Genomic DNA, 144179 nt, shown 5'->3' on the forward strand with positions numbered 1-144179 from the left:
CCTAACATGCGAGTCTCTTCAACCTCTTCCCGGTCATAAAAGCCTATATGTGTATTTATCCTATATCGCTCCTAACCTCCTCTGCTAGGGCAAGGTATACGGCATGATCCGCTGCTCCACTAGTGTCTGCAAGTGCCAGGTAAACAATCAGTTGCTTCTCTACCCGGGACTGTATTTCTCGAATCCAAGCTAATCTCTTCCTCAGTCACCTAATGTAGAGCATGTTGATGGGGTCTCTAAGCCCGAACAACACGGTCAGGTCCTGTCATGGAGAAGTTCTAGGTATCAGGCTTCTATGGTTACCTTATCTCATAATCATGCTTAACACTATAGGAAAATTAAAACATCATAGTCAAAAAGTTAAATGGATTAGCTCAAGGTTGCACATAATGCCACAGTGTCCTATTGGGTCTAACACACCACTCAGGTAGGGACATGTGCAGTGAATAGATTTCTTATTTCTCCCTATAACCTATTGTGTTTAGCCTTGATTCGGTTAGGCTATGGTATGGTATGACCTATATGCAGGCATAGTATCATAGGTAATATCTAAATTCTTGTAATACTGCAACTACACACTATCATACATTCCTATGTATCTATAATTGGATTTCCACACACATCACCCACATAAAGGTTCATACAACCAAGGTTATATACATTACCTTTTGCATAGTATTTATGCCCGAAGCAAGCTGTAAAAAAAATTTTCCAATTTACCTTTCATTTGCTTATTTGTTTATCATACATTATATGCATATCTTGTATATTACTTATTATTATTATTTAAATCATAGTATTATTTTATTTTTTTAGTTTATTCACATTACCCACTAAATGCTTTAAGGGACTAATTGTACAGTTACAATGTAGGAAATATAAGCCCATTCCATAAAAATCTCATTACTGTTATTTTTCCATTCTCTGGGCGTTTGGCTCAATCGCCCAGAGAATCAGGTCTCAGATATAAACAGTCCGAGAGCCCACATTTTCACTCCAAACTTCATTTTGAGAGCTCTAAACCACCAGGTCTATGCTCCAAAGGAGTCCTAGGCTATTTCCCCACCAATTCCAAGCATTCAATCAAGTTCCCCGCACATCTATGCAAGCCCAAAGTAAGTTTCTTTACATTTTTACTACTATTTGTATTACTGTCCCCATTTTTCTTCCCTTTTTGTTTGGTTTTACTGTTTATGCCCTAATTCCCTATTCCCCATCTTCTTGCCTTGCTGCAGCCATGTCTATAAGTGGCAAACAATGCATGGCAAGGAAGGCAGTGACTTGCAAGTGCCTACGGTCAGACCCATTGCCGTCTTCACCATCAACAGTACCCGAAGAGGATTCCTCATCCGAAGAACTGGAATTCGATCAATACTGGTTCTCCCGGTACAAACATTCCCAAGATTGAGCAAAGTTTTCCAAGAACATTGTGAATGGTAGGGTGGTGCAAGTAGATGACTTCCACCAGTACGGGCTCTATGCCAAGTTCAATGCCCTTGGTTCTGTACCGATGTTATCTCCTACACAGTCGTGCTACCCAAACCTGGTTCGGTATTTCTATTGTAACCTTGTACCAACTTCTGAGGTACAAGGATTTTGTTCGGGATAGACATGAAGTTTACTATAGCCACTTTGGCAGAGATCTTAGGGTGTTAAATCCGTGCCCAAAACCCGATTTAAAGCCCAGTCTGACCGATCCGATTTAAACTTGTGTAGAGTCGGCGACGGAGTACTCCAGGGAGTTATGGGCGATGATACTCAAGCCATCTCACAAGGTCATCGACCGATCGACAGATGAAGCCGACGAGCATAGGTTCATCAACAGAGATAGGGAGAAGATTGTCGACAATGGAGTGTTCTTGGCGTTCCCTCCACAGACCAACCCGCAAGGCCCTGTCCGGTTCCCTATACCACTTTACGATGATTGCGGGTAAGTCATTACCCACATGTTCTATTATTATACAAATATCAAGTGGGCTTAGGACTGTATGATCACCCTACCTAGAAATACAACCTGGCCCATGGGCCTAAGTGAACTCTAAAGCAAACAACCTAAAGGGGCCTGAGAGTAAGACCTATCCAAACAAGCCTTAGATAAATAGACCTAAGTACTTAGACCTACCCCAAACACACCCCAAGGCATAAATGGGTACCGTAAATAGGAATCCAAGGATTCACTATTCACTTCACCAAGGGGAACCCTAAAACGTATTTGAGAGGAAGAAAAGGAGAGAAGAAGAAGAAAGAGAAAAAGAAGAGGAAGAAGGTGAGAGGAGCACCCCTTCACCTCACCTCACTGATGAGCACATTTATGTGTAAAATCTTAGGGCATAAAGCATACATTTTACCATATTGGACAGAGTTACTCGGTGCTTTCTTATGCTTTTCGAGGTTTTAGGTGAATTCTTGTGAAAATGGAGGAGATGATGCTAAGGAAATGTTTTTAAGGTGTTTAAAGGTGTTAATGGCTTGGATGCATAGCCCATCGAGTCGCCGGGCGGTTTAACGGCACATGATTCCGAGTTGAAGCGAAGAAGTTACGGCCGTTTAATAGCGAAGCACGAAAATGGTCTATAGGGGTTTATTTGTAATTATTGACAGTCGGCTGGGGACAAAGTGAAGCGAAAGTTCAGATTGCAGGGGCCTTAATGAAATTATCAGAAGTTACTTTACTGTACCCGAAAGATTCCATTTGGAAGGCTCGGACAGTCCAACTTCAACTTGAGATATCTTGGGCTCCCCAACTCCGAATTGGATGAAATTTGGGTCTATTTTGTGTGATTTTTCGCAAGGAACACAATGGTGAGACCTATATAAGCACCCCATGCTCCACGTTTTCTGAAGGACAGAATGGGTATTTTATTTATTCTTGAAGGAATCCTAGTCATCACCCTTACTCTCTCTCTCCTCCAACTTCTCAAGGGCATTCGGAATTCTACTTGGGATAGACTTATTTTGAAAGATATTCTCACCTATGGAAAGTTGAAAAATCAAAGATGCTTTGATTTTATTGCTTGGAGAAGATATCTACAAAGAAAATGAAGCACTTGTTAGAATTGGAAGTTTACTTTTCTAGAAATAGAAGGTCTATGTAAACAATCTTCTCTTCTTCTTCTTTCTATTTTTTTCTTTTTCTTAGGATTCAAGGCATTGTAAAGAGGAAGGAGAAGAGAATATTCTCTTTTCTTAGGGAATATTTCTCCTACACTTCCCTCTTCTCCTTCTCTTCTCTTCCCCTATAAATACCCCTTGCCCTTTGGGTTTGTAAGGAGTTAGTTAGTTTTTAGTTCAGTTTTTAGTTCAATTTTAATTCAGTTTTTAGTGTAATTTTTACTTCATTCACTTAGTGAAATTTTCTCTTCTTTTCCTATTTTTGGCTTAAGTTCTTAGTTTTGATTTCAAGTTCTTAATTTTGATTTCATAAGTCTAGTTTAATGGTTGTAATAGTTTTAGTTTAAAGCTTCCTAGTCTAAGTTCCTATGTTGATGACAAGACATGGAGATTTAGAAGAGGAAGCCATGGTGAGTTTATTTAAGTATTCAAGCACATCAAGGTATCTCATTCTCTAAACCCTTAATCTCATTCTCCCTCTCCTCTATCTCTCTCTATCTTCTTCTTCTTCTCCCTCTATTTCTTTTATTTTTTTTATAGGATTGTGGTTTGTGGATGCACTTTTATTCCCTTATTCCTTTTTATGTGGTTATTATGTGTGGCTGTATTTTTATTCCTTTCAATTTGCGTTAGTCGATAGGTTAGATGCTCATGTGTTGGGACGCCAATTTAATCCCTTAATTTTGTTAGATGCTTATGAGTTAGGATGCATTAATTTTTATTAATTTAATTAGTTTAATTTAACACTTTAATTTGGTTCACTTTGCATTACTTTTAAGTTAGTTAAATAAAGTGGCGTATATCTCCTCGTGTTCGACCCGTAGCTACGATTGACCCGTACGCTTGCGTATTATTTTAACTCAAACAAACCATTGAAGATACACTCTCCTCCACCTCAATTTCTCCCTCTCTTTGTTGTCCTTGGAAGGGATCATGGAAGAGTGATGTCCTCCCATTAATGGAGCTCTACCTATCAAATGGGACGTGCCATCAATAGAAGACATTAATGCTTCTATTCTTATACTAAATGAACTATAATGGCCTCCTTGCTTCCATCAATGTTAACCAAAGACCATTTAGGTAAACCCAAACCTAAGAACTTGTGACTTAAGGTTTTCCTTTGGAACCTTGAGCTATACCTACATAGTTATGTGTCAAACAACTCATGGAGGTTTGATTTAGCATATCTTCCCCTCTTGTGCACCTCCATGTACAAAAATCCCTATTATGTGTGATGATCCATCAAACCATTGGGTTTGTAGATCCATGTGATTGGAACCTATAGAACCCTAATTGTGGTATCCCTCTTGACCAATAGATCATGAAAAGCCATTAGTATAGTCCATTTTGGGTTAAGAGACAAAAATCACAAAGCTAAGATGGCTTTTGAAACCCAGGAAGACACCAAAAGATGCCATCGGGCACACCGGAAGATGGAGCCCATGTGACCATCTTCCGATCTGATGCCTCCATCTTCTAATTCCTTTCAGGAATTTATCGAAAGCTGAGACCGGAAGATAGGTGCAGAAAGTCCATCTTTCGGTCTGAGGAAGTCCATCTTCTGGTGTCCTGTATTTGGGTTTTTGAACCCTTATCGACCCCCCTACTCTTTTGAACACCTATGTGCAGGCAATTCATGCATTTTAGTGTAATCTTAGGGCACCCAAGCATGGAGGCCGTACCACGTTCTAGCACGCCGGATACCTCTTAATGCACAATCAGCTCGGATCTCAAGGTGAGGAAATCGGATACCCGAACCTACTTGTATTTCATTATATGGTTATCATACACATACATGTATGTTTACTTATCAAAAATCTATTGTTTAATGATTCAAACTCTTCCATGTTGAGTGTAGACACTAGGATGCACTTTACTTTCAATTACTATTATGATGTGATATTTGACTGAGAATATAGTGATGTATATTGTAAATGACAATGTTGTGTGATTTGACAATGATGGAATCCATATGTTATAGTGTATGTACACCACTAAACAGTAGGTGTTGTTGGCTAAGCATTGCATACCCAGTGCTATGACCCTTGCCAACAGGGGTTTACGTGTTGGATGATCCTCCACGTGGAAACCAGTGATTCCAATTGAGGACTGGAATGGGTGATTCCGATGTAGGACCAAAACCGTGGCAGTGGGGTTAACCTTGGGGGTTTGCTGGGTAAACCAGTGATTCCGATTGAGGTACTGGGACCAGCGAGTCTGATCGAGGACCGGGACCAGTAGGCTCCCCGTGCAACTCGGGTTTGACATCGTCGAATAGGCCATCCGGGTGGGAGTGATTGAGGTTTGGGGATGCTACCTAGGGTATTGCAGTAGCACTATACCTAGCTTAGAATTAGAGTTAGGTACACATTGTTTATTGTTTATTTCATCATGAATATTGTCATCCATGTATGTAGTAACCAATTGCATGATTCAATTTGCTCATTGGGCTCAAGGGAGCTTATTCCTCGTGGAAACCTTTTTTTTAGATTGTGATGCAGGTGTGGAGGAGCCAATTGGCTCAGAGTGCATGGCCCCTCAGGGTGGTAATGGCGAGGATTAGTGGGCCCCTGAGGAAGGGGAGCATGGACCTGACTACTACTGCGAGTCGGGCTACTTGGGAGAGTAGCGTTATTTGGTTAATTGGACCGGTAGCGCCTTTTTGATACATTACATTTTGCTACACTGATCATGCTACTATATTATTTTGATTCCCGTCATGAGTGATGTATTATCTAACTATTATGTAATACATAAGTCCTGATGGGAATGATCAGTATCAGTCGATGTTTGGATGAGTTAAAATAGTAAACTTGGATAAACTGCCACAGTTATATTAAGTTATAACATAGATTCTGCTACTCTGATTATGGTTATATATATATATATATATATATATATATATATATATATCATCTTTATCTTTGAATTATCATGTGTGGTATGGATAAGTTAGCTTAACTACTGCATCTGTGATCCTGACGGAGGTGCGGGACAGTAGTACGCTCCAGTCACAGATTCCGGTGGTTCAGGAATCAGGGTGTGACAACTTGGTATCAGAGCACGATGCTCTACCTTAAGTTAACTCGTGATCCGATCGATCCGGTTTATTCCATGATAGGGTTAAATAAAAGCTTGTAAGAACACATTAACAGTGATAAGTAAAGAAGCGATACAATAAAGTAAGTTAAGTACTATGTACCAATAGCAAGATAATGTTATGTCTGGAATGGTACCCAGACTCACAGTCAGGAATCAAAAACAGAGAAAAGAACAGATTACAATATAAACCAAGAAACTTTAAACTGTTTGTCTGAAAGGTCTAAGGCCAAGGGCAACAAAAAGAAGTAGATCTGGAATTGTTGTCTACGTCACTATGGCGCTGGTGGTGGTGGCGTATCAGGAGAACCGGCACATCTCGTACGACGCTCCATGCGAACCACACTAGCATGCATGTCGTGGTACATAGTCCCGAGCTCTGACAACTGGCCCTGGAACGCATCCAGGCGTGAGGTAATAGTGGTCATCTGACCAGCAAAGAAACCAAGGCTAGGCTTGGCCGCATGGGAAGCAAAAGCCTTGGTGTCATGAGTACCTATAAAGCAGGCATGTCCTCCACCTCGACTTGTGGAAGGGGCAGCCACACTAGCACGACGGCCACTCCCTCTAGTATGCTGGCTAGCCTGGGGCTCCTCAACGCCAACATCGTCATGGAGGCCATGATAATCATCACCAGCAGCCAATTCTCCCTCTTAATCATCTCTCTCCTCATTACTATCCTCCTTGTTATCACTCCCTTCTAAACCAAAGTTTGGGGCTTCCCGCTCCCTTCATTCCCTTCCAAATCCATCTTCATAATGGTGGTAATATCAATCTGCTTCGACAACTTACCCCGCATGTCATCCAACTCGAGCCCCACTCCAAGGTGTGAAAGGATACGTGTCAGTAACCTTCCATAAGGGAAGTTGCTCTCCTTGGGCCTATTGGCCTTGAAGGCCATGTTCTGCGTGATGATGTTGGGTAGGTTGATCCGGCAATTAGTAAGAAGACAGTACACTATGTAAGCATGCATCACACCACACTTAGGAAGATGACCAGTGATGGGTAGTATATTGAATTGCACAACCTTGGTTATTACCTTAGCAGGGGGGTGGAACTCGGGATATGCAAACTCATCTCCTTTACCATCGGCTCTCAAGAGACCATAAATGTGGTTGCGCTCACGCACTCCCAAGTGTAGGTGCGGCTTGGACTGGGGAGGGTAGTAAGTCATCTCCCCTCCATTCGAGATACCCAAAATGCCCGCTAACTCCGTGGATGTGAAGGAGAAGTCCATACCTTAGCCTTGCTCATGAGGCGTAGGGTACCATCATCAAGCTCCTCGGAGCTGAGGTTACAATAGATATACCTCACCAATGCAAGGAACATCTCATCTTGGAACGTCAGCATAGGAAGCCACCCCTGAAATTGGAAGTACTTATGGATCTTGAAGGATGAGAGGTCGTTCGAGAAAACATCTCTCTCGTATAATACTGACTGGGCTTGGTATTGATGCCACTTAGCCTCGTTCTCCCATGACCGAAATAGATGGTTATCGAAAGGAGGTGGGACATTCGCACCTCTACCTCTTCCCCCATCTTGAGCTTGGGCTCTCGCTCTCCCTCTACCCTCTACTTGGCCTTGGTCCCCACCTCGACCCCGTCCTCTAGTTCTTGGAGACATGACAAATACCTACCATCACAAGGGAAAGAGACAAAAATAAACACACACAAAAAAAACAAAAATGAGGAAAAAGGGCATAATAATTATGAAATCATAGCGTTAAATAGCCTAAACCACGCGTAATCTATAAGCCAATGCAAATTAGAGTACTCACGATTGAGTTGAGATTCACCGTAAATAATGAGAGTGTACCAATTTATATAGGCATATGTCAAGAGCATACTTGTTCAGGTAAGCTTGGAGAAACTAAGTTCCCCATTTGTTGCATCGAATGTGATGGACGAGATGATAGCTAACACACAAACCCAAGGAGGGGAGAAACCATAACTAGATATGGTAGCAAGTAGATAAATTATACATGGAAATGCTCATTGGGGTAATTCCTCAAACACCTTATAAGCACAATTCTAAACCAGTACTTTGAACATAAAAAAAAAAAAGAGAGAAAGGGGTATGGTACAAAACCCTTATGGTATAATGCACATTGTGTACATGACAAGAAAACTAAATACAATCTTAGAGGAAATCAACTAAATGCTGAACATATCCAATGAACAATAGCAAAAAACTCTATTCAAAACCCTAGAGGAGAGGAATAGATGATGGTAATGGAAAGCAATTCATTTGGGTGTGTTTGTGGAGTGTAATAGTAATACTAGATGTAGAAATTAACAAGGAGAAATAAGCATGGAGATGGTATGGTGTCCTAATCACAATAGGAGGAATGGATTTTAGGCAAATCCAATGAACAAAGGTAAAAGAGGGGAAAAGAATTTCAAAAAGTTGAAAGAACTCACCTTTGATCGACCATGGTGAAGAATGATGATGGCAATGGCCCTTGCAAACCTTGGGGAAGGTTGGAAATCCTCCTCTTAGCCCCTTGGAAGCCTCCTCTCAAAGTGGGGTTTTGTTTTGAAATGAAGAAAATGAAACCCGTAAGGGGTTTTAAAATGAAGTTGGAGATTGGAAGATGAAAACCCAGGACACCGGAAGATTCCATCTTCTAGTATAGACCACCCCCATCTTCCGTTCCCTCTCGGGAAAATACCGGAAGATGGAAATAGGTAATACACCGGAAGATCACATCTTCCGGTGTGACCAGGCACATCTTCCGGTGTGGGTTTTTGGGCCTTTTAACATGGGCTTGTGTAGGGCTTGAAAGTGGGACCCACCCCCACATCTTTAGGGCATTCCTATGCAATTAAATCCCATGTTTACACCCATACCATGTTGCATTACTTGATGTTATGCATTGTTTAATGATTCTCATAATTGTAGGAAGCGAACGTGGTCGCGCTTGGACTAAATTTTTTTGAGATTTACCTTAATTACGATGTTCATACTTAATTATCATCCCTATTGCAAATGATTCTAACGATTTGTAATTTTCTTCTCTAGGGTATCAAAATGGTTCTAACTCGGAGTAACTTCGAGAGTGTCGCCAATCCGGGGCAAGAGCTAGTCGAAGGTATGGACCCGGCTAATCTACCTCTTCCTCCTCCACCCCTAGCGCCTTTCCCACCTCGGCCCGATCAGCATGCTGCAGGGCCTTCCGGCTCATCTATTTCTCCTCCCCATGGCCGGGGCTATCGGTTTATGAGGTCACCACCCTTGTGGGAGATATCCTTAGGGGCTTCCGCGAGGAACAATGGCAATACATGGAGACCCTGGTGACCCAGTCGGAATAGCGTCAGGAGCGCCTATTGGCCCAAATTGGGACTCAGTTCCAAACTACCACTGTTGGGCAAGTACCACAAGTCCAAGCCATTACTCCATCGCCTGTGCAGGAGTTGCCATACCGCCCCCGGCACACTACACACCTCTCCATTGGCCACATGCAATGATGGCCATGAACCCCATGATATCAATCATTGAGCGATTCCAAAAGCTAAAGCCCAAGATTTTTGTCCGGGCCACAAATGACTTACTTCTTCCCTCCAAGTGGACTCAACAGATGGGGAAGATATTTGATTTGTTGGGCTGCACAGATGAGCAAAGGATAACTTGTGTCGGTTTCCAACTGGAGGGTGAAGCGGAGGCTTGGTGGAAAAGTGAGCGTAAAACCCTCATGGCCATCCACCCCAACCTCACATGGGATCAGTTCAAAGTGGCATTCTACAAGAACTATTTTCCCAGGAACTTTAGGGAGAAGAAGGAGGCAGAATTTATGTCTCTTGTTCAGGGGTCAAAATCAATGGTGGAGTACCAACAGAAATATGAAGAACTACACTATTTTGCACCTCCTTACTATAGAAGTGACTAAGGAAAGGAAAACAGGTTTGAAAGAGGACTGAGGCCCACCATCAGTGCTATAGTGGTGATCCACGGTCTCCAGAGGTGTGCAGATGTAGTACAAATGGCCAAGACCATCGAGGACCAACAAAGGGATTCACTCCCTACACAACAAGGTACTAGGAAGCAGTTTGCATCTTCTTAGGGCTCATAGGGACCAAGCAAATTCTCTAGGCTATACTATACCAATCCAGCCCCGTTCCAATATGTGAAGCTTGAGGCACCCCAGCCCACACATACTGTTCAGTCTACCGGATCCTTGCAACTAGCGAATGTTCCCATCTGGTGCTTCATCTGCTGCCAATATGGGTACATCTCCAAGTATTGCCAGCAGAAGAAGCCTGAGGTGTCACAGCCATTATCTTCACGGTCGCCTCTACCCTGTCCAGCCGACCGTGCTATTCAGCCTCATCAAGGCAATAGGATACCAAGGCATGTATTCACTGTCACCAAGGCGCAGAGAGCACACCAAGAGTGGTAACAGGTATGATATCTATCTTGTCAAAACTGCATGTTGGCATTACCATGATCATGCATGCATATTATGACATTAATTCGAGCCATGTGTCAGGTACTTTAACTATTGCTAACTCCACTGCACATGTGTTATTTGATTCTAGAGCATCTCATTCGTTTGTATCCCCACTTTTGCTAAGAAGATGCACATTACTGCAAAAGACCTAACTCAAGGGTTAGTTGTTAGTACACCTACAGGCAGTGTAATGCAGTTGGATGTAGTTTATAAACCTTATACGGTGGAAGTATGTGGTAGGAAGATGACAGCACGCCTCATCGAACTCATTATGACCGACTTCAATGGCATCCTTGGGATGGATTGGTTTACAGAATACCAAGCAAATGTGGTGTGTGCTAAGAAATAAATCGTATTCAAGCCTGAGGGAGGGAAGAAATTCACATTTGTGGGAGACCAAAAGAGACAAAAGCGGTTGGTTATCTCTGCCCTCCAAGCACGAAGATTGATGGATTCGGGTTGTCAGGGCTACCTTGCCTCAGTTATGGATATGGAAGCCAAGGTCAAGTCTTTGAGTTCCTAGTCATGTCTTTTGGGTTGACAAATGCCCCAACTGCATTCGTGGAGCTAATGAACAGAGACTTCGAAGATGTACTTGACAAGTTTGTCATCGTCTTCATCGACGACATCCTAATTTATTCCAAGAGTAGGGGAGAGCATGCCATTCATCTCAGACTGGTTTTATAAAGGCTTAGGGAGAAGCAACTGTATGCCAAATTTAGCAAGTGTGAATTTTGGCTACACCGGGTGGCATTTTTAGGTCACATCCTCTCTGAGAAGGGCATAGAAGTGGACCTAGAGAACGTACAGGCGGTACTGGATTGGGAATCACCGAAGAATATAGGGGAAATTCAAAGTTTCCTTGGATTGGCCAGTTATTATAGGAGATTTATTGAGAATTTCTCTCGCATATCAGCACCGATGACTAGACTAACTCAAAAGGGGGTGAAATATGAATGGTCAGAGGCGTATAAGAAGAGCTTCCAAGAACTGAAGAAGAGGTTAATCAGTGCCCCAGTTCTGACACTTCCAGCAAGTACTGGTGGCATGACTGTCTATAATGATGCATCTAAATTGGGGCTTGGATGTGTTTTAATGCAAAAGGGTAAGGTGGTTGCTTATGCATCTAGGCAACTGAAGGACTACAAGAAGAACTACCCTACCCATGACTTGGAGTTGGCGGTGATAGTGTTTGCTTTGAAAATATGGCATCACTACTTGTATGGGGAGAAGAGTGAGATTTTCAGTGACCACAAGAGCTTGAAGTACTTCTTCACTCAAAAGGAGTTGAACATGAGACAGAGGAGGTGGTTCGAGCTGATGAAATACTATGACTGTACTATCCAGTACCATCCAGGCAAGGCGAATGTGGTAGCCAATGCACTCAGTAGGAAATCATAAACCTTTTTCTCTGGAAGCGTTGACAGTCAACGAGCAGCTTATAGAGGAAGCTAGAAGGATGGAGTTAGAACTATTGGTTGATAGTACTACTATGTCACTTGCCACTTTGACAATATAGTCCTCATTGGTAGAGAGGATCAGGGGAGCTCAACCCACTGATGCGAAACTATAGAAGTTGATAGATAGTATTCAAGAAGAGATGGAAGAGGAATCAGATTTTACCTTGTTAGGAGATGGCGCCCTTTGATTTAAGGGTAGGTTGTGCATACCCAATGACATACAATTGAGGAAAGAAATTTTGAGTGAAGCTCACTGTTCCCCCTATTTTATACATCCCGGTAGCACCAAGATGTACAAGGATTTAAAGCTACATTTTTGGTGGATGGGAATGAAGGCTGACGTGGCAACATTTATGTCAAAGTTTCTCACTTGTCAGAAGGTTTAGGCGGAGAGACATCGACCCTATGGACTGTTGCAATTACTTCCGATTCCAAAATGGAAGTGGGAACACATCACTATGGATTTCGTTACCGGATTGCCCCGAACAGCTAGTGGTGTTGATGCCATTTGGGTGATTGTAGATCGGCTTACCAAGACCGCACACTTTATCCCAATGAAGGTAACCTACCCTATGGATAAATTAGCAAAGTTGTACATGGATAATGTTGTTTGTTTGCATGGGGTTCTAGTGAGCATCATCTCTGATCGTGATCCCATGTTCACGTCAAGATTCTGGGGTAGCTTCCAACAGGCTATGGGGACACTACTGAATTTTAGCACTGCTTTCCATTCGCAAATAGATGGTCAGTCAGAGAGGACCATACAAACACAGGAGGATATGCTCAGAGCCTGTGCCATTGATATGAAGGGTAGCTAGGATGAACATATCTCCCTTATTAAATTTGTATACAACAACAGTTACCAGGCTACTATTGGTATGGCACCCTTCGAGGCACAGTATAAGAGGAAGTGCCAAACACCATTGTACAGGGACAAAGTGGGTGAGAGAAGAATATCAGGGCCTGAATTGATACAAGCAACATGTGAGAAGGCGGACTTGATTAGAACCCGAATCAAGGCCGCACAATCGAGACAGAAGAGCTATGCGGACTTGAAGCGAAAGGACATTGAGTTTGATGTGAGTGACAAGGTATTCCTTCGAGTGTCACCAATCAAAGGGGTGTTACAGTTTGGTAAGAAAGGGAAGTTGAACCCTAGATACATTGGACCATATGAGATCCTAGCTAGAATCGGACCCGTGGCATACAGACTGGCATTGCCACCATCATTGGCAGGTATTCATGACGTGTTCCATGTATCCAAGTTGTGGAAATATATTCCGGATCTGGCCCATGTCTTAACTCAAGAACCACCTAAACTATCTGAAGACCTGACCTATATAGAGGAACCGGTGAAGATCTTTGAAAGGAATGAACATAATCTCTGCAACCATGTCATCTCTTACGTGAAAATACAATAGAGGAACCACTCCGAAAGAGAAGCATCATGGGAGCACGAGAGCGAGGTTCGGGCAAAGCACCCTCACTTATTTGATATGACAAGTAAGCCTCAATTTCGAGAACAAAATTCTTATAAGGTGGGGGGAATTTTAAATCCATGCCCAAAACCCGATTTGAAGCCTGGTCTAACCGGTCATGTTTAAACTTGTGTAGAGTCGGCAGTAGAGTACTCCAGGGAGTTATGGGCGATGATACTCAAGCCATCTCACAAGGTCATCGACCGATCGACAGGTGAAGCCATCAAGGATAGGTTCATTGACGGAGACAGGGGGAAGTTTGTCGATAATGGAGTGTTCTTGGCATTCCCTCTACAGGAGGACCCACAAGGCCCGGTCCAGTTCCCTGTACCACTTTACGATGATTGGGGGTAAGTCATTACCAACATGTTCTATTATTATACAAATGTCAAGTGAGCTTAGGACTGTAAGATCATCCTACCTAGAAATACAACCTAGCCCATGGGCCTAAGTGAACTCTAAAGCCAACAACCCAAAGGGGCCTAAGAGTAAGACCTATCCAAACAAGCCTTCGATAAATAGACCTATGTACTTAGACCTACCCCAAACACACCCTAAGGCACAAATGGGTAAAGTAAATAGGAATCCAAGGATTCACTATTCACTTTACCAAGAGGAACCCTAAAACGAATTTGAGAGGAAGAAAAGGAAAGAAGAAGAAGAGGAACAAGCTGAGAGGAGTACCCCTTCACCTCACCTCACCATTGAAGGTACACTCTCCTCCACCTTAATTTCTCCCTCTCTTTGTTGTCCTTGGAAGGGATCTTGGAAGAGTAATGTCCTCCCATTAATGGAGCTCTACCTACCAAATGGGGAGTGCCATCAATAGAGGACATTAATGCTTCCATTCTTATACTAAATGAACTATAATGGTCTCCTTGCTTCCATCAATGTTAACCTAAGACCATTTAGGTAAACCCTAACCTAAGAACTTGTGATTTAAGGTTTTCCTTTGGAACCTTGAGCTATACCTACATGGCTATGTGTCAAACAACTCATGGAGGTTTGATTTAGCATATCTTCCCCTCTTGTGCACCTCCATGTACAAAAACCCCTATTATGTGTGATGATCCACTAAACCCTTGGGTTTGTAGATCCATGTGATTGGAACCTATGGAACCCTAATTTGTGGTATCCCTCTTGACCAATAGATCATGAAAAGCCATTGGTATAGTCCATTTTGGGTTAAGAGACAAAAATCATAAAATTAAGATGGCTTTTGAAACCCAAGAAGACATCGAAAGATGCCATCGGGCACACCGAAAGATGGAGCCCAGGTGACCATCTTCTGGTCTGATGCTTCCATCTTCTAATTCTTTTCGGGAATTTACCGGAAGCTGAGACCGGAAGATGGGTGCAGAAAGTCTATCTTCCGGTCTGAGGAAGTCCATCTAAACAGTAGGTGTTGTTGGCTAAGCATTGCGTACCCAGTGCTATGACCCTTGCCAATAGGGGTTTACGTGTTGGATGATCCCCCACGGGGAAACCAATGATTCCGATTAAGGACTGGGATCGGTGATTCCGATGTAGGACCGGAACCATGGCAGTGGGGTTAACCTTGGGGGTTTGCTGAGTAAACCAGCAATTCTGATTGAGGTACTGGGATTGGCTAATCCGATTGAGGATCTGGACCAGTAGGCTCCCCGTGTAACTCGGGTTTGACATCGCCGGATAGGCCATCCGGGTGGGAGTGATGGAGGTTCGGGGATGCTACCTAGGGTATTGCAGTAGTACTATACCTTGCTTAGAATCAGAGTTTGGTACACATTGTTTATTGTTTATTTCATCATGAATATTGTCATCCATGCATGTAGTAACCAATTGCATGATTCGATTTTCTCATTGGTCTCAAGGGAGCTCATTCCTTGTGGAAACCTTTTTTTTTAGATTGTGATGCAGGTGTAGAGGAGCCGATTGGCTTAGAATGCGTGGCCACTCAGATGGCAGTGGCAATGATTGGTGGGCCCCTGTAGAAGGGGAGCATGGACCTGACGACTACTGCAAGTCGTGCTACTTGGGAGAGTAGCGTTATTTGGTTAATTAGACCGGTGGCCCCTTTTTGATACATTACATATTGCTACATTGATCATGCTACTATATTATTTTGATTCCTGTCATGAGCGATCTATTATCTAACTATTATGTAATACATAAGTCCTGATGGGAATGATCAGTATCAGTTGATGTTTGGATGAGTTGAAATAGTAAACTTGGATAAACTGCCACAGTTATGTATTAAGTTATAACATAGATTCTGCTACTCTAATTATGGTTGAATATATATATATATATATATATATATATATATATATATCATCTTTATCTTTGAATTATCATGTGTGGTATGGATGACTTAGCTTAACTACTACATCTATGATCCTGACGGAAGTGTGGGAGCGTAGTTGTCATGCCCCTATCCAGAGCTTATGCCACAAGCACAGTCAAGAGGGTGATTAAGATGACACACGTCACCCCAATACCTACCAAGATCAACAACACAGTGTCCCAGCGCATAGTCACCACCCAAAGGCCCACCCAAATAAATACATTTGAGCAAAAAAAAATAAATATTCCAATCATTATCAGAGCATATAAAGAGCGGAAGCAGTATTTACATAAGCAGTTATAGTATGTTCAGCCATCTAAGTGATAATATAATAGTAGTACTGACGTTAGCTGACCATGACATAACTACTCAAAACTATAATAAGTTATTACAAAAAGTCTTCATAAGGGGCACAATGCCCCAAAAGAATCAAAAGGAGGGGGCAACAGCCCAACAGCCTTAGTGCCCATAAGCAAAATCATCACAGGGGCAACCATCGTTGTGTTCCTCCGACACATACTCCGGCTCTTCTATGCCAACACAATCATAATCCATCGACTGTACATCTAGGCCGGCCAAATACCCATCACCTGCATCAAAATCTAAAAGTTGTGTACACAGGGGGGTTAGCTCCACGGAGTTAGTGAGGGGAAAGGGGAGTGCACAAACATACAATCACACATAGTCCATGATGCATGAAATGTTAATTTCATATTTTTTCACCTAACAAGCAGTCTAAGTCATGGCATATGCTATTGTGATAACTCAGGAGGCACTGAGGGTCACTTATCCTATTGCCCCAGTGAAACCTCAATTATCACAAGGGACCTGCGTCAGTAGAAGCCATCATGACCACCCAGTGGCAGACCCCGATAGCCGTTATTACCCCTGACCTGGCCTCTCCCACCTCCACAGACCTCAGGTGCTCCGACTATCCAACACATAAGCCCCTGTTGGCAAGGGTCGTAGCATAAGCGAGTATAAGCCTTAACCACAGATATACTACATGCATTTCTATCGTCCCGAGAGGTATTCCAGGGGCATCAACGTCTCATTCCATTTAGCACCCGGGTACCAGCACGGCACGACGCATACAAACCAGGATGGCAATCAATAATAATAAGAATTCTCAGGGCCCCGGCACCGGCAATACCCGGCACCGTAATCCTATATAACAAAGTAAAGCATCACATCCACATTTCATCAATCATATCTGACATGGTTTTATATGCAATGCAACATGGTAAGAATGAATGCAAACACATAAACCATTATATAATCGCTACGGTTACATCTATATAAGTATATGCCAAACCTAATCATCACCCAAAACCCACTCACCGTTTGCTTATTTGTTGTTTGGTGGAGTTTGCTTAGGTGCACGTACTCCCGTATAGATTCCAAAGTCTGAGAATGCATGGAAGTAACGTTAGGAGCATATAGGTGGGTCCCATAAAGGGTCCCAACAAAATAATTGAAGTTTGGGCCAAGACAGTAGGAGCGGATGAAGGAACGGAGTCAGACAGGTGAGTCTGGTCGTTGATCCGTCCAGGTCATGCCCAAAAAATATATGGAACGGACTCATGGGCGGATGCGGAACATGGATCCGATCGTGCATCCGTCCAAATCCTGAGACACACTCGAGAGCAACCTAAGCATTCTGGGTTTTGGGCAGATTCAATCTAGGTGGGTCCACTCGTAACTCCTCCCAGAGGAACAACCAGGTTAGGCTAAACAGACTAATGAACGGATACACGACAGTGAGTCTGGTCATTCATCCGCAGCCCTTCCTTTAAAAAGCTACGAAGAGCATCACCTCCAGCCCTTCATTCATAGATCCTTAAGGGTCTTGGGGTTGGGGAGGTGAGCTCAGACCTTCGTTGAAGGTCCAATACATATGGCTCTCCAAGGAGGTAAGGGGTTTTAGGGATTTAAATCCATTCTCAAGGTCATTCTCAAACCAAAGCTAGGTTTAGATGCTTGAACAGCAAAAGAATCACTCAAAGCCATGAATGCATCTAGAACAGGGAATGTGAGTCTCAAAGGAGCATTAACCAGGGTTTATTGGGTTTCCTTAAGAAATCCCCAAGCTAGGTTTCGATCTTAAGGGTTTTCCCCCAAATTTAAAATGGAAGAGAGAGGGAGGGAGGTGAAGATGCCTACCTCAAGAGTGGATCAATCAATGCTTTCCACCTCCACAGCCTCTCAAAGCCCTTCTTCTCCAAGTCTTCAATGCTCCAAGTCTCCAACATTTCAGGTAGGTAGAGAAGTAAATGGGACTTGAGAGCATTAGTCTTGGTTTTAAGACTAATCTCCCCTATTAAGGTCTGTTTGGATTTAGGCCCTTAAGGTTAAAACCCATTAAAAGGTTTATTTAGCCAATGTGTCCACCCAAATGGCAATGCAATAAACTAAGGGAACCAAGGATGAGACCAACCTCGTCCCAAAGGCTAAAATAAGGTATCCTAGGCACGGGGTGTGGGTCCCACACAAGGAGAACACAAGGATTTCAAAAACAGCATGGGTGGACTAACAGGTGGATTCAGTCTTGGTGAGTTTGTTTATGCGTCCGTTGCTGCTGCAAGGGCAGGAACATAAGGAATTCGATCGGGTTTTTGCCCACACTTCAAGGTCGACTAGAGTAGGGTACAACATCATTCAAAAGTTTAATGTCTTACCCCTCGGCCATCACGACGTGTCCTTCGTGATCCCGAATAGTTTCTCGATCACGATACTAAGCTCATCGCCAAAGGAGGTAGCTAACTGTGGGGACACGAGGAATGCCTTCCAATACTCCTCACTTTGTAGACTCATGCTAGGAGGATGATCGACAAAATCACCATCGATTAATCTTCCCCACTGCCAGTTAAGGAACCTCTCCTCCACAGGCAGGCCCGTGAAATGGTCAATGATCTTGTGGCTAGGTTTGACCACAAGTGAAAATAACTCGCCAGCATACACGACAGCAGAATCTACATGTCACACAAGAGAGAAATCACTATTATATAGTAAATCCAGGCGCGGGTGTAACAGTAGTTGTATGCTCCTATCATAGATTCTGGTGGTTCGGTAATCAGGGTATGACATGGGGTTACCAGATACAGGTGATAGGTGCTATTATAAGCCTAGGGTGGATATTTCTGACCTGTTTTCCTTGGAGACTAGGGGGACAGTCTTCAAAGCTCTGACTAGGGTTGAAAGAATTCCAAAATCTGAGGGGGATTATAAGCCCACTGCTAGGATTGCTGAGTAGGTGTATTTCCTATAACATCTACCCCAAGAGTGGGAACCGGGGCAACATTTCTATGCTTCGGGCATATATTACCTATTATTTACTAAGGGCACGCAAGGGGGTTCTAGTGATCAACCTCCCTTACTTATGCAGGTCATGCTCTACCATGCCCAAAACCCATCTGATGGGAACCTACCCTATGGGAGATTCCAAACCCAGGTATTCCTACATTTTGGGATTCCTCTTGCTAGTGAGTACGAGGCAGGTGATAAGTCGAAGCCTATCAGCAAAACCTCCATCCAGAAGATGAAGATGCAGGGGGAGCTAAAGAGCAACTCAAAGTTCGAGGAGGAGGAGATGGAGGAGGGACACAAGGTGTAGAGGGAGCAAGGCTGGGTGAGCAGGAGGGTGACCCAGTGGATCCGGGCACACAGTTTGGAGGTCTACCTGTTACACCCGCGCTTGAATTTATTATTTATTAATGTTTTTCCTCGTGTGACATGTAGATTCTGCTACCGTGTATGGTGGCGAGTTATTTTTGCTAGTGGTCAAACCTAGTCACAAGATTGTTGACCACATCACGGGCCTGCCTGTGGAAGAGAGGTTCCTTAACCGACAGTGGGGAAGATTTATCGATGGCGATTTCGTCGATCATCCTCCCAGCATGAGTCCATAAAGTGAGGAGTATCGAAAGGCTTACCCAGTGTCCCAGCAGTTAGATACCTGCTTTGGAGGTGAGCTTAGTATTGCGATCGGGAAGTTGTTCGGGATCACAAAGGACATGTCGTGACGGTCAAGGGGTAAGATTTAATCTTGTAAATGATACTGAGTCTTACTCTAGTCGACCCTGAAATGTGGGTCAAAGCCCGACCCTTTTCCCTTGTGTTTCTACCCTTACAGCACCAGCGGACGCATGAGCGGACTCATCAGCACTGCATCCGTTCGTTAGTCCACCCGTGCTATCTTTGGGTTTTATGTATTTTCCTTGTGTGGGACCTACACCTCATACTTCAGACACTCTAGTTCTGTCTCTTGGATGAGGGTAGCCTTATTCTTACCTTTCCTTGGGTTATAGGTTGCCTTTGGGTGGACCCATAGGCTAAATAAGCCTTTTAATGAGTTTTGGCTCATTAGGCTCCAAGCCAAATAGACCTTAGGAGGGAGATTAGTTTTAAGACTAAAGCATAACCCTTAAATCTCATCACTTCTCTACCTACCCAAATCATGGAGCTAAGGGAGCATTGAAGGCTTGGAGAAGAAGGGGCTTGAGAGGCTGTGGAGGTGGAAGACATCGATTGGTTCAACCTTGAGGTAATGACCTCACCTACCTCTTCCTCTCTTCCATTTCTGGGTTTGGAAATCCTATGAGGATCGATTCCAAGCTTGGGGGTTCTCTTGTTATCCATGGAACCTCGTAAATTTCTCCCTTTTAGCCTCTATTCCCCTCTTTAGTGCATTTATGACCTTTGAATGACCTTATGCTGTTCAAACATTCTAAACCTAGCTTAGGTTTGTAAGGAACCTTGGAGATGGATCCAAATCCATAAAACCCTATGTGATTTTTTTTGGGCTTCGTGTGGTAGACCTCCAACGAAGGTCTGAGCCCACCTTCTCTAGCCAAAAATCCTATTGGATCCATAACTGAAGGACTGGAGGTGATGCTCTTCTCTGCTATTTGAAGGAAGGGCAACGGACGAATGACCAAACTCACTGTCGTGTATCCGTTCGTTAGTCTGCTCAACCTATTATGGCTTTCCTCCAGAGCGGAGTTATGAGCGGACCCACCTAAGATGAATCCGCCCAAAACCCGGAATCCTAAGTTTCTCTCGGGCGTATCTCAGGGTTGGAACGGATTTGCGAGCGGACTCACCTTCCGCATCCGCTCATGAGTCCATTCCATATAATTTTTTGGGCATGGCCTGGGCGGATCCACGACCGGATTCACCCATCTGGTTCCGTTCCTACTGTCTTAGCCCAAATCACCTTCTTTTGTTAGGATCTTTTATGGAACCCATTTATATACTTCTAGCACCATTTCCATGCTTTCTCAGACCTTAGAATCTACATGGAAGTGCGTGCCTTAGAACAAACCTTTCCAAACACCCCACTGATCAATCAAGCAATCGATGAGTAGGCTTTGGGTGATGATTGGGATTGATAAATATATTTATAGGGGTGCATTAGTTAGAAATATATATTGATTTCCATGTTTATATTCATTCTTGCCATGTTACATGTTGCATATGAAACTTGTGGATATGATTTGATGAGATGTGAGCATGATGCTTTGTATTGCAATATTGGGTTATGGTGCCGGTTACACTGGTACTGGAACCCCGTGATTCTTATAAATATGATCAATACTTGCTTACCATCCTGGCCTGTATGTGTCGCGCCGTGCTGGTACCTGGGTACTAGATCAAATGGGACGTTGATGCACCCAGAGTACCTCTCAGGACGATAGAAATGCATGTAGTATATCTGTGGTTAGGATCCACTGTACCCTATGCTACAACCCTTGCCAACAAGGGTTTAGGTGTTGGATAGCCTGAGCACCTGTGGTCTGTGGAGGTGGGAGAGGCCAGGATAGGGATAGTGATGGCTATCGGGGTCTACCACTGGGTGGTCATGGTGGCTTCTACCTGCGCAGGTCCCTTGTGATAATTGAGGTTTCACTGGGGCGATAGGATAAGTGACCCTCAGTGTCTCCCGAGTTATCACAGTAGCATATGCCATGACTTAGATTGCTTGTTAGGTGGAAAAATATGAATTTAACATTTCATGCATTATGGACTATATGCGATTGTATGTATGTGCACTCCCCTTTCCCCTCACTGGCTCAATGGAGCTAACCCCCTTGTGTACACAATTTTTTAGACTTTGATGCAGGTAGTGGTTACTTGGCTGGACTGGATGTACAGTCTAAAGACTATGATGGTATTGGGTCAGAGGAACCTGGTTCCATGTCGGAGGAACACGGCGACGGTTGCCCCTACGATGATTGTGCCTATGGGCACTGATACTTTTTGGGATATCTCCCTATCTTCTGTTTCTTTTGGGGGTCGAGCCCATTAAGAATTCTTTTTGTAATAACTTATTATAGTTTTGAGTAGTTATGTCATGGTCAGCCAATGCCAGTACTATTATTATGTTATCACCTAGATGGCTGAACATATTGTAACTACTTATGTAATTAATGCTTCCACTTCTCATGACTCTGATAGATATTGTAATTGTATTTCTTTTTTACTCAATGTAATTATTGGGTGTTGCCTTGGGTGATTATCAGGCGCCAGGACACTATGTCGTTGATCCTGGTAGGGTTGGGGTGACGTGTGCATCCCAATCACCCTCTTGACTGTGCTTGTGGTATAAGCCCAGGGATAGGGGTGTGACAGCATGGTATCAGAGCGTGGTGCTTTACACTGGACCTGATTCACCAAGGCCTCTTAATTTACTCTACATAATAGGATCTAATTAAAAGCTTGTTACAGGCATAATTGGAATGTGTGCAGAACATAGGGAGAGGACTAGTTAGGGAGCAACACGGAAACATAGCACATAATAGGAACAACATGAGAATTAAGAGTTATATATATATATATATATATATATATATATATATATATATGTTAATTTTAGTTCATACGCTCCAGCCAATTTTGCTTTAACCTCCTATAGGGGCAAGCAAACTACAAAAGGATCCAAAATAGAAAGTCTAAGATACCAGCCAGCAGGACTATACATACACATGATCATAAAAGAAATAAAAGATAAGAAAAATAGAAATATTGTTCATAGACTGCCATAGAACATAAAAGAGCTGAAACTAGAAAGGGCCAATAGAAACTTCATCAGACTTGGGGTCAAGTCCCCCATCCCACCATCATTCTCCTCGTCCTCGTCATCACCACCCTCGTAGTAGAGGTATGCATTGATGTCATGAATGTCTTTCGCCATCATCTCCAAGCGATGGTTGTATGATGTAAACTGCCCATGGACACCTGCAAAACCATCTAGCATGTCTGAATTGAGCCGGGTCATGTTGAGGTTCATTTGGTTCAAGGTACTCAAAATTGCACTCATCTCTGAGGTCCCAAAACTGGAAGCTTCAGCAGTATACTATATGGGCCACTCCTCCTCATCCTCATCACTAGCCTCTCAACCTGTACCTCCACCACCTATAGGTACCACCGGCTCCCCGTCGCTATTAGTGGTGACAATAATCTTCATCCGAGCTAGGGAGTTTTTCCCAAATGGCTCCTTAAAACTTTCACAGGGTGGCTCATCACTTAGATCAATCTGAAAGTGTTGGAAGATACGGGTTAGAAGCCTCCCGTAAGGAAGAGTTTTCACAATCCAAGATTTGAAAAGTACTTGCTCCATGTGCTTGATGATGGCAAAAGGGAGACTTAATTGATGTCCCCGGTACAGACAATACCCTAGAGTGGCGACCATGAGAGAAGGCTTAGTAGCATGTCCCTTTACTGGCATCAGGTTTGATTTGACTATCATAGTCAGAATCCTTTGGGAATAGCCAAACTTGGTCATGTTCACCCTACTTGCATGTTTGTCCTTGGTCATGGTCTTATACAGATGCTCATACTCTGCCAAGGACATATAGGACAAGGGATCCCTGGCAGGTGGGTGATACACTCGAGCACCCATGGAACTAATTCCTAAAATTGCCCCCAACTCCACCTCATTGAAGGTAATATGGACCCCCTACACAAAGGAATGGATCCTGAGCATTTCCATGTTTTCTTACTCCACTGTTAGATTGGCATAGAAATGCCCAATCAGCCTGGAATAGTAGTATCGAGGTAGAACCAACATGTTGGACCACCCTAAGTACTCAAACCTTGGCCCTACCTTAAAGGCCGCTAGTTCTTCAACAATGGCATCCCTACCCATCTCGATCTTTCGTTTCCGTAATATCTGGGTGTATAAAGCTTCAGCCTCCGTGGACATAAAGAAATTGGCATCGAAGGGTACCGGGTCTGGAACTGGTACTGGTGCTGCAACCACCGTTGGAGCCCAGTTACTCCTTGTTTTGGGAGCCATCTCTTCTCACCTAAACACTTTACACATAAACTCAACAAGGAACAATGTGAGTGAGAGACCATGCCAAGGTTAATAAAATAGAGAGATTTAAGGGCAATGTACACAAATTCAACCAAGAAATTAGATATTCCTCCTTAGAGACAAATAGAAAATCTTCCCAAAATTCAAAAAAAAAGGGGGAAATGGCAATACTCTATGAGGGATCGAATTTTTTTACACACCCAACCTATGTAAGGTGGGGAGAATAGATGTTAAACTCCATGCCTTAGAGACCAAACCATCAAAACCAGTCGAAAAAAATTGGATTTTTCTAAGGTATGGCTAACCCTAGCCCAAATCGATGGGAATGTATATGGTTGGACATGTTGATAATGGAAAAAATTTGATTTTTCTAAGGTTTGGCTAACCCTACCCATGTATTTTGATCAATCCAACACAATGTAGGAGCATAAGGATGAAGAACTTGAACAAAAAACCCTAGAAGGAACTCAATCAATCCAAGAAGTCCAAAATGGGTGAAGGAAATTCATACCTTGAGATTGGGAGAGTAAGATTTGAAGTAGAAGAAGCCAAATCCACGAATTAAAGGCAAGAAATGTGGGGCGAACGAAGTTTGGACACCCTTGCTCTACTCTTCTGCTCCTAACCTATCCTCCAAATTATAAAACTGAATGGAGCGATTTTAGTTTTTGTTAAAATCTGTCGAGCGGACGCACGACTGGAGTCACTTATCGTGAATCCGCTCGTGAAATCGCTGAGCCTATAGACTCTGACCTTTCATCTTCTGCACTGAGAGGACAAATGGACGGAACCATGACATAAGGATCCGCCCGTTGATCCGTTCGACCCCTTTCCTCTCGACCTTTGAGCACCCTAAAAATGGGCGAGGGAGCGGACTCATGTTTCGCATCCGCTCGTAACTCTGCCTAGTTCAAATTTTCGAATGGACTCACGATCGGACTCAAAGGAGTTGATCCGTTGGTGGATCTTCTTGTGTTCTAAAGGGCCATTGGCCTATATTTTTGGGCCTAAGCCTCCTTCTTAGAACTCTTGTTGCCTCCGTGTGTTAGGACACATAATTTCTTGTGCAATTATATGCCCTTTCTCTAAATTGTGCTTATCTTTCTTGCCTGTGCTAACATGTGAAGCATCTAATAAAATCAGGTGCTGAAACATGGTCAATACTCGTAATCGAAATCATTCCCCACCTAGGGATGACGTCGGTGATGTTTATGAGGAAGGTTTGCCTACACCTCCTCTGGTGAATACAAATGCCGATGTTGCAGTGCTCTTGGGAAATATTCTTCGTGATATGCGGAGAGAACAGTGAGATTCCCAAAATGAGCAGCATGCTTTTATATGTGATGTGGCTGCCCAACTTCAAAATGCTGGTAGGGAAGGCCCAAGAGTACCACCTCAGGTACATGGAGTCCCAAATCCTCTGGCTAATGTTATTCCTATCATTCCTCCTCCTGGGTCGGCTGCTAATAAAGTTCCTACAGCACAAGTAAACCAAGATCCACCTCCCCTCCTCTGGCTGCCCTATCGGTTAGAAATGTAATACCGGAATGGGTTGATGCCTCCAAACTCTCTGAGAGATTCCAAAAGCACCATCCTCCCACTTTTTATAAGCTGGTCCATGATTCAATGTTCCCAGCTACTTGGCATTGGGATATTGAGAGAATCTTTTAAGTATTGTCGTGTAATGATCTCGAGAAGATCCGGTGTGCTACTTTTCAACTCCGAGGCGACGCTGATATATGGTGGCGTTCCTCGAAGGATCACTTTTGGGCAAGATATCCCTATGCTATTTGGAATCAATTTAAGGAAGCTTTTCTCGAGAACTACATTCCAAGAAACTTCCGGGAAAAGAAGGAAATTGAATTCATGAACCTCAATCAAGGATCTAAATAGGTCCTTGAGTACCAACAGCTCTTTGAGGAGTACTTCTATTTTGCCCCAACTCATTTGAAGACTGAGGACGTGAAAGCAAGATGGTTTGAAAGAGGACTTAGGGCCAGCTTGAGTACAACAGTAGTATTGCATAGGTATCCCACCCATGCTGAGGTGGTTGAAGCTGCTAAACTGAAAGAAGACCAACAAAGGGAGAATTACCGGGCCATCCAGGCAGGCAAGAGGCCAATGCCTTCTCATGACTCTAGGGGACCTAGCAAGTTCCAAAGAAGGGGATCTTACACCAATGCGGCTCCAATCCAATTCCGCAGGCCTGATTCAGCTCCAGTGCCTAAATCTGTACCTGCTTCTCACTATGGGGCACAGACTCTTATATGTTATAACTACAAGGAGTCTGGTCATTTGGCCAAAGATTGTCCTCAATCACGACAATCGGGTTCATGGCCGGTTGCTACTTCTTAACCATCCCCGGCAAGGGCTGTTGTTCGTCCACTTGCTCCTGCTCCAGTGAGCAAGACTCAGGGGCGAGTCTATTCTGTCACCCATGAGGAAGCCCAATCTAATCCCAATGTTATCACAAGTACTACACTTAACCACCTTAGTCAAATTTATTAATTTTGGTTCACCATATTTGGCTATTCGGTGTCTGTCAGGCATGATTTTTGTGTGCTCTTTACCTGCTTATGTGTTATTTGATTCGGGGGCGTCACACTCCTTTATATCTCCCTCCTTTGCCGAGAAGTTACCTATTGAACCGGTCTTATTGGAGCAAAAGTTAATGGTTAGTACGTCGACTGGAAGCAAAGTAGAGCTGGATCGATCCTTTCACTCTTGCCTTGTTCGAGTGAGCGACCATGGGCTCTGTTAGGGAAAATGACCCTACACCCTATACCCTCCAAGTCATCCTTATGATGATGTTTTGATGATAACAAATAAGACTTGGACTAATGTTTGTGTTCTAAGTGTTTTAAGAGTCAAAGCATAGCATCAAGTGAGGGGGAGCGTATATAAGTGTACGAAGATCATACCCAAAGAAGATTGAAGCTTAGAAGACAAAGTCAAACTTTAGGAAGCTTAAAGTCTTGAAGAATTGAAGACTCTTGATTGAAAACTTTGTAAAATTACAAATATGTAATTTTTTTTGTTTTTGAGTCACATTCGATGTAATGCACACACACACGCATGCATCCATCTAGAATGACCTTAGAAGGCTATTTGACTCCTTAACCGTGTGACCAAATGGGGTTGAAATACCCAAAACAATCCCTAAGGAAATTGGACTGGAACTACACTGTATTTGCCTAATCCGGCATACCGGTTCCCAATCCGACATACCGGATCAATGGTGAATCTCAGGAAATGGGAAACAGCAGCTCAGTTAAGCATGTTGGATGAGAATCCAGCATACCGGATTCTAGAGTACTGCTGAGTGCCCTGATCCGACATACCGGATCCCCATCCAGCATACTGGATCACTCCTGACTATTGAAATATGACCGTCATTCCCCTGTTCCTTAAGGAAAGTAGGTAATCCGGCATACCGGATTATTTATAGACTGTGGAATCCGAATGTTAATTGGATTCCTTATTAGTTCTAGGCTCCTAACCTATAAATACCCTCTTGATTTGTGTTCTAAACACAACAATTATCCACAATCAAGAGCTCTAAAAGATCAATTACTCCCTAGTGAGATTATGCACTCAAGATCAAAGAGGATCGAAGAAGTTTAATCTCACTCTTGCTCCCTTCATACACATTTGCATTCAAGCTACATAGATTAAAAGGTAGCACCTATTCTACTAAGGTTTGAGGTAATCTTAAACTTCTTAGTATTTTACTTTACTTTGTTTAAGGTTGTTGTTGAGTCCTCTTGCTCGGAATCAAGAGAAGGAGTCATCTTGCTCATTAACTCAAGAATAGCTTTTGAGTCCTCTTGCTCGTTTCTCAAGAGTAGTTGTACGAGTCCTCTTGCTCACTCAAGATTCTAAATATTGAAATTCTCTCTAAGGTGAGAGGAGTGAACATAGGCACATTTTGGCCAAACCACTATAAATTGCTTGTGTTTCTTTGCATTGCTTGTCTTTACTCTTCTCTATCTTTATTGTTATTTTTAATTCCGCATAGTTCTTTTAATTTTCGAACCTACACCTATTCACCCTCCCCTCTAGGTGAATTTACATTTGGTATCAGAGCGAGAGCTCAAGACCGTATTTTTTAATCTATTTAAGATTTAAAGACCATGGGAACTTCTGCTAATCGTAAGTTTGAAGGTTACAACATTACCCGACCTCCCTTCTTTGAAGGTGAAGGATTCTCCTATTGGAAGAATCGCTTCAAGAACTTCGTGTGTGCCAATAACATTGACGCATGGGAAGTTATAGAGAATGGACCTAATACCATAGACAAGCCTAAAGAAGAATGGACCCCAGTTGAGAAAGCTAAGATGCAACTCAACTGTGTTGCTATAAGTTATCTCCAATGTGCATTAGGAGAAAATGAGTATAATAGGACATGCATGTGTGACTCCGCTAAGGAGATGTTTGATAAGCTTATAGTGACCTATGAAGGTACATCTGAAGTTAACCAATCCAAGATTGACATGTTAGTGAATGAATATGAATTATTTAAAATGAAAAATGATGAAGATATATATGTCATGTTTACTCGATTTACTAACATCATGAACAAGTTGAAAGGATTAGGTAAGGTTTACTCCAATGGTGAGAACATTCGAAAGATTCTAAGATCCCTCTCAAAGGAATGGAGACCCAAGACTACAGCCATAAGAGAATCAAAAGACATTGATAAGCTAAGCCTAGATGAGCTATTGGGATCACTCCAAACATATGAGATGCAGCTAAAGTAAGACACCAAGGAGGACGAGCCTAAGGAACCTAAGAAGAAGGTTATCGCATTCAAAACCTATGACATCAGTGACGATGATGAAGAACTTTCAGATGATGAAATTGCCAATCTATCAAAGAAATTCTTAAGATTTTTGAAGAACAAAGGGAAACCTTCATTCAACAGAAGAAGATTCTCAAAAAACCAAAAAGATAAGAATGTTTCTAAAGATAATTCTGACTCTTCTTCAAAAGAAATTTTATGCTATGAATGTAGGAAACCTAGACATTTTAGAGGAGATTGCCCTAAAATGAAGAAATATAAGAAGGCCTACAAAGCTGAACACACCTTCGATTCAAATGATGAAGAAGAAGATGATGAAGAATCACAAGAAGAAGAGGAACAAACAAATCTTACTCTAATGGCTACTGAAGAAGAAGAAACTCAAAATGAGGTAATTCCTACTTCTCCTTCTAAAGATAAAGACTATTTAGAATTAGAAAAGGCTTTTGAAGATTTATATCAAAGTAGCATAGAATTGGCTAATACTATAAAAAAATCTTCTAAAGGAGATAAACACCCTCAAAGACCAAAACACATCTCTAACGTCTCAAGTAAATACCTTGGAAGAAGAAAAAGAGAAATTGTGTAAAGCCTTAGAGTCCTTCACAAATGGTAAAAAGACCCTTGATATTTTACTTGGAAATGTCTCCAAAGCATCCTTTAACAAGGAAGGAGTAGACTATGATGTGAACAAGAGTTCAAATCAAACCAATGAGGCAAGTTCAAGTAAAGTAACAAATAAGAAAATGAAGAAGAAGTTTTGCAATTATTGTAAAAAGAAAGGACATTTGATTGAGGAATGCTATGTTAGAAAGAAAATTCCTCAAATAAACAAATCAAATCCCAAAGGGAAGACTAAAAGTCCAAATATCCCTCAAATTATTGTACGTAACAATTGTAAAAAAAAGGGACACACTATTTGGAAATGCTATCATATAAAGCAACATTTTCGCCCTCCTAGAAGACACTTCAATGGTCAAACTCCTAAAAGACCCTTCAATGGCCAAACTAGGAGAAATTCACCAAAGATGCAAAGACCACCCAATAACCAAAGCTCATTTAGAATGTCTCAAAATCAAAGACCTTGGAACCCTCAATCATACACAAGTTGGTATGGGAACCAAAAGGCAAATGATCACCAAATGATGTGGAGACCAAGAGGAATGTATAATACTAACAATGATGGACCCAACACTCAATGGGGACCAAAATTTTATTAAGCACTCTTGTTTTGTAGGTACATCTAAGCAAAAATGAATCGTATATTGATAACAGTTGCTCAAAGCATATGACATCCAACCCAAGGCTATTTTTGGAACTCAAGAAGCAAAAAGGTGGGTGGGTGTCTTTTGGAGACAACAGCAAAGGAAGAATCATTGGAAATGGATTAATAAAGTTTGGAGGTACAGTAATTTCTAACGTTAGCCTAGTTGAAAATTTAAAGTATAACTTGCTTAGTGTAAGTCAACTTTATAACAATGGCTATTTTGTTAATTTTAATGCTTCCAAATGTGAAATTAAAGTTTCCAATGATAATATGATTCTTGAGGGTTCTAGGAAAAATAATGTTTATATTTGTACTTTTAATATGAACTCTCATGATGCTTGTCTCATATCTAAGTTTGATGATGCAACCTTGTGGCATAGAAAATTGGGACATATTAATCCTAAGATTATTAAATCCTTATCTTCTAAGAACCTAGTGAGAAACTTCCCTAAGTTGAATTTTGATAAGCATCACACTTGTGGAGCTTGTCAAAGAAGGAAACTTACTAAAGCTTCTCATAAGGCCATTAATTCTGTTGCCACTACTAGACCACTACAATTACTTCATTTGGACTTATTTGGACCTATACAAACCACTAGCTTGGGAGAAAAAAAATATTCTTTTGTTATCGTAGATGATTACTCCCGTTTTACTTGGATCATTTTCCTCAAGCATAAGAATGATGCATACGAGGAGTTTGTAGCTCTTTGCAAGAGAATACAAAATCAAAAGGGTTACATGATTACTTCCATAAAAAGTGACCATGGTGGTGAATTCGATAATATAGAAGAATTTGGTGAGTTTTGTAGAAAATAAAGTATAACACATAATTTCTCAGCCCCTAGAACACCACAATTAAATGGTGTGATTGAAAGAAAGAATATAACAATCCAAGAAACGGCTAGGACAATGCTCAATGAGTACTCATTGCCTAAGTATTTTTGGACTGAAGCTGTCCACACGGCTTGCTATGTGTTAAACCGGGTTTTGATAAGACTCATCCTATTAAAGACTCCCTATGAATTGTTTCATAATAAATTGCCTAAAGTAGATTATTTTAAAGTGTTTGGATGTGCTTGTTTCATTCTTAATACTAAGGATAATTTAGAAAAGTTTGAAGAAAAGGCTGATGATGGCATATTCCTAGGCTACTCCACAAATAGTAGAGCATATAGAGTGTTTAATAAGAAAATACTAGTTGTGGAAGAGTCTATGAATGTCAGATTTGATGAATCTATGGTAAAAGATAGGTATAAAGACCTAGAAGCTGATGATGAAGATGAAGTACTTGAGATCAGGAATAGAGTTGAAAAAGTTACCTTAGATGATCCTAATGATCAAGTACATCAACTTCCTAAAGAGGTTAGAACTATTAAAGACCATCCCCTTGACCTTGTCATTGGAGACCTACATAAAGGTATACAAACTAGGAGTAAAATCCAAAATATTTGTTCCAATGTTGCTTTTATATCTGCCATCGAACCCAAAAACATTAAAGAAGCTCCTTTGGATAGTGATTGGATAATTGCTATGCAAGAAGAACTTAATCAATTTGAAAGGAATCAAGTTTGGGACTTAGTGCCAAAACCCTCCAACTCCAAGATAATTGGAACTAGATGGGTATTTCGGAATAAACTTGATGAAGATGGTAACATCACTAGAAACAAAGCTAGGTTAGTTGCTCAAGGTTATAACCAACAGGAAGGTATTGATTTTTATGAATCATATGCACCTGTAGCTAGACTTGAGTCAATTAGAATGCTGTTTGCTTTTGCCTGTCATAAGAATTTCAGGTTGCACCAAATGGACGTCAAAAGCACATTCCTAAATGGTTACATCAATGAAGAAGTCTATATCTCTCAACCGCCTGATTTTGAAGACTCAAACTTTCCTAACCATGTATACAAGCTGAAAAAGGCTATGTATGGTTTAAAACAGGCCCCAAGAGCATGGTACGATAGATTGAGTAAGTTTCTAGTTGATACTGGATTTTCAATGGGTGAAATAGATACTACTTTATTTGTTAAGCATGATAAGAATGATGTGATCATAGTTCAAATTTATGTAGATGACATTATCTTTGGATCTACAAATGAATCTTTTTGTCATGATTTTAGCAAATGCATGAGTAATGAATTTGAGATGAGTCTCATGGGTGAACTAAATTTCTTTTTGGGACTTCAAATTAAACAAACCCCTAATGGGATCTTCATTAGTCAAACAAAGTACCTTAAAGAATTATTGAAAAAGTTTGACATCAATGGACAAAAATCATCCAGTGCTCCAATGAGTACATCTGTAACTTTGTCCAAAGATGAAGATGGAATCCCTATTGACCCAACTAAGTATAGAGGCATGATAGGTAGCTTACTCTACCTAACGGCTAGTAGACCGGACATCAGGTTTAGTGTTTGTGCTTGTGCTAGGTTCCAAGCCAAACCTATGCAATCCCATTTGAGTACTGTAAAGAGAATCTTTAAGTACTTAAAGGGAACCCCAAGCATTGGACTATGGTACCCTATGCAAAATGACTTTGACCTTGTTAGCTTCTTCGACGCCGATTTTGCCGGGTGTCATGTTGATCGTAAGAGTACAAGTGGAACTTGTCACTTCTTGGGATCGTGTTTAGTGTCGTGGTTTAGTAAGAAACAAAATTCAGTTGCTCTTTCTACCACTGAAGCTGAATACATTGCAGCCGGACGATGTTATGCACAAGTACTTTGGATGAGGCAAACCCTCCAAGACTACGGAGTGAAGTTTGACACCTCCTCAATCCAATGTGATAACACAAGAACCATTAATCTTAGTAAAAATCCGATTTTACATTCTCGAGCTAAGCATATCGATGTTCGTCATCACTTTCTGCGTGATACAGCCCAAAGAGGTGAAATCTGACTCGACTATATTGAGACTGAGAAGCAAATTGCGGACATCTTCACAAAACCCTTGAGTGAAGAAAGATTCTGCTCACTTAGAAGAGACCTAGGGTTGTGTGACCCCTTTGAATAAACTAAAAACTGCTTTTTCAAAATCTTTTCGTTTCAAAAATTGCTGTTTTTTTTACTGTTTCTGCGTGAAACGGTATACCGGACCCTCAAACAGTATATCGGATTGGCTGTTTCTGGCAGTTTCTAGCCGTTACTGCTTGAAACGGTATACCATTTTGGGAAACGATATACCGGATGTTCAAATTTTTTGCCCGTTTTATGGTTGTTACAGTGCATAAAAAGCCTATATAAAGCCCTATTTTTTGTCTCTTTGTGATTCACTGTTCAATCCACTCTTCCTATCCTCTTTCTCATACACTCTAAACATCTTAAAATTTCAATCTCTTCAACATCTCCCTTGAAAATAAGTCGAAGAAGCAAGAATGTCATGCCTGAGGAGCAACAACCATCCAAGAGAGGAAGAACCGGAAGCTCCTCATGACTTTTATATGCTCTAGGAGAAGATCGTCTCTTTCGTTCTTCCGAATGCCGTTCAAATTGGCCTCTCTATCTCGCCTGAAAAATTGAAGAAGGCCATGAAGTTGACACATTCTCCTTCAATAGCATTCAACTTGAGAGGATGTTCAAAGACATCGGTTGGGTAGCTCTTCTCAACATGGATGACCCTTGCAACCCTCAACGCGTCAAGTATTTCTACACCAATCTCTATTTCAGCGGGGCGGATGAATCCTTGCAGCTTCATACCTATGTGAAGAGTGTTCACATAGAGCTTACTATTGCCGCTTTTACTAGTCTTCTTGAAATCTCGTGCGATGGACCTTGCATCTTTTGGACACCAAAGAGCACCATTTTCAGAGATTTCATTGACCACAATGAAGTCTATTCATCCATTTTGAAGCAAGATGATCCCCAAGCAGGCACCGTTGTAACCGATAGACTTCGCCTCATTCCCCATGTGATTTCTTATATAATTCAGCACAATTTCATTCCTAGGGGAGGTGATCAAAGCAAATGCCTCACTCCTCAAGCCTATCTCACATATTGTGTGTATACCTCTACACCCCTTTGTCTTCCATAGTTTATAATGCGTTATATGGAATCTTGTGCCCACCCCCAAAAGAGCACAAATCTTCCATATGGACATCTTCTTACTCGCTTTTTCAAGGCTTTTGACATTGATCTCACTCGTGAAGAAGAGTCCACTGTGACATTTTAACACATCACCCGAAACAGTTTCCACACTATTGCCATTCCTCCTCCTTCGGATGTGTTTGTTGAAGAAGAAGAAGACTTAGATAGAACTGCTCCCCCTCCTACTCAAGTTTAAGAAGGTATTCCGGCATCCTTACATGATTGGGTGTCAAGGATTGATGAATACATGGACGAAGCCAACACTTGTATCATGGAACTTGAACTTGGACAACAACGGATTCAAGATGATGTGGCATCCCTCCGTGATGATGTGAAGACTGGCTTTAACAACATGTACCTGCACCAAGACAAGCTTCTTAACTCTATTCAAACTCTTGCTCTCAATCTTGGACATCTTTCTCTTAATACACTAGGAGCAACTCCACAAGGAGTTCCACCGATGTTCGCCGGTGCATCAAGCTCTATTCCCTCTCTTCCACCCTTTGATCCTTCTGCTTGATAGCTTTTACCCCTCTTTTTGATAATGCCAAAGGGGGAGAAGTATTTGAAGTTTAAAAGCTTGAAAGTTGTAGTAATGAATGTTTATGTTTTATAGTCTTATTATAATAAAATATGAATTGTTATCCCTTGCATACATTATTGCTCTCCATTATTTATCTTTTATGTCCTATTTGTCATCATCAAAAAGGGGGAGATTGTTAGGAAAAATGACCCTACACCCTATACCCTCCGAATCATCCTTATGATGATGTTTTGATGATAACAAATAAGACTTGGACTAATGTTTGTGTTCTAAGTGTTTTAAGAGTTAAAGCATAGCATCAAGTGAGGGCGAGCGTATATAAGTATACGAAGATCATACTCAAAGAAGATTGAAGCTTAGAAGACAAAGTCAAACTTTTGAAAGCTTAAAGTCTTGAAAAATTAAAGACTCTAGATTGAAAACTTTATAAAATTACAAATATGTAATTTTTGTTATTTTTGAGTCACATTCGATGTAATGCACACACACACGCATACATCCATCTAGAATGACCTTAGGAGGCTATTTAACTCCTTAACCGTGTGACCAAATGGGGTTGAAATATCCAAAACAATCCCTAAGGAAATTAGACTGGAACTACACTGTATTTGCCTAATTCGACATACCGGTTCCCAATCCAGCATACCGGTTCCCAATCCGGCATACCGGATCAATGGTGAATCTCAGGAAATGGAAAATAGCAGCTCAGTTAAGCATGCTGGATGAGGATCCAGTAAACCGGATTCCAGAGTACTGCTGAGTGCCCTGATCCGGCATACCGGATCCCCATCCAGCATACCGGATCACTCCTGACTGTTGAAATATGACCGTTATTCCCCTGTTCCTTAAGGAAAGTAGGTAATCCGGCATACCGGATTCCCATCCAGCATACCGGATTATTTATAGACTGTGGAATCCGAATGTTAATTGGATTCCTTATTGGTTCTAGGCTCCTAGCCTATAAATACCCTCTTGATTTGTGTTCTAAACACAACAATTATCCACAATCAAGAGCTTTAAAAGATCAATTACTCCCTAGTGAGATTATACACTCAAGATCAAAGAGGATCAAAGAAGTTTAATCTCACTCTTGCTCCCTTCATACGCATTTGCATTCAAGCTGCATAGATTGAAAGGTAGCACCTATTCTACTAAGGTTTGAGGTAATCTTAAACTTTTTAGTATTTTACTTTACTTTGTTTAAAGTTGTTGTTGAATCCTCTTGCTCGGAATCAAGAGAAGGAGTCCTCTTGCTCATTAACTCAAGAGTAGCTTTTGAGTCCTCATGCTCATTTCTCAAGAGTAGTTGTACGAGTCCTCTTGCTCACTCAAGATTCTAAATAGTGAAATTCTCTCTAAGGTGAGAGGAGTGGACGTAGGCACATTTTGGCCGAACCACTATAAATTACTTGTGTCTCTTTGCATTGCTTGTCTTTACTCTTCTCTATCTTTATTGTTGTTTTTAATTCTGCATAGTTCTTTTAATTTTTGAACCTACACCTATTCACCCCCCCCCCCTCTAGGTGAATTTACAGGCTCGAAGCCAGTTTAATCATCCTAGACATGAAAGATTTAAATGTGATTTTAGGAATGGACTGGTTATCTCTGCATGGAGCTAGTCTGATTTGTGCATAAATGAAGATACTTTTTAAGACAGGAAAGGAAAATGAGTTTATGTTTAAGGGTAATAAAAGTAAGAAACCCAAGAACCTGATCATATCAGCTCTCCAGGTCCAGAAGCTCTTAGCCCAAGGTTGTCAATGTTACCTAGCCTCGGTGGTGGATGTTGAAACTAAGGTTACACCGATGGAAAAAATAAGTGTGGTAAAGGATTTTCCTGATGTCTTTTCGAAAGACCTTACACGCTTACCACAGAATCGAGAGACAGAATTTATGATTGATCTGATACCCGGTGCTACTCCAGTGTCTAAGGCACTGTACAGAATGGCCCCATCAGAACTGAAAGAACTTCAGGGATAGCTTAATGATCTACTGAAGAAGGGTTTTATTAGGCCAAATGTTTCCCCGTGGGGTGCGCCTGTTCTATTTGTGAAGAAGAAGGATGGTAGCATGCGTTTATGTATTGACTATCGTGAACTCAACAAGCTCACAATCAAGAATCGGTACCCGTTACCAAGGATCGATGATTTATTTGATCAGTTGCAAGGTGCTAGGGTTTTCTCTAAAATTGACCTCTACTCGGGGTACCACCAATTGAAGATCAGAGACAGTGACATAAGCAAGGCTGCGTTTAGATCGCGATATGGCCATTATGAATTCTTAGTTATGTCTTTCAGGCTAACCAACGCCCCGGTAGCTTTTATGGAGTTGATGAACAGGGTGTTTCATGATGTGTTGGATAAATACGTTATTATGTTTATTGACAACATCCTGGTCTACTCAAAGAGCGAAGAAGAGCATGCTAACCATCTTCGATTTGTGCTTCAGTGATTGAGAGAAAAATAATTGTATGCGAAGTTCAGCAAGTGTGAGTTTTGGTTGCAACAAGTGGCTTTTCTGGGTCATTTGGTATCTGCGAAGGGTATTGAAGTTGACCCTGGCAAGGTACAGTCGGTATTTGACTGGGAGATACCCAAGAATGTGGCAGATATTCACAGTTTTCTTGGTCTGGCCTGTTACTATAGGAGATTCATCGAGAACTTTTCAAAAATCTCTACTCCTATAACTCAATTAACCCGAAAGGGAGTGAAATTCGAGTGGTCGAACGAATGTGAAAAGAATTTCCAGGATCTAAAGCAATGACTGATTTCTGCCCTAGTACTTACCATACCAAATGGTACTGGGGGAATGGTAGTCTACTGTGATGCGTCGAAAATGGGACTTGGATGTGTGTTAATGCAAGGCGATAAAGTGGTGGCCTACGCTTCTCGTCAGTTGAAGGAATACGAGAGGAATTATCCAACTCATGATCTAGAGTTGGCAGCTCTAATCTTTGCTCTGAAGATCTGGAGACATTATTTGTATGGAGAGAAAAGTGAGATCTACAGTGATCATAAAAGCCTAAAGTATTTCTTTACTCAAAAGGAACTTAATATGAGACAGAGATGCTGGTTAGAACTTATGAAAGATTATGACTACACCATTCATTACCACCCAAGCAAAGAAAATGTGGTAGCAGACGCTCTCAGTCAAAAATCACAGACCTTATCCATCGTATCCCTAGCTGTCAGCAAGGAGCTTATAGAAGAAGCTAGAAAGATGGATTTGGAGTTATTAGTAGAGGGCGTTACCCTATCCTTATCATCTTTAACCGTACAATCAACTATGGTTGAAAAGATTAAGGTCGCTCAAGCTTCTGATGAACATTCTAAGGAAATTATTGAAGCTCTCTAGGGTGACATGCAGCGTGATCTGGATTTCACATTGACAAGCAGTGGCATTCTCATGTTTAGGGATTGTCTATACGTTCCCAAGTACGATCGGCTGAGAAAGGAAGTGTTGGCAGAGGCTCATGAGTCTCCCTACTCTATCCACCCAGGTAGTACTAAGATGTACAGGGACCTGAAAGAACATTACTGGTCGAGTGGAATGAAGAGGGATGTGGCTGAGTATGTAGCCTGATGCCTCACTTGCCAGCAAGTGAAGGCGGATAGACAACTTCCCCATGGACTATTATAGTCATTGCCTATGCCAGAATGGAAATGGGAGCATGTTACTATGGACTTCGTCACAGGATTACCCCGTACACCTAGGGGCATTGATGCTATATGGATCATTATGGATAGGTTGACAAAGACAGCACATTTTATCCCCATCAAAGTCACCTACTCTATGGATAGATTGGCCCGTTTGTACATTGATAACGTGGTTCGCCTACATGGAGTTCCAGTCAGCATTATCTCAGATCGGGATCCCAGGTTTACTTCCAAATTCTGGGGTGGATTCCAGAGATCTATGGGTACTCTGTTGAGCTTTAGCACCGCCTTCCATCCTCAGACTGATGGTCAGTCGGAAAGGACAATATAGACATTGGGAGACATGCTTCGAGCTTGCGCCATTGATATGTAGGGCAGCTGGGATGAGCACATCTCGCTTATCGAGTTCGTCTATAACAACAGTTAACAAGCTACTATTGGGATGGCTCCTTTTGAGGCACAGTATAGGAAGAAGTGTCGGACACCCTTGTGTTGGGACGAAGTAGGTGAGCGCCGTATTCTTGGGCCGGAACTAATACAAGCAACCTGTGAAAAAGTGGATTTGATCCGGGAGAGAATTACAGCTGCCCAGTCTAGGCAAAAGGACTATGCCGATCAACGGCGAAAGGATCTGGAGTTTCTTATTGCTGACAAGGTATTTCTCAAGGTGTCGCCTACGAAAGGGGTGATGCGGTTTAGTAAGAAGGGTAAACTAAGCCCGAGGTATATTGGGCCTTATGAGATTCTTGCAAAGGTTGGGCCAGTGGCATATCTGTCAATCCCTGCTCCTAACTGGTTGGATTCTTGATTTAAGGGTAGGAACCCCTGTCCAGGCAACCAGGATCACTGTGGAACATCACACCACTCAATGAGATCAATAGGAATACTTTGAATAGGTTTCCATATATACCTGTCAGAAGATGGATAGCAGACCCATGCAACTGTGCAGCTCACAGCCTGATGTATGACTTGGATCCCAGGTAATCTCTCTCCTCCCCAAACAGTGGGACCCACCTACGTGAAAAGTGTGTAAAATCCCCTATGTGGCATGTGGGGACAATACCCTGACTTAGGGTCAAACCCTGTGCAAGCCCCATTGAATTTCACCTTGCTGGAATTCTTTGGGCGATGGCACCGGGCAATGCAGCAAGACCTAGAGACATCGCCCAGTGATTGATTTTGAATATTTTAATGGATTTTATTTATGGGGACCACCCAATATGAACATGGGCACCCTCCACTGATAGAGGGAAGTCCGAGGGACCACCTCATGCCCTCAGTTCACTATGGACCCCACTAGTGTGCCCAGAATCAGTCAGAATCAGTTTAAAAATTGATTTTTGAAAGAGGCCTCCACAGACAAACAGGCCTCAGTGAGGGCTGAGTCTATAAATAGGAGGGGTTTGAGTTCATTAAGAACCCTTAGTAAACCTGAAATCCGTGGGGAGCAGAGAGGAAAGAAAGGAGAAAAAGAAGAAGAAGAAGAAGAAGGAAGCAGGGAGGAAGAAGAAGGGTTGCTGACACCACCCATCTAGGCTAGAAACCGAGCCCTCCCTGGCTCTGTGCAGGTATAAGAACACCCTCTATGCCTGCTATTTCTATTTCCCTCTCTCATTTTCTGTGTTTATGCTTACTGGGCAGCCCAGAATAGCTAGGGTTTGCCCAGTACTGGTCCAGATCTACCATATAGACCTTGTGCATGGAAGATCTGGAATATTTATGGATATTAAACATTCAGTTATGCTGCTCTTATGGCCGAAACCTGGCTGTGCCCACCTGCACTGCCAAATGGCCCTATTGATCTGTGATTTGGAACCCTAGGTGCAAGCTAGGGCTGCAGAGACCAAACCCTAGGTGATTGTAGCCTTGAACCCTTGTTTTTCATACATTTCCAGCCCTGCATGTGGCTGAAACCAACTCCCAAGCCTGGCCAAAACCCTATGGCACTATTCATTTGGACTGCTTGGGCAGCTCTGGCAGCCTGATGGTGGATCTGATGGACGATCCAATTGGACCATTGGGTAGGCCATCTCAGGGGCTACCTGATCCCCCAAACATGCAGAGGATCAAGTATAAGCCTAGCCTGAAAAGCCCAGCCTTGGGAACTCAGCCCAATGTCGATTTGAGGGCACTGGGCGATGCAGACATCGCCCAAAGCCAACGCCCAGTGAAGGAAAATTGGCTGGATTGATGGACAGACTTGGGGAACCTCATCCTTTGACCCCTGGACACTGTGGGAAGGTTGGAAAATTACCAAAAAGCCCTCCCCACATCTATCCTTATATGGAAATGTTTGGGAACCCTAGTGGGCCCCGTGGTAAAGGAAGCCCTACGTGCTTGGTCCTACTGAAGATCAAGTCGTGGACAAAGATCAGTAAACATATTCTGACCTAAGGTCAGGTACTACCATTGAAATGACTATTCTACCCTTTGAGCCACTGGCACTGGTTGATGCACCGGGATATGAGTCTAAGGCCCAGTGCAAGGCCCAGTGATTCCAAGTGTAACCAACTAAACCCTGGGTCAACCCAGTAAGTTTAGGGTAACCCTAGGACTTCCAAGGATGATCGATAACTTAACATAACAACTTTTGATTTACATCTAGGACCTGATTCCGTGCTCGAGGTCAACGACCAGACAACTGTTGGAATTGAGATTGTGACTGAATACCTAGAGCCAAGTGCAGGTGAGTGAATAATTCTATCATATGTGTAAATGTAATCATGATCTGATGCCGGCTAATAAGAATTGAATATAATTGCTGTGCTATTTACTTCTGTTCAACTACTCAAATCACTGCATAATGATTGTCTATTGATCAACACTATGAATTCTTCTATGATGATTGTGAATGTTAGATTAGATGCCATAGTCGGCTTGGAAATGAGGCCCGTGGTAGCCCGTAGTATGAGATGCGGTTGACACCACCTGACTCATATGATGCCATATAGACATGGGGCTAGTTTCATCACCCATGCTACACACCCTTGCCAATAGGGGTTAAGGTGTTGGATGGCGACCATCAGAAAATGAGGAAAAAGAAAAAGAAATGAATAGAACACCGGAATGGTGCATGAATGAAAGAACATCGGAATGGTGATATTGAGCTATATGCTGGGCTATAAGCTAGAAAAGAAAAGAAAAGAGAAAAGAAATGGATTGTCCCATGGGTTAATCACAGAGGGCTGGTCGGGCTGACCTTGGTGAACGAATGCGGGAGCTGACTGGTCCTCTCCGATAATTCAATGGGTGTATCACAGGAAGGGGTTAGAAGCCCGCACCAGGGATACATGTATTGGGGATTATAGTAGCACAGACCCGACTTAGTTGTATTGCTAGGTGGCTAGTAATTAAACTGGACTTGCATATCATGTAGGACCATATGAATTATGAATTGTGATTGCATATGCATGCATGATTGATGTTATTTGCTCACGAGCTCATTAGGGCTCCCACTCTATTATGTAATGTTTTTCTTAGATGATTTTGCAGGTGGATGCCGCTGTGGCATGGCGGGTCATTTCGAGGAGGAGACTTTTGGTTGTTACAATGATATTGGTGTGGACCTCGACGGAGGTCATACCGATCCTGCGCACATTTTCGGTGGTTGTTGATGAAGACCATTAAAGTGTGTTCGTGACAGCTTTTTGATTTGGGGACTCCTTTTGGGTTATTTGGAGTTATCCCCATTCTGACTTGGTTGTTGTAGTTTTTCTATTTTTTTTCCTTTTTGGGGTTAAGTATGCTCGCCCTGTACATGTTTTTGTATGAAGTATTGTACTTATCAGCTTTGTTTCTTTGCTTTCTTTGTGTGTGGGTTGATGGGAAATGTAAAACTTTTATATGTATATATTATCACTGGTTCCCCATATCGTTATGCTTCCTTTTATTATTGAACTGTAGTTTATCTGCTGCACTCTGATCTTGCCTATGGTAAAGAGATGGTTGTGGTTCCATGATCGTAAGCACTGCTTCTAGATCCATGGAATTTGACAAATTACTGTTATGCAATTCAGGTCACCTACCCAATCCTCCTAGGGGGTGGTTTGGGGTGTGACAATATCGGCTAGCACTTCCACCATCTCTCGACGGCGTACACGACCTCTTTCACATATCTATGTTGCGGAAGTATGTGCATGACCCCAATCACATCCTGTCTCAGGAGCCACCAGAGCTGGCAGCAGACATGTCATATAAGGAACAGCCTGAGAAGATTTTAGACAGTAAGGTGGTGAATCTCCACAACCGACCTATTTATTATGTGAAAGTGAAGTGGTGCAACCACACGGAAGAAGAAGCCTCTTGGGAAGCCGAGGTGGAAATGCGAGCGAAATACCCTTCCTTGGGATTTGTACAAGGTACGATAATTTCAAGGACGAAATTCTTGTAAGGTGGGGAGGATGTTACACCCATGCCTGGATTTATTATTTATTAATGTTTTTCCTCATGTGACGTGTAGATTTTGTTGCCGTATATGCTGGCGAGTTATTTTCGCTAGTGGTTAAACCTAGTCACAAGATTGTTGACCACATCACAAGCCTGCCTGTGGAAGACAGGTTCCTTAACCGGCAGTGGGGAAGATTTGTTGACAGTGATTTCGTTGATCATCCTCCCAGCACAAGTCCGCAAAGTAAGGAGTATCGAAAGGCTTACCCGGTGTCCCCGCAGATAGATACCTCCTTTGGAGGTGAGCTTAGTATTGTGATCGGGAAGTTGTTCGGGATCACGAAGGACATGTCGTGACGGTCAAGGGGTAAGATTTAATCTTATAAATAATACTGACTCTTACTCTAGTCGACCCTGAAACGTGGGTCAAAGCCCGACCCTTTTCCCTTGTGTTTCTGCCCTTACAGCAGCAGCGGACGCACGAGCGAACTCATCAGCACTGCATCCATCCGTTAGTCCGCCTGTGCTGTCTTTGGGTTTTATGTATTTTCCTTGTGTGGGACCTACACCCCGTACTTCAGACACTCTAGTTCTGTCTCTTGGACGAGGGTAGCCTTATTCTTACCTTTCCTTGGGTTATAAATTGCCTTTGGGTGGACCCATAGGCTAAGTAAGCCTTTTAATGAGTTTTGGCTCATTAGGCTCCAAGCCAAACAGACCTTAGGAGGGAGATTAGTTTTAAGACTAAAGCATAACCCTCAAATCTCATCACTTCTCTACCTACCCAAACCGTGGAGCTGAGGGAGCATTGAAGGCTTGGAGAAGAAGGGGCTTGAGAGGCTGTAGAGGTAGAAGACATTGATTGGTTCAACCTTGAGGTAATGACCTCACCTACCTCTTCCTCTCTTCCATTTCTAGGTTTGGAAATCCTATGAGGATCGATTCCAAGCTTGGGGATTCTCTTGAGAATCCATGGAACCTCATAAATTTCTCCTTTTTTAGCCTCTATTCCCCTCTTTAGTGCATTTATGACCTTTGAATGACCTTATGTTGTTCAAACATTCTAAACCTAGCTTAGGTTTGTAAGGAACCTTGGAGATGGATCCAAATCCATAAAACCCTATGTGATTCTTGTTGGGCTTCGTGTGGTAGACCTCCAACGAAGGTCTGAGCTCACCTTCTCTACCCAAAAACCCTATTGGATCCATAACTGAAGGGCTGGAGGTGATGCTCTTCTCTGCTGTTTAAAGGAAGGGCAGCGGACGAATGACCGGACTCACTGCTGTGTATCCGTTCGTTATTCCGCTCAGCCTATTATGGCTTTCCTCCAGAGCGGAGTTACGAGCGGACCCACCTAAGATGAATCCGCCCGAAACCCAGAATCCTAACTTGCTCTCGAGCGTGTCTCAGGGTTGGAACGGATCTGCGAGCGAACTCATGTTCTGCATCCGCCCGTGAGTCCATTCCATATAATTTTCTGGGCATAGCCTGGGCGGATCCACGACCGGATTCACCCGTCTGGTTTCGTTCCTGCTGTCTTGGCCCAAATCACCTTCTTTTGTTAGGATCTTTTGTGGGACCCATTTATATACTTCTAACACCATTCCCATGCTTTCTCAGACCTTAGAATCTACACGAAAGTGCATGCCTTAGAACAAACTTTTCCAAACACCCCAGTGATCAATCAAGCAATCGGTGAGTGGGCTTTGGGTGATGATTGGGATTGATAAATATATTTATAGGGGTGCATTAGTTAGAAATATATATTGATTTTCGTGTTTATATTCATTCTTTCCATGTTACATGTTGCATATGAAACTTGTGGATATGATTTGATGAGATGTGAGCATGATGCTTTGTATTGCAATATTGGGTTACGGTGCCGGTTACACTGGTATTGGAACCCTGTGATTCTTATAAATATGATCAATACTTATTTGCCATCCTGGTCTATATGTGTCGTGCCGTGCTGGTACCTGGGTACTAGATGAAATGGGACGTTGATACAGTCGGAGTAGCTCTCGGGATGATAGAAATGCATGTAGTATATCTATGGTTAGGATCTATTGTACCCTATGCTACGACCCTTGCCAACAGGGCTTTAGGTATGGGATAGCCTTAGCACTTGTGGTCTGTAGAGGTGGGAGAGGCCAGGACAGGGATTTTGATGGCTATCAGGGTCTACCACTGGGTGGTCATGATGGCTTCTACCGGCGTAGGTCCCTTGTGATAATTGAAGTTTCACTGGGGCGATAGGATAAGTGACCCTTAGTGTCTCCCAAGTTATCACAGCAACAAATGCCATGCTTTAGATTGCTTGTTAGGTGGAAAAATATGAATTTAACATTTCATGCATCATGGACTATGTGCGATTGTATGTATGTGCACTCCCCTTTCCCCTCACTGGCTCAGTGGAGCTAACTCCCTGTGTACACAACTTTTTAGACTTTGATGCAGATAGTGGTTACTTGGCTAGACTGGATGTACAGTCTACAGACTATGATAGTATTGGGTCAAAGGAACCTGGTTACGTGTCAGAGGAACACGCGACGGTTGCCCCTACGATGATTGTGCCTATGGGCACTGATACTTTTCGGGATATCTCCCTATCTTTTGTTTTTTTTGGAGCGTCAAGCCCGTTAAGAACTCTTTTTATAATAACTTATTATAGTTTGAGTAGTTATGTCATGGTCAGCCAACGCCAGTACTATTATTATGTTATCACCTAGATGGCTGAACATATTGTAACTACTTATGTAATTAATGCTTCCGCTTCTCATGACTCTAATAGATATTGGAATTATATTTCCTTTTTACTCAATGTAATTATTGGGTGTGGCCTTGGGTGATTATCAGGCGCCCGGACACTGTGTCATTGATCCTGGTAGGGTTGGGGTGATGTGTGCATCCCAATCACCCTCTTGACTGTGCTTGTGGTATAAGCTTAGGGATAGGGGTGTGACAGTACCTCCCTTTGAGCCTGCAGGAGCTCCTAGTTCACTGGTGTCACCTCAGGCGCCTAAATCCTATGGTTAGGTTGACATAATGGCACAGTTTTGAGGTCTCCACACTCAACTTACCCAGATGTCCTCACAGATGGATCAGGGTTTCACTTCCCTGGAAGGGGGAGTAGGTTCTGTTGAGCAGCGCCTTGATTTCTGGGATTCCTACTATCGGGTTGACTCACGGCTGGCTCAGCCTCCACAGAGTGATGATCCTCTACAGGAATAGTTCCTCAGGCTTCAGTATCTTACTTCGGATTTGGTCTTTTACCTCAGCTTTACATTATGTAGTTTTTTTTTTGGCTTATGTAGTTCTTTGTTTTCAGCCTTTATCTTCTATTTGTTTCTCTACTGGTTGTATCTGGAAGTAGTATTTCCATCTTGAACATCTATGTAATGGCTTCCACCATATTTCAGTCTTTATTAAAGCTTATTGTTAGTGTTCTAACTTTCCTTATTGTTTATTATTTATATTTGCCCCTGTTAATTTAATTATTACATGTTTAACTTCTTACAAGTTGTTAATCCTATTCCGCTGTCCATGAATGTAAAAAGAGCTTCTCGCTCTGATACCAAGCTCTTTCACGCCCCGACCACCCCCCGGGAGGATTAGGTAGGTGACCCGAATCGCACTGTAGCAATCCGCCAAACCTCAAGGATCTAGAAGTTGTTAGTCCATTCACATACACACACATCCACAATAATACAAGATGTAAAACACAGAGTGCTGCGGAAAGCCATATATACATTAAGCTTGAAAGAAAACAAAGGAAGCAAATATATACAACAACATTGTTCTAGTTCACTCTCTCTCTCAGAACATCTGCAGTCCCAACTCTATTTGACCCAGCTTTACAAAAGAATATAAACAGGGCAAGGCAACCCGAGCCCCAAAACAAAGTTGTACAAAAGAAGGAACTCCAGTAAAAACAAAAAGAGTCCCACAGTCAAAACAGAGTCAGCTGCACCCCCTCACGGGTCTTCCTCAGCTATCATCGAAAATATTCATACCAACGGTATGACCTCCATCCGGATCCATACCAATATCGTCATAACAACCATAGCCCATCGCCCATCTTTGGGAGATAAGCCTCCCCGCCACAGTGACATCCACCTGCAGGATCATCTAACAAAAACATATACAACAGAGTGTGAGCTCCACCGAGCACGTGAATGAAATATCACCATGCATGCACATGCAAGCACAACCATATAAGTCCTACATGATGTGCAGTTCATTTTATTTATTAGCCACCTAACATCACAATTAAGGTGGGTAAGTGCTACTACAATCCCCAATCATATATCTCTAGTGCGGGCTTTTACGCGATACACCCATTGAGTTGTCGGAGAGGACCGATCAACTCCCACATCAGTCACCAAGGTTAGCCCGACCAGCCCTCTGGGATTAACCTGTGAGGCATCCATCCTCTTTTCATAGATCATATTTCTTTCTCTATCTTATAACCCCATAACCACCTTTTCGGTGCATAACATTTTCATTTCTTTTCTTTTCTTTTTCTTTTTCTTTTTCTCTTTCATATGGTCACTCTCACAGGCATCCAACACCTTAACCCCTATTTGCAAGGGTGTATAGCATGGGTGATGATACTCTAGCCCAATGCATCTGTATGGTATAGTATGAGTCGGGTGGTGTCAACCGCATCCCATTCTACAGGCTACCATAGGCCTCATTTCAAGCCGGCTACGGCATCTAGTCTAGCAATTCACATACAAGCATCCATTGTTCATTCTCAGTATTCATTAGTCAAGCATTTCTTACTTAACAGAACATTCTGTATTTGGAATAAGTAAACAGAGTAAGTAGTATCATTGTATATTGTCATGACTCGATAGCCATATCACATTTACACACACGGTGTAATTTCACTCACCTTGTTCTAGTCTTACTGGTTCAGCTGTCGGCTTGGTCCCAGTTGGTATCTGACTGTGCACCTCGAGTACGGGATCAAAACCTAATTTATTGGATCATAAAAGTGTGTCAAATAACGTTTAAAATTACATTAATGTCCTATAGTTGATCTAGGCTTAACTAGACTGACTTTGTATTTACACAGGTGTTACTTGGAATTCTCTAGGTCTTGCACTGAACTTTCGAGTCTATCTCCCGATGCATCATCTAGAGATGAGAGATTTACTTGACTTGGTATTTCAACAGCATAGCCTGCCTATGCATGGCCCAAACAACCACTCAAACCAATGCCAAGGCCAACAGCCTAGCTGAAACCAATCCTAGGCATGGTTACTTGGCCCTATGGGGCCCACTTGAGCATCCAGGGTATGGATGACACCAAGGACAAGTGGGGAGAGGTATTTTGGTCATTTACCACCCCATCACACTGCCCTAGGTCTACTGGTGAGGGTCTAAAAAGGCAAAACACAATCTGACCCTAATTGATATCTCTAGGCGTTTCATTGGGCGTTTGGGCCAATCGCCCAGTGCATCGCCCAGAACCTGTTTAACACAGGTTTGAGCTCATTTTCTTGGATTTTGCAGCAGGGGCTGCCATGATCTCGAGCAGGGATGCCAAAGGGATGTTCATAGACCACAATTAAGGTAAAATTCATTGGTCTAATTAGATTTGGGATTGGTTTTCCCATTTGGAAGCTGGGGGAGCTTTGACAGCACAAAGAACAGCTATCTAGGCTGAGCTGAGGCTCATGGATCCAGCTTTGGCTACATGCAGGGCTTGTTTTATGTGTATTTACATGATATGACACTGATCCTATGCTAAAGTATGCAAGGATCACATTGTATGCAGAGATCCATGCCCAAACTGCCTGTTCTAGGTACAAATATGCAGTGCAGTCAAGCACAAAGACTGACTTCAGTCCCAGCTGCAGAAGCAGCAGCATATCTTATCATTTAATGACCAGATCTTGCATGCAATGGTTATGCATGCTAGATCTGAAGCTTCCCAAGACATCCCAGTGATGTTCTGGGCATTACAGGTTAGAGAAACATCAATCAGACCAAAGGACTGTGATCAAACATAGAGAACAGCAGCATACAGTGGCTAAGTTCATTATCTAGAGCTTATATGCAGGCTGGTTCAGTGCTAGAGATAACCCAAATCACACCCTCCTTCTCTCTTCCCTTTCCTTCTCTTCTTCTTCCTTCTCCTTCTCTTTCTCTCTTTCTATTTCAGCTACAGCAGTAGTGAACGAAATATAGGGGCTAGTCCCCTCCTATTTATATTGTTAGGAAGACTAAGACCTGCTTGGCCTTAGGTCCCATTCCCAAGAATGCATTTTTGAGTGCATTCTGGCTGTACTAGTGGGGTCCACATGGTTCTAGGGGTGGGTAATGGTTCCTAAAATTACTGTCTACCCCTAGAGGGTGTTCATGGTCTATATGGGTGGTCCCCTGGTGTCTGGAGTCCAAGTAAGTAGTTTCAGCCACTCTGGGCCTTTGGGCCAATCGCCCAGTGCATCGCCTAAAGAATACAGCTTTGCTGTTTTGGTCTTGGGCTTGCACAGGTGTTTGGCCTATGTCTTGGGCATTGCACCAACACCTCTTCCAAGGTCTGACACACATCTGAACAGGTGTGGGCCCCACATATTTGGGTAGGAGAGAGAGTATTTGGAGTTGGAGCTGTATATCAAACTGTGAGTAGTGCAGTTGCATGGGTCTATAACCCATCTTCTAACAGGCATATAGGATGACATCCTCAAGGGTTCTCCACTGATTTTAACCACTGGGGAGATGCTCCACAGGGTCTTTTGGTGATTGGTCATAGGTTCCTGTCCTTCATCTAAAATCCCAGTCAATCAGGGGCAGGTTTGACAGCTTGCATGGCCAAAATCCAATCATTATCAGATAATGCTTCTTTAGTACTTTTAAGTTCAATTAAAGATAGGAATGCAACATAATTACAAGTGTTTTGGAGTCTGGATCTTGTTTGAACACCATTCTCATAGTCTCCAATGATTTGTTCTAAGGGATGGTCTCTTATAGGTCTTATTTCCTTGGGCCGTTCTATTGAGTTTTCTTGAGATAATTCTAAAGGTGAATTATCATTTTCTTCTAAGGAAGAGGTCTCAACTCTTTTCATGATTTCGGATACAACATCCTCATCATCATCAACCAATGGTCTGTATTTTGGGAGGGGAAACATCAAATCTGATATTCATAGATGCCTCCACAGCCAAGGTCCTTTTGTTAAATACTCTATAAGCATGACTATTGCCAGAGTACCCAAGAAAAATCCCTTCATCTGATTTTTCATCAAACTTACTTTTAGAATTTTTTGTATTTAAAATAGAGCATTTACACCCAAAAATCTGAAATTAATCAACTTTTGGTTTCTTTTCAAAATATAATTCATAAGGTGTTTTTGACAAAAAAAATTTGATCAAAACACGATTTAAAACATAGTAAACTGTATTTACAGCTTCAGTCCAAAAGTATTTTGGTAAGGAATACTCACTAAGCATAGTTCGGGCAGTCTCTTAAAGAGATCTATTTTTTCTCTCAACAATCCCATTAAATTGAGGAGTTCGAGGAGCTGAGAAATTGTGAGTGATACCTTCATCGTCACAGAATTTTTCAAATTGGTTTGAGTTATCAAACTCACCACCATGATCACTTCTTATGGTAGTAACCAAGTAACCTTTTTGGTTTTGAGTTTTTTTGCATAAGGTCATAAACTCATTAAATGCATCATTTTTATGTCTAAGAAATAGAGTCCATATATATCTTGAATAGTCATCAACAATAACAAAAGTATATACTTTACCACTCAAACTTGGAGTAGGTATAGGACCAAAAAGATTTAAGTGAAGCAATTCAAGAGGCCTATTTGTAGAAACAATATTTTTTTAATTTATGAGACACTTTCGCTTGCTTACCCTTTTGACATGCATTACAAAAATAATTTTTGTCAAATTTTAATTTTGGTAAATTTGAAATAATTCTTTAGATGCAATAGATTCAACTAATTTGACATTTATATGACCAAGTTTTTTATGCCATATATTAGATTCATCATGTGAGACTAAGCATGTGTTGCTAGAGCTGTTTCATCAATAATATAATTGTATATGTTGTTTCTTTTAGATCCTTTCAATACTATTTTGTTATTTGCATCTACAACTAAGCAATAAGATACATCAAAGTTTACCTTGTAGCCAACACTACAGAGTTGACTGACACTTAGAAGATTGTAAGCAAGTTTGTTAATCAGACAAACATTTGAGATAGTAGTACCTCTGATATCGATATTTTTGATGTCAGCAATCTTTTATTTACCATTGTCTCCAAATGTTACCCATCCTCCATCATATTTTCTCAATTTTGTGAAAATCTTTGCATTCGTTGTCATATGCTTAGAGTAGCTACTATCAATGTATCATTCAACTTGACCTTTACTCTTCAAGTATACCTACAAAACAGAATTTCACACATTCATTGGTCTCCATAATCTCATGGGTCCATCATTGTTAGGATCAAAAGTTCCTTTAGGCATCCAAACTTTCTTATAATTACTGTTCTTGTTTGGAACATAATTCTTAAGTCGTTGATATCTAGGATCACAGATATCAAATGGAGATAGTGCCCATTTTTGAGATCTTTGATGGTCAAATGAATTTTGAGGTCTTCTACCCCTTTGGTGTCTTTGAGGTGCATAAGGTCTATAGGAGTTATATTGCCTTGGATGATAATCTAAATATGGCCTATGAGCCTGTTGGGGTCTAGTCTTTCTTTTCATCATGTATGGAGCTTGAGGTTGATAAAATTGCTTTTATGGTCTTTAAGGTATATACTCCCTTTGAGGTCTATTCTTTCTCTAGGAAGTGTATTGAAAAGCATGATGATTTTGGGTTCTATACCTTTGATTGTTTTGTCCTATATTTCTTGGATGAGGTGTATGAAATGTTGACGTTTGACTTTGTTTTATTCTCTCCTCGTCTATGTACACCACTTTTTCTTTTCCTTTAGCATGGTGTGGAATTCTCCCATCGTAGCCAAGTCCTTCTTTGTCTTATGGTGTCTTTTGTGGTGTACCAAGAAGAGTATCTAAGGATTTTTGTCCTTTTGTGAAGGTGAGCAAAGTCGACGTTAATTTTTCTTTTTCCTCTTCAAGTATGGCAATATAGGCATGTAAATCATCTACTTTATCATGTAACCCTATGACTTCCTTTTCTAGTATTGAGTTTGAAGCCTCTAGTTTACGACTTGCCTCATAGAAAGCCTCAAAGCCTCTTTCAATATGATCTTCATCTATATCGTCAATATTTATATCATCAAGAGAGTCACTACTTCTAGAATTAGAACTGAAATAGATTGAACTTACCTCCATATCTTTTTCTTCTTAATTTTCAATATGTGCCATCAAGGCCAGGTTAGTGGTCTCTTCATCAGATTCTTCTTCTTGTTGTTCCTCATCTGAGTCCCATGTGATCTCAGTGACATATGCTTTCTTTTTATCTTGTCCTTTTGGGCACTCAGTTCTGAAGTAAGCTGGTTTTCTGCATTCATAGCATACAATATCTTTCTTGTTAGAAAACTGAGGTTTATCTTTATAGAGATTTTTACTTTTGTTCTCCTTTTATGTTTGTTCCTTGTTGAAGTATTTTTCTCCTTTCTTTTTGAGGAATTTCTGAAACTTCTTAGTAATTAGAGACATCTTCTTTTCTGAGATACTGATGTTTTCATCTTCATCGCTTTCCTCATCGGAGATGTTTGTAGTTTTGAGTGCGATGATCTTCCTCTTGGACTCTTTTGTCTCTATCCATTTATCATCTTCATTTAACTCAACTTCATGAGTTAGAAGGGATCACATAAACTTGTCCATGCTGACTATGTTGAGATTCTTTGATTCCTTTACAGCCGTTACCTTTGGTCTCCATTTGGGAGGTAATCACCTAAGAATCTTTCGAATATTTTTGGACTTGGTATACGTCTTCCCTAAGCCCTTCAACTTGTTTATAATGTTAGTAAATCTCAGAAACATGCTAGCAATATTTTCATTTTCTAACATTCTAAATAGTTTATATTCAGTAACAAATTTATCAATTTTTTATTCTTTTACTTGTGTGGTTCCTTCATAGAAAATAATAAGTGGGTCTCAAATTTTTTTGGCAGATTCACACATAGCTATCTTATCAAACTCAGATTTACTCAATGCATATTGTGAAAATGTGATAGCTTTAAAGTTCTATTGAACTTTTTCTTTTTCATCAGAAGTTAATTCATCTGTGGTCTTAGGTACATCTTCTTCATTGACTTTCTTGGTAAAGACATATGGTCCATGTTCAATAACATGCTACACATCAAGGTTATAAGCACAAGTGAAGTTTTTAATATAATTCTGCAATATGCGAAGTTATCATCATTAAACAATGGGGGTCTGGAGACATTTAGTCCCTCAAGTGCATTTGGATGGTGTGATCTCATAGATTTTCAAGTCTCAAGAATTGAGCTCCCGCTCTGATACCAATTGTGAGATAACCTAGAGGGAGGTGAATAGATTATCACTAGTGAAATATTAACCTTTTTAAAATTTTCTTTGATTAAGATAAGATAGATAAAACAAATACTCAAAGAGAATAACATACAAGATTTATAGTGGTTCGGCTAACCCAGCCAACATCCACTCCTCTCAACCTTGAGAGAATTTCACTAGTTTCTTCCTTTCAGTACAGTAGGTGGGAAGAACACATTTACAATTCTTTTCACAGGATAAGAGGATCCTAACGTATTAATCTAAGTACAGTCTAGATTAACATACTAATGCTTTCTTAACTCAAAAGCATAAACAATACAATGAAGAAAATATAAGAATTACCTAGACAATGAGTGTAACATGTACTCCTTACAAATGAAGAATGATATGTAATAATGCTCAATGCTTTGACCTCATGTAGAACTTCTCTTTAGAATGAGAGCTTGTAAGGTCTTAAGTGTTGAAGTCAAACTAGAATGATCTTTATGGAGATAACTCAACTTCAATCAATAGGGCTTTAGAATGACTTTTCACCTCTCACAAAAGTAGTATTTTGGACTGTATTGGATGAGTGAAAACTCTCACAAGTCCTCTATTTATAGGGTCATTTAATGCATTAAAAACATGTGCAAAAGTGCTCTAATGGATCTATTTTTGGTCCATCCGGTCGACCTGAAGAATGATCCAGTCGACCGGATTAAAGCTGTTAAAGAAATATAGTCGTTGGAGGGTAGAATTTCATCCGATCGCAATCTGGTCGACCGGACCATCATCCCATTTGATCCTGTCAACCGGACTAAGTCACGGGTACGTTCTTGTGATGATACTGCCAGCATCGGGATGGAATGGGTCCTGAGATCCGGTCGATCAGAACACAGTCTCGTTCCCCTGTATTACTTGATTCTAACAGTTTTGACCATGGGATTTTGTGGGGTTTTGCTCCAACCTTTTTTCAACATTTTCTAAGGTCATGTGAGTTCAAATGACAACCTCCTAAGGTCTCTATATGATGCAAATGCAATTTTATTAATAATATACAAATGCAAATACAAGTATGCAAGTATGTATGTATTTGTAAGTGTGCACACGAGCATCTTCATGAAGGTCTTCATCTTGAATTCTTCAAGTGATGTTCTTCAATCCTCAATCTTCATTCTTCTATTATTCTTTAGTGAGAATAGAGAGGTGTCATCAAAGCCTTAATCTTTCAAGTTTTATCTTGAACATTCTTGTGTTCTGTGTCCTTCAATTTCTTGGCTTGATCTTCTTGGTTCCATCATCAAACCTGTTGAGATATTTATACACAATGGTTTGTTCCAACACGTTTGTTATCATCAAAATAATCATGGAGGTAGGTAAGGTTTTCCCAACACTTAACCCTTGTTGGCAAGGGTTCGTAGCATAGGAATGATACCCTAGCTATATGCATTTTATATGATATAGTACGAATCGAGTGGTGCCCCGCATCCCATTCTACCGGCCACCACTAGCCTCATTTCCAAGCCGGCTATGACATCTAGACTAGCAATCTTATGTAAGCACTTTCATCAACAGTTTTTAATATAATTCCAATAAGAATAAGAGTTTATAAAGACAGTAAAGTAAATTGTTCTTATTATCATAACCCAATAGTTATGTTACACCTACACGTATGGTGTAATTCCACTCACCTTGACTAATTCCTATTTGTTCTTCTGTTTGTCAGGTCCCGATTAGACTTTGATACGACTCTTCATACTTAGGGCTATAACCTATGTTGATGAGACTACTAAAATATGTTAAATATTGTTTAAAGGGGTTTAGAGTCCTAGAGTTAACTTAGGGTTAGGTTGGAACCAAGTCCAAGTACAAAATAGTATAGCCAGCATCTCTAGACCTTCCACTGGGCCTTTGAAATGCCGAGAGTGGAATGCCCAAAGAGCAAAATACAGCAAAAGTGGGGGTTCTTCCTAGGATTCCTTTGTTTACACCACAACAGTCTTGGGGAGTGATAGCAATGGTTCTCCCTATGGTTGGCTCATGTTTTGGTCCCATGGTCCCTCCTTGGATTATGGCCATTGGTGCTCCTAAGGTAATGACAGCACCAAGGCTGCATGGGCTAGGGGTTTATAATGGGTTTCAGGTCCTAAATGCCATTTGGGGCCATTGGGTTAAGTCTCTTAAAGTTTAGATTAAGTTTGGTCACAAAACTGCCACTGGACCTTACACTGGGTGTTTGAAACACCCAAGGTAGAACGCCCAGTGCCTGTTAAACACCGGATTTTTGAATATCTACAGGAGTTTCTCTGCAAAATTCATCCCAATTCGACTTGGGATGGTGCTCAGTGTTTAGCAATGGATAAGTTTAGGTCTCTCTGATAGGTTTACATGATTTTAATCTTAGTTTGCCATTTTGGGTGATGGATTGGGTTCAAGCATACAAGGTTCAAGCAAGGCAAGACCAAGATCGGTCTCTTAGCATTCTAATCATACAAAATAGTATGGGGATAATTATATTAGCCTATTATAGTACATAACTAATGCAATAGTGTAGGAATCTCATCATGCATGTAAGGATCTATGGTTCTATCCTACCATTCATGCATTATGCTCATGGTTTAGCATAAAACTAAGTTATATATATGGCTGGAACTAATGTCTATGCATTTCTGGGTTTGTAAGAATGTAGATGAAGAGCAATAACATAGAATTCAAGGCATGCATGTAAGGATCTATGGTTTCCTAAGCATTCTACATGGCATTTACATATGGGAGCATGGTAGGACATGGCTACATAGCTTAATTCTACAATTTTATGCAAGAATCAGAAATGAGAGACATGTTAGGGGTTTGGATAGGCTCTAATGGAGGTATACCTTCAAGGTTTGTAGAATTCGGCCAAGGTCCAAGCTCTCTCTCCCTTTCTATCCTTCTTCTTCTCCTTCCTTCTCTTCCTTCTCTCTTTCCTCTCCTTCAGCGTTTTGAACAGTAGAAGCTAATGTCTAAGGCTGAGTCTCTTACTCTACTAAGGTCTGTTTGGCTAGGAGCTGTAATAAGAAAATCTAATTATTTCCCTAGCTTTTCTTTGTGTAAGGATATGTAGGTAGGTCCCACATGGTTTCATGGATGGGGGATAGTTCCTACATGACATTGGGGATGTGTTGAGGGGATCCCCATTGCAAGACACTGGGTTCCCATAATTTTGGAATGAAAGTTACACGTTTCAGCAACTCTGGATCTTTCACTGGGCGTTTGGAATCGTCCAGAGAATCTTGTTTTGCTGTTTGTGCTTAAATTCTTCACAAAGGTTGGGGCTTTCGCATGGGCACCTTCCCTCACATGTTTACTAAGTCACATGTATGAATATGGGCATGGCCCCTAGGAATATAACAAGGAGTGGTTACCTGGAGTTGTACATCTGGTGGTGCATTGAGTAATTGCATGGTGATGGGATTCTCCTCCTTGCTGGTATGTAGGATGTCATCAGTGGGGGCACCTCACATGAACTCAACCACAGGAGTAATACAACACAGAGTACTGGTATGTGTGACCTCAGGCTCCTGATCTGTAAGCAAGGTTTCAGTCAGATTGGGGCAGGTTTAATAAATATGTGGGGACATAAGAGTGAAGAATAAAAACCCCAATATACTGGGCCCCACAACTAATATTACATGGTTGGGCTTTTTCAGACCTGCCAGCTGGTCTTGATCAGTTTGCACTGATCAAGCGGCTACCCCAAAGTAGCTGATAATAGTTGGGTTTTTTTCCCAGTTCCTTCACCCATCTTCAAGGGTGTTTAGGCAATGGTTAAGCAATATAAAAGGTAATGTCTTATTATGCTATTGTGTGTCAAATCTTCATGGTTAGTGTGCTTACCATTAGTCATCTGGGATCAACTATTGTAGTCCAAAATCACTAGTGTAGTCAATTATAGGGGCAGTAGCTACACACAAGTCCAAATTAGTCTTGGTTTGGGGTTTGGGTATAACACCATCGGATCTAACCGAGTCCGGACCGAATTACTCGCCTCGTTAAAACCATGCTACTCTGAAATTTTAGTTTCAATTTCAATGGAAACCGAGAGCTGCAAACGAGGTTGTGGCTGATGATTTGACATAATCGGGGTTATTTGACCAAGACTGTGCTTTGGAGTTGATATTCCATCATGAATATTCATTTATCCACTTAGGTGTAGGGTGGTCTCTAGTCTACAGAAGCCATCGTAGCCATTGTGCATTTGTTCTTAGTCCTTGTATGATGTACTGCTACTGTTGTTGTTTTAGTATCATTGCTTTGGAGAAACTAATGATTCCATGAGACTTGAATGTATCCAGATAAGAACAGGATAAAGTAACAAGATAAGAACCATATACATGAACCAAATTGTAACTAGATCCGAACTGAATCGACTAGGGGTCTTTTTGGTATCATTTTTCATTTTCATTTACTGACAATTTTTCATTTTTTCATGTGTTTGATAGAATTTTTTAAACTTTTTTTTATTTAAAATAATAGACAAAATGTTTTTCCTTCAGTTTTTCGCTTAAGTTTAATGAGCACGTGCTTGTAAGGTAGAAGAAGTGAAGGTAACATAGACATTTGGTTTTGATTTTAGAAAAGTCCCTTCTGCTTCTTCCACATCCACAACTTGCTGCTCTCATGCATCCCAATCATCATTAAAGCCATTGAAATTGCAAGAGAAATCTCTGGGTGTGACCATGATGAGATCCTGAAGAAGAGGGTTGTCTTGTCCAAGAAATATGAGATGGAGTGGATGGATCCAAAACTCTTCCAGTGGAATTTTGAGAAGCATTACCTGGTTTCTCAAGAAATCTAAAACCAGTTAGATGTGGTTTGGAAGGAGGACATGCAGCTTCTTCTAGAGACAATCAGAGAGAAGAGACGTTCTGGTCTCTTCTGTGTCAGGGTCTTTAGCAAGCAAGAACAACGTCTTATGGAGCTCCTACAAAAGAATCTTGACCACAACAAGCCTTCTGATGGGAAGCTTTTCCCAAGCTCCATTTTGGTGGGTTCAAAGGATTATCAGCTGAAGAGACGACTAGGGAGTGGGAGCCAATTTAAGGAGGTTCAGTGGTTAGGGGAAAGCTTTGTTTTATGACATTTCTTTGGAGAGATTGAGCCTGCAATTCCTGAAATATCTCTTCTCTCTTCCCTTGCCCACCCTAATATTCTGCAATTCCTTTGTGGGTTCTTTAATGAGGAAAAGAAAGAGTGTTTCCTAGTTATGGAGCTAATGAATGAGGACCTCATCACATGCATCAAAGAGCTTTGCAGCCCACAGAGAAAGGTTCCATTTTCCTTAGCTGTATCGGTCGACCTAATGCTTCAGATTGCAAGAGGGATGAAGTATCTCCACTCCCTAAAGATGTACCATGGAGATTTTAAATCCATACAATGTCCTTGTTCGACCGAGGAATTCCCCTGATGGATACCTGCACACTAAAATTTTAGGATTTGGCCTATTCTCCATTATGAATTCCACCCCTCAAACTTCCTCGAATCAAAGTGAGGCACTATTCATCTGGTATGCACCATAGATTCTATTGGAGCAAGAACAATCAAGGACTACTTCCAGTTCCAAGTACACAGAGAAGTCCGATATTTACCGCTTTGGTATGATTTGCTTTGAGCTTTTGTCAAGGAAGCTCCCATTTGAAGATAGGCATCTCTAGGGAGACAAGATGAGCCGAAACATTAGGGCAAGGGACAGGTTACTCTTCCCATTTCATTCACCAAAATACCTCACCAACTTGACCAAGAAATGTTGGCATACTGACCCAACTCAATGTCCAAGTTTCTCATCCATCTGTAGGATCCTCCGCTATATCAAGCGGTTCCTAGTGCTGAACTAGACCATAGATAGCCTGACCCTCCAATGTCACTTGTTGATTTCTGTGATGTTGAGGCTTGGTTCTCCAAGAAGTTTGATGCAAAGGGAATCCTAATCCAACAACAGTATCATAGATCCCATTCGAGATGTTTGCTTATAGGGTTATGGAAAAGGAGAGGATTACTGTGAATTTTAGATACAGGAGTTCAGAATCAGGCAGTGATGGCAATTCGGTTTGTGGGGATGAGAATGCAGCTCTGGTGGATGATCCCATCCCTTATGGTTTAGAGTTGATTTGGGAAAGAAGATGGGTGATGGGAGAATTTCTTCACCTATCTATTGTGAAAATTATTTATGGTAGTTACCAAACTCATTTTATTTTAAATTTTTTTTTTGTAAAACCGAACTCATTCATTCTACAATCTATTGACTTTAGTAGTTACCAAACAGTTTTTATTTTTTGATCAAAATGATTTTTGATTTTTTTTTAAATAGGCAAAAAACAAAATGAAATTATGATACCAAAAAGACCTTAGGTTTGGTTAGAGTATTCAATTATAGAAGTCCGGATCTGGATCCTGCTGCCACTTTTTGCAACCGAACCGTAAACGCAATTTGGAACCGATTTACATCCTACCCAACCGCGGATCTTTATCCTCTTAGTTACACTGCCCGTACTTGACCTCAAGTACATCTAACATAGGAGGCAGAAATGACTATCATACCCCCTGCCCGAACACACAACCCGAGGTGGGATCCAGCTCCCTCTATTAGATGTACTTGAGGTCTAAGTACGGACAGTGTAATTGAGAGGATAAAAATTCACCCAACCGCAGCCAGTTTCAAATGACCCGAGTGTTCGAATAAATTTCCAGAGGTTCTCCATCACTTGGGGCGATTGTCTCGCTTTTGACTACCATGGCGCTCTCAAGGTCCTCCGGCTGTGTTACCTCCAGATTTAGCGGCGATTTGCTAAAACTGAAAGCAACAGAGTCCGCGAGAAATCGAGGGGGTTGGATCATTGGAGGGGTTCTCTTCCTCTTGGCATTCATGGCAGAATCTGGACATTCTTATCCTTCTTCATCATCGCCATCCTCGGACCTTCAGAATCTCGGTTATGTGATGAAGAGAAAACGCTGATTTTGCATGCATGGTCTTCTTGCGTGGGAAGATGGTCCCGATCTTTCTAGGGTTTTGGGCCATTGTTTTTGGGATTTTAATCCCTGTCAATGCTAAAACCGATAAGCCAGACGGTATGACCTTTACTTATCTGTTCAATGATAGTACATTAATCCTTATATTCAAATATCTTTCTTTAAATGTACAAGTGATGATTGTTGGAACTTGGCAATATGATTTTTTCCCCTGAAGTCGGTGCCGAATTGGATCAAATTCAGTCATTTTTGTGATGGATATGAACAAATCATGTTCAGCTGTACTTAAAAGAAGGCTAAAGAAGACTACTATTGTAGAATCTTTAAATTCACCTATGATGTGTTTTAAAAGTTCAGATTCTTTTGTAGAATTGGAGCTCCATTTATCTTATCCAAAAAATAGGAACGCGTCATTCCGATTCATGCATTTTTTTTTTCTTTTCTGACAATGCAAAGAATTTGACATCGTTTTTTTTTTGGTTAGAAACCATTGAATGCTTCAATTTATAAGAACATGGAAGGATGGTACATAGGATGGTACAAAAGGTTTTGGTTACTGAAGTCCTACTAAAATTGATACTTGTGTTTATCATGTGATGAAGATTACGGCAGTATAGTCCCAATGAGCCTATCTTCTCTTCTCTCTTCATATCCAATACTTGAGATATTTGGCTAGGTGGCTGTGCTTAACAGGATCTTTTGTTTAGTTCACCTAAGTACTGGGGTTTAGGTTGATGTGTGTGTAGCACATGTAAATCTTCACATCTCTTTCCCCATTGTGAGGTATCTATGGTAGTATGGAGTTATTGTTTTAGTCTATTTGGAGTTGCATGGACCATACCTTTAGATCTTTGGCACTTTATTAGTTGGATACGATGACTTTTGGTTATCGGATTGCACACCATAGAAAAGGATATCTTATGCATTTATGTGGAATGTAAGTGAAGAAAGAAACTGAAGAATATTTTAAGATAAGGCATAGTTTATTCTGGTGTTTGTAGGGACAATGGCAATTGTAGTTTCAATTTGGCCTGTCTATGAAATTTTTTTTTGACTGCTCTAATGTTTGGATAATGGAGTTCCATCTTGTTTGAGGAATGAAGAAGGTTTTGATTGTTAATTATGTAGGACAACCTAGGTATTTAGATTTCTTGGGCCGAAGTACAAGGAAAGGTGGTGGGGTAAAGGTTAAAACTGATTACTGATTAGTTTTAATAAATTGAAGAAATTAGGAGAAGGATAAAAAATCTGGTTTAGAGAGAGATAAAAGTTATTTCACTTCAACCTCCAAAACTGTTGGGGTTATATAGATTATCTTATGCAATAAAATTAGAAGGTACAAAATAGAAATTTCTAATTACTTTAAGAACCCCTAATTTGGACTGATACAGGGCAGGAGCTGAAGACATATTTCTGCAAGAAGAAAAGGGCAGCAGGCCCCAGCTGCTGCAGCCTTGCTCGACTAGTCTATTTTTCCAGCCCATTCATGGACTTGGTTCAGCACATCATTGGGTCCATTAGTTAGCATTTTAAGTCCTTTATTTCCCCCCCACCTGCGTGTGGACCTATTTTCAATTTTCCTTTTAAGTTAACTATCTGTTTTGATGAGGATTAGCTCCACATATTCACATGACACTCTTCTCTTTTCTAGGGTATGCCAGATTAACTCCTTAGGGACTCTGTTGTAGGCTTTTTCTAGGTCAATAAAGACCATATGGAGATCCTTGTTGCCCTCTCTATATCTTTCCATGAGTCTCCTAAGTGAGAAAATATCTTCCATCGTGGATCTTCCTGGCATAAATTAAATTGGTTCTCCGAAATAGTAGTTTCCTTTCTCAGGTGGGTTTCAATAACCCTCTACCATAACTTCATCGTATGACTCATTAGTTTTATGCCTCTATAGTTATTGCAGTTCTGAATATCACCATTATTTTTGTAAATCGGCATCACAATGCTTTTCCTCCATTCATTTGGCATTTTCTTTGTGCCAGATGTAAATTGACACCACTAAACTTAAAAAAAAAACATAAATGTCCCTAAGACTAAATTAATTCGGTGCTCCTCCCCAGGCCTCCATACCTAATATTTGGGTCTTATAATAAAGCTCATTACAAGGACACCCAACAAAAATGCAAGCCTGCATCCATACATCATCATAACAGGCTTCTTCACTCTCGATTGCGTCAGTTAATCTTCTATTTTTAATTTTGGTTTTTGCTCCGTCTAAGAAAAGTTTTGTTTAAGGGACAAATGTGGAGGCATTTTTTTTTTCTCTTTAATGGGTAATCTTGTACTGGAATTGTAAGTAGATTTATATCGGTAAATTCTTTTTTTTTGTTGTTGTTAATCAGGGAAAAGAATTATGTTCTACCAATGCCTATACTTGGGTTTTAGGGAGGAAGGCTCCATGGTTGGAGCCCATTGATATCATTTTTCAGTCATCTGTATTAACTATTTGCATTATAGAGTGAATTGATAGGCTGGGTTTGAAGACATAAAATGGGCTTTGACGATCTATACATATAATGATTTGTAATGGATTGCCATGTCAACTTTTGTCCTCTTCTTCTCCCATTTCAGGAGGATCTTGCCCATAGGTTTTTAGCAGTTCCTATGGACTCCTATAATAGATGCATATCAACTGAAATGTAATCTTTAATAGACTGCTTTAAGACCAACCATCCTTATGGAAGTGAATGCTGGGTGATGAAAGAAACAATGCATACATTGCACAGTATGCTATGAGTTACTAGCAAGACTAGAAAGAACTGGATGGAAATAAATAATGTGCCACCATTGATGCTGGTGTGAAGACTTATGTCCGAAAGAAGAAGTCAAAGCTGTCCAAGTAGAGTTGCTAGTAGTTAGTTTTTATACTTAGTTTTTATTTTGATTTTTGATGTAATAGTCATGTGACTACTTAAGTGGTCACATGACCCTTTTAATTTGAAATTAGTTTATTTATTTTTAGTTGTCATATGACTTTTTAAGTTTATGGGACAAGTTAATTGTCACCTTGATGCATTAGAATCGCCTAGGTAGTTTAGTAGTCATGTGATTACTTATAGTGGTCACATGACCCTTTTAATTGTTGGCATTGTAATAGAAGTTGGCTAGGGGCTCTTTGGCTCCTAGGCGTAATAGGAGAAGGCCTTATGGCCCTTATAAATAAACTAATTTTCGTGGGGCTCATTCACCTCACAATTTTGAAAAAAAAATTCTTTAGCTGCTGCTGCAACCTTGTCTTCTCCAGGGAGATTTGTCTTGTGTTTGGTCAAGACTGATGGAATTGGTGTATGATCCGATTGAAACCTTGCAGTGGGGAGCCTGGGTGGTTCGATTTGGTTACTTGTTTTCTCCATTGCTAATCAAGTTCTTGTTTAAGTTCTGGTTCCAAGAGTTGTTCTACATCAACAAAGAAATTCTGTTCAAGCTTGTTCTTCAATAACCAAGTAAGTTGAACCTGAACCAAACCTAACCACTCTCTTCTTCTCCTCTAGATCACCCATAACCTGCCCAGCATAATCTAACCATCAGAATACTACCGAACCTTGACTGAGTGTTCTTCCAGCCCTTTGGAAGACTCGATCCAACCCTGGCCCTAATCTGTCCACTCTAACCCTAGAAACTTCACTCATCTCTCTTTTAAAAACCTAACACTAACTCAACCAACCTGGCTGCCGATTCTGTTCAGCAGCCTTAGACTGATTATTTGTTAACAAGACCTTCACTGGAAGACTCCCCTAATTAACTTACCTAAACCCTAGCATCAAACCCTAGACCCCACTAAATCCCAACCCTAAAATTGACCTTTTCCATTGATTTAACCCTAACCGAACTCCCCTTTTGCAGAACAGATCCTGGTTTGGCTTCTAGGTTGGTTATTTTCAATCTAGGACTATATTAACCATAAGGACGCAAGATGGGGGGGGGGGAGTTGATTGAGTTGGTTCTCTGTGTGCAAAAAATGACCGTAATACCAGTGAAGAGCGATTTTATGCAACTTGAAGATTATAAAAAAGCACAGGGGGAAGACCAACAAGGTGGTACATTGGGCAGGGAGAAGAGGGAGAACCTATGATTAAAGGGAAGTTGGAAGATATGGGCTCTAGATAGATTGGAAGGTGGACTGGATGTAGCTGACACCGAGAAATTGAGACAAGTCTTCGTGGAGTTTTTGAGAATGTAAAACATATCATTCTACTGATATAGCAATCCAAGCAGCTAGAGGAAGTTTGTGTGTCCAATATTTTAGTGATTTGGACACACCCTTAGTTTAGCTGAAGAAATTGCTATAACGTGTGGATGTTGTCGTGCTTCATTTATAATAGAGGTAGCAATAGCTGAGATATGTTCCCCCCCCCCCGTAATTGGAAGTTCTGTCTTTTTCTTTTTAAATGTGCCTTGGTCTCCCTCCTGAATAAAATTTCCAGTTGTCATGTCTATACTTGTTGACATTTGGGTTATCCTTTTGTCTCAACTTAATGTCTAAGAAATATTTCACCATTTGAGGTGAAGGTTTCTTGAAAGAAAGTTATATTCAATACTTCAATGAGATCCAATTCATAGATGTTCTTTCTAGGGATGATGTTAGCACGTGCCTTTGTTTGTGCCTGTCATTGTATTTTCAGATCTTGATGTGTTTTAGCCTTTTATTTCGTAATTGTCTCTGCAGTCTCTGCTCTCAATGTGATGTATACAAGCTTAAATTCCCCTCAACAATTGACTGGATGGAAATCAAGTGGAGGTGATCCTTGTGGCCAATCTTGGGAAGGAATCACTTGCTCAGGCTCTTCTGTGACAGAAATGTTTGTGCTACGGTCCTTATTCGTTTACTTTTAGAATTTGATTTCTAAGGGAACTGCAAAGTGAAGATACTTACATAATTTGATTCACTTGGTAAAAATAATGTTAAAAATACATACGTGGGTAATAGGTAATCCTAGAACCTAGTTACAATAGGAACTGAAACATAACTATACTAGGAAAGAGAAACAATTAAATCCCAATTTACTTAGCTAAGCCAATTACCCACGTATGTATTTTTAACAAACAAGAACATAAATGAATAACAGTTACATTTAGTTCTAGTAAAGTCATTAATGATGGTAAACTATTAACCCTCCCTCCATTGAATTGTGCAGAAACTTATCTGGTCTTGGATTGACTGGATCCATGGGCTACCAGCTGTCAGGATTGACATCTGTAACATACTTGTGAGGCCCAACTTTTGTACATAAGCATTTATGCCCCCCCCCCCCCCCTCCCCTTTTTTTTTTTTAAACCTCTCCTGAAAGGATTTCAATTGATGGCAATGTGCATTTATTTGTCATAGTACAGTGATATGAGCAAGAACAACCTCAAAGGTGATATACCATATCAACTTCCACCCAATGCTGTTCAAATGTAAGTCAGCACCAAACAAATGACTCTCATATACTTTTTTTTTTGGTTGAATGACTCTCATATACAATTTAAGAAAATATGTTTTTCTTGGGAGGAATTTTATAATCGTGTCCTCTTAGATATGTTAAACATATGAAGATATAGATAACAACTGTTATGAAGTGAACCTATATGTCAACTTATCATATGGCTACATTGATCTTCAATAAATGTATTCAAACGGTATTTCATCATCAAGAGAAATACCATTTCAATGATTCCATGAACTCAACAGTGATAAAATGAACTTGATGTGCAGAAACTTCGCTGGAAATGGCTTTACTGGTAGTGTGCCTTATTCTATTTCTCAAATGGCTGATCTGAAAGAACTGTAAGTGATGTTTGTTTCTCTGTGGCATATGTGTCTTTCCCTTCAGTTGATTCTTTTCATCAGTGACCTGTTTGAGTGCATGCAGAAATCTTGGTCACAATAAGCTTAATGGCCAATTGAGTGATATGTTTGGGAAACTCTCTAAACTAACTCTGCTGTAAGTAATACTCATTATTTTTTTTTTGGTAGAAAAGTAATGCTCATATTAGGACCATAAGATCTGGTGTGTGTGTGTACATATATAGGTGTACTACTGTACTTGGAATATGTAACCTTCTTTTGATTGCCCCTTGTCTTATACCCAATTGTTCTTCGTGGGATCCGCTCAAGGACCTACTGGTTTAGGTAAATATCTAATGCATTCCTAGACCGGAGATGTCAATTTTGGAGAAGTCATGGATAAAAAAGGGTTTTCAAATTGATTTAAAAGTAGGTCTGTAAACGGATTGGATTCGGCTTGGATACAGATTAGATGTGATCGGATCCAGATATTCCCTGGCCTAATACGGATACCTCTAAACGGATTCGGATGCGGATCGAATTCGGATTTTCAACCATCCGTTCACATCTCTGCCCTTTGTAAGCTGGACCTTCCTCCCCCTAGCGGATACAATTCACTCTCAATCAATGTCTCTTAGATCATGATTCTCTTTTCCTCATATTCTATAACCTGTTGAATCTTCAAAAACCTTAATGATCATTATTTACTTAATTTTTATTATTAAGTATTCAGATTTTTTCTACACGGATTTTTATCGAGATATCTCTAAACGAATACGGATGTGGATCAAATTCGAATTTTCAGTTATTCATTTACAGCCCTATTTGAAAGTGACTTACCATGTCATTCGTAAGAGCTATTAGAGAGGAATATACCCAAGGAGTTGTGAAAATAGAAAGTGGATTAAATTTAGAAATTGAAGGTTAGAAACAACAACTAAAGAGGAGAAATAGCAAGTGAAAACAAAGTAGGAAGTGGGGAATGGAATTAGTAACTAGTAACTGATGTGACAGAATAGTGAGTTGGTGTAAAAATAGAAACTGGCAGGACAGAATTAGAAACCAAGCCAATAAGGTGTTGCCACAGGTCTTCTAGAAGGCTGTGTGTAACCACCCGTTAGTAGTATCAGTGGGATTTGCCTTTGGGGTCTACTGCAGCCTAAGGATTTGTCCAAGCTTAAGAAACTTAAATAACAATTAGTGCATAGAATAGTATTCAAGAGAGCAAACCAAAGAAGAAATAGTATGCGCAAGACTGAAAACAGATTCTGACCTTTGATGGAAGAAGGAAAAGAAGATAGTGGTTTTGGGACTTCCAGAAGGGGTCAATACGATTGATTTTCTAGCTTTTTCCACTTGGCAGTCATATTGATGATTTCATTCTGTATCTGTTAAATGTATGTTTATTTGGCTTGTTATGGGAGAGATGATAAAAAACAAACTCTGTCAATTTGGCTTTGCTTTTGGACTTCAATTTCCTCAAAACTGTGTGTTCTTTGTGATTTTTGTGAGTCTATATGAAATTTCGGTTCATTGATTTATTGGGTCTCGTGGAAGCCCATGTTTTGTCCTTTTATGTTCTATTGTGTCTTCAATTTCTCCACTGCTTTTTCCTTTGAAGTACACAGGAAAGCTCGATCTTGAAGACGGTGTTTACATGATTCACATACTGTTTATGGCATTCATTAGGGAAAAATGAAATAAAAAACCAGGATCAATGTATCTCTCCATTGACATTTATTTGCTTTTCGTTCCCATCCTCCTGAACGCTGCTGATGAAGATCAGGGGTTGGGCGGTGAATTCAGATGAAGAACAGGGGTTGGGGCTGGGGCTGGGTTGCAAGGGTGGAGGTGGATTTATAGTCTTGCAAGGGATAGGTAGGTGGTGGTGTTCGAAGAAAAAGAGGGTAAGGGTAAACATATGGGCAAATCGGTAACTTGATCCTTCTCAAGGGTAGAATCGTTAATTAGAAATTAATTTCCACGGGACGTTAGCAACTAACCGTAAATCAATAACGGTGAGGGCTTGTCTATAACAAGGTTTGGAAAGTAGTGGTAGTTTGTGTAATTGCCAGAAACACAGGGAGGTCAGTGTAATTAAGGCTTAAAACAGGGGATGTCTGTGTAATTTACTCTTAAAAAATTAATTGAACTACCTAAAAAATAATCCGACTTCGTATAGTTGTATATCAAGCCACTACTGCTAACATATAAAAACATGAAAGAAATCTACCATGTATTGTAATATATTTGTACAAAAAAAATTTAATTTGGGGAAAAAAACACTATTACCGTTAAGCTTTAGCTCCAAATGTGTGTCTAGCAAGGTTGATTGACTTGGAGAATGCAAGTTCTAAGTTAGATGTTGACTTGAGGCCAAAAAGTAGAGTTTTTGGGCAAATATTGGTCACTGCAGTCGAAACTTGGGAAACACATTGTCTCTTGTTCAAAACTTGTTGAAATGAGCAAGTTTCGATCGAGTTATGGCTGTTTATAAGCTTGCTCCAACCATGTCTTGATCGAAACAGTTTCGAACCTAGCTGAAACTTGTCGAAACCTTGTACATAGTGGTATCAACCTTTGATTTTGTCTCGGTTTCTTGCGAAACCGAGATCTTGAACCATGGTTCATAGGAGTGTTGATAGGCTTAGAAGCAAGCATACTAGTCTCAGATAATAGGTCGAGCTCATACTTCCTCTGTGAGAGACTAATCCCTTTCTTGCTCCGTAGAACTTCAATGCTAAGACAATACCTAAGAGCACCCAAATCTTTCATCTGAAATTTTTGATGAAGATAAGATTTCACCTCTGCATTTCTAGAGACATCGTCTCCAGATATAATAGTATCATCCACATATATAACCAATGCAACCACCTTAGAGTGATCAGAATAGCATTGTGAGAATCCATAGCTAGTGGTTGAGAATCCATAGCTAGTGGTAAACTGGTAATAGAACCGAATTTTTCAAACCAGGCTCTAGGTGACTGTTTAAATCCATTTGCCATGTGAGGTTTGTAGAATCTATTAGAATTCTCCCCCTAAGCAACTTACCTTGGAGGTGGCAAAATATAAACTTCTTCCTATAAATAAATAAAAAAAGAGCATCCCAGTGCACGAGGATCCCGCTACTGTAGGGTCTGGGAGGGGCGAATGTACGCAGCCTTACCCCCTCTTCGAGGAGAGGCTATTTCCAAGTTTTGAACCCGCAGCCTGATGGTTGCAATAGCACTACTTAACCATTGCGCCAAGGGTGACACCCACTATAAATCACTATATAAAAATGCATTTTTATGCCCAATTGATACAGAGGTCACTCTAAATTCACAGCCAAGGATAAGTACACGAACATAATTTGAACGAGCAACATGAGAAAACGTATCAAAATAATCCACTTCATATGCCTGAGTATAATCCTTGGTAACCAAACAAGCCTTGAGGCGTACAATAGAGCCATCTGGGTTGTATTTGATGGTATACACCCACACCCAGTGACACTATACAAGATCTTTACCTGGAGGCAAATCCACCAGTCTATGTCAATCGGGATAATAAAAAAGCATCCTTCTCTGTCTTCATAGCCACTTTCCAACCAGGATGAGAAAAAGCCACATGATGATTTTTTGGAATAGAGTTAGTAGACAAGGAAAAAGCAAAATGAAATGGAGATGGAAGATTAGAAATAGACACAATTTCTGTGGGATAGGTAGTTATGGATTTTTGAGTGCAAAAGTGGATACCTTTCCGAAGGGCAATTGGAAGTCAGGAGGAACTATCTTCTTGCGCTGCTGATACCCCTGTAGTGGAGTAGCATCTACAGGTATGACAACAAGAATAGGAGGTGCAGGAGCATTATTTGCAGGAGCTGTTCGTGGAGGAGTAGAAGGGGGAATATATGATGATGTATTCTCAAAAAAAAAAAATGTCACATCAGCACTTGAGGTTGCAAGATATAAACAAAACACAACAAAAAATTCGGGGCAGAACATTAAACAAGGGATAGTTGGGATATAAAATTGAAAAAGGTATTTGGTTATCTAAAACCGAAGAAGCGCATCCTATTAATAAGAAAACGGGCAGTGAGCATAGCATCACACTAAAACGTTTTTGGAACATTAATATGCCACATAAGTGACCAAGCAACTTTCAACAAGTGCCCAATTTTACGTTTTGCAACCCCATTCTGTTGAGGTGTATACTGGCAGTTTGTTTGATGAATCATACCATTAGCTAAGCAAAAATCAGAAATCTCATGCTGAATATACTCGAGCATTATCAGATCGGAAAATTTTAATGGAAGCATCAAATTGAGTTCTTATTTTTTGATGAAAATTTTTAAGAACATTAAGAAAGTCGGATCGATCTTTCAACATATATACCCAAGTCAAGCAGGAATGATCATCCACAAAACTGACTAAGTAAAACCTAATCTATTACAAGCACGACAAGGGACCCAAATGTTAAATGAACTAAAGATAATAAGGACTCCTGAACACACTACGAGAAGGAAATGACGACAGGTGATGTTTCCCCAATTCACTTGCTTCACATTCAAGACGGGACATGGACTTGCAACCATAAGCTGAAGCTTCGATGAAGATAAATTACCTAGACGAAGATGGCATTGAAGAGAAGAGGATCCACTAGTAGTAGCAGTCGTAGTAGTAGTAGAAGGTCCAGTGCCATCCAAGTTGTGAAGTCCAGCCTGCTCAAGCCCTCCAGCAAACGTCCTCACTGTCTGAAGGTCTTGAAAAAATACAATAAGGATGGAAAGTGACAGAACAGTTAAGTGATTGAGTAAATTGACTAACAAATAAAAGATTTAATGGTTAATGAGGAACATGAAGTACTGATGACAAGTTCATGGATGGGGTAGGTGAAACTGCACAATGACCTTGCACCATGGTGTAGGAACCATCAACAAGAATAACTAGAGAAAAATGTTGAATTTTTTGTTAAAGAAGAAAATAATTTTGCTTACCAGTCATATGTGAGGATGCACCAGAGTTAATAATCTACAGAGTAGATGAGGTGGTGGTAAGAAGAGTTACCTGTGTGTGCTAAAGTGTTTGTAGAGGTGGAAGTAGATGCCTCAAGGTGTTGGAGGCACATGAGAATATGGTTATAATCAGCCTAAGGCACAAAAACAATGGAAGGAGTCCCAGATACCGATGCAAAAGTAGTATTACTCAGAATCTTTGTTAGTAAAAATTCCGTTTTAAATGTATTCTCGTTTTTTACCATTTTAAACACGTTTTGCCATATGTTTCCCAAACATATTGGAAAAAATGGCAAATGGTAAGCATTCCCGTTTTAAACGCATCTAAAACACGTTTTAAACATGTTCCTGTTTTTTTTTGGCGTTTTTTAAGACCTTGGACTTAAGTGACCATATCTCTCTCGTCCGAACTTTGATCGGCCTGATTCTCTCACCAATGTAAAGATGGCTTGAAGGGCTACATTTTTCATGAAATCACCTTTTTTTTTTTTTTGCAGAAGAGCTTGCCTTTGATGCTATGTCTCGTCCAAGATTGATGATATCACCTTCAACTCAAGGTCAATGCATGGATACAGAAATTAGAAGCATGCATTTCAAAAAAAAGTTCCTCAATTTATATGAGAGAATAGTACCCTTTTTTTGGTTTTGTTTTTTTGAAATATAAACATTTAAAACCCGTACAGTCTATTTTCCGTTTTTTACCGTTCTTTGTTTTTTGACCGTTTTATTTGACCGTCCATTTGCAATTTTTTACCGTTTAAAACCCATACCGTAAGACTCCGTTTTTTTTTTCTGTTCCCGTTTTTGCTAACTATGCTCAGAATCACTCTCTCAGTAGAGTTATCAGTCATGACAATGTTGGCTAACCCATTGTCCCAATCTGGTCGACCATATTTTGCCCAAGAAGTGTTAACAAAGTGATTTTCTTGCCATAGAAGGTACATTGTTGAGAAGAACTGTCAACTGGCTGTCCACTGGTACTATGACCACCTGGTTTACAACCACGACCTCTCCACTGGCCACGGCCTCTGCTGGGAATGCTAGAAACACACCCTCGGCCAGCAATAAAGGCTGAGCCTTCCTTATGAGTAGTGGAAGGATCAGCTTTGGATGGAGTAGAAGTGCGTTGAAGATGGGCGAATGTCTCATTTAAGAAGGCACTTTCTCACCAATAAGAAGCTGACTCTTGTAGACCGACTTGAAATTTAGCAACACAAAATTCAGCTCGCTAATGCTTCAACTGTTCCAGATCAGTAGTAAATGGTTGGTGAACTTGAAGTTCTTCAATAATGCCCTTGTAACTACTGAAGTATTAATTCAATGACTTTTCACCCTGTTTAAAATTAAATAATTACTCATAATGCTCATAAGTCGAGAAATATTTTTCTCCCAAGAGAAACTTTCCTTCAAATCATTCCAAACTCTGTTTGTAGTAGAATGAAACATGACGTTTGCAACAATGGTACGATCAATGCTATTCAACAACCATATCTTGAGAGTAGAACATAGTTGTCAAGGCGCTAGGCGATCCAAGGCATTTGAGGTCCTCCCTAAGCGCTTAGGCGGCCTAAATCACATTCCAATATTATTTTTTTAATATATCAAGTATATGTGAGAAACAATCAAAACACACATATGGTTTATATGTTCTTGGAATTGGTCATTTTCAAGTATACCTAGTTTCACATTTGGTTTATACTGTTCTTAGAAAATATGATGTTATCAATCAATAATTAACCTGCTCTCGATTTAGAGAAATGTTCTTGTTCTCTAAGAAATTTGATTGATCAAATGATTTTATTTTTACATGAGATTTTTTTGTATTAGGTAGAGCACAAAACCAGCTTTCCAACAAATCCAAGATTGCTTAAATCCGATTTGTATTGAAGGAGTTATGTTCTGGTCAAACCTTATTTGATGTGTGCGAATGCTGTCAAAATCGCTCTAAATTAAAATATTTTTTAGATATCAAAACAAATGAATATTTTACTGCACTTTTGGGTTTTAGTAATGGTTTACCATATTAAGATTTATGGAATTTTTAGATTTGAGAAAAACACCAGCATTAAAAAGTTGAAATTTTCACCTACAGCTAAAAATCCAATTTTTTTTCTTGAACTGGGGGTTTGACTTTTTATCCTTTTGGAATTTTATTTTTTAACTATTTTTATTGGATTCAAATAGGGGGGTATTTGCTTATTTATGAATAATATCTTAAGTAAATGAAATACCGAATATAAAAACATTTACTTAAATGATATTTGACATAAATAAGTGTCAGAACCTGGTTCGATACCAATTAAACCAATCCAACGCGCCCTACAATAAGGCGTCAGCCGCCTAGGCACCTAGAACTCCTCTTGGATGCCTTGACAACTATGCAGTAGGAATTTTCCCACATTCAGTTCTCATAGTAACAGATGTTGAATCCTTAGAATCAATAGTAGGGGAATCATCTGTGAGATATTTTATCTTCCCCTTAGCATGGATGTAGACTAAGACTGCTTGAGACCATAGCATGTAGTTAGATACACCATTCAACTTGATATTGGTGATCTGAACATGAACATTCTCCACTGGTACTTTAGGATCAGCCATCATGCAAACAGGAAGGATGGGAACCAAAGAGAGCATATAGATAAGCAACCGAAAAAGGTACTGATGAATTAACTCTGCAAATCAGCAATCAGAAACAACAGCAGCACAATAGAAGATCTATCCAGGCAATATCAGCAGTGTTCTAAAGAGAACAACCCAACGGCAGCAACAATGCTACAAACCGAGAGCCAAAAAAACCCAGATTTGGGTGATATTGAAGTGGCAGGAAGAGCTCAGGTCAGATGGACCTGATATTAAGGTCGAAGGACCCATTCACACAGTAATAATATCTCAAAAAGTAAGAAGATCAGATGGTTAGATCTTAACCGATATCAGAAATCGATAGACTAATTTCAGTCCAAAAAACAGAGCATCCGCCAGCCCAAAGGAGAAATTCTATTGCAGCAAATTAGAGGCTCGAATCAGCCCAATAATAGCAACGAGTATACCTTGTACTTGTAGCAAGGTGAGTTAGTCCTCAAAATCTAAGAGGAATCGTGTGGTTGGATCAGAACTAATTGAAGATCAAATCTCTTCTATAAAAAACACTCAGAATAGTAGGTGGCAGCAAAAATCTTTATATTACTTGATGATAACAGACTTGAATCTCCATAGATCAGCAAGATAGATATTAGAGAGCCCTAGTTTGTCTTCATACCATCATGAACTAGGGCTGTAGACAATACATAGGCAGCATGGGCGGCTGCAACCAGGAACTGAGATAAATCCTTAGAGACCAAACCAGGAATGGAGGAGGATCGATTACTGGTCCTTAAAAGCTTTGATACCATGTAACAATATCAGAATCTAAGATCAGTAACCTAGAGAGAAGACAAAGAGAGATTGAGGAAGAGAAGAGAGAAGGCTGCTAGAGGACTAACAACCGGTAGCAAGGCCCCCCCCCTCTACCGTTATATTTATAATGTGATTACATTGAAGACTTCCCTATTCAGATTAGGAAAGTGAATAACAAGTAAACAAGAAGTAAACAACTAAACATAAGGAATCATAGACTAACTAGGAAAGAAGAAATAGAAGTAATATCTAAGTAAAGTTCTACTACTGCAGGGATACAACCATAGTCCATGATAGGACTCCCCCTATCGTGGTATACAACTAACTATTCCACGGTTTAACAACAAAGTTTCATCGGAAAATCTTCACTTTTTATTTTTACTTCCAAAAATAATTTTAACTTATTCTTTTTAGAAGGACTCCCCCTATCATGGTATACAACTAACTTATTCTTTTTAGAATTGTAGAAATAAGTGAATGGCTTGATTGATCAATGAGATCAGACAAGCTCTCTATTTATAATAATAATAATAAAAGAGATTACAAAGGGAAACACTGTTTACGATACTGTTCACGTAAACAATGTCACAGCCCAAATATAACTCTAATTCTAACTAGTTAAATAGAGCTAGAATAGAACTAGGAAAGGGAAAATAACTAAAATAGAAATAACACCCCATGGGTCGATCTTATATCATGGATCGACCCATGTCACACTTAATACCCAAATACCCATATTCCAACACTCCCCCTCAAGTTGGTGCGTAGATATCAGTCATGCCCAACTTGCACACTAGAGGTTGAAAATTTTTTCCACTCAAGCCTTTGGTGAACACATCAGCCAACTGTTCCCCAGATTGCACATAAGGAACACAAACCGTCCCATTATCCAGATTCTCCTTGATAAAATGACGATCAATTTCAATATGTTTCGTCCTATCATGCTGCACTGGATTATGGGCAATGCTTATTGCTGATTTACTGTCGTAGTAGAGTCGCATAGGCAGAATAATAGGAATACTCAAATCTTGACAAAGTCTTGAGCCACAATAGTTCACAAATACCAAGAGCCATAGCTCTAAATTCAGCCTCTGCACTAGAACGGGCCACCACTGTTTGCTTCTTGCTGCACCATGTAACACAATTTCCACCCACAAATGTACAGTAACCTGTGGTGGATTTTTGATCATGGGAACCAGCCCAATCTGAGTCGGTGTAGGCCTCAATCTGTAGATGATCATGACGAGAGAATAATACTCCTTTACCAGGAGCCGACTTCAAGTATCTCAAAATCCTAAATACTGCGTCCATATGATTAGACCGGGGATCATGCATAAATTGACTGATAAGACTCACAGCATAGGCAATATCAGGCCTAGTGTGAGATAAATAAATTAGTCGCCCAACTAGCTTCTGATATCTCCCTTTGTCCACTGGTTCACTATCAGTGTCTCGGAAACGAGCATTTGCTTCGATGGGAGTATCCACAGGAGAACAGCCTAACATACCAATTTCAGAAAGAAGATCTAGAGTATACTCGCGTTGAGATAAGAACAGCCCTTGAGAAGAATGGGCCACTTCAATCCCTAGAAAATAGCGAAGTATGCCTAGATCCTTAATTTCAAATTCCTTGGCCAAATAATTCTTCAACTTGGAAATTTCAGCAGGGTTATTTCCAGTTACAATTATATCATCGACATATACTAAGAGGAGAGTAATAATGCTGCCCGATGTCTTGATAAATAAAGTGTGATCTGCATTGCTTTGTTTATAACCAAATGTCAACATCGCTGTCTGAAAACGACCAAACCATGCACGTGGTGATTGTTTTAGACCATACAATGTACGCTTAAGTTTACAAACCTTGCCATGAGTTGCAGCAGATGAGAACCCAGGAGGGACATCCATATATACCTCTTCCTCTAATTCACAATGGAGGAAGGCATTTTTAACATCAAGCTGCTGTAGACTCCATCCTAAGTTCACAGCACAAGAGAGAATTACCCTGATAGTGTTCATTTTGGCAACAGGTGCAAAAGTCTCCAAATAATCTATCCCATATGTCTGAGAAAATCCGCGAGCAACCAGCCTTGCTTTAAAACGATCAACAGTTCCATCAGCTTTTTGTTTAATTACAAAGACCCACTTGCAGCCAACAGTCTTCTTTTGTGGTGGAAGTGTGACAAGATCCCATGTACCACTCTTCTTTAGAGCTAGCATTTCTTTGATCATGGCCTCCTTCCACCTAGTATCTGCAAATGCCTCCTGCCAAGTCTGTGGTATGGAAACAGAGGATAAAGAGGAAACAAAAGCATGAAATGATGGGGATAAGATTCATACAAAACAACCTGTGATATTGGATGTTGCGTACAAGACCTTTTTCCCTTTCTAAGAGCAATGGGTAGATCAAGTGATGGATCAAAAGTAATAGGAGAAGTAGCAGCATCTAAAGGATTAGAAATATTACGCGAGGTGTCATTCGATCCTGGGTCGAGGACAACTCTTGGTCCGGTAATCTTGCATGTGGGCTGTTGTTGCCCTTTTTCTTTCGATATACCGCTGTGTGAAATCTTTCACCTGGTTGTACCTGCTGCTCCCCTTGAACATCATTATCTAAAGGTACATGATAGTCATCAATAGGTTCATGTAGAGGAGGAATGGGAATCGACACTTCTTCTAGAGTAGGAATGGACTCCCCCTGAAGAGGTGCCGAAGATGGAAAGAAAGCCACGGCCTCATGAAAAATGACATTCATAGAAACAAAAACACGATGAGATGTAGGATGATGACATTTATACCCCTTTTTGGTGGGAGAATAACCAATGAAAATACAGCGGAGACCGCGGGGATCAAGTTTGCCATGGGCATAGTGGTTTCGAACAAAACAAACACACCCAAAAATTTTGGGAGGAATAATATAAGAAGAAGACCCCTTCAAAAGATCAAGAGGAGATTTATAGTCAAGTACTCGAGAGGGCATCCTATTGATAAGATAAGCAGCTGTTAAAACAGCCTCTCCCCTGAAATGAGAAGGAACATGCATTTCAAACATAATAGAGCGAGCTACATCAAGAAGATGTCTATTTTTGCGTTCAGCCACTCCATTTTGGGGTGGAGTGTCAACGCAACTGGTTTGACGAATAATACCCTGAGTAGCAAGAAATAATTGAAAGGCTCCATCTAAATATTCACGACCATTGTCACTCCTGAGAGTTTGAATGGTAGCTTGAAACTGAGTTTGAACCATGCTATAAAAGACTTTAAAACAGGAAAAAACTTCACTCTTGTGTTGTATTAAATAAACCCAAGTGGTGCGTGTGTGGCAATCAATAAAGGTGACAAACCACTTAAAGCCAGAAATAGAAGAGGTACGTGAGGGACCCCAGACATCAGAATGAATCATAGAAAAAGGCTTAGAACATCTTTTATTTGAACTAGAATAAACAGAACGAGTTTGTTTTGCAAAAACACAAGCCTCACATAATAAAGAATGAGGGTTACAATGCTGAAATAAAACAGGAAAAATCTTAGCTAAGGTTCCTAAAGGTGGATGGCCCGTCGACGATGCCATCGGTGCAATTCGAGATAAATGATGTTCAATGAAGTAGCGAGAAGAGCCTGGCCGACATAGTAACAAGCATTAGAGATAAGATCATCGTCAAGCAAGTAGAGACCACCACGCATTTTACCGGTTCCAATCGTTCTCCCTGTCCCCAAGTCCTGAAAGACACAATGTGAAGGATAAAAAATAGCTTTGCAATTGAGATCAGATGTCAGACTACTGATAGAAAGCAAATTAGAAGTTAACTTAGGAACATGTAAAACAGAGGACAAAGATAAAGAAGGAGAACAATGGATGGCTCCCTTCCCTGAGACAGAGGAAAGAGAACCATCGGCTATTTTAATTTTATCTTTGCCTGAACAGGGAGAATAACGAAAAAATAAATTGGATTGACCAGTCATGTGGTCAGTGGCTCTGGAATCGATTATCCAAGGATGAGATAATGCCGAAGCACAATGTCCAGCAAAAGAAATACCTGGTTTGGAGAAAACAAGGTTCGATTCAGAAGAGGGAACCACAGTCGAGGTAGAGGCAGGTGCAGATGAAGAGGCGAAGGTAGTCATCATACGATGAAAGGTAGCAAGTTCCTCTGCAGAAAGTGTGGTAGTAGGGGCTGTTTCAGTAGCTTCAGAAAGATGGGCCTGTGTGCCACCACGACCATGGCCACGGCCTCGACCACGACCACTACTATGACCATCAGAAGAGTCAGATGGCTGACCATGTAACTTCCAGCAAAAATCCATAGTATGTCGTTCCTTTCCACAATGAGTACATTTAAGAGGTTCCTTCTCAGCCAAGGAACGTGTGTACTAGTACTAGAAGAGCTACCTCTAGAAGAAATTAAAGCAGATCTCTCTGGCTGTGTAGTTGGTAACATGGTGGAACGACGAGTATCTTCCAATTGTATCATAGAGTAGGCTTGCTCCAAAGTGGGAAAAGGTGAACGACTCAGAACTTGAGACCGAAGCTGATCATATTCCACATTAAGGCCAGTCAAGAAAGTGTATACTCTGAATTTATCCTCCCGACGCTGAAATTTGGTAATATCAGAAGGACAATCAAGCTGAAAGTTATCATAATAGTCAAGTTCTTGCCACAGGCTATGGAGTTCACAGTAGTATTCAGATAAAGTAAGTTCACCCTGTTTGGTTGCATGGATTTTTCGTTGAATATCATAAACTTGTGCATCATTCCCTACCTGGGAATAGGTACCTTTAGCAGCTTTCCAAATTTTTGCCGTTGAATCAAGTAGTGTATAGCCACGGGCAATGGATGGAGTCATTGCACTAAGAAGAAAAGCCATAACAAGAGAGTTGCTGGAACTCCACTTGTCTTGTAATGTACCAGCTTCACTTGGTTTGACAATGGTACCATATATATATCCCTTATAGCCCCTTGAATCAATGGAAAGAAACATTTGTGTAGACCAAAGTAAATAATTAGTGCCATCGAGCTTTATCGGGCTGACTGGAAAAGAGGGATAATCATGATGGGTCCCTTGTGTAGAAGATTGGCCAGTGTTGGTGGTAGCAGTGGATGCAGCTGAATCAGACATATTGATAGAACCTCAATAACCGAGAAGTGCAGGAAATTGCAGAATATTTTGCAATAGGTAAATAGGTAGCAGTTCTTCAAAATAAACTCTGCAGGTTGTATAAATAAACAACTACAGTGTTGTCAAACAAAGAGAAGCTGCAGATCTGTATATAGAAAAAAAATCTGCAGGTCTTCAAAAAAATACTGCACTCCCGCAAAAAAATCTACAGATCTTCAACAAAAAAGTTGCTGTAGGTCTTCAAAAAATTGCAGGTCTTCAATAAAAAACTGCTGCAGGTGTTTTAAAACAGCTGCAGGTCTTCAAAAAAAGAGGAAAGGAGTCTGCAGATCTTCGCACAATATGGATTTGCAGGTCTCGAAAATAAATTCTCAGGTCTTAAAACATCTGCAGGTCTTCTAAATTAAATTCTGCAGTGCTTCAGTCTTCAAACATGGAGAAAAAATACTGCAGGTCTTCGAGAGAAATAAATCTGCAGGTCTTCAAGAGAAATAAATCTGTAGGTCTTTAATCTTCGAGAAAAAAATCTGCAGGTCTTCTAAAATAAAATCTGCAGTTCTTCAATCTTCAAACATGGATCTCATTGTGCATGGAGATCATAAAATAGGATAAAGTAAATGAGGTAAACTCTAGGGCAAGTACTAGATCATATTTAGATCACCTCAAGTATTGCCCCCATGAAATAATGGAAACGAGAGAAGGGAAGAGAGGAGGGTCTCGGTTGATTTAGGGTTTTAGGGTAATGGGTTAGTTGATCTAGGAGAGATCAATTGTGGAGGGAGACGATGGAGGAGAGCAGAATTAATTTCTCAGATATCGAGTTTAGGCTCTGATACCATGTAGAAATAAGTGAATGGCTTGATTGATCAATGAGATCAGTCAAGCTCTCTATTTATAATAATAATAATAAAAGAGATTACAAAGGGAAACACTGTTCACATGAACAGTGTCACAGCCCAAATATAACTCTAATTCTAACTAGTTAAATAGAGCTAGAATAGAACTAGGAAAGGGAAAATAACTAAAATAGAAATAACACCCCATGGGTCGATCTTATATCATGGATCGACCCAGGTCACACGTAATACCCAAATACCCATATTCCAACAAGAATATTAAAGCTTTAAATTTCTCTCAGTTTCTTCAAGCTGTAAATATTAAGAAAAAATTACTTTACTGAGATATTAATGAGAACAAGACTTGTGACAATTTGGTTGCCACGTAACGGTGTTGTCTTGGCTTCTATCTTTTTCTTTCATTGACCTAATTTTAACTGGAAGAACTTCTCTGATTTTTGAAGTTGTATTTCCTGATTTGCTTCTGAAATTCAGGGATCTCTCCTTCAACAGCCTGTCTGGAAAGCTACCTCAGAGTTTTGGATCCCTCTCTCATCTCAGTACATTGTAAGGAACGAATCTCAAGTGTGAGATCTGCTGATTTTCTTCTAGCTAACAATGTTTATGCCAGGTATTTGCAGAACAATAAATTTACTGGTCCAATAACTGTGCTTGCAAGACTTCCCCTTGATGACCTGTAAGTCTACTGTACAATTGTAGCTCCATAATTGCTAATTGGTTGTCATGCTTTAAGACCTGAAAATATGAACTTTATAAAATATAACCATTTTTTTTTGTTTTCGGGGAGTGAAAATAACCAAATTAGCTTCTCTTTTCCTTACCTTTGTTTGTGGTACTTAAATAACAATGGGATTGAGGTGATTTTCAATATCTTAATACCCTTTGTCAGAGGTTTTCATTTTAAATAATTTGGCTAATCAAAAACCATGGAGCAGATCTATAATCTATTAACATTGAAATTAACAGTGATTTTTTTTCCCATTCTATTCTTGTATACTTTATTCTCCAGCCACTATTTTCTAATTATGTTGTTAGTTTTTTGCTATTACCAGCTGGAGTTGTTTAACATCCTGGGAAACATTAACCATAGAATTCTTCCTGTTGGCTGCACAGGAATGTTGCAAATAACCAGTTTAGTGGTTGGATCCCTGATGAATTGAAGGATATAGATAACATTGAGTGAGTTTCAATAAAAAACTGTATTTCTTTATTCAGTCAGATTGAATGAGGTTCAATTGTTCTCTGTTTTGACATTGCAATTGTCTTTTTTTCAAGAACTGGAGGGAACTCTTGGTCTTCAGGGTCTGCTCCTCCACCTCCTCCAGGTACACCTGCAATTCCCAAACGTCATTCATCCGAAAGTGGCAACAATAAATCAGGTTTGAGTGGAGTTGCTATAGGGGGAATAGTGATGGGCGTATTGATATCACTTGTGATTCTGATCACTTTATTTTCACGAAAATCTTCTTCATCTTCACATTATCTTGATGACGAGAATCTTAGTCAGCACAGACCATTTACCCCCTTGGTATTGCGTGAATTATCTAACTCAAGGCTCTATCCCCCTGATCCTAAGAGCTTCAAAGGTAATTCTGTTTCACATCTTTAAGTGCAAACTTCTTTGCAATCAATGATATTTTTGCCATCGATCCTTAATATTAATGCAAGCATAAGCTTTCAGTTTGAAGGACCATAAATAAAAAACATATAGGAAATCTGGGGAATAAACATTTGAAACTTCAGTAGACATCTCTGATATATTATATACCTCAAATTTTTGTAGAGATGAGCTACAATATCTACAATCTGGAGCATAGTTGTTAAGGTGTCGCCTAGGCATCCTGGCCACTTTTTTTTTTTGGTGCCTTGGTCACCTAGGCGCCTTGTTGGTGTCGCCTTTGACCCCCTCGACTGCCTTGGTTCACCTAGGTGCCATGACAACTATGATCTGGAGAGTTGGTTCCTTCTGAAATTTGAATTTCTGTTAATGGTTGTCTGAATGGTCGAATATCTATGAATAATATGGTTTGTGGAGGTGGGGAAGTTGGGTCAGGCATATTTTGTTTGAATTTATTTTATAACTGACAATTGTTTTGGTGTGGGCTGTTTCAGTTTATTGGGTCTATTATATATATGTTTCTGTCCTTTATTACCAAAACTAACTTTAGCAGATGTGTTTTAGATGCTCCAGCATGTTGATCCCCCCTCCCCTCCTCAACCACTTTTTGGTGATTACTAAGCTATGTAAACTCTATGTGTTTCAACTAATCAAGCGATAGATTTGCTACAGAACGCAGGTCCTTGGATTCAACATCTTCAATTGACACGAAGTCTTTGCAAACATCTCCTTCAATTCATCTTAAGCCACCACCTTCTGATCGGTTGAAATCATTTAATGAAACCGAATTCGCAAACAGACTTGGAAGAAGAAGCACATCTATTCGCACTACAGTTTTTACCTTGGTAGATTTGCAGGCTGCAACTGGTAACTTCGCTACAGGCCGCCTTCTGGGTGAAGGAACCGTAGGACGTGTTTATAGGGCAAAATATGCAGATGGGAAGGTACTGGTTCTCTCTCTTGCTTTCTACTAATTAGTGATTACTTGGTTTATCAAGTTAATGAAATTGCTTATGGAAATTTTTTCCTGTCAACTATCTATTGGTTCCATTTTGGTTCACAAGCTGCTAATATATTTAATTTATTTTGGTGTCTTGGGGTGGGCCAGTGGTTATTGTGGGTTGCGGAGCATCACCAAATCTTCAAGAGTGCACTATGATTTCTTCATTTGTTCCCCTGTTATCTTCTAACTGCCAGATTGGAACAAGCAATGTTCCTGTGGAATTTGTAACACAACATATGGATCTAATTATTGACATGAAAAATCTACTAGGGAGTATCCATTGAAAGGTGTCTTCTTACGGTCTCATCTGGACGAATATGATATGGAGGACAGAAGCTTGAGAACTAGATGTCCTTTTCCTTCATTGCCTGGGTTCCAAAGAAGCTAAAATTGAGTTCTAGGGTTTATTTTTCTAGAGGATATGAATATAAGGTGCAGGAATTAAAGCTGTACTAAGGATTTGCTGAAGGAGCACTTCCTTGGATCGACCCAAACCCGTTGGGGAGCCCAGATGGAGATGAACTGGGTCCAAATTTAGTTTTTGTCTAGTAGGATATTATTAGTAGTTTATTTATTTATTTGGATTTATCTTGTAATCTTCTGTTTTAGTTTGAATTGTCTAAGTAGTGGTGAATTTCCATTCCACTTTTAGTCTTAAGAGTTTGATTCCACTATAGCTTTAGATTGGTATTAGGAGTCTTATATATTTTTCTTTATATATGCAAGCAGTGTAACCAACGAACACAGATTTGATGAAATGAAAGTTTGAGTGGGTACCTCCTGGTTGTGGAGTTGTGAAATGTGGTTGGTTCAATCTCCTTTGTGCCTTCTTTTTCTACTTGCTATTCTGGGTAGGGAGTCTTCATTCTATGTAGCTCAGACACGAACCCTGGTTGTAGGAAATAGCTACTGGTTTCTTTGCTCAATGTTGGATGCCTTCGAGAGGGTTGGAAAAGGCGATTCATTGTTTAAATTCTCAGGTCGAATGATGAATAGGTGAGAGAAAACATCCATTCGAAAGTCTTCCCTTACCGTTGGTTTCTTCTTCCTGTTATGAGGAAGAAGACAGTGTCTCTTTGTTTAATCTACATCCAAGTCTGATTCAGATTCATCACCAAATGGGGCTTGTTTCATTAGAAATAAGTCTAGGGTTGGGTTACATACATGTTGGGCCTTTGATCCCATGAGTTTCTAATGTAATAGGCCACTTTTCTGGGCCTAAACTAGGGGTACATAGGTTGCATACGGGATTAGCCCAATACTTAGTTTTTATTGTGTGTTTTTAATTGAACCGGTTTAAATTGGTTGCATCCAATTGGTTCAATTTAAGTGATCATGTGACTTGGTTAAGTGGTCATGTGACAACTTAAGTGGTCATGTGATGTAAGTTGGGCTGGATTAGGACTCTATAAGTCCAGCCATGTTTTGAGTCTATTTCTTTTAGTATTTTAGTTTCCTAGTTGGTTTAAGTTACCTAATAGGTTAGGGATAAGGTTAGGCCATTTCTTTTTAGTGTCTAAGTCTATTTTTGAGTCTTCTATATAAGTTTGTAAGGGAGGCCAGCATTACACACGAATTTGATTAATAAAAATTAGCTTTATGCTTGCTGCCTTTGTTGCTGCCTTTGCTCCATCGTGAGTGTGCCTTGTGAGTAATATCAAGGTTGAAGGGATTGGTGGATCTCCAATCGACTCCTTGCATCGTGAAGATCAGGAGGGCTGCTACTTATCTCCTTGCATCGTGAAGATCGGGAGACCCCATTGTTCATCTTCAAAGCTGCTGCAATTGAAGACCTGCAACAAGTAAGAAATTCTGCAACTATTCTTCTTCCTTCTAGAAGGTCACATACAAGGTGATTTTCGTGAGAGTTCTGCCCAGCCAAATCTAATCATTAGAACCTGCTAAAAATTTGATCGAGTCTTCCTCAAACCCTAAGAGCGACTCGATTCAAATTTCAGCACCATCCACCCAGCCGATTGTCTGAAATTACAGTTGTACCCCTCTCTCCTACTTCTACTAGGTAACCTCCATAACTTCGAATCTATCCATCAGTTTCAAACCAAACTTTCAGCATACATCCCTTACATCATTGTTGACACTCGATCCAAGTTTCAGCCCCAAACTCCCACTCTAACCCTTCCATTCCTCCACTCCATTAAACCCAAAACCTACAACTCAATTCTGTCCAGAATTGCAGAATTTCAAAACTCATCCAACCCCTAACCTTTTAATACCATATTGACCCCTTAGACCTGCCCATTAATACCCTATAAACCCCTTTCCCAATATCCTACCCAAAACCCTAGAATTCCAACCTCAACCAAATTTGATCCAACTTATACCATTAGACTCATAAAATTCTGCACATCATTACCAAATAAAACCCTAAGTCAAAACCCTAACCATAACCCTAATTCTGCCCTAATTAGCCTAAGCTGTCCCAATCGGCCAGCCTTGTTAAGAGATCCTATTACCCTGGTTCCTAATGGGATTACTCCTACCTAGGACTACATTAAAGTCTAATTACATAAATACCCCCTTAATTAAAATTCTGTTTTGTCCTTTTTTTTTTTATAAAAAAAAACTGTTCCATGATAGTCCTTGCCCTTTATTATATTACCTCCATGTCCTGATTTCATCTATTGCCTAAAAAGGGGTCCTATAAATTCCCATATAATTACAAGGTTGCCATTGGATCTTTAATTTGAGCTATTTGTTAATTGGGTGTGCCCATAGCGAACCCAACTAGGTCTATCAATCCCCAGTTCTGCATCAGGATTAGTATAGTAATTTAGAACGTAGCAGATATATTAGAATGGACTAGATGCAGACTTGACTAACACAATTTCATTCAATGATGTGCGATCTTATGCCCAAACCAGGGACAAGTGGTGGTATGTAGGCTATTAATAGGTTGGAGGAGTATTTGTATCTTTGATACTACAATATTAAATCATTTTTAGGTTACAGACCATTAATATGGTAGTTTGCTAATGTTGGGCATGGTTGGGTGTTTGAATCCCTTATGCTGCATTGGGTTGCTTTCCCAAGGAAAGAAAAAGCCATCTTGGGGACAATTTTGGGAAGGTGCTTGATGCAGTTATATGCTGGATTAATTAAAGGGTTGTTTTTCTAATTTCCCTTATTTAATGCATGTTAATAGAGTCGTAGGATGAAGGTGGAGTTTGATTCAAACTGTACTTCTGTTAGAGATTCTGAATAGGTTTTGTTTCTTGTTTACAAATCTTTAAATAGGTGCATGTAGTCCATGATTGGACATATAAGGAGTTTTGTATGAAGTTATTTGATTTACTTGTGCTGCTCTGCATGATTGGTAACTGGTTCCTCTCTCTCTCTCCTTTGAGTCTGCTCCTCAACAGGTAGGACTTCCTCGTGCTACCCCACCATTACTTTTCGTTCTCCTTTTTGTACTTTTTTCTTCCATTAATTTTTATTCAACACCCTTTCCCTGTAGGATTGAAGGATATTTGATTGATCTTTCTCGTCTCGCTTCCTTTTTCCGTGATACTTTGTATGTTCATTCCTCACCCAAGGGTGACTCAAACTGTACAGCTTGGTGCCCAAAGCGTTGTGTGGATGGTGAGTTACTATGTCAGTTTCAGACCTGGTACCCCTCTTTTGCTGGGCCTAGTTTCAGACCTTAAATCCTCTTTATCCACATACTATTTGGAGTGGTTGTTAGTTGCATTCAAGAGGAACTTAAGTTGGCGATCTTACCCAAAAATTCAGGATAATCCGAACTTGGATGAGAGAATTTTCTCAATTCATACGAGTGCTGGTTATTGTAACCCATTGCTGTAACGTAAGGTAGAAGAAGACGTCTTATTTTAACCCAACTTTTGTTATTTACCAAATACCCCTCCAAATTCTGAATTCTGTACATTTTGTCCCAACTCCTAATCTGTGATTCGAGATTAGCCTCTCTTTAATTTTAGTTACATTTCAGTCCTAGGCTCTGTTGGCCTTTCAAAAGGGTCCTAAATTGTTCTAGAAATTATGAAATTCCCATTGCTCTCTTAGCTCGAGTTATTTCACATTCTTGTGGGCCAGTAGCGATCATAATTTTTCTTTTTTAAACCCTGGATCGCATCAGTGCTTCCACAAAATTGTCCCTCAAAAGAGGTGGGAAACATTGCGAAGTGAACTCTTTTCTCATTATTGACTTGTCTGTCCAACATCTAATAACGTTGCGAGAGAAACCCCTTCATTTTTCCTTCTCTCTCCTTTCTGTTCCCACACATGTTGCTGGGAATGCAACCAAGTTCAGTCTTAGGTAAAGTTTCCATGATCTGGCTTTTGGCAGTAGAAAGATCAAGCATACGATGCAAGGTTGTGGAATTGATGGCTGATTACTATGTGGTTTTTTTTTTCCATTTAGTTCAGGGTCAACTAAGGGTTTAGAATAGAAAGCTGGACATATCAATTGTTTAATCAATTCTAAGAATTTGTAGGAAGAAATAATGGAAAAAGTATAAAAATAAAGAAAATTGTGTAGAACATCTTGGTGAAATCTAAGACATCTTTGATCGTGATTTTAAAAAAAAAAGAAGCATTTTTTTTTTGTGATTTGTGAAATTACAATATTATATTGTCGCAATGCATATTTGCCTAGCATATTTTTTAGGGTGGGGGGGGGGGGAATAGGGAGGGGGGAGGTACCAGCCAGGAGACTCGAACTTGAGACCTCCTGGTGAGCATGAGCATGAAGTGCACCACAGCTTACCAACTGCACTAGGCAGCTGTTGGTCATATTTGCCTAGCATTACGTAACACACAGTCATCCATATCATTGTTTGGCTTGGCTATGCATGTTCGTTTAACATTTGAAGCATTAAATATTCATTGTTCATATAAATTAATGCACACCTGAGTTTAGGACCCATTCTCTTAATTAGAAGCTACAGTTTTGAGCTTTCCTGAAGTGTAAAGCTTCAGTTAGAGATTCTGAATAGGTTTTGTTTCTTGTTTTGGCTAGTCATCAACAGATATAATATATGCACATTTTGAATATGCTGGTTATGTCCGATAGAATATCCCCTTAAATCTTGTCTACATACAACGGTCATGAAACTTTACATGCATTATCTATTCCATCAACCTGCTTTAGTTCAATGAGAAGCATCCTTCAATGTTCAACTCCCTCCCCACCATATATATATATATATATTTATGGAGTTATTTTGTTATGGGTATTACTCGATTTTCTCACTATTTTTCATATGTTGGATATCTCCTTGCACTTGTCACATGATGAAATACCCAAATGAATTAAACTATGTTATTGTTGACAACTGAACTCTCTTGCATTTATAAAGTAAGTTCTCTGTTTAACTTGCTACTATATAGCACTTTGGAGTCCAGTCTGATAGGCATTGATATTCTAGGGCTGCGCCATAGCCTCAAAAGTGCACCAGCCCTAAGTCTGTGAGAGCTGAAAGCTGTTTTCCATTGTCTGAATGATCAGACACACCATTGAAAACAGTAGATGGATTTCAAATATGTCGTCGGCCTGCTTTAACTCGGACCAGATTAATTTCTTCTTTGATATGCCTTTGTCCAATTTAAATATAGTTCTATTCTGAATGGTATCGATTCATTCTTTGTAATTGTTTTTGTTAATCATCAGTTGGTTCTTTATGTTTAATTAATTAATCCGTTTAATTTTCATTTCTGAAAGTCTCCACTTCCCTTTCTCTATTCAGATGGATGTTGTGTATCCAAAATAGTTCCAACTGGTTTGTTTCTTTTGCCTCATAGATGTTGTTTAGTGAGCACCTTTTTTATTTTTTATTTTTTAAATCAGGTTCTGGCTGTGAAGAAGATAGACTCTACACTTCTTCAAAGTGCTGGCCCTGATGAATTTTCAGGAATAGTTTCAAACATCTCAAAACTACACCATCCAAACATTGCGGAACTTGTTGGGCATTGTTCAGAACAGGGTCATAATCTGCTAGTCTATGAGTACTTCAGGAATGGATCACTTCATGAATTCCTACACCTCTCAGATGATTATAGCAAGCCTCTTACATGGAACACCAGAATCAGGATCGCTCTTGGCACAGCCCGTGCTGTGGAGTAAGTGAATCTGTTTGCTAAATTCTTCTTGACTTTGCCTCATTTTTCTGCCTGTATGAATAAAGATTGAGCATTAGGCTGGTTTATTCTGATTGGGTTTTTGGCCTTGGAGATTTCCTAGGTAGGGCACAATAATTGCTGTTCTGAAATCTCATTCTTATTTGTTTATTTTACTGCACAATTAGGGTCGTTGACTACATACCTTAACTTATTATTTATCAACTAATGATTTATGGTTTTTATCTCTTGGTCAGAAACAGCTAGGATGATTAAGCAGCACCTTGGCAAGTCTGACTCTGCCATGGTGCAGGAAAATTTATATTTAATTTGATCCGACTTGGATAAAATCCTCTTGTAGCAATTTGTAGCTAGCAAATATTTTCATGTATGCATGTACATCTATACGGATATGCATATGTATATTGTATTTCCTGTGCGTGCATGGATGGATCAGCATTCTCATCACAACCTATTATCGGGCAGTACACCATCATAGTAGGAATTCCCCAACCCAAGTAGGACTGTTACAGGATCATTGGGATAGTTTCTTTTGGTTCCTTTTGTTTGGCTTGCAAATGATACTTTCACCCTTCATCACTGGCTTTTCTGTTTTCAGGTATCTACATGAGATCTGTTCCCCATCCTGCATCCACAAGAACATTAAGTCAGCCAACATTTTGCTTGATGCCGAACTCAATCCCCGCCTCATGGACTGTGGGTTGGCAAATTTCTACCAGGTTACTTTCTTGTCCTTAAAATGTGCATGATAATTCCTAGCTTCATCACTTGGCTTGAGCAAAGGATAACTGCAGGAACTGTAGGAAGTCCTCTTCTACTTTATCCCTTAATTGTGGAACACATGCTAGGGGATCAAATTGTATGAGTTACGCTAACTAGTAAGAACCAATTAGCTACAACCAGCCAATTGGGTCCAGGACGTTGGATATATTGACTACTGGTTGTAGACACCCCCTTCCATATGTACCACATGTTTTGACAATGTTTGTGAGGACTTATTCTGCTTTCCTGCAAAATATTTTGTTTTTTGGGTCATGGGTGAAAAATATGGGTCTGAACCTATGGCACAATTGCAGTGATTTGGACACCTTGTTCTTTTGAAATTCTGAAACTTCGAAAGGTGGCTAGACCCACTATTGATGTTCACAAATATGATAATGAAGTAATGTCTGCCTATATAAATGTGTGGGCATATATGCCACATGCATGAATGTGTATACAACTCAACTCAACTAGGCTTATCCCAAACTAAATGGGGATAACGTGAATGTATGTACATTCGAAAATGCCAAGGGTAAGAACATTGTTCCTCACAATCACATGGGAGGAGAGGCGTGGTGGGATCCATCCTATATGGATGCATGACCCACTACATCCCAACATTCCAATGTGCTTGTGAGTGTATATACTTATTGACCTTACAAGCAACTGAAAAAGGCTTTTCATCAGCGTACAAGCGTAAACCTGGGACTTGGATACAATGCTCCAGAGTGCACAAATCCTTCTGCATATACATTGAAAAGTGACGTGTACAGCTTTGGAGTGGTCATGTTAGAGCTTTTGACAGGGCGGATGCCATATGACAGGTATGATGCGTCCAATGAAATAGAGCTGCTTCCATCGTTGTTCTGATCCTACCGTCCTAGCCACCATTTTACGTGATCAATTTTAACAACTCTTAACTAATTTTTTTTTCCAGTTCAAAACTAAGAATGGAACAGTCTCTAGTCAGATGGGCCTCACCCCAGCTTCATGACATTGATGCATTAGCCAAGATGGTGGACCCAGCTCTGCATGGGCTGTACCCTCCCAAGTCACTATCTCGATTTGCTGATGTCATTGCTCTCTGTGTTCAGGTAGGAATTGTTGTGCAAGTTCTGTTTCATTCATTTCCATATAGTATTCTTATTTCCTATATGTAAACCTTATTTAATTCATGGTCATGATGAGTTCCATTTGCTAACTGCTATCTCGGGTTGATGTCATTGCTTCTTGAGATACTATTGTTTTAATAATCCCATGAACATGCCCTGAACTTGTGTGAAGAGTTGGATGATGAGGATTTTGTACAACCTACACCCCACCCAACCTGGTTTGTTTTTGGGCTGGGTTTGGAAGCACAATTCAAAATGGGAGACAAAAAGCATCTCTAGAGCATTTTGGCAATGGATGTACACGTTTATTTAACGAAATACCCTTGATAAGCCTTCTCATGCCACCATCACCTTTGATGCGTCTTCCATATATGCTTAGGTAGCTGAGGATCTGTTCCCTGTGTTGGAAAGAGGAGAGGGGGGGGGGGGTGTTGGGGGAGCCAAGACTGAAAAGTGCTGGTCTCCCTTTGAACAGTTTTTTTTTAGTTAGAAATTTCTTAAACAGTTACGTGGATGTATTATTGGTTTTTTCAACCGTCTCTCTCTCTCTTGCTTATTTGTTTAATATTTTTTTCAGTCGGAGCCAGAATTCCGGCCACCTATGTCAGAGGTGGTTCAGGCACTTGTGAGGTTAGTTCAGCGATCAAGTATGACCAAGCGAGGAGACGATGCTAGTGCTTCTCGGCGGACGGATGATGATTATTTCTGAGATAGAAGCTTTTTCTTTGGACGTTTTATATACTTGTAAAGCACATGAGGAAAAGAATCACCCCTCTTTTTTAATCATTATTTTCTCTGTTCGCGTTTTGATATCAAGGCCCTTTTATTTGTTAGCATAGATGCTTCCAATGGCTTGTAAGAAAATTTACAGAAACTCTCAGTTGTAGATTGCTATTTAATACTTTTCCTGCTTCAGAAATCAATTTATTGACTCAAATAACTGCTTTCTGAGTTTAAAATTAACCATTAAAGAAAGCCTTAACAGAATAGTTCCAATTTATTGAGGGGATGGTGCCCTCTACCATTGTCAAATTAGATACGTTCTTTTGCCAATCAAGCTACACCCTTGGGGTTGGCTGGTCATGCTTTTTAGTGGTCAATGATTCTGTTTTGGGCAAGAGATCTCTACTTGGTGGAGTTCCCTATGCCCTCTAACAGGGCATTGTGAGATGATGCCCCTGCCCCTTTGGATAGATATCCAGGCATGCTCATCCATTGGAGAATAGGAAAACACCACCATGTAGAGCTTTTTCCGTTCTATTTTTATTCGAAGCTAAATTTTGACATGTGCCCAGTTGAAATCGGTAGCATTAACAATTTGGCACTTGGACTCTACACAAAGCCACTGCCAATGCGGGGCACAAATTGGAGTGGGAAAAGAAATAGAGTTCTGGGGCAAATTGAAATTCCACCTTGTAGCTCACAACTTTTCCTCTCCTAGGTTATTCTTAAGTTGAGGGCTAAATTTGAAATTCTTTGCTCTCCTAGGTAATTCCTGAGACCCATTTGGCTTGGCTATACCGGTCTAATTTCATGCTCCATGGAGTATTTTTTTGGATGATTTTCCAATTCCAGAGTATTGAAATGAGCATCATGAACATCATTAAAGCGTTACCTGAAAGAATAGTGAAATGTAGTGGAGACAGATTGTGTCGTTCTTTATTTTATTTTTTTTTGGGTTAGAAATAAATTTACTGATCAAAGGCATGTGTACAGCCAGTGGCTTCATTTAGGCAAAGGGTATGAAGCCACGGAATGGTAAGCGGCCAATCTATCTTACACATGATGGACAGGGCCTTCCTAGCCAGGGTATCTGCAATAGAGTTTAGATCCCTTGGAATACAAAGAAAGGAAATAGACATAAAAGAGGCAACTAATCGCCTTACGTCCGCAATCATGATAGCCGCTTCAGAGGGTGGTACACGGTTGGGGTCGAGGAGAAAGGAGAGAAGTTCCTTGCTATCAAATTCCACTTGCAATCGTTGGTGTCCATCTTCAAGGGCTTGGATAAGAGCACTTTGAACTGCCGCTGCTTCCCCTTGAAGAACCGAACTGAGATGGAAGGGGATCGAGAGGGCCTTCATTTGTACACCTCTATGATCTCTGAAAATAACCCCCAAGCCCCCTCTAGATTTATCCTTTGTAAGTACTGCATCACAGTTTGCCTTCAGCACACCAACAGGAGGGAGAGCCCAACACGCCTTATCATTTGACGTCGGAGAAGTAGCAGGAGCATGAGCCTTTGTTAGGTTGCCATTGCAGAACCGTATTCATTATACGCCCTTTCTGCAGCTGAAATAACCTCTGTAGGTGTCTAGGATTTACTATTAAACACCATGTCATTCCTTGCACGCCAAATGTACCAGCATATGAAAGAAGCTTTCGCAAGTGATTCTCGAGCCAACCCTTTATCCTTGCGAAATAGCACATCCCAACCACTTAGCCATTCATGTAGAGATGGAGCCGAGGTAAAGGAGGGAGAGTGCGTTAGAGAGCTTCCAAACCATATTGCTCTGGAAAACGAACATTCAAAGAGCAGGTGTCCCATTGTTTCCCTTTGTGTTCCACATCTAGCGCAAACCGGGTCAATAGGAACCTTGCGGTTAGCTAATCCATCTCCAGTAGCTAAACCTTCATTCCATGCATGCCAAATGAAGGTTTTTATCTTGGGTAAGGTTCTTATAGCCCAGATGTGCTTCCAAATAGAATCTGGAACAAGATCCCAATTACGCACCCTTGATGATGATGCATTTGCAGCCTCTTTCTCATCCTGCATTTTCACCAGCATTTGGTACGCTGATTTGACACTGAAGATCCCATTCGGTAATGGTCCCCAGATACGCTTATCCTCAGCCACAAATAAACTAAGAGGGATTTTAAGGATGGCTTCTCTGTCAGAAGGTTGAAAGTAAAGTTGTAGTAAATCCATACGCCAAGTCCGGTTTCCACGATCAATAAAGTCCGCAACGGATGAGAGATGGTAATTCAATGGGCAAGTGTATTGGAGTTTATAGCCTGGTAAGGAGGGTACCCATCAATTTTCCCAAATATTAATTTGATTACCATTTCCCACTTGCCACAATAATCCAGCCTGTAGGACTTTTCTCCCTTCCATTAGACTTCGCCGGCCCCACGAGGGCTTGTTTCCCAATCTTGCATGAAGAAAGTCTGAAGTTGGGAAGTAATTAGCTTTGATAAAGTTCACCCAAAAGGAGTCAGGTGATTCCCACAACCTCTAGGCTGCCTTGGCTAGTAAAGCCTGATTCTGGAGTCTAGAATCCTTGAACCCCAAACCACCTTTGCTTTTTGACCTGCATAGCCTAGTCCATGACATCCAATGAATTGTTGCCCCTTTCTTAGATTCTCCCCAGTAAAAGGTGGATGAGGCCTTCCTAACAGACTCATGGAAAGATGCAGGAAGTTTGAAGTGGGAGCCAGCAAAATTTTCCATAGGGGAGATGGCAGCCTTCAAAAGTACCTCCTTTCCAGCATGTGAAAGAAGACACTCCTTCCATCCTTGAAGCTTATTAAGACATTTTTCTTTGACTTCTTGGAATAAGTCCTTCTTTGTGGCACCAAAGTCAGTAGGTAGTCCCAAATATTTTGAAGGGCCATCACCGTAGGGGATCTTCAAGATTCTTGAAAACCATCTTTTAAACTTCAAAGGTGTATTCGGGCTGAAAGTAAGACTAGATTTCTAGAGATTAATAGCCTGACCCGTCGCCTTGCAGTAGAGGTCCAAGCATTGCTTCAAAGTCTGAGTTTCATCAAGTTTAACCTCTGTGAATAAGAGGCAATCGTCGGCAAAAAGGAGGTGGGTGATAGGGACACCTCTATGCCGCACTTGACTCCATGCAAGCTACCTGCGACCTCCTCTTGTCTTAACACCATTGTGAGTGCCTGAGAACATAAGATAAAAATAGCTGGAGAGATAGGGTCCCGTTGCCGTATACCCCTTGAGGGAGATATGGCACACTTAATACATCCATTAATAAGAAGGTTGTAGGAAACAGTCCGAATACAAGTCTTCACCCAATTAATCCAGTCATTACAAAAGCCCAACTTTAAAAGCATGCCTTCTATAAAACACCATTCAAGCCTATCATATGCTTTCTTCATATCTAACTTTAGGGCTAAATTTTTTTTTCCTCTTTTGTGTTTTTTGATGTAGTGAAACATCTCATGCGCCACTAAGATGTTATCGGAGATGAGGCGGTTGGGAATGAAAGCTGATTGGGAAGAAGCAATGAGTTGGTTCAGGACTCCATGCAAGCGATCTGCCACCAGTTTGGTAATAATATTGAAGACCACATTACAAGGGCTGATGGGGAGGAATTGCTTTGCCAACTCTGGTTGGCTCACTTTTGGAATAAGACAAACATATGTCTTGTTCAAATCCAATGGGATGTGTCCCGATGCAAAGAACTCCGTAACATAAGAGAAAATATTGCTCTTTATTAAGTCCCAGTACTGTTGGTAAAAGATAGGAGGAAACTCGTCTAGGCCTGGGGATTTCAATGGTGCCATAGCAAATAAAGCAGCCTGTACCTCTTCTAAGGTGGGAGCTTTACATAATATTTCATTGATTTCCTTAGTAACAATAGGCTGAACAACATCAAGTACCTATGTTAAGGCCGCATTATCAACAGGTTCGGATGCATACTGGGCTTGGAAGTGGTCACATAAGATGTTTGAGACATCAGTAGCCGAATTAGACCATTGGACCGAGGGGAATTTCAGCTTCAAAATTTTGTTGCGATGACGTCGCCATATGGTTGTGATGTGAAAAAAGGATGTGTTCTGATCTCCACCCTGAAGCCATGCAATACGAGACTTTTGTCTCCACATCTCTTCTTCTTTGAGTAACTCTTCTTCAAGAAGCTTATGCACCTGTGATTCTCTTTGTTGAGAGTAGAGCGACACAGGGAGACTTTGAATATGTTCCAACTCTTCCTTTAGATTTTTTATGTTGTCCTGGATCACTCCAAATACCTCTATTCCATCTCTTATAGACCCTTGGCAATGCTGAATTTTTCCCATCACTTGACACACAGTCGGTCCTGCCATAGGAATCGACCAACCTTTCACCACAGCATTTCGACAATCCTGGTGCTTTAGCCACATGGATTTGAATCTGAATGGCCTCTGATCATGAGACACACCTCCCTCGGTATCCACCACTATGGGGCAGTGATCGGAGCTCACTGTCGGCTTCACAAAGATCACTGCCTCTCCAAGCATATTCTGATATTTGTAGGTCCATCTCTCTTATTGTTCCAAGTGTAAGAGGGACCATGGAACCCAAGATCAATGAAATTACAAGAGTTGAGAAAATCTCGGAAGGTATCAGGATCTTGAGAGTTTTGTTGGGATCTGTCTATTTTCTCATGCCATGCAAGGTAAGAGTTAAAATCACCAAAACAAAGCCAATTACCTTGTCGTTGCCCCCCAATGGAAGTAATGCGATCCCACACCTCTTTTCTTTTATGCCTTAAAGGGTCACCATACACCCACGTGAGAAAAAAAGGTGGGTGATCGGCCGCAGTGACTTCCACATCCACAATTCTTGCATCAGAGCTCAGAACATTTAGAGTGACAAAGTCATTCCAGAGCAAGGCCAGCCCACCAGAAGCACCTCTAGGTTCCACTACAACACAACCAGTGAAATTTCTCTTACGCTGAACCACATCAAATTTTTCTCTCTTCATTTTCGTTTCCATTAAGAAAACAATGCCCAACCTTTCCTTGTTGAGGAGATGGTTGAAGGAGCGAATTGTCGAGGGACTCCCCAGCCCTTGACAAGTGTCGTTCTTGATTACAAGCCAAACAAACGGGTCGCAAGCGGAGAGAACACGTACAGTCTAATTGATAGGTGATCAACCTAGAGGTAAAACAGGGTCGGGTTGGGCCAGGGTTTTTAAACCCTAACCCAACCTTGAGTCCTCTTAGCTCAATCCAAGCCCAATCAGACCTTATTTCTGGCTGAGATATCTCGACCCAAGCCCAATCCTGCTAGGTTCAGCCTAGCCCAACCCGGCCCTCATTGACCTTGATCGAGCCAAACTAGGCTGGGTTGACCCTAAAATTTAGTAGGACTTGGATGGCTTCACTTGCCCTACTTTTTTTCCATTTACGTCATCATATTGCATTAAAAAAATGAGACATGTGATTGGGTATTGATTTGTTTCATACTCAATTGACTATTAGACTTTTCTTCGGGTTAAAAAATTTAACCCAATCTTAACATTATAAATATTTTCGTTCAATAGATAAATTAGCCTTTTTTATTGTAAACCGATAGATGAGATAGTAAAAAAATTACAAATGTAAAAAATAAATGGTAGAGCATAACTTGGCATAGGATTGGGCCGAACTGGGCTTAGTCGGAAGCCTCAATCCTAGCCCAACCCGACCTTGACCCTGATCTTGACCCAGGGCCTGAAAATTTCAACCCTAACCCGCCCTCAGGGTTGAAAAATCCAGTCCATCAAGGCGGGCTAGGGCCAACATTGACAGGCCCCTAAATTGTCTATACCTATGGGGTCCATGACACCAGATCTAGCTGGAGTCTGTGCAAGGTAAACTTAAACATTCACATTAAACATATATTATGCATGGATCGTAAACATTTATGGAGTCAAAGCTCATCTAAGATCCATAACTTAATATCTATTAGGGTTCAGCAAAAACATTCATGAGTTAGAGGTAATAAAATTCAAAACTGTTAAACCATTCAAACATTCATAAACCTCAAATACTCATCCATTGGGTAGTAACACTATTGGCATCTATCCCTATTATTTACTATCACCCTTCAAAAACATTTTTTAAACATTCATCAAAATAAATGTCTAAACATCCATCACATTGACCATAACTAAACTTGAAAGAATAGAAAGATCTTCCTCAATCCGAGTGATCCTGCTCGATCACAATTCCCTTTCCTTTATCCTTAATTCCTTGCTTTGTTAAACCATTTAACAATAATGGGATGAGCTTTACAGCCTAGTGAGCAAGATAAATAATCATGCATAACTATACATATACATAATCCATAACCATTCCTAGGACAACATGCATCGTGCATCATTTCTATCATTCTTTAAATCATACATATGTTAACCAGTTTCATTCTTAGCCTTAGTCTAAACTCCTTTTGGGTGTGCTGTCCCTTTATGCCAGCTGTGTCTTGGCAAAAGCCTTAACGTCTTATATAACATTTATGCCGAGTCATGTCTTGGCCTTGGCCTCAATGCCTCTCATAACATTTGTGTCGAGTCATGTCTTGACCTTAGACTCAATGCCTCTTATGACACCATTTCATACCATCCCGAGTCGTCTATTGACTTAGGACTTCAAATGACTTTCTTTCCTTATCCTTGAACATTCATTATGTACTAAATGTACCATATCATTAACCATTCCTAACTTTACCAGGAACGTGTACATGATACACAGGGAGCATATCATACTTGCATGCACAATATGAGCACATACATTCATTCCATTCATTTGTTCATTCATAGTCCTATGGAATCATGCATTCATTCAATCATTCACACTGTAATAGACATATAGGATAAACATTGTATCACCATCAATCATAACTTCGCACTTAGATTCCTACTCCTAGTTCATCAAACTTACATTCTGATCATTTAACCATTCACCATACACATAATGCATAGTTAACATTTCTTATCATATTGAGCTTTCATACTCATATTCTAACATGCATCTTTTGTATCTATTATGTGGGTATAGTTCATAGTTAGCATAAATCATAGCATTCATTCATTTCAAACATCATTCATACATGCGTAACCTATATGCTACATGTCCTAACATAATTGAGTATCGTTACTCACCTTTCAATAGATTTCCAATCACCTTTCACCTGTGCTTTAAATCTTCAACTTAAGCTAACTTTGAGTGGTCCTATACATGACCAAAACTCCATATTATGGGGTGATTTTTAATGTCCCAATACTAACCAAAATATGGGACAAAACCCCCAAGATAAATCCTTAAAAATTATGTTTTTACTGTCCATCAGATGATGCTACCAGATCATCCTTTCAGATCATTCGGTCAGTATCACAGGTTGACTAATTTGATCATCCAATGATAAATCAGTGCATTCGTTAATGATAATTCAGTCACTGACCGTTTGATCGGTTAAAACATCCAGCCACGTAAATTACAGCTCGAATGAGCAGATTTCTACTATGGTTCTTGCCCAAATTTGGGGCTTTCATCCCCATATCAAATCTCATGAAAACCAACATTTCATTTTTAAAACATCATTCTAACACTATACATGCATTAAATTAATACATAAAAAATGTGGATTCGAAATCAAATCCAAATCACCTTGTTATACTTTGTTCTTGGCTAAAATCCATATCTGAGTTCTTGAATCATGAATTCTCTTCAAACCCTCATGGTTCTAGCTCTAAACATAAATATAGTATCTAAACTATTTGAAATATAAACCCTTGCTTATATTCAAAATCAAATCAGTTCTAAGCTTTCTTACCATGAAAATATCCAAAAATCCTTTAAAAAACGGGATTAACTCCTCCTATAATGCAATACCTATGGAATACAACCAATAACCCTCTTAATTAAGCTATTCTAATAATAATCTATGAAACCAAATCATGATTCAACTACCTATGATGAAACCAAACGAAAATCAAGGTTATAATACCTCAAAATCCCTTGAATGAGTTCACCTCTTCATTCATTGCTCCAATCCTTCAGTAATCATTTTAATCTTCAATCATAAGCCTTCATTCTACTAATTCCAGTTTGATTCCATCATCTTCAAGGCAATTTCTCTCTTCTCACTTTCTTACCCTAATTTGGTAAAATTGAGAAGAAACATTGCCATGAGAATTAGCTTCTTCATAAAGAATACTTATAGTCACTGGCAAATTTATAAAATGATAAACCCAAAATCACACCAACCAATCAGAAGCCGCCACGTGTCCCGGCCCAGGTAGGAAGACCATCCCAAAGCCAGCCACCTTATATTTCACTTGATTGGTTCATACGGGCTACTATCAATAAGGAAGTCCAGGTACTACGGACTACTACCGCCAACAACAAAATATACATCATCTCATGGGTACACGGCGACCACCACCATAAATAAGACATGTCCCATCATAGAGGACTCTAGGCCACCACCTACCAGTCACGTAGTCTGGATGGACTCATACACAGGGAACCTCATCTACCAAGTAGATAGGTCTATCCATTAAGGATACTAAGTCTATCATGACACCACGTCTCACGGGAAGACAACTAACAAGTCTATCATGACACTACGTCTCATGGGAAAATAACTACCAAGTCTATCATGATACTACGTCTCATGGGAAAACAACTACCAAGTCTATCATGACACCACGTCTCACAGGAAGATAACCAATCAAGGATGAGCCCTGCTACTCAGGGACTCTATCGACTACGAAGGCCACTCTACATCAACTGAGACTCTCCACACCGCCACACTCCACTATAAAAAGGAAGGTACTCTATCCCATCAACCCATCTTGAATACTATTATTCATCTCTTTGCTCAGGAGATCTGACTTTGGCATTGGAGAGTCCTAGGTCGAAACCACACCGGTTCTCCATTGTCATCCCCTGGTTCTTTTGTAGGTTACAGCACTCGAAAGGACCCTTGAACGATTTTCTGACGCAACAGTAAATCTTGGGCATTTCAAGAGAATGCCTAAAAAATCAAACCACTAATCCTTATCCTAAATCCATCAACCAATAGTGAATCATTATAGAGTATCTATTTAGGGTATTTCCTATTATGCCCTTGGTTCCTTAGCCTAAAAATATACTAGACCAAAATCACTTAATATGAATGAAAACATTGATCCAACATTAAACCATAATCATAAGTGAACCTAATAATGTCTCACATACACCTAGGTCACATAAATACATATATTCTATTAATAACCATAGTCTAGGAAAATAGAACCATAGTGTATAAATTCACATCATAGTCTATAATATAGAATCATGGGCTATAAATTAACATAAATGTCCATATAGGGCCATCAATCATACATATGCCCAAAAACCATCGTGAATTATGTAAAATCATAAATACATAAAAATCTTATCATAATCTAGAAACATCATACGATAGGATCGGTCTCCTTCATTGTCAAGTTTAGTTATTATGTAAAACAAACAATGAACCAATATTAAATCGATAGTTCTAGGATCAGGGTATTATAGATAGGGTTAAGTTTACATCCCTAATCACAATGGCTGTGATCTTCCATAGTTCAAATCACGAAGCAGTGATGTATGCTCTTGAGATGCACCCATAGAATATGGAAGCGGAAGACCAAGTCTCGAGAGAGCTTTCTGTTTAGGGAGAGAGGACAAGGGAGCACACATGTTTTCTTTAGGTGGGCGGTAGACGCTGAATTTTGTAATCATCCCCGGCAATGATGACAACCAGACACGAATGACTGACGATGTCCCCCATGGACGCTTCTCCAGTATTCAAGACCAGAAACACCTGAAAAGATAGGCCCGCATCCAAGCCATTGCAAGGCAGCCGTGTCGCCCAAGGATAAGGTACCACCGCGGCACCACAGGGGCCCACGACACCGTAGTAGTGCAAGGCACTACCGTAGCACCGCCGGCCCACGGTGCCACGGTAGTGCCAAACCCTATTTTTACCCTTTTTCGCCTTCCAAAACTCTGTTTTGCCTACTTCTAGGTCTTCCCCATCCCCAACTCTAAATCTTCGAGCCTTGTTACTTTGTTCAAAGCCCAGGTCATCCGAACCCAACTTTTTGGTCTATTTCTATCCGATTCCCTTGAAGACTTGAGAATTCCTCATGGTGTAGTCGCTTCGTCTGCGGATCAAGCATTTGGCTCTCAAGACCTCATGAGACCCTTACTCTGCCTGAGATTTTGGGATTCAACTTTTGGAAGTCGTTATTCTGTTTGATAGAGGGTAAGTTAGTCATTTGTCTCCACCTGAGCTGGGGGATGTCTTCCGCCTTACATCTTTCATAATCACCTTGGTTTAGCATACAGGTATTCATTTCTATCGTTAACCTTTGATTTTGGCACAATGTAGACCTTTAAGCTTTCGAGTGAACTGTACGCAATATTAGCATAATGTAGTTTGATTTTCTTTAAGTAGTTTGTGCATCATCATTTAGCCATGTATGTTGGTATAGGACATCTTATAATGAGAAAATATTCAAAAAAGGTATCTAGTAGAAAGACCGGTTTACCCGAGTGAGGTGGATGCCTAATAGCTTCCCACTCTTGTAACCGGATCACTTACTCGAATCTCTAACTAAACCAAATGGAACCATGTAGCCCTTCACAGGGCTACACCAATTAGGTCATAGGCCTTGACCCTGGGTGGCGGCTGCATTCTATATGATTGCATGACCCCCATCCCCCAATAAGATAACATAGACCCTTCTTTCTATCGAGGAGTGTGGATGACCCACGCTGTTTGCAGACGAGACCCCCTAGGATATACCAACCCCCAATCCCGAGGGAACGGATCCTCCTAGTGGCGACTCCACTGGGGAGACAATGGTCAAGCTTTCAATACTAGATGCTACCATTAAACGTAAGAATTTTTCTCCTATATACATTATTTGAATTATAACATGTTTGGCTAACCCCTTTGGTTGTACTAATTGCATCATGCATGTGTTCGAAGTGAAATCAATCGACGTGGGTACTCTCTGTTGTGCCTCTATCCCTAGGGAGGTGGGACACATCATACTAAGTACTCTGAGATCGGATGATAGTCGCTTCCTGCACCACTATCATGCACACACACACACGGTATGAAAACACATTTACCCCCGTGGTTAGTCATTGGACCCCATGTGTAGTCATGGGTAATTCACGACGAAGCCATAATCTTTGATATTTACTTTACGGGTTTAGAGTCACCGGTGAGGGCACTCATTAGTATGCCGTGGGATATTTTTAATATCCAAAAAAGACACTAGGCTGATTACTTTGAGATCGCGTGACCTATTCCCCAGGTATATTAAAAGAATCACTTACCCACGACTCGCGTAAAGCGATAAGTATATTGATTTTGTCAAAGGTGACCTTGTTCTGCCCTATAAACCTACCTATTGCATGCATCATGTAGGAAATTAGACCATATATGACTAGGATACGCCACAAACTAACATTATAATCTATTGAGACCAAAAGCGAGATTCTCAGTGCTGTACCCCTCCTAATATAGATTACCTGTGAGGGAAAGAGCTCTATCCATTCCTTGGATGTCCCTCCATAAAAGTCACGCATCTACTTGGATCAGTGTATTGAAAAAAAATGTAGCCTCAACTGCCCCTCGAAGAAAGATACACTGTCAATATGGTACATCAGTGATAGAGCTCCAATCATCCCGCAATGAAAGGCACTCTGTATTAGCAAGGGATAGACCACCAAGAAATTCTCAATTGAGCCTTTCTATATGTTGACATGTGGTAATTCGAATTCGACCTCAAAGAACCATCGAGTGACAAAGGATCTATGATAAGATTACATCACTTCGTGGGATTATAAGGGTTTCCCCTGAATAATCCTGAATTCTGATGAAATTCCACCATCGATTACCCGAGTAAGATGGAATCAGAAAGTTGAAGGTGAATCTTTGCACAAACTAACTTTGCTTGTATATACTTGCCTGTATGCATTTATTCAAAAAAAAGGGAGGGGTTAAAAAAGATATATACATATATATAAAATAAAAAAAGAGAAGTAAAGATTTATGTACATAAATAAAAAATATATATATAATAATATTTCTCCTTGAGTCCTAAAATAAAAATTTGTTGCCTTTGTAAGGCACAATTCCACAACAAAGAAGATCTCCATTACCTGCATGGACCCGTCATGGTGGCCGGTTGACTCGGACCGATCTCCGCTAGGCTCCACCTTCTTCGTCTAGAGGAACTCCAATATTTCTCCTCCACCTTCCAACTCATCAAGACAAAGTCTAGTAAGGTCATCCCCCGGTATGGACACCATGGATCCGTCAGAAGTAGGCCCATCAGAAAAAGTATGAAATCAACAAATGGATAGTATGCAGCGAGAGATGGCAGAGATGAAGCAGTTGGTCACATAGATGGATGATTCAAGCAATGCAAGGTCAATCTCAAGGGGACGCAACACCAGACTTCGGAGAACCCAGGGTAGCCCCGACAATGTCCAGGGCACCACCCGGAATAGTAATAGAAGAAGAAGAAGATGCAGCTATCAATACCTCCAAGAATCTGCTCGAAACTAAAAGGGAAAGGCAGATGAGGGAAAAAGTGGAGAAGCTCGAAATGACAATGAAAGGCAAATCTGTTAAGAAATCGGAAGATGACTTGGTTTTCTTTCCAGAAGGGAGAATACCTGAAGATTTCAAATGGAAGCTTGATAAGTTTGACGGGACAGGAGATCCCAAGGCTCACTTGAACATCTTTGTTACTGTGGCCAAAACATGGAATCTCATGGAGAATCAGATGGGTCAGGCTTTCCTTTATTCATTGGCGGGATCAGCTTCGAGGTGGCTTAAGTAGGCTACCCTGACACCTCCCTGAAGTCTCACACTCGGCTATAAGTAGGCTACCAGAGATGTGGAATCTCTATGCTCGACCATAGAAATGTCTCATCTTAGCTATAACTAAGTCTCCACTTAGCTTAAAAGTTATCCATTCATCTCGCTCGCTATCTCTAAGCACCAAGGTGAATTTGGCTCATCTTGCTCGCTATCTTCAAGCACCAAGGTGAATCATCCATGTGATTGGACCGATTCAAGCCTGGTGACATGTTTATAAAAGAATGTGTAAACACGCAGATCACCCAAAGAAATATATGTCTCATATATATATATACACTAGTAAACTCACACATGCATATGCACGTTTGCCCATATGTTGGAAAGAGAGAGATAGAGTGCATGTTGTAACTAACTCAAAAGATTAAGTTGCAAAAACAAAATTGACGTATGATCATCATACACACATAATGACCTATTAAATGGGATGAATAAGATCTTAGCCAAATTGAAAACAATTAAAATTTCAAAGGGCTGAATTAAGAATGCTGAATTTACTTTATTACTGATAACCAAAAATGTTTAGCCAAGTCATACCCAATTAAACAAGCATCTGACTTCCCTCCTCATGCCTCCTTAAGTTGATCTACTACAAAATGTATAATAAATAAATCATTGCATTAAAGTATCTGGTGCTGAAAAATTATGTCTATTTTCTGGTCCTATTTTGGAGAATTATGGCTTCAAGATTTGCATTAACTTGAATTCAACAAAAATATATGAAACATAACAATAGGAAGAAAGTGTAGTAGATCCCATGAGATTGTGTACACACCAATGTGAACATTTTACCATATGGGGCATGCTGTTTTCTTTTCTAAGTATTACAATTTACAACTTCAAATTATCAAAAGTAGGAAGTAAAGAAGTAAAATCAATAAAGAGAGAGAGAGACAAGAAATTTGTTAGATGGTGGAGAGAGTATATATATGTAACAAACTAAATGTTTAAAGTCTTATTTGGGCACTAACTATAGTTGTATACTTTGTAATTTCCAGCCAATCTAGAGAAGCTACAACCTGGTGTAGAACATGTAAACAAAATTATCAAAATAAAATTAAAACCAGAACAAAAAAATCTGTAGTTTCAAATAAAAGTTGAATACTGCTAAAGGCTTACATATAACCAAGTACAAATGCATGATTAAGAGTAAGGAACACTGAGATACATATTGATTATAAAATAAGAAAATAGTTTTTGAAATTGCCAAAGAAAAAAAATATATAACAATTGCAATGGATGGGCTAGAGTCCTCATCAGTATGGGGTATGTTTCACCTCTGAACTGAAGATGATGGTCGACAGGTCACTGACTAGAGGTATATTCCTCAACAGTAATTAATAAGCACTGTAAATCAGCTAATGGAACAAAAAAGAGATTGCAAAAAATTATGTCCTTCAATCTTTTCACTGGCATATATTCATCTTATAATGAATAGTTTCATAAAGTGGGGGAGACCGAAGAGGACTTTTAGCCCCCAAGCAGCGAAAGGAGATTCGAGTCCTCTCAAAGACTTTGAGAGAGAGAGAGAGAGAGAAAGAGAGAGAGAGAGAGAGAGAGAGAGAGAGAGAGAGAGAGAGTTGACATAGAGTATTGCTTAATATTCATAAAAATCAATCGGTTACAGTGATGGTATATAAACACAAGAGAACCGTAGTAGGGTTGGAATCCTATATGAGATATCCTACATGTGACAACAATGGAAGGTTTCAATTATCACATGTAGTTGATGATGGTAAGAGATCTATACACATAAGGAAACTAAGGGGATCCAATATAGCGTGTTACTAGAATGGTAATGGCTATATTGGTCAATACACCCCCTCAAGATGAAGATTCTGAGCAACGAATCTTTAGCATGTCTCTCATGAATTGGAAGCGAGCCTCTAGTAAAGCCTTGGTCAATGCATCAGCTATTTGGTCCGTAGTGGAGATGAACTAGACCTGAAGTTGTTTCTAGGCAACACGTTTACGAACAAAATGGAAGTCGATTTCCACATGCTTGGTGCCGGCATGGAAAACTGGATTGGTTGATAAGTATGTAGCGCCAATATTGTCACACCATAAGATGGGTGCCATAGGTTGTTGAAGTCCAAGTTCCTTGAATAAAGATTGAAGCCAAATAAGTTCGCCAGCAGCGTCAGCTAAAGCCTTGTACTCAGATTCGGTCGACGAACAAGACACCATTTTCTGCTTGCGAGAGTTCCAAGAAATTAGGTTTGGACCCAAGAAGATTGCATAACCTCCTGTAGAATGTCGGTCAGTGGGGCTGCCAGCCCAGTCGGCATCAGTGAAAGCCTGGAGAGTAAATGAAGATGACCAATCAAAGAGAAGACTAGATGTGGAGGTTCCTTTCAGGTAACGTAAGATGCGCTTCACCAGACTCTAGTCATCAACAGTGGGAGCATGCATTGTCTGACAGGCGCAATTGACTGCAAATGCGACATCTGGATGGGTCAATGTAACATACTAAAGGGATTCTACTATGGAGTGATAGCGACTGGGATCAAGGAAAGCTTCACCCCCTGTGTGAGAGGGCTTGACACTGGTTGCCATGGGAGTCCATAAGGCTTACAATCAGCCACCCAGCCCACTATAATAGATCATGAATATATCTGGTTTGGGTGAGAAGAAGACCGTTTCATTGAGGGGTGGCCTCAACATCCAAGAAGAAATATAACGGCCCAAGGTCCTTAATGGAGAATTCAGCTGCCAAACTAGACAGCAAAGCCTACACTTGCGAAGAAGAGTTTCCAGTAACCAACATATCATTGATATAGATCAGAACATACATAATGAAAGTCCCACGATGAAAAATAAATAGAGAAGTGTCCATCTTAGAAGCAGTAAACCCAAAAGCTAGGAGAAAAGTTGTCAATTGATGAAACTAAGCCCGGGGGGCTTGTCTAAGACTATATAAAGTCCGATGAAGGCGGTAAACATGATTGGGTTTAAACCTACCCTCAAAACCAGGTGGCTGCACCATATAGACTTCTTCATTGTGGAGGAACGCATTCTGCACATCCAATTGACGGATGGGCCATCCATTAGAGATAGCAAGAGAAATAATAGTCCGAATAGTAGGTTGTTCGACAACAAGACTGAATGTTTCACTGTAGTCAATACCCTCCAGTTGATGAAATCCTTTAGCAACTAGGCGAGCTTCGTAGCGCTCAAGAGAGCCATCAACCTTACGTTTCACACAGTGCACCCACTTGCAGCCCACTAAGTTTATGGAAGGAGAGTGAGGAACCATGGACCAAGTACCGTTGTGGAGAAGAGCATTAAACTCCTCTGCCATTGCAGTCTGCCATGCTGGAAATTTCACCACCTGAGAAAAACAAGTAGGGTTAGTGGGGGGGGGGGAGGGTGGCGGTCAGAGCAGTGGTAGGATGGTTGGGTATAGGTTGGGTGACTTGGTAAAGGTCCACAAGGGTTTAGGTTTGAGTTGGTTGGGAAGATGGGGACTTGGGTGGAGCGTGGGGTAAAAGGAGAGGTGGTGGGTGTGGTGGAGATTGGGGCGGTGATGGGGAGAGCGATGGAGAGGTGGCGAGGGATGGAGAGAGTGAGGCTGTAGGCTACGGTGTTGGCAAGCATGGATGAGAGAGAGTATGGGCATGGGGTGATGGTAAGGCCATGGTTGGTGTACTCGCCCACGGTGTAGGTGAAGGAGCAAGTGGTGGTGGTGAGGAAAGTAAAGGAAATGTAATGGGGAATTCATCTTCAGAGAAACGAATGTGGCGGACATGATGAATGCAATTGGTGGTACAAAAAGGCAGTGATAGGCAAGGTGGTTGGTACTGTAACCCAGGAAAATGCAGGGGAGGAATGGAAGTCTATTTTATGAGTGTTGTATGGACGAAGATGAGGAAAACACAAGTACCCAAAAACAAGTAAATAAGAATAATTAGGGGGTGATGAAAGATGAGTTGATAGGGGGAAACATCATTGGAGACACATGATGGTAACCGATTTATTAAAAACACAACAGACTCAAAAGCAAAGTGCCAGTAAATATGTGGAATTGAGCTATGAGCAAGTAAAGAAAGTCTGGTTTCCACTATGTGACGGTGGCGGCGCTCAACAGCACCTTGCTGTTCATGGGTGTGAGGAGCAGATACACGGTGAGAGATGCCAAGGATTTAAAAAAAAGGGAGATAGAGATCAAAATTCCCTTCCCCAATCGGTTTGGAGAGACTTAATTTTACGGGAAAATTGCCGTTCAACCAACTGTTGAAATTCCTTGAATAAAGAAAAGACATCAGATTTACAAAGCATGGGATCAAACCAAATAAATTTTGAATAATCATCCACGAAAATTATAAAATAACGATGGCCAGTAGGGGAAGGGGTGGGGGATGGTCCCCAAACATCACTATGAATTAAATCCAACGGAAATAAACTACGAGAGAAAGTCTCTCCTAAGGACTGACGACACAACTTGCCAAGTTGACAGGTAGAACATAATGAACTAAGTCTGGAAGATTGACATGATAAATTAAAATCACGAACAATGCGACGAAGTAGTTGAGAGTGAGGATGCCCGAGACGACAATGCCAACCATCAAGTGATGTGCGGGAGGTGAGGAATGCAATAGGAGAAGGACCCAAAGAGGGAGGTATAGTGTAGAGACCTCCATCACTCGGACCAGATAGAATTGTGAATTTGGTTCTCCGATCCTTCATAAAGAAACAAGAGGGGTGAAATTCAAAATAGATATCATTATCCTTAGCAAAATGATTAACAGAAAGTAAGGGTTTGGAAATTGAAGGTACATGGAGAACATCAGATAAAAGAAAATGACGACCAGAAGAGGGAGAAGAAAGAGAACCAAAACCAACATTGGAAATAGGGATACCCTTACCATTTCCAACCTATAGTGTATCTGAACCAGTATACGGATCATAGGCAAATAGGGAGTGAATGTCCGGTGTGACGTGGTGAGTTGCTCCAGTATCCGGGTATCAGGTGAGGTGAGAGGATGGGGGATAAAAGGGAGTGGGTAAAACAGGAGGTTGGGAAGAGGACGAATATTGGGTACAATGAGTGGTGGGGTTAGAGGAAGGTTGATAATGGAATGGAGGCTGGGGGCGGTAGGACTATTGGCCAGGATTTTTAGGTTTAGAGAAACATTGGGAGGTGTCATGAGTGTCACGGTTGCACCAATGACACCACAGGCGGTTACTGTAGCAGTGGCCACCACCACGGTTAGAGCGTCCACGGCCTCCACGATCACGGTAAGGAACCCCACCCCCACGGTTAGACGAAGACCGTGAGTTAGGAGTGGTATTAGTACGTTGCACAGTATTTGCTGATGGAGATCCGACTGGCTTTGAAGAAACTCATGGCTCAATATCATCGAATGCAAGTCATCATAGGTGCTGGGTGTGATGCGTGTGAGAAGAGAGGATACAATATCAGTGAACTCAATCTTGAGACCACGGAAATCATGCATGTTGAAGGCACTGGGGCGAAGAGGTTGGCCAGCAGCACTTAATGCATCAGAGATGGACTTGGCATGGCTGAGAAAGGCAGAGATAGATTCTTCAGGCTATTATTGGAGATCTTGCATGGCCATGGTGAGTGACATGAGGCGACTCTCAGAAGGAGAAGAGCAGGCTGTATGTAGGGAGTCCCAGATTTCCCTACTTGTGTGTTTACCAAGGACCAGCGGGAATACCTCTTCAGAAAGAGAGAGGCGATAAGCAGGCTGCGGATTAAAGAGTCTTGGCGATGTCATTGAAGAGAAGCAGTTGGATCTTCCGGACAAGGGTGGGAATCATTAAGGTATCCAAACAGCCCTTGACCATCAAGGAACAGTTCGAGCTGCGTGTGCCAAAATAGATAATTCTTTGAGGTGAGTTTCACCGAGATGTAGTGGTGTGCATGATGCAAAGAGGGGGATCCAATAGGTGTGGTGGAAGGAGGCAAAGCACTGCCAGAAGACACATCCTCAAGAGCACCATCGTAGGGCATGGTTGCAGGAAACCAGACGAAGAAAAAAGAAAGGGGAAAGAAAAAAAAAATTCACTCGTTTGAGCTTATGCGGGTCTGATTACCATGTTGACATAGAGTATTGCTTAATATTCATAAAAAACCAATTGGTTACAGTGATGGTATATAAATACAAGAGAAACCTAGTAGGGTTGGAATCCTATATGAGATATCCTACATGTGATAACGATGGAAGGTTTTATTATGACATGTAGTTGATGATGGTAAGAGATCTATACACATAAGGAAACTAACGAGATCCAATAAAGCACATTACTAGAATGGTAACGGCTATATTGGTCAATAGAGAGAGAGAGAGAGAGACCATGTGAGAGGGAGAGGAGGGTAAGAAAGGGGTGTGTAAGAGAGAGGTATTTGGGACTGGTAAGCTTGAGAGAGAGAAGGAAAGTGGTGATAGAAAAGGAAAGTGGATGAATTATATCATAAAAGGGTATTATTGTGAAGGGGTAGTATTCCTATTCTTTGAAGCAAATTAAGGAGGAAAAAAAAAGAATTCAAAATGTTGGACAAAATAAGTTAGGTGTATTTAAAAAAGTTGTGCACTATTTTGAGTTTCTAACACATTACCAACTTCAGTTCCTAATGTTCTGGCATGGAAATGCATAGACATTCAACCAATTATGAGAATTTTCATTTAACTAATGTGCAATTAGTTAAATGAGAGTCATGAATAGTACAGAGGTTTTTCTTCTTCTAGTGAATCAATCAACGAAGAGCAAATATGTAGAATGACAATCATGAATAGTAGAGGAGCTTTTTTTACATCGATATGGTATGATTCTAACTGAATTTTGGAATCCTTGAAAAACATATCCCACCAGTCTTTTATAGATATTTACTTCTGCTATAACATCATCTCCTATTTAGGACACATGAAGAATCAATTGTAGTTGCTTCAACATGGGATAGTAGGTCAATGGTTGGTGATTACCTTACGCCTGGAAAACTTGCTGTTATATTTCATAACTATTTCAGCAATCTTCTGGGAAAAATAAAAACTAAAACCAAAGCAGGAGTGAAGACTGATGATTCTTTGTAGGATTGAGTTGGACATAGAACTCATAAGCATGACTAAGGGTTGATTTGGTTTGATTTCTATTTCTATTTCATGGGGCGATTTCTATTTTAGAAATTGTTTGGTTTGATTTTTGCACCTCATTTCAATGAAATAGAAATCAGTTGGAATAGAAATTCCAAAATAGCTGATGAGTCCTTTCAATTTCAAAATTAAAATCACATATCTTCCTATTTTGTGCTTTAATGAACACATGGGTAAACAACATTCCTTTTATGGGCAAAGTAGTCATTTTTGCAAAGATTATAAAACAATGGCTCTTTTGGGATAGTGAAGCTTTTCCTCAACTCTCACTCTCTCTGGTTATAAGATGAAACGATCAACATTGTGACCTCACCATCTTCTCTCTCGCTCTCTCTAGTTAACGAGAAAGGTATGAACATCTCTCTCTCTCTTTCTTTCTCTCTCTCTCTCTCTCTCTCTCTCTCTCTCTGGTTGAGGTTTGTAGAATTTCTTTTTATTCCTCACTGTACAACAGTCACAACAGCCCTCTTAAAGGAGGAGAGACAAGTGAATTGTGGGATTGATTCACTTTACAAGGAAATGTGAATAATTACATGAAGGTGGATTAGATTTTTTTTTTTTTTTTTTTGGGTAGAGAGATGGATTAGATTCAACGTTGAAATCAAACCAAGGTGATTAATACAGCAAGATGAATGAATCGTGGGATTGATTTTTCTTGTTGTGCTTTCCTTGGTTGGATTTATCAATGATTTCTTTTGAATCCTTTCCTTGCGTGGATGTACCTTGACTAGGTGTAGAGGATCCATCACTGGATTTCCTCTGCAATCTCTTTTTTTATTCTTTCTCCCCATTGACCTCATTGAAAATGGTTGTGTAGAGGAGATAATTCCTCTCACAGGGAAATACCCATCACTGGTTTTACGTAGCAATCTCTGTTTTTTATTCTTTCTCCCTTTTTTTTTTGGTAATATTCTTTCTCCCCATTAACCTCATTGAAAATTGTTAACCAATTGCAAGGTGGATGCATCGATGAAGGAGGAGTTGCATAGAAAAACTAAGAAAAGCTCTTGCAATTCGACATTCAGAGGTATTCAACGATCTCTTTGTTCTTCTTCTCCATCTTATCTCAAAATTCTTTGCTATGTAATCAAAAAATTTATACTCACATGGAATATTTTTTTTTTTTTGTCCTTGTTGAGTATAATTATATTCAACTAATTATATAAGCAATGGTTTCATATTAAGCTGGGATTTTAACTATTTGATCGAGTATAGACTTGGAGGTTTATTTTTGTTTTAACTCATTTACTTGAAAGTATGTGTTATTGAGTGGAAAGCTATTTGATTGAGTATAATTCTGTCTTTTTACCTCATTGAGAATGGTTATGTGTAGAGGAGATAATTCTGTCTCTTTTTTTTTTTTTTTCTGCTCTCTTTTATTGAATGTTGAATTAATGAATGGTAAAAATTGGAAATGATTTGTTTCAGATGGATAGAGTAATTGAGAATGAAGTATGTATGAAGAGCAATGTAAAGATGGTGAAAGAAACCTATGTTTAGAATGATGAGAGGGTGAAGTTATTAGTTGGCATTGCTATCGAGTTTTCATGCAAAGGGTGTAGGTTGAATACAACTTTCACTAATGATGGTTGGTTGGGCATATTGAAAGAATACAACAACAAATGTGATAAGTATATTAATATACAACAACTTAAGAATAGATGGAACATTTTGAAAGCAACGTGGGTTGCATGGGTATTTCTGAAAAACAAAACTAGCGGTTAGGGGTGGGATGCAACCCGAGGAACTGTTGATCTACCAAGCGATGAACATTGGAATGCTTATGTGAAGGTATTAACTCATCACATACTACGTCAATATAATTAATACTTTATGAAGTTTGATGATATAATATAGTGTGTCATGATTTTAAATTGCAGAAATACCCCCATGGGAAGTACTTCAAATATACTCCACTACGTAATGAAGAACAACTGAGGGAGTTATTCAAGGGTGCTCTTGCTGATGGTGGAGGTGTACTTTGCTCCAATGAGGATGTCCAACCAGCTTCACCAATGGGGGTAACAGCTTCCAGTGATGCAATCAATTTGGATGACAATGACTCAACTGATGATGATGTCAAACCAATTGATATGTCAGCTATAGATAAGAAGAAAAAGAAACAAAAGAAGAAGAAATCACTTGGTACTTCATCCAAGAAGTCGAGGGTTGATTGTATTGAAGAGGTTGGTGAGACATTGAAGAGATTCATTGATATGGAAGGATTGAGAAGAGCAGAGAAGAAGAGTTTACATGACATCGATACAACACTTGATGAGGCTATTGAGATACTCACCTCTTTAGAGGGAATTGAACTCGGTAGTGACCAACATGTGCTGACTTTGGAGGTGCTTGAGGATCGTATGAAAAGACAAATGTTCATTAAAATGCATGAATCGGCTCGCATTCCATGGATTCTTAGAGCAATCGAGAAAATAGCAAAAGAGTAGATAGGATGATAGTGTTGATGGTTTGAAGTTGGATAATATTGTATGGGTTTTAGGCATTAACTTCATGATGATTAGATAGGCTTTTGTGGTTCAGTTTAAATGGGTTAAAATAGACTTTAATGATTTAGATATATTATTCTGGTTTTTTAGTCACTGTTGTTGCTTAGAAACCTGCTTAGAATTTCTCATGTGCATACTTCTATGAATTAGGGTGCAAGATTGCACCTTTGTGAGTTCCATTCCTACAGAATTTTGCATGTGCATATTTTAGGTTGTTAAAGATGTCCCCACCACTTATTGTGTCATGGCTGTGAGTTGAAAATTAAAGCCCCTAATCAGAGACTTAATTTCTAGATTGAAAGAGATTAACCACCAAAAACCTAGAAATAGATTAACCACCAAAAATAGAGATATAAATATAATAAAGAATAATGGAAGAAAAAAGGTAGTCAAATACCTTGATTAGTTAGAATAAGCAAGGACCATGTCCATGTAAAAGGAGAACAATATAAAGAAATTAGTTTTTCAGTTGAGATTTGAGACACGAAAGTCTAATAAGGTATTAGGAAATTCATAGTTTATAAGTTAGTAGAAGAGAGAGAGAGAGGGGATTGGTGGGAGGGGTAATTTAGTTTCCTTTGAGAAAAGATGGTAAAGATCAATAGGAATTAGTTTTTTAATTCCTAATAAGAGGAGTGATGTGTGAAAGGGAAAGACGAGAGAGAAAGGAGCTAGCTTTAAAACCTCAACAGGAGAGAGAGAGAGAGAGAGAGAGAGAGAGAGAGAGAGGGTATTGTATAACTATGAAAAGAGTAGATTTAAAATACGTCTCTTCAATGTTGCGTCAAGAAATTGCTTGGTGGTCCCTTCGAGTGCCGTAACCTGCAAAAGGACCTAGGTGACAAGGGAGAACCGGTGTGGTTCTGCCTAGGACTCTCCGATGCCTAAGCTAGATCTCTCTGAGCAAACAGATGAATAGTTAGAATTCAAGATGGGTTAATGGGGTAGAGTACCTTGGAATTTATAGTGGAATGTGGCAGTGTGGAGAGTCCTAGTTGGTAACGAGTAGTAGCTTGCATGTTGTACTTGGTCTTGGTTCTTAGACTTCCTTGTTGGTTCTTTGCCTTCCGAGCTAATCAAGTGAGACGTAAGGTGGGAGGACTCTCCGATGCCTAAGCTAGATCTCTCTGAGCAAACAGATGAATAGTTAGAATTCAAGATGGGTTAATGGGGTAGAGTACCTTGGAATTTATAGTGGAGTGTGGCGGTGTGGAGAGTCGTAGTTGGTAATGAGTAGTAGCTTGCATGTTGTACTTGGTCTTGGTTCTTGGACTTCCTTGTTGGTTCTTTGCCTTCCGAGCTAATCAAGTGAGACGTAAGGTGGCCGGGCTTGGGATGGTCTTCCCACTTGGGCCAGGACACATGGCTGCTCATGATTGCCTGGTGTAATTTTAGGTTTATCACTTGTCCCCCACTCTCTTGGAACGGAGTGTTCAAGAGAGTAGTTTTTCCATCTTTGTGTCAGTGAGGGGCTTGCTGTAAATAAGCTCTCTCGGAGGATGTTCCTACGAAATATTTAGTAAAGTGGGAGAGGTTGAGGGTTCTAATCCCTCCCACTACACTTTTTGCATTTTCTTTTCTTTTTGGCCATATCTCCCTTTCTTTCTTTCCATTCTTCACTTTTCATTCCTCTTGTCTCTCTCTCACTGTTTTGCTTTTTTCTTTTGCTTTGAAGCTTTTCTCCCTTGATTTGGACTCAGCCACTTTGTCATTTACCCCCCAAGTGTTTTCTCTTGGGTTACAATGAGCAGGGTGGCCTCTCTCTTGCCCTCTTCCTTTGCTATAGCCTTCTCTATCCTTAGTCATTAGCCTTTTGATCTAGCCCGCACCTGTTGACCCACTTAGTCTTTTCCATCCTTGATCTTGATCACGTCCACGGTCTTGGTCATGCGGTCATGCCCGCGATCCTTGGTCTTTGTTTGGTCATGCGGTAGTGCTCGTCCTCCCGCCCGTCGCCTGGTCTCACGCCCGTCGCCTGTGTCTCGTCCGTCTCCTGGTCTCGCACCCGTCGCTCGTGCCACGTCACCTGCCTCGCCCTTCGCTTGGTCTCGCGTTCGTCGTCCATGCTGCATTGCCTACGCCTGTGTTGCCTCACGCCCGCCGCCTCCTCACTCTTTTTGCCTGCTCCCGTGTCGCCTCGGGCCCGTCGCCTGGCTTCGCGCCTGTCAGCCTCGTGCCTGTTGCCTCCTCGCGTCTATCGCCCACGCCCTCGTCTCCTCGTGCCCACGCCTGTGTTGCCTCGCACCCGTCAGCCTCACGTCCGTCACCTGGCCTCACCCCTGTCTCTTGGCCTCACCCTTGTCTCCTGGCCTTGCACCTTAGCTCAATTATCAGAAGTTATCTTTCTGTCAGCCGAAAGATTCCATTTGGAAGGCTCTGGAGCAGTCCAACTTCAACTTGAGATATCTTGGGCTCCCGAACTCCAAATTGGACGAAATTTGGGTCTCTTTTGGGTGATTTTTTTGTAAAGAATACAACAGTGAGCCCCATATAAGCATCCCATACTCCATGTTTTTTGAAGGACAGATTTGACATTTCATTAATTGTGAGTGGAATCCTAGTCATCACCCTTGCTCTCTCTCTCTTCCAACTTTCCAAGGGCACTTTTGGGATTTGACTATGGATAGATTTAAATTGGAAAATATTCTCTCATCTATGGAAGGTTGAAAAGTCAAAGATGTCTTGATCTCATTGCTTGGAGAAGACACCTACAAAGAAAAGGAAGCACAAGTTAGAATTAGAAAGTTACTTTTTATAAATAGAACGTTTATGTATCTAGGATTCTTTTCTCTCCCTCTTTCTATTTTTTTCTTTTTTCTTGGGATTCAAGGCAATGTAAAGGAGGAAGGAGAAGAGATTATTCTCTTTTCTTAGGGAATATTTCTCCTACCACTTCCCTCTTCTCGCTTCTCCCTTCCCCCTATAAATACCCCTTGCCCTTTGGATTGTAAAAAGTTAGTTTTTAGTTCAGTTTTTAGTTAGTTTCTAGTTCAATTTTAATTCAGTTTTTACTGTAGTTTTTAGTTCAATTAATTCGTGAAATTTCTTCTCTTCTTTTCCTTCTAAATTGTGATTTTTGGCTTTCTAGTTTTTAGTTTTGATTTCATAAGATTAGTTCTTTCAAGTTCTTAGTTTTGATTTCAAGTTCTTAGTTTTGGTTTCATAAGTCTAGTTTAATAGTTGTAGTAGGTTTAGTTTAAAGCTTCCTAGTCTAAGTTCCTATGTTGATGACAAGACTTGGAGATTTAGAAGAGGAAGCCATGGTAAATTTATTCAAGCACATCAAGGTATCTCATTCTCCCTCTCCTCTATCTCTCTCTATCTTCTTCTTCTTCTCCCTCTATTTCTTTTATTTTTTTTTGTATATGGTTGTGGTTTGTGGATGCACTTTTATTCCCTTATTCCTTTTTATGTGATTATTATGTGTGACTGCATTTTTATTCCTTTCAATTTGTATTAGTTTGATAGGTTAGATGCTAATGTGTTAGGACGCCAATTTAATCCCTTAATTTTGTTAGATGCTTATGAGTTAGGTTGCATTAATTTTCATTAGTTTAATTTAACACTTTAATTTGGTTCACTTTGCATTATTTTTAAGTTAGTTAAATAGAGCGACGTATATCTCCTCATGTTCGACCCATAGCTATGATTGACCCGTACGCTTGCCGTATTATTTTAACTCAAACAAGTTTTTGGTGCCGTTGTCGGAGAGATTATTGTCCACTTTATTTTTCTGATTTTTAAGTAATTTGAAGTGTTTTATTTTATTTTACCTTTTCTTCTAAAAATAAAAAATAAAAAATAAGTTTTTGAAAACCTCATCTTGTTTCTCTTCTGTTTCAAAGACTTTGCGCCCAATCTAAAGTCCTTCTTATGCTCAAACCCAACCTCTTTTGGTGTCCCTCATAGGATTTGGCCACCTATGACGCTACATCTTGACTTGGTTGGGTGGATTGACATGTGACTTATCTTTGGAGGTGACCACTCTTGATAACAGAAAAGTGACATAGTGAGAGCGTTGGAAACATAAACGTATAGTAGTCCTCCACTCTACATCAGAATCCACTAGGAGTTGCCCGTAGGTGGGTCGTGAAGACTATACGGGTTCCCTTGCTGTTAACCTATATGACAACCTTACAACTTTGAAACCACTGTTTCAATTTTTGAGGGATAGATGCACTATCTACCTTGGGCTCCCTCTTGTTTTTAGCACTTTTTTCTAAGTTTTTTTGTTTTTCTTTAATTTTTTTTTTTTAAGGGAGATCTCAATTTGGGATAGGTGGTTAATTTAGAATAATGGGAGATACACTTCCACATATGACTTTGGGGGAAAGATGGAACTATGCTAAGGCAACCATGACTTTGGAGAAAATGTTTAAACAGGTTAGGGAAGCTAAAAGTAGTAAGATAGAGAACAATTTTGTACCTTCTCAGTACAATTTTGCTCCCCAACCCAACTATGGGCTTTCAAAAAATTTTGACTGGTCTCATCCCCAGGCTATCCATGTTATGGACGGATGCCCTAATCGTTTTGGGGGGAGCTATGGTGATGGGCATGTGAGTCCTCTAATTCAATACAATTCTTTTGGCACTTACAATCAGGGGTGGAGTGATCATCTCAATTTCTCGTGGGATCAATGGAATAACCAAGCTGGACCACCCAATTTCCAATACCATGGCCAGTTTGCTCCTCCAATGCCCAACCCTCCACTAAATCTCAGTGAGCCACCTCTCCTTGAACCATATCACCAACCCCCTAAGTTTCAAAGCATGGGTGAGGAGGCTAGATTGAGTGAGCTTGAGAAACACATAGCCCTTCTCACGACAAGCCAAAATACCATGGAGAAACAACTCTCTCAACTGCTAACCATGGTGCAAGAGGAGGAAACGGGTACATTACCTAGTCAGTCTGAACCGCCCCATCCCCAGTTTAATGATGTTGAAAGTCCACCACCCCAGTTTGAGGTTAATGACAGTCACTCCCAACACAATGATTTTCAAGATGATTTATTTGTTGAGATTGGGTCTCCTCAAGATGTTAGTAAAGCGAGGTTTGATGAGCTACCTAGGGACGTCCAACTTTTGCCTGAAATTTTTGATTTCAGTGCGCCTAGTGTTTCTACTAATTTAGAATCAAATTTTCATGATAGCATAGAAACCCTAAAAATTCGATCTCCCTCTCTTTCTTTGGAAAACACAGTTGACTGTCATACTGAGGATTGTTTTGTCCCACATAGTGATTTGTCCAAACCTCCTAGGTTTGATGATTTTATTGAGGAAGATAATGTTAGTCCTGATGCTCTTCAAGCATTTTATCGCGATCCTTATTTGGAAAACCAAGTTATGCAAAGGGCGGATAGTTGTATTGCTAGGATTGATTTGAGTAAACCTCCCATTTTTTATGATTATTTTGATGAAATTATTCATAATCCTTTTTATGCTTACTGTGATCCATTTTTGGTTGGTTTTTCTAAACATGACATGTGTTCTACATTGCAAACGGGAGGATTTATGGCATGAGTTTTAATGCCTTCATTTTCCACTGTCCCATGAGGACAGATTTTTCTATTGGATATTTCTCAGTTGTGCTTAACTTCTATATTATTTCTCGCTTTACTAAAATTCATGGTCGAGTGTTTTATGGTTCTGAAGCTATTTCTCCATTTATTGGCCATGGATTGAGATTTCTGTTGCTGCTCCTAGCACTTTTTGTAGAGCTCATGACTCTTCATGATCCTCTTTTGGATTATATCTAGTAAGCCCCTTCATCTCCTCCCTTGTCCTTATTCTTTCTTTTATGCATGCATTGAGGACATTGCATGACTTAAGTGTGGGGGGGTGTGTGAGCTTGCTTATTTGGTAAATTTTGATTGTAGCGGTAGTTTGGTTTTGTGCATACATTTCTTTGATTGCGAAGCGAGAGAAAGAGGGAATTAGGTGCCCTAACATGCGAAATAATAAAGAAATCCCTTTTCAAGGACGGTAGTTGGTTTGTATCCGGTGAGAGGGACTGAATTGGAAAATATGAGCATTATTTCATTTGATGGCTAGATTTCTCAATGTGTTTTATGGATCCTTTGATCTTTTGGCTAGTAATTGAGACCAATTTGTTTATGGCAAGGCAAGGCATGAAAGTGAATGAAAGAAAAAAAAAAAAAGGTGAAAGAAAAAAAGAAAGTGGAATTCCTTGGGACTAGACAGGGCACTGTGCCTCATAAAGCAGGGTGACTTGATCGAAATTCCTTGGAAGGAAACTCAAAAAACTCTTGCATTAATGTCTCAAAGTCTTTATGGATATATGCAAAAAGCAAAGCTACCAAGTATTTGGGTGTCTAGTGTATGCTCTACCATATCATTCAGAGAACAGTAGTGAAGTAGAAATAGAGTTTATTGTTGTGAAAGAAAAAATTTCTGCCTTAATGCCTGAAAAGCCTGAAAAGAAAGTATGGTAAAAAATACTCAAAGCATAAGTCTTTGGTTCCATCGATGCTATGAGTGGTTTACTTGAAGATGAGTAGTGTTCAGGAAATATGAGGAGATCCCTTAATCTTGATGCATGCTTGTTATTTGAATTGATGTGGGGTGATAAAATTCAAGTGTGGGGGAACCTTTGGCTCCTTGATCTTTAGTTGAGCACTTTTTGGGATTATGTGCACTATCCTACTTATGCCATGATTAAAATTAATTTACAGCATTCATTTACAATTGAATTTTGGGTGTCCATTCACTGCAAACACCCACGAGACTAAACTCGTCCACGTACTAGGGATAACCTAGGGGTTCAAAGGCTTGTTGCACATGCTTAGTGCAACCGTGATTCCTACAAAAGTTAGTTAGGATTTTTTGCATTCTAGATTAGTTTTTCTTTTGCTTTACTTGAGGACAAGTAACGTTCAAGTGTGGGGGAATCTAATGAGCACATTTATGTGTGAAATCTTAGGGTATAAAGCATACATTTTACCACATTGGACAGAGTTACTTTGGTGCTTTCTTGTGCTTTTCAGGTTTTAGGTGAATTCTTGTGAAAATGGAGCAACAGATGCTAAGAATAGCTGGAAGCGCCCAGGAGTCGAGAAAATCAAGTTTGGATTGAGCACTGAAATAATCATGCTAATCAATCAAATTTAAATGTGATTACAGTGGGCCCCTTAGCATAATTTTGAGGTGTTAATAGTATGGATGCGTAGCCCGTCGAGTCAGCTTCGCAACAGTTCAAACGACACTTGATTCCGAGTTGAAACAAAGAAGTTACGGCCATTTTCGTGGATAGGGATTTATTTATAATTATTGACAGTCGGCCGGGGACAGAGTAAAGCTGAAGTTTGGATTTCAGAGGCCTTAGCGCAATTATCAGAAGTTATCTTTCTGTCAGCCAAAAGATTCCATTTGGAAGGCTCTGGAGTAGCCCAACTTCAACTTGAGATATCTTGGGCTCCCAAACTCCAAATTGGACGAAATTTGGGTCTCTTTTGGGTGATTTTTCGTAAAGAATACAACAGTGAGCCCCATATAAGCATCCCATACTCCATGTTTTTTGAAGAACAAATTTGACATTTCATTAATTGTGAGTGGAATCCTAGTCATCACCCTTGCTCTCTCTCTCTTCCAACTTTCCAAGGGCACTTTTGGGATTTGACTATGGATAGATTTAATTTGGAAAATATTCTCTCATCTATGGAAGGTTGAAAAGTCAAAGATGCCTTGATCTCATTGCTTGGAGAAGACACCTACAAAGAAAAGGAAGCACAAGTTAGAACTAGAAAGTTACTTTTTAATAAATAGAAGATTTATGTATCTAGGATTCTTTTTTCTCCCTCTTTCTATTTTTTTCTTTTTTCTTGGGATTCAAGGCAACGTAAAGGAGGATGGAGAAGAGAATATTCTCTTTTCTTAGGGAATATTTCTCCTACCACTTCCCTCTTCTCTCTTCTCCCTTCCCCCTATAAATACCCCTTGCCCTTTGGATTGTAAAAAGTTAGTTTTTAGTTCAGTTTTCAGTTAGTTTCTAGTTCAATTTTAATTTAGTTTTTAGTGTAGTTTTTAGTTTAATTAATTAGTGAAATTTCTTCTCTTCTTTTCCTTCTAAATTGTGATTTTTGGCTTTCTAGTTTTTAATTTTGATTTCATAAGATTAGTTCGTTCAAGTTCTTAGTTTTGATTTCATAAGTCTAGTTTAATGGTTGTAGTTGCTTTAGTTTAAAGCTTTCTAGTCTAAGTTCCTATGTTGATGACAAGACTTGGAGATTTAGAAGAGGAAGCCATGGTAAGTTTATTCAAGCACATCAAGGTATCTCATTCTCTAAACCTTTAATCTCATTCTCCCTCTCCTCTATCTCTCTCTATCTTCTTCTTCTTCTTCCTCTATTTCTTTTATTTTTTTTTTATATGGTTGTGGTTTGTGGATGCACTTTTATTCCTTTATTCCTTTTTATGTGGTTATTATGTGTGGCTATATTTTTATTCCTTTCAATTTACGTTAGTTTGATAGGTTAGATGCTAATGTGTTAGGATGCCAATTTAATCCCTTAATTTTGTTAGATGCTTATGAGTTAGGTTGCATTAATTTTCATTAGTTTAATTTAACACTTTAATTTGGTTCACTTTGCATTACTTTTAAGTTAGTTAAATAGAGTGGCGTATATCTCCTCATGTTCGACCCGTAGCTACGATTGACCCGTACGTTTGCGGTATTATTTTAACTCAAACACCACGCTCCCCATATCACCTAATTTGTCGAGTTGTTGACCATGGGAGTACAGTCGGTTTGATTTATCATCACTGCTATGGAAGTTCGATGGACTGGTTCTCAAATCCTTATAGTAACCATGGAGACCATGGCAACTAGAGGCATTGGTTTGTTGTGGGTCACCGCGGGATTTGGTAGGAAGATGATTGTTGACGAAGGCATGTTCCCTTTTAATCCCGATGGAGCTCGACCGATGTTAGTGAAGAATTGATTAATGAAAGTTTACTCTATTGAGTAATTTGAACCTTGAAGTGTTCTCCCCCCTATCCCTGGAAAGTTACGTTGCAACCTTGAAGAGTTGCAATTTTCTCGTGTCCTTAAAGAATCACATTAAACCTATTTTGTTTCTTTCTTCTTGTGTTCGTGTATTTGACTCTCCCAATCCGTTGCTTCCAACTAGGCTGCATTATTTGGTAATCAGAGCTTTGGAGGAGAGCGAGAAGCTATGATGGCACCCAGCCATAGAGGTGATTGTACATCTTCCGTGGAGGACATCAACACAAGAGATGAAGTTCATATGATAATGATTGAAGTTGCAGACGAACGAATCATTGTTCAGGTTGATTTGAGTAAACCCCCAATTTTTTATGAGTACCAGGATGAGTATTACGACGAATATAGTGGTTTCGAAAGTCTTGAACTAGATTACGTTTGTGAAGCACTACAGGATTTGAGGAGAACCCCAATTTTTTACGAGTACCAGGATGAGTACTGCGACGAATATAGTGCTTTCACGTCTCTTCTTCAATTTCGAGGTATGTGCATCATCAATAGGCTGTATTTGAATGCCTCATCTATTCGATCCATGAACACATCAATTGCTATCATCATCAAATCTGAAGCGGTAATGCAAATTTTGTTTCATTCAATTGGAGACAACACCAATGAATTTACTTGGTTCCAATTTGACTCTGGTGGACAACGAACATTATTGATCAGGGCAAGAGTTCGAGGATGAACTCTTTTTCAACCTGGAGGGAATGATGCAAGCCATGTTGGGCATTGCCACATCAGCCGAAATTTGGTTTCTAAAAGTGTGAACGCAATCGGCCACTTTCCTATTTTTATGAGGAAGATTATGTTTAGGAGATATTACTATTTTCCTATTTTGTAGGAAATCAATTTGAAGAGGATATTTCCTATCTAATAGCAAAGGAGATTGAGGAGGATTAGCCAAGCCGATATTTTAAGTTCATTCCCTATTTAATTGGCTTTAATTTTGGAATGAACTATGGGAGACGATTTTGAGAAGTATTAGCAACTATCCTAGCTCCCCCTCCCCTTGCCACATGGATGGCCTAAAGCAAATCATGAAGGCAGCCAACCTTGGACGGTTAGAGAAGAGAGACGTTTTAATGATAAGCATTCAAGCCTTGGCCGAATTACTTCTATAGCCACCTCTTGCTTAATTTAAGTTTTATTAATTTTAGTATTTATTAATTGTCAAGAGTTTAGCTTAGATTAGGATTTATTTTAATATTTATTTTTCTTTTATTTTATGATGTAATTTCTAATTTAATCACAGCTGTAGGATAGATTGCAATTAGGGCTTAAAAACTAAAGTTTATTTTTCTGTTTAAATATGTAAGAGCTATGCTCATTCAATAGCGAAGAATTGATTAATGAAAGTTTACTTTGTTGAGTATTTTGAACCTTGAAGTGTTCTCCCCTGTAACCCTGGAAAGTTATGTTGCATCCATGAAGAGTTGCAATTTTCCTGTGTCCTTGAAGAGTCACGTTAAACCCATTGTGTTTCTTTCTTCTTGTGCTCATGTATTTGACTCTCCCGATTTGTAGCTTCCAACTAGGCTGCATTATAGAGAGAGAGAGAGAGAGAGAGAGAGAAGTAAAGACAGGAAAAAGTAAAGAATTAATGAGAAAATAGAAAAGCTCACTTATGAGGTCAAGGTTGTTTTTGGACTTTGCATGGATGAAAGCTTCAAGTGACAAACCTCCTCCTTTTATATGATGATGATTTACAATCTTATCATCTAATTTTATTGACTGTGACCTTCTGCAATAAGATGATAGGAAATTAACAAACCAAGTTCAGAAATAGACTTATAATATCATAAGATATTTGTTATACCCACACCCAGAATCTTAATATTTTCTTTCTTTTATCCTTGTGACGTGTAGAGGGTGCTGCCATGTATGCCGGTAAGCTATTCACGATGGTGGTCAAACCAAGCTACAAGATTGTTGACTTCGACATGGGTTTGCCAGTCGATGAAATATTCCTCAATCGGGAGTGGGGGAAATTCATCGACGGCGACTTCGTCGACTACCCTCCAAGTACCAGTCCTAAGAGTGAGGAGTATCAGACAGCACACCCCGTATCGCCCCACTTAGACACTTCACTTGGTGATGAACTTAACATCTCAGTGGGAAAGCTCTTTGGGATCACGGAGGTTACACCATGATGAGTGAGGGGTAAGTTGCTGACCTTATTGTGTTGTGTGCTTATTGTTCTCTCAAAGCCCTCGAGGTGTGGTACAAAAGCCCTGTCCTCTTAAGGTGAGAATCACCTTCTTGCTCGGATCGGATACAAGGTTACTAGCTGCATCCGACCCTGCATCCGATGCTGCTGACAAAGACTCTTGTGGGTGAGACCCTGTGTGGGGCTCACATGCCTTGTGACTAGGGTGTTGTTGGTGCCCTGCCATGTTTGACCCTACCCAAACAGACCCTAGGTTTACACTTACGAGGCCTTATCCAAACAGGCCAATAAAGGTGTTTGCTATAAGTGAGGTGGGTAGGACTATTCATTAGTCTTAGCTCATTTCTACCTAAGGAAAAGGAAGGGAAGAAGAAGGAAACGGTTGCTTGGGCATGGAGCTTTAAAGAGGGCACCTCTTGTGTACCTCAAACCAGGTAGGCCAACTGCCCCCCCTTCTCCCCCTTTTCTCTTTCCCCTTTGCTCGTTTGAGCTTGGATGGTTCTTTAGGTTGCAGCCCTAAGATTGGGTTTTCCTTTTTGAAACCCAAATGGTTGGCTTGAGCCGTGTTTGGTTTCCCCTTGTAGGATGCTGTCCTATTTCCTTACATCCTTTGAGATCTCCAACTGGGTCTCTTGACATAAGGTTCCAACCACCATGGGTAAACCCTAAATCTGGAGATGGAGTAATTGGTCCTTATAAACCCCCTTAATCTTTAGATATTGGGTACTTCTAAGACCCAAATAGACTCTAGGACAGCCCCTCCCAAGTCCCTTGTGACTTAAAGAACCAAATGGGACAATTCTAGGCTGTTAAGGACCTTAAAATCACACCTGGGTTGCATCGGAGGCAGAGCTCTATGTGCATCCGATGTTAAGTCTGATAGGGCTTGAGCCTACAGGAAAGGTTGGACGCAAGGTCAGAGGCACGCACTGTTGAGTCTGATGTTGCCTCTGATGAGGCCTGAGCCTGTAGGAAAGGTCAGACACAAGGTCAGAGGCACGCACTGTTGAGTCCGACATTGCCTCCGATGAGGCGTGAGCCTACAAGAAAGGTCGGACGCAAGGTCGGAGGCACGCACTGTTGAGTCCGATGTTGCCTCTGATGAGGCCTGAGCTTATAGGAAAGGTCCGAGGCAAGGTTGGAGGTAGGCGGTGTTGCATCCGATGTTGCCCCCAACACTTTTTCAAGGCCTATAACTTATGTAAACTACGGGGCTTCTATATGAGACCTCCCCTTCACTCTCTCACACTCTTATTCACTTCCGTAGGCGCCAACACATGTGCAAGGGAGTGATCTCGAGTGGGAATGCTACTATTTCCCCTAATTGGTGAGTGGGTTTGGGTGACTGTCTGGGCTTATTTACTATTTCTTACTCAGATTTATGTATCATATTGTTGCATTATCATTCGAGCATATTTGCTATTTATTCTTATTCGATGATAATGATTATGATGATATAGATTTGTGTTGGGTTACGGTGCCAGGAAGTACTGGCATCGGAACCCTCGGATTATATGGATTTGTTTTTTGCATCTCATTCTTGCCTATATACGCCGTGTTGTGCTGGTACCCGGGTGTTAGGTGGAATGGGATGTTGACACACCTGGATGTACCTCTCGACACGATAGGGTTCATGTAGTATATCTGTGGTTAGGCCCAGTTCCCTATGCTACGACCCTTATTAACAAGGGTTTAGGTGTTGGGTAGCCAGAGCCCTGCTACCTGTGGAGAGTTTGAGAGGCCAGGACAGGAGTAGTAATGGTTATCGGGGTCTACCTCTGGGTCGTATGAGACTACGACCGGTGTGGGCCCCAAGGTAATAACTGAGGATTCCCTGTGGTGAGAACAAAAGGACCCACAGTGTCTCCCGAGTTATTGCAGTAGCATATGCACTTGACCTAGAATTGTGTGTTTGGTGGCAATACGGTAATAGTTACATGCACCATGGACTATTTGCTATGTATGTGTATTTGTGCATTTTCGCTCCCCCTCACTGGCTCAGTGGAGCTAATCCCCTTGTGCACACCTTTTTAGATGATGTTGCAGGTGATGCTTACTTTGCGGGACTCGAGGTTCAGGCCTCGAAGTACGATGATATCAGTACAGAGGACCCAGAGGCCGTGATCGAGGAGCACGGTGATGGATGTCCTTGTGACGACTGCGCCTACGGGCCGTATTGACACTTGGGACTTGTTCCCCTTTTTGATTTTAGGGTCACATGCCTTGTATAAACATTTATTGTTATACATGTTTTGGGGTAGTTATTCTATGGTCATTTCGGGATACCCGTCAAAACTATTTATGTATCACTTAGTCGTATGAACATGAGGTAACTATTGTAAACGCTTCCGCTTATTTTTATGATCGTTGGAAAGGGAATATTCCTTACCTTTCGTACTCTGACTTTTTGGTGTTTTCATATTAGACCAAGACTATGTATTGGAACACTGCAATCATGATCCTGGTAGTCTTTTGGGATGATACGTCGTCCTAGTCACCCCTTTATTATTAGTTTATTCCTTATTGGGATGGGGGTGTGATAGCATGGTATCAGAGCGTGATGCTCTGCACCAACACAGTCTATCGAAAACACCTGATTTACTCTATACAATTAGAATGAATCTAAAAGCCTCCAATGAGAATAATTAATTGCGTGCAAACTTAGGAAGATGACTGGTGAGGTATGAAACCCGATAAAAAAAATATTAATAGCAAATGCTAGGGACAACTGTGGAAAGAAGAGTTATATATATATATATATATTTATATACATGTTTCAAAAAAAAAAACAAACCAACTGTTCCAAACATCAATCCCAATAGTACTTAACAACACCAAAGAAAATTTCTAAAACCTGCAGCTGCATACTTTAAAGTTACTACTGTTAAAAAAAACACAAGAAATTTAAAGTCCAAAGTACTGCTATCGTCAAAGAAGAGATTGATGTGATGAGGTCTAGTCCTCCATCGCATTGCTGCCACCCCAGTACTCGTCCTCATCGTCACCCTCGTAGTACAGATGGGCGTTAATGTTGTGAATCTCCTTCTCCAACCTGTCGAAGCACTGTTCCGCCCTAGCAAGCTATCTATGAATGTCTGCAAAACCCTGGGTCATGTCTACTCGTAACTGTCCCATCGTAATAAGGATCCTGTCAATGTCACTCATGGAGGGGTAGGTGCTGAAGAAGAGGATGCCACATCGGTGCCATGGCAGCGAGGAGTGCTAGTACCACCAATCGACATAGGAGGGAGAGGTATCCCGTCGATGTAAGTGTCAGTCTTGACACCCATACGACCAAGGGAGAGATGGTTGAGCGTGAGCTCATCAGACATCAGTCTCGGTTCACCCTCTAACTTCACCCCAAACTGCTCAAAGATCTTCGTAAGGAGTCATCCGTAGGGCAAATCGGCCTTCTTCTTTGGGTAGGCCAGCGGGTAAGCCATGGACTGTAGGATGGCAAAAGGAAGACACACGGGCTTGGATTTGTAGAGGCAGTTGGCAAAGTAACTTACAAGGATGCGAGGCTCTGTGCAATGCCCTCCCTTCGGCAGCACGTTGGTGGACATGAGGCGACTGAGAATCCATTGGGACTTGCCGTAGAGAGTCTCTGATAACCTCTTGCGGTGGGCCCGTTCGTGAGGTCATGAAAGAGCTCCTCCAGCCCCTCTACACTAAGAAACTCAAGTGCATCATCATGAGACTGGTGGTAAGTTAGGACTCCACCGATGGACACCCCAATGATCTCACTAAGCTGTCGAGAATCGAAGGATATCTCCACCCCTTTCACATAGCTGTGGATCCGATAGTGTGGAGTGTCTTCACGCTCAATCGTAAAGTTGGAGTAGAAATGCCGCACCAAGTTGGGATAATAGAACTGAGGAAGATTGAGCATGGTACTCCACCCCAGTGCCTCGAGCCTGGCCATCACCCTGTATGCCTCGAGCTCATTGACAGCAATCTCTCTGCCCTCTAGGATTTCCCTCAACCGGAAGTGGTGCCGGTACAGATTATAGGCTTCCATGGACTGAAACCACAGAGGGTCCAAAGCTGCAGGCGCATTGGCTTGAACAGGAGCATTTTTAGCATTCCTCAATCTTGGAGGCATGATGTTCAAGGACCTGCACACAAGGAAAACCACAGGAGAAAGGGAGTTGTTAAGACAAAAAAAAAATTTATTTATATAATTCTGCTTTTGGGCAAACTGAAATATTGTGAAACTCAATGCAACAGCCTAAAACAGTAATGCATAAGTCCCTACAGCTTGATGTCAAGTCAGTAAAGGGTGTAGACACCCACCTCAGACACCCACATGCAAACCAAAAGCATAAGAAATACCAAAACCTAATAAATTAAGTCATTGGGTGAGTATAGCTAAGCCAAAAAAAAAAAAAAAACAAAAAAAAAAAGAGTTTAGAAATTTGGTAGCCATTATACTCCACATGGAAGAAAGGAATAAAAAAAAATTTTAAAAAAAATAAAAAAATTATTACATGCATATGTGTAACATGTAATGGTTCAATCAAGTTTAAAAGCCATAGAAGACTAAAACCAATCAAGGGCTAATTACATGAGTCCACTACATTGAACCAAAACAACAACAACAAAAAAAAAAAAAAAAAAAGAGCAAGAAGAGGAGCATCCATATACAAGCTACCTTCTTCCCCAAAACAGGGCAGAAGTTCCAACAGTAGCAATTTTCAAATTTTGGGTTGGTTCATCCAAAACCCTTTCCTAAATCCATAAAAGGTAGTGCTAGAAGGTGTTTATGGTGCACAAACAAATCCAAACCCGCAAGCAATAGACATTTAACAACTTTAAATGAATAATGATTAATAAACCTTCAACAGGGAAAGGAATTTGACCTAAAATGGTAGAGGAAATCTCAGTTTTTGGTTGGACAACCTTCCAAACTTGGGTGTAGGATGGCAATGGTGGCTCAAGTACATGTTGGGGCAAATTTCAGTCCCTATGGCTAGAAAGGAGTGAAAACCAGGCTTTACATTTCCCATTTCCTTACCCCCTAAAAATAGACCAAAATTTTAGCATAATCTATGATAAAATTTTTTTTTTACAGAATCTTGGCCTAAGCATGTGTGAATGATGCTTCTAGATTATGGCCCATAAACAAACAAGTGAGAACAACAGTTAACTAAAGCCCTCCCACGTTTTGCCCAAAACAGAGAAAAAAAAAAACCCTATAATTTTGGGCATGGCTTCCAAGCCCTGTTTGAAATTGTGGATGGGGCAACTGGAAGGTTGATGGGTTGTGCAAATAACCCCACATCATGTGAAACCCAAGGTTAACGACAACCTTGAATGGTCGTTTTCAAAAAAATAAAAAAATAAAAAAATAAAAAAATAAAAAAATAAAAAGCAAAGAAGAAGACGAGATTTAGGGTTTTGGAAGGGAGGAAAATCTGGGAAATTTCAGGTTTTAGGGGAGAGCTCTCATACCTGAATACGTTTTGATGATGGAATCTGAGATTTGGAGCTCAAAATCCTCAAGCCATGTAGGAGAACCAAGATCGGACACAGCCCTAAGTTGCCTCCAAGCCAAAGTAGAAGAAGATAGAGTGAAGAGGAAGAGATGCGGGCTAGTTTAAAAACAACCGGAAAAAAAAAGTGACTCACATCGCGGGTCGGGTCGGACTCAAGGTCGGAGGCATCCGATGTTGCATCCGATGTTACCTCTGACGTGGTTTGAACCTCAGGATGGTTTGGACTCAAGGTCAGACGCACGCCCAGGTAAAATCCGATGTTGCCTCCGATGTGGTTTGAACCTCAGGCTGGGTCGGACTTAAGGTCGGACTTAGGGTATGACTGCCTCCGATGTTGCCTCCGACCTGCCCAGAACCTATTTTTGGGTTGATTTCTTGTCAATCTTCTTCTAGCCTTCTTTACACTTTAATGTTGACTTCTCTAATATGCCTTAGGGTTGACTTGCAGACGCATCGATGATGAGATGTTTTGTACTATTTGCATTTCTCTTGCTTAATTTGTGCTAACGGTGCGTGGTAATCCTAAACTTGAGCAGGTGCCCATCATGGTTAACACTCGTTCGAATGGGAACCCTTCCCCTCTGGGAGATGATGTTGGGAACGCCGATGCTTGGTGGCGTTCATCCAAGGAGAACTTTTGGGCCAAATACCCTAATGCTACTTGGGCACAATTTACTGAGGCCTTCCTTGAGAACTACTTTCCTCGGGAACTTCCATGACAAGAAGGAGATTAAGCTCTCGACCCTAAGTCAAGGATCCAAGTCTGTCCTTGAGTACCAACAAGCGTTCGAGGACCTTTTCTATTTTGCCCTAGAGCACATGAAGGCCGAGGATTTCAAAGCAAGGAAGCTTGAGAGAGGTTTAAGGCACAGTATTAGCACTTCTGTGGTGCTACATAAGTACCCTACTTGTGCTGAAGTAGTTCAAGCCGCCAAGGTCATCAAAGACCAACAGAGGGAGAACTACAGGGCCGTACAAGCTGGCAAAAGGCCCATGAGTTCTTTCGGCTTTAAGGGCCCTGGTAAGTTTTAGAGGGGATTCTACTCTATCACCTCTCCGACTCAGTACCGCAAACCTGATGCAGCCCGAGCACCCAAGACAGCTGTAGCCCCTCATTATGGCACTCAGACTCTTACGTGCTATAACTGCAATGAGGTCGGGCATATGATTAGAGACTGCCCCCTACCCGTCAGGGAAACTCTTGGCCAACTGTGTCTTCTAAGGCACCTCAAGCGAAGATAGTCGTTCGCCCTCCCCTTACTTCCACAGCCAACAAGACTCAAGGCCGTGTGTACTCGATCACCAATGAGGAAGCCCATGCGGATCCAGGTGTCATCACAGGTATCACACTCAATTCTTAGGTGTTGCATGCATGTAGGTGTTATTGCTATAGTTGTTTGCTTTGGTGTCTTTAGGTATGATTTCTGTTTGTTCCTAACCAGCGTATGTGTTGTTTGACTCGGGGCGACGCATTCATTTGTTTCCCCCTCTTTTGCTAAGAAGATGCCAATCAAACCAAAGCTAATGGCCCAGAATCTGATGGTTAGTACACCAACGGGTAGCAAGATTGAAAACATGATTTATGCTCTTTGCCCTGTACGTGTATGTGACCGCGGGTTAATAGCAAGTTTAATAGTGCTGGATATGAAGGATTTCGACGTGATCTTGGGTATGATTGGCTATCCGCTCAAGGTGCCAATCTAATCTTTGCTGAGAGGATCATCCTGTTCAAACCAGAAGAGAGTGTAGAATTCACTTTCAAGGGCATTAAACAGGAGAAACCCAAGAAGGTTTCATTTTTTCCCTTCAAGTGCAGAAGCTATTAGATGAAGGATGTTAATGTTACTTAGCCTCTGTGGTGGATACTGAAGCTAAGATTAAGCCTATGGATGAGATAAGTGTGGTGAGGGACTTTCTAGACATCTTTCCAGAAGATCTGACATGGTTGCCACCGGACCGTGAGACGGAGTTCATGATAGACCTGATACCAGGTGCAGCCCCAGTATCTAAGCCTCCCTACAGGATGGCACCAATGGAATTAAAGGAACTACAAGAACAACTTCGAGACCTATTGAAGAAGGGTTTCATTAGACCTAGTGTATCTCCTTGGGGGGCACCGGTCTTGTTTGTGAAGAAGAAGGACGGTAGTATGAGGTTGTGCATCGACTACCATGAGCTCAACAATCTTACAATCAAGAACCGGTACCCTCTACTCGGGACCGATGACTTGTTGGATCAGTTACAAGGTGTTAAGGTGTTTTCAAAGATTGACCTCCGATCGGGGTACCATCAATTGAAAATCAGGGATAGTGATATTAGCAAGATAGCATTTAGATCCCACTATGGTCACTACGAATTCTTGGTTATGTCATTCGGGTTAACCAATGCCCCGGCCACCTTCATGGAGTTGATGAACCTTGTGTTTCACGATGTTCTGGATAAATATGTCATTGTCTTTATTGATGACATCCTGATATACTCCAAAAGCAAAGAAGAGCATGTAGACCACCTCTGCCTAGTACTGCAGCGCTTGAGGGAGAAGCAACTATATGCCAAGTTCAGTAAGTGTGAATTTTGGCTGAAGCAGGTGGCATTCCTTGGGCACCTCGTCTCTGCCAAGGGAATGGAAGTTGACCCAGACAAAGTCAAGTCAGTAGTTGATTGGGAGACTCCCAAGAGCGTGGTAGATATTCGTAGTTTCTTGGGCCCAGCCGACTACTATAGAAGATTCCTAGAGAACTTCTCAAAAATTTCAGCTCCTATGACTCGACTAACCCCAAAGGGAGTGAAGTTCGAGTGGTCAGACGAGTGTGAGAAGAGTTTTAAGGACTGAAGCAGAGGTTGGTTTTTGCTCCAGTACTCACCATTCCTAATGGTATTGGGGGAATGGTAGTTTACAGTGATGCATCGAAGATGGGCCTCGGATGTGTTCTGATGCAAGATGGGAAGGTGGTGGCCTATGCTTCTTGACAACTGAAGGATTATGAGAAGAACTACCCAACCCACGACCTGGAGCTTACAGCTATGGGCTTTGCTCTAAAGATCTGGAGACACTACCTATATGGTGAGAAGAGCGAGATCTACAATGACCACAAGAGTCTGAAGTACTTCTTCACACAGAAGGAGCTTAATATGAGACAGAGGTAATGGTTGGAGCTGATGAAGGATTATGACTACACCATCCATTACCACCCGGGTAAGGCAAACGTGGTGGCAGATGCGTTGAGCCAAAAATCTCAAACCTTGTCTTTGGCATCCTTGGCTGTCAGCGAGAAACTAGTTGAGGAAGCAAGAAGGATGGATCTGGAGTTGCTAGTAGAGGGTGTTACTCTATCTTTGGCAGCCATATCAGTCTAATCAACATTGGTAGAGAGGATCCAGTCAGCCCAGACTTTCAATATAAATTTTCAGGAAATTATTAAGGCCATCCGAGGAGACACACTGCGAGATCTAGACTTTACATTGACAAAGGGCGGTGTCCTCATGTTTAGAGACCGGTAATGTGTTCCTAGTGATGCTCAGTTTAGAAAGGTAGTTCTGGGAGAAGCCAACGACTCCCCTTATTCAATCCACCCAGGAAGCATAAAAAAGTACAGAGATTTGAAGGGTCACTACTGGTGGAGTGGAATGAAAAGAGACGTGGATGAGTTTGTAGCAAGATGTCTCACTTACCAGTAGGTGAAGGCGGACAGACAGCGACCCCATGCCCTCTTATAGTCATTGCCCGTTCCGGAGTGGAAATGGGAGAATATTACTATAGATTTCATAACTAGGTTAACCCGTACCCCTAGAGGAGTTGATGCCATATGGGTTGTGGTAGATCGATTGACAAAGACATCTCACTTCATCCCTATGAAAGTCTCCTACAAGATGGATAAGCTGGCCCGTTTATACATTGATAATGTGGTTTGCCTACATGGAGTCCTAGTTAGTATTATCTTTGACTGTGACCCCATGTTTACATCTAATTTTTGGGGTGGGTTCCAGAAGGCCTTGGGCACATTGCTGAATTTTAGTACAGCCTTCCACCCTCAAACAGACGGGCAGTCGGAGAGGACCATACAGACTCTAGAAGATATGCTCTGGCCTGTGCCATTGACATGCAAGGCAGCTGGGATGATCACATCTCGCTCATCGAGTTTGCTTATAATAATAGTTACCAAGCTACCATTGGTATGGTACCGTTTGAAGCACAGTATGGAAAGAATTTCCAAACACCTTTGTATTGGGATGAGGTAGGTGAGCGATGTATCCTTGGCCCCGAGTTGATCTAGGCAACATGTGAGAATGTGGACTTGATTCGTGAACGAATCAAGGCAGCCCAATCTAGACAAAAGGGTTATGCCGATTTGAGGCGAAAGGACTTGGAATTCATAGTCGGCGATAAGGTGTTTCTTAAGGTGTCACCTACTAAAGGGGTGATGCGATTCAGCAAGAAGGGCAAGCTGAGTTCGAGGTTTATCGGACCGTATGAGGTCCTAGAGAGAATCGAACCAGTGGGTTATTGGTTAGTACTCCCTCCATCTTTGGAAGGGGTACATGACGTATTCCATATATCAATTGTCAAACCTTGCTCCTGACTGGTTGGATTCTTGATTTAAGGGCAGGAACCCCTGTCCAGGCAACCAGGATCACTGTGGAACATCACACCACTCAATGAGATCAATGGGAATACTTTGAACAGGTTTCCCTATATACCTATCAGAAGATGGATAGCAGACACATGCAACTGTGCAGCTCACAGCCTGATGTATGACTTGGATCCCAAGTAATCTCTCTCTCCTCCCCAAACAGTGGGACCCACCTATGTGAAAAGTGTGTAAAATCCCCCATGTGGCAAGTGGGGACAATACCTTGACTTAGGGTCAAACCCTGTGCAAGCCCCATTGAATTTCAGCTTGCTGGAATTCTCTAGGCAATGGCATAGGGCGATGCAGCAAGGCCCAGAGACATCGCCCAGTGACTGATTTTGAATATTTTAATGGATTTTATTTATGGGGACCACCCAATATGAACATGGGAACCCTCCATTGATAGAGGGAATTCTGAGGGACCACCTCATGCCCTCAGTTCACTGTGGACCCCACCAGTGTGCCCAGAATCAGTTAGAATCAATTTAAAAACTGATTTTTGAAAGAGGCCTCCACAGACAAACAAGCCTCAGTGAGGGCTGAGTCTATAAATAGGAGGGGTCTGAGTTCATTTAGAACCCTTAGTAAACCTGAAATCCGTGGGAGAGAAGAGAGGAAAGAAAGGAGAAAAAGAAGAAGAAGAAGAAGAAGGAAGAAGCGTTGCTGCCACCACCCATCTAGGCTAGAAACCGAGCCCTCCCTGGCTCTGTGCAGGTATAAGAACACCCTTTATGCCTGCTATTTCTATTTCCCTCTCTCATTTTCTGTGTTTATGCTTCCTGGGCAGCCCAAAATAGCTAGGGTTTGCCCAGTACTGGTCCAGATCTGCCATGCAGACCTTGTGCATGGAAGATCTGGAATATTTATGGATATTAAACATTCAGTTATGCTGCTCTTATGGCCGAAACCTGGCTATGCCCACCTGCACTGCCAGATGGCCCTATTGATCTGTGATTTGGAACCCTGGGTGCAAGCTAGGGCTGCAAAGACCAAACCCTAGGTGATTGCAGCCTTGAACCCTTGTTTTTCATGCATTTCCAGCCCTATATGTGGCTGAAACCAACTCCCAAGCCTAGCCAAAACCCTGTGGCACTATTTATCTGGACTGCTTGAGCAGCTCTGGCAGCCTGATGGTGGATCTGATGGATGATCCAATTGGACCATTGGGTAGGCCATCTCAGGGGCTACCTGATCCCCCAAACATGTAGAGGATCAAGTATAAGCCTAGCCTAAAAAGCCCAGCCTTGGGAACTCAGCCCATTGTCGATTTGAGGGCACTGGGCGATGCAAACATCGCCCAGAGCCAACGCCCAGTGAAGGAAAATTGGTTGGATTGATGGACAGACTTGGGGAAACTCACCCTTTGACCCCTGGACACTGTGGGAAGGCTGGAAAATTACCAAAAAGCCCTTCCCCACATCTGTCCTTAAACGGAAATGTTTTGGAACCCTAGTGGGCCCCGCAAGTAAAGGAAGCCCTGCTGTGCTTGTTCCTACAGCACAGACAAGCTGTGGACAGCACTGTAAACATATTTTAACCTAGGGTCAGGTACTACCATTGACATGACTATTCTACCCTTTGAGCCACTGGCACTGGTTGATGCACCGGGATATGAGTCTAAGGCCCAGTGCAAGGCCCAGTGATTCCAAGTGTAACCAACTAAACCCCGGGTCAACCCAGTAAGTTTAGGGTAACCCTAGGACTTCCAGTGACAGACTGATAACTTAACATAACAACTTTTGATTTACATCTAGGACCTGATTCTGTGCTCAAGGTCAACGACTAGACAACTGCTAGAATTGAGATTGTGACTGAATACCTAGAGCCAAGTGTAGGTGAGTGAATAATTCTATCATATGTGTAAATGTAATCATGATCTGATGCCGGCTAATAAGAATTGAATATAATTGTTGTGTTATTTACTTCTGTTCAATTACTCAAATCACTACATGATGACTGTCTGTTGATCAACACTATGAATTCTTTTATGATGGTTGTGAATATTAGATTAGATGCCGTAGTCAGCTTGGAAATGAGGCCCGTGGTAGCCCGTAGTATGGATGCGGTTGACACCACCTGACTCATACAATGCCAGATAGACATGGGGCTAGAGTTTCATCACCCGTGCTACGCACCCTTGCCAATAGGGGTTAAGGTGTTGGATGCCTGTGGGGGCGACCATTAGAAAATGAGGAAAGAGAAAAAGAAATGAATAGAACACCGGAATGGTGCATGAATGAAAGAACACCGGAATAGTGATTTTGAGCTATATGCCGGGTTATAAGCCGGAAAAGAAAAGGACTGTCCCACGGGTTAATCACAGAGGGCTGGTCGGGCTAACCTTGGTGAATGAATGCGGGAGCTGACTGGTTCTCTCTGATAACTCAATGGGTGTATCGCGGGAAGGGGTTGGATGCCCGCACCAGGGATACATGTATTGGGGATTGTAGTAGCACAGACCCGACTTAGTTGTATTGCTAGGTGGCTAATAATTAAACTGAACTTGCATATCATGTAGGACCATATGAATTGTCAATTATGATTGCATGTGCATGCATGATTGATGTTATTTGCTCATGAGCTCAATCTCTGTTATGCAATGTTTTTCTTAGATGATTTTGCAAGTGGATGCCGCTGTGGCATGGCGGGTCATTTCGAGGAGGAGACTTTTGGTTGTTACGATGGTATTGGTGTGGACCCTGACGGAGGTCATATCGATCCTGCGCACATTTTCAGTGGTTGTTGATGAAGACCATTGAAGTGTGTTCGTGACAGCTTTTTGACTTGGGGACTCCTTTTGGGTTATTTGGAGTTATCCCCGTTCTGACTTGGTTGTTGTAGTTTTTCTTTTTTTTTTTTCCTTTTTGGGGTTGAGTATGCTCGCCCTGTACATCTTTTTGTATGAAGTATTGTACTTATCAGCTTTGTTTCTTTGCTTTCTTTGTGTGTGGGTTGATGGGAAATATAAAACTTTTATATGTATATATTATCATTGTTTCCCCGTAGCGCTATGCTTCCTTTTATTATTGAACTGTAGTTTACCTGCTGCACTCTGATCTTGCCTATGGTAAAGACATGGTTGTGGTTCCATGATCGTAAGCACCGCTTCTAGATCCGTGGGATTTGGCGAATTGCCGTTATGCAATTCGGGTCACCTACCCAATCCTCCTAGGGGGTGGTTTGGGGTGTGACAGAGCTTAGTATCAGAGCGTGAGGCTCTTCTTACGATTATGGATCGCAGACTAAGACTAATAAGCTTAAACAGTAAAATAGGTAATAATTAAAATCTATAAGGGGGTAGATGTAAATAAACAAAAGTCCACAATTTCTATTAACTAAAAGATAATTGCAGTTAAGCCATTGCATACGCTTTAATTACATGGGCTACAGTGCAATAAATACATAGCTGATATATAAAATAAAAAAAAGTACATAAGAATAAAAACAAAGTGATCAAAACCACGTAGCAAGAATGTCCGAAACTGCTGGAGCTACTCAGTCAAAGGCAGATCACTAGGAGGAGGCTGAGTCTGGCGAGAGTCAACTCTGTAGAATCTATCCCAGAAGTCCAGACGCTGTTCGACAGACCCCACTCTCGTCTCCAAAGAAGTGAAGCCTTGATCCACCCTAGTCGCCAAGCTAGAGAGCTGAGTGCCAAGACTCTGGAGATGTGTCAACATCTGCGCCCAATCAGAAGGTCCTGGAACCTGAGAGCTAGTAGCACCTGTCATCTCATATGCAAGCAAGTCAGTAAACTGAGTGTCAAAACCCTCGAAGTCGCCTGGACCTATACCCTGCTCCTCCACATGTATGCCCTGGGTGTTCCCCTGAATGTCTCCTAGCTCCATCCCCTGCACCTCCTCAACTTGTACCTCATCACCATGCTCCACTCCATGCTCCTCTCCCTGCTGTATCCCCATCTGTCCCTCATCCTCTAGTGGTTCTTCTCTAGGCACTTTCATCTTCAGAATGGAAGTCTTATCTATGGGCCTGGATCTGGTCTTATCAATGTACTCGCCCTCCAATGGCACCCCAAAATATCGAAAGACCAAGGTGAGAAATCTCCCATAAAGAAGGTTCCCATCAGCTGGGTTCCAAGCGTGACAAAGCATCACCTGAAGTAACAGATACGGGAGGTTGATGACTGGACCCCCCTGACCAGCTCCCAAAAGGCAGTAGGTAATGTATGCTCTCATCATGGATATACTGCCCTTGTTCCCACCCTTTGGGTAAATATTGTAGGTTACACACCTACTAATCACCCTAGCACTGGGCTTGTAAGAAGTCTCAGACTTGGGCATGTTCGGAGAACCTGTCAAAGCTTGGAAGACTGTTCTCCTAGTCTCCAAAGAAAACATCTCAGATATGTCCATACGAGGCTGATAGTAAACCCTCTCTCCTGTGTCAGGTAAACCCAGGATCTCTGCCAATAGGGTAGTGGTCAGCCTGATATCCACTCCCTTTACCCTACTCTCCACTCCAAACTCCTGGGCACTAGAAGGCCCCAGGTTACAGTAGAAGTACCAAACCAAATTGGGATAACAAGGCTCGGTAGGAGACAACATCGATGCCCAACCTAGGGCATTGAATCTGGCGAAGAGGTTATATTGGTGGAAGTCCTCTACTCGCACCACCCGACCATTCACTATCTTTACGGAAACGAAATTCTTCCACTCCTTAGCGTACTCATTCCTAGAGAAAAGATGGTGGTCAAAATCTAGTTCCTCAGAAGAAGAATCCTCTCTAGGGGACGAAGGTGGTACCGAAGAATAGGAAGATTCTTCGGACTCGACCCGTAGCCTCTTTTGGGCTACCGATTTCCTAGTGGTACGGCGACTTGTGGACATCTTCTACAAGGAATAACAAAAATAATTAGGTTAGGACAAGGAAAAATAGAGAAACCCTAACCCAAGGAAAGATTTAAAGAAACAAACAACTATTTAGGTAATGTAGAGAAGAAAGCATACCTAGGCACGCGTAGACTCGCAAAAACCATGAGGGATTGTGAGGATTTGGTGTGGACTAGGTCACACTACCCTCTAAGAGCTTCTCCTAGGTGTTTAGTTGAGTATTGAGAGGAATAGAACCAAAATGGGCCATTGCGGACTTAAAAAGCCTGTGCCCGATTCTCTGAGCGATGGCACTGGGCGATGTTTCAATGCCCAGAGACATCGCCCAGTGTGTGCCATTTTGCTGTTTTAGGTTATTCACATATAAGGACTTGAGATTTGACCATATTACCCTTAATGAACATAAAAATATGAACTTTCTCAGAAGGTTTAAAATATATATATATATATATATATATATATATAACAATAAATTAAGCGAGTACTAAGCAAACACAACCTTCTTAAACCCAAAGGGGTGAAATTTCTATTTGAGGGTTGAATAGAGCACATAGGGCTTGAAAAACTTTTGTTGTTGTGCTTATGATAAATATTTAATATATATAGATAAATGTGTATAATGATTGGTGTGTACTACCTAATTACCACATGTTTGAATATTGTGATGTACGAACTGCTTGGAGTGTTGCTATGCAAACAGAACTTAGATATGTAGGTATGTTGTAATAAGGGATTAGTAAGTACAGGGAGCGTAGATCTCATCCTAACCAAGGCCTAGGATAGCTGAGAATAGGACCTAATAGGGTTCGTAGTAAATCAAACACCTAGACGCCAGGGTACCTCGAGCCAACCTAAGAATTTGTTTCATTGATCTTTAGTTATTTAAGTTTCAGTAGTTGTGTACTTAATTTTTTTTAATTAAGTATGCCCTAATGTCTAGAACCATTCTATGTGGCAGGACCCACTATCTTGACTAAGGCTGGAGACCCCAGCATCAAGATTTACATTAGACATCTATGAGAGAGACTGAGACGGATACGGTTAGTGTTACCCCGAGCTGAGAATCGACTGGACTTTTACTTGGCCATCGCTACCATTAGTGGACCCAAGGAACGAGAATATTTTATGAGATTAGCTGGAGAGGTAAGAGCTGACATAGAATTTCTACTGGCAATGGAGTTTGTAACTGGGAAGAAGCTGGAGATGCCTGTCTGCTAGATCAGGTAAATAATTAAAAGTCTTTATTTAAAAATCTGAAAATTTTCAATAGTGCCATCCATAGCATATTGACACATAAAATGCATAAGAAAGAGGAACATAAAGCATTCAATAAGACACGTCACCTAATAAACCAAGACAGTGAATCTAACAATCCACCTTACTGGTGTGACTCATGATACTCATTGGAATTGTAGACTGGATTTGTACCCGCTTAGCTAGAAAACAACTGTTGATCCATATAGATGAAATTAGAATATTGAACACGCTCCTCTTTTCAGAGAAGCGACAATGGTCAACACTAGAATTTCTCATGGAGGTCGTAAAGGTAAACAACCTAGAGTTGTACCGGAGGTTGAGCTACCTAATGGAACTGAGGCTCAAAACTCTGAGGCATCAGTTGCTTCATCAGGAGCACCAACGGCTGCACAAGCTACTGAAGCAGCACCTCAGTCAAGTGTGGCAGCCGGCGGCGTGACTGCATTCATGACCACGATGATGCGGACCATGCAACAACAACAGGAATTGCTTGGTCAGATGTCTAGACAGTTTGCAACCATGATACACGAGCGCGCAACACCCCCACCACCACCCAATTGACCAGTGCTATTTCCACCACCTGTGCCTCAGCATTTAGGGGAAAATTCCACCGCCAAGGTTATGGAGAGATTCAAGAAACTTGAACCGCCTGCATTTTAAAAAATAATCTCTGAGGCAATGCAGCCGGAACGATGGATCAGTGCCCTAGAAAAGGCATTTGAAGTACTTGAGTGCACGGACGCACAAAAGATTATTTGTGCTGGTTATCAGTTACAAAATGAAGCCGAAGGTTAGTGGAAGGCAACTAGGCCTAATTTGGAAGCTGCTCACCCAAATGTCACATGGGCGCAGTTCAAGGAGATTTTCTTCAAGAACTATTTCCCTGAGAGTTTTAAGGACAGGAAAGAAGCAGAATTTATTGCACTGGTGCAAGGAACTAAATCAGTGCTGGACTATCAACAACGATTTGAAGATCTGTTCCATTTTGTTGCAAAGCACCTGAAAGGGGAAGTTAGTAAGGCCAAGAAATTTGAGAAGGGACTCAAAACTGAAATTGGGTCAGTACTGTCAATCATGGATATTCGGTATTATGCTCTAATGGTCGAGAAAGCGAAGACAATGGAGGATAGGTCTAAGGAAAAGGAGAAAGAAAAGACTGTGACGTCGTCTAGTTTGAACAAAAGGCCAAACAATTTTCAAACCTTTGGATGGCCGAATAAAGTTTATAGAGGTTTGAGTTCAAGCCCTACTTCGACTCTGTATCGTAGGCCGAGCATGGGTCAAAATTTTTTTCGCCCTACATTTACTCGACCTGCTCAACCTACTACCAGTCAAGCGACGACAGCAGCCTCGCTAACCCAACTAGCAACAAGTCAAGCGAGCAAAGCTTCAACACCTGGAGCTCCACCCTTTAAGTGCTATCTGTGCAACAAGGAAGGACATATGGCCAGAGATTGCAGATCGCGTGGGTATGGCAACAACTCATCAAACCAACCCTACGCTAGGCCATTTCAGCCACGGGACAATCGGATGCAAGGAAAGGTGTATGCTTTAACAAATGAAGAAGCTGAGGCAAACCCTAACGTATTGACAGGTAAGTTGTTGAACACTACTTAACTATAGGGAATAATTGGCTTACTACATGTAACCTAAATTGCCTAAGAATCCTAGGTACCCTGAATGTCTCAACCAGACCCGCAAGAGTATTATTCGACTCGGGCACGACCCACTCTTTCGTCTCTTCAACCTTTGTGAGTAAGATGAAAGATCAACAAAGGGACATCGGGCACGAACTAGTAGTCAGCACACCGACAGGGAGTGTTGTGAGTTTGAAGGAGGTCTACAACCCTTGTCAGATTGAAATTTGCGGGAGAAAACTAACCGCACGACTACTAAAGATGGATATAAATGATTTTGATGTGATACTAGGCATGGATTGGCTATCTGAATATGGTGCAATCATCTTATGTGCGGAGAAAAAGATAAAATTTAAACTGGAAGATGGGTCAGATTTCACCTATCAAAGTGAACCAAGGAGGAAATCTAGAAGGATAACATTATCCGCACTCCAGGCGCGGAAGTTACTAGAAGAAGGATGCCAAGGCTTTTTGGCCACTGTGATAGACATAGAGGCGAAGATAAAACCTTTGGAGGAACTCCACATCGTCAGAGAGTTTCCTGATGTATTTCCAGAAGATCTGACTCAGCTGCCGCCGGACCACGATATAGAGTTCGCAATTGATTTGATTCCTGGTACAGCACCGGTATCCAAGGCACCATATCGTATGGCACCTATTGCGTTAAAAGAATTGCAAGCAC

At 40.8% G+C, this 144179-nt stretch overlaps 2 protein-coding genes and 1 pseudogene across 7 annotated transcripts; 2 read left to right on the top strand and 1 right to left on the bottom strand.

Annotated features, from left to right (window-relative positions):
• The first annotated feature begins 58288 nt into the window (after positions 1-58288).
• On the top strand, positions 58289-60412 carry LOC122659357 (annotated as a pseudogene).
• LOC122659903 (protein STRUBBELIG-RECEPTOR FAMILY 5-like) lies at positions 60117-92115 on the top strand. 6 transcript variants are annotated; one of them, XM_043855063.1, is made up of 16 exons: positions 60117-60525; positions 65102-65234; positions 65571-65642; positions 65767-65832; positions 66131-66202; positions 66288-66359; positions 81040-81111; positions 81176-81241; positions 81679-81744; positions 81841-82151; positions 82856-83127; positions 89011-89282; positions 89899-90019; positions 90750-90886; positions 91000-91156; positions 91752-92115. In XM_043855063.1, exons 1-16 carry the CDS (start codon positions 60423-60425, stop codon positions 91881-91883), a joined length of 2124 nt encoding a protein of 707 aa, XP_043710998.1. In that variant the 5' UTR covers positions 60117-60422; the 3' UTR covers positions 91884-92115. The 6 variants fall into 6 exon arrangements, with proteins under 6 accessions (XP_043710998.1, XP_043710999.1, XP_043711001.1 ...); XM_043855064.1 differs by lacking the exon at positions 65102-65234 and having other exon boundaries at positions 65762-65832; XM_043855066.1 differs by lacking the exon at positions 65102-65234 and having other exon boundaries at positions 60414-60525.
• A 750-nt stretch (positions 92116-92865) lies between these two features.
• Positions 92866-96882, bottom strand: LOC122659358. The gene is made up of 3 exons (XM_043854473.1): positions 96609-96882; positions 93510-94189; positions 92866-93414 (listed from the first exon to the last, which is right to left on the bottom strand). The coding sequence occupies exons 1-3, from the start codon at positions 96880-96882 to the stop codon at positions 92866-92868; spliced, it is 1503 nt and encodes a 500-aa protein (XP_043710408.1).
• Between the last annotated feature and the right edge of the window lie 47297 nt (positions 96883-144179).

Source organism: Telopea speciosissima, chromosome 4, assembly GCF_018873765.1.
Source record: "Telopea speciosissima isolate NSW1024214 ecotype Mountain lineage chromosome 4, Tspe_v1, whole genome shotgun sequence".
Classification (NCBI taxonomy): Eukaryota; Viridiplantae; Streptophyta; class Magnoliopsida; order Proteales; family Proteaceae; genus Telopea; species Telopea speciosissima.

Excerpts from the sequence above, each read along its gene's own strand:
- LOC122659358 (XM_043854473.1), bottom strand. The coding sequence starts at position 96,882 with ATGAAGAGAGAAAAATTTGATGTGGTTCAGCGTAAGAGAAATTTCACT. Across the intron at positions 94,190-96,608 it reads CATTGGGGGGCAACGACAAG|GCTATAAACTCCAATACACT; the intron begins GTAATTGGCTTT and ends CCTCCTTACCAG. Across the intron at positions 93,415-93,509 it reads GGCGTGCAAGGAATGACATG|GCTCATGCTCCTGCTACTTC; the intron begins GTGTTTAATAGT and ends AACCTAACAAAG.
- LOC122659903 (XM_043855063.1), top strand. The coding sequence starts at position 60,423 with ATGGTCTTCTTGCGTGGGAAGATGGTCCCGATCTTTCTAGGGTTTTGG. Across the intron at positions 65,643-65,766 it reads TTGACATCTGTAACATACTT|TGATATGAGCAAGAACAACC; the intron begins GTGAGGCCCAAC and ends GTCATAGTACAG. Across the intron at positions 66,203-66,287 it reads ATGGCTGATCTGAAAGAACT|AAATCTTGGTCACAATAAGC; the intron begins GTAAGTGATGTT and ends GAGTGCATGCAG.